Source organism: Mustela lutreola, chromosome 7, assembly GCF_030435805.1.
Source record: "Mustela lutreola isolate mMusLut2 chromosome 7, mMusLut2.pri, whole genome shotgun sequence".
NCBI classification, from domain to species: Eukaryota; Metazoa; Chordata; class Mammalia; order Carnivora; family Mustelidae; genus Mustela; species Mustela lutreola.
The window spans coordinates 121,597,113-121,717,661 of record NC_081296.1 but is presented as its reverse complement, the minus strand read 5'-3'; the positions used below and the strand labels follow the sequence as shown (position 1 = coordinate 121,717,661).

Sequence of the window (120,549 nt, the reverse complement as noted above, 5' to 3'; positions counted from 1 at the left end):
ATCACTCCGGCTTCTCCTCCCCCCACCATAGACAGCCTCCTCACTCCACCTGGGCTCTGACATCCCCCACCTGGCCACCTTCTGCATAAGCATGTCCTCCCACTTAGCTTCTGACTTCCCATTCCATGCCATTCCATCATGGGCCTCTCTCCTTCTCACCATTAAGATGATTTCACATGGTAAACATTTATATGACTGGCTACTCCAATAGTGGTTGTGCTATTTACATCTCATTTTCAGTGTTTATCTTTTTTTTTTTTTTTTTTTTTAAGATTTATTTATTTATTTATTTGTCAGAGAGAGAGAGCGAGCGAGAGTGAGCACAGGCAGATAGAGTGGAAGGCAGAGTCAGAGGGAGAAGCAGGTTCCCCGCGGAGCAAGGAGCCCGATGCGGGACTCAATCCCAGGACGCTGGGATCATGACCTGAGTTGAAGGCAGCTGCTTAACCAACTGAGCCACCCAGGCGTCCCTTCAGTGTTTATCTTAATCCGCAGGACAATTGTAAAGCTTTACAATTATTATTATTTCGAAACAAACTTTTTTTGTTTTTAAGATTTTTATTTAAAAGAGATCACAAGTAGGCAGAGAGAGAGGAAGGGAAGCAGGCTCCCTGCTGAGCAGAGAGCCCGATGCAGGGCTCGATCCCAGTAACCTGGGATCATGACCCAAGCTGAAGGCAAAGACTTTTACCCACTGAGCCACCCAGGTGCCTCTATTTAAAACAGACTCTTAAGAATTTGGGGTATATTCAGCAAAAGAAACAGTCAACAAAATTAAAAGACAACTGACAGAATGGGAGAAGACGTTCGCAAATGACATATCAGATAAAAGGGCTAGTATCCAAAATCTATAAAGAATTTATCAAACTCAACACCCAAAGAACAAATAATCCAATCAAGAAATGGGCAGAGGACATGAACAGACATTTCTGCAAAGAAGACATCCAGATGGCCAACAGACACATGAAAAAGTTCTCCACATCACTCAGCATCAGGGAAATACAAATCTAAAACCACAGTGAGATACCACCTCACACCAGTCAGAAAGGCTAAATTAACAAGTCAGGAAACGACAGGTGTTGGCAAGGATGTGGAGAAAGGGGAACCTTCCTACACTGTTGGTGGGGATGCAAGCTGGTGCAGCCACTCTGGAAAACAGTATGGAGGTTCCTCAAAAGGTTGAAATAGAGCTACGCTATGACCCGGCAATCACACTACTGGGTATTTACCCTAAAGATACAGATCCGAAGGGGCACGTGCACCCGAATGTTTATAGCAGCAATGTCCACAATAGCCAAACTATGGAATAGAACCTAGATGTCCACCAACAGATGAATGGATAAAGAAGATGGGGTATGTATACATAATAGAATACTATGTAGCCATCAAAAGAAATGAAATCTTGCCATTTGCAACATGGATGGAACTAGACGGTATTATAATGAGCAAAATAAGTCAATCAGAGAAAGACAATGATCATATGATCTCCCTGATATGAGGAATTTAAGAGGCAGGGTGGGGTGTTTGGGGGATAGGGAAGGAAAAAAATGAAACAAAATGGGATTGGGAGGGAGACCAACCATAAAAGACTCTTAATCTCACAAAACAAACTGAGGGTTGCTGGGGGGAGGGGGAGAAGGAGAGGGTAGTGGGGTTATGGACATTGGAGGGGGTATGTGATATGGTGAGTGCTGTGAAGTGTGTAAGCCTGATGATTCACAGACCTGTGGGCAAATAATACATTATATGTTAATAAAAATAAAAAGATAATTTTATGCATATATATATGTGTGTGTGTGTGTGTGTGTATAACATGTTGTACTTTAAGTTTATTCTTCAAAAATATTTAAAACAATACTACCAGAAGTCAAGAAAAATTCACGTTACCGTGAAGTCATCCCTGCACCTTCACAGAAGCCTGGGACCCTTTTGCAGTTCAGATACCAGCAGGTCAAAGAATCTCATTCACCTTCCAACACTTGTTGGCTGTCTAATGGGCTGTCTGTAGCCCTGAGAAACATCAGAAGGCCTGATAAAAATGCAAGGATCGCTGTCTTCTTTAACTTCTCTATTAAACTCTTTCAAGAAATGTTTTAAAATTACTGGAGTTGCGGGGCACCTGGCCGACTCAGTCAGTGGAGTATGCAACACTCAACCTCGGGGTTGTGAGTTCGAGCCCCATGGTGGGTATAGAGATTACTTTTAAAAAATTAAGATCTTTAGGGGCACCTGGGTGGCTCAGTCGGTTAAGCCTCTGCCTTCTGCTCAGGTCATGATCCCAGAGTCCTGGGATTGAGTTCCGAATCAGGCTCTCTGCTCAGCAGGGGGCCTGCTTCCTTCTCTCTCTCTCTGTCTGCCTCTCTGCCTACTTGTGATCTCTGTCAAATAAATAAATAAAATCTTTAAAAAAAAATTTTAAGATCTTTTTAAAAATAAATAAATAAAATAAGACAAACCATAAGAGACTTAACTATAGAAAAGAAACAGGGTTGCTGGAGGGAAGGTGGTTGGAGGGATGGGGTAGCTGGGGGATGGGCATTAAGGAGGGCACTTGACCTAATGGGCACTGGGTGTTCTATGCAATGGGTGAATTACTAAACTACCTCTGAAACAAATAATACACTATATGTTAATTAAATTGAATTTAAATTTAAAAATTAATAAAACATAAAACTACCAAAGTTGCAAAATACGTGGGTGATGATCCTAGTGTGGGCAAATCTTGTCCTGCCTCGATCCTTCACCTTCGCCTTTTTTCCCCATTGTTCTGCATTTAATCCACTGCTCCTGCTAGAAATCGAGGGTGAAAAAGAAGGGAGTGCAAGAGCCCTCCTCCTCTCAGTATGGGTTCCATCAGCCTTAAGAAATTATTGTGAAGCTTTTTAAGTTTGGTAATGGTATTGCTATTTTTTTAAGGTATCGTTTAGAGGAGGTACTGAAATGTTTTCAGATAAAATGACATAAAATCTGTGATTTGTTTCAAAATAATCCAGTAGAAGTATGTAGATGTGGGGCGCCTGGGTGGCTCAGTGGGTTAAAGCCTCTGCCTTCGGCTCAGGTCATGATCTCAGGGTCCTGGGATCGAGCCCCCGCATCGGGCTCTCAGCAGGGAGCCTGCTTCCTCCTTTCTTTCTCTGGCTGCCTCTCTGCCTACTTGTGATCTCTGTCTGTCAAATAAATAATGAAAATCTTAAAAAAAAAAAAAAAAAAGAAATCTTTAAATAAATAAATCCATTTTTAAAAAAAGAAGTATGTAGATGCAACAAGATTAGTCATAAACTGATCATTGTTGAATCTGGACGGTGAATATTCATTCCTTTGCTTTTTGACGTGTTTGAACTTTTCCACAATGAAAAGTGAAAAATAAAAACCATTGAGAATGCAGTGACAATCCTGTCTTGACTCCTCTGTGGCGAGCACCTAGCACTCCGCGGCCAGTCTGTCCTGTCCTGAGGCTTTAGAGGAGCACTGGGCCCTCACTCCTCTACCTCCACGCCTCCCCTTCCTGACTCTCCAGCCTTGGACTGGAGGCCGATGGGAGGAAATGGCAGGGAGGGAATGCCCCATTCTCCAAGCAGGACATATTTGGGTCACAAATGAAGCCTTTGCTCTACAATTTGGCCACTCAGGCAGGAGGAGCTCTGGGGGTTGAGCTGGCTGTGCTGCGTCAGGTTGGCAATCTGCCAGCCTGGGAGGGTACGGTGGGCACCCGAAGTTGCATTTCTGACACACGCTAAAGAACTTCCTTCAGGGATATAAACAGAACCAGCACTTACAGACTACATTCTGGGGGAATTTAACTACCTTTGCTTAGCCATCTCCCTTGTCTGCTTCCGACTGGACATGAATGGCCAGTAAAAAAAAGGGGGCATTCCCAGCTCCAACAGCTGTACATCTCCAGTTTTTAAAAAGCTGTCAACTCTGCTCAGCCTCAGCGTGGGTAATTGCATTTGACACGTCATCCCTGTTAGAGAACAGCAAATGTGTTTTCTACATACCCAATTTCGAGCGTCTCGACCCTTTTCCATAATCATCCTCAGTTTGGTTGGGAAGTGAGCCATCCTGCAGGGGACCAAAGGAACTGTGCTAGGAGTCAGAAGGACTCATTAGGCTGACACTTGACAGCTGATTTTTTCATGCTAACTTCAGTGCCTTCCTAATCAAGGACCAACCAGTCCCGCAAGGGGATTGTGAGCATTGCCTATTTGCAAAATTGGGTCTTTCTCTACTGAGTCAATGTGGTTTGAATGTGGGTATTTGTAGCATTTAGATGGTCACAAGGTCAGAGTTCACAAGGCAACAACATGAATGTTCCTCATGTAGGTAGGTTAACTTTTCTGTTCTCTAAGAGCAGGCACTCATCTTGAAAACACATGCTGGCTCAAGACGGAACTCATAAGCCCTCCTTCCTGACCCCATCCAAAACAGCCCTTCTGTCTCGCATAGGGCTGCCAGCCACCCATGGCAGAGGCAGCAATAGAGGGGGTGTGGTTCCATGGGTCAGAGTCCAAACTACCAGAACGGCCAGAACACACTTGAATCTCAAGGTCAAATAAAACCAGAAACATGGACAGTCAGGAATGCCTGCCATTTCGGATCTCTGACCCCCTTTAGAGGTCAGCTCCATTTTCCCAAAGACCAGCTTCTTCCACTTAGAGGGCAACATGGCTGTTCACGGAGTCTCCAAGCTTCTCTTCACATCCATCTTTCTGGTTGAGTTCACGAATCACAAGGAAGTGTTCTGGTTGACCCAGCGTGGGTCACCTGACCGATGGAGAGGTGGGATCGATGTGGTAAGCAGCCTCTGAATGACCCCCAGGGATCCGCACCTCCAGGAAGTCATGCCCTTGTGTGGACCCCTACTCTTCAGTGAGGGCTGCACTTAGAAACAACTCTCTTCTGAGGAACAGAAATCCGCCGCAGCAATGGCACCTCACTTCCAGTGTTCAGTCCGAAAAGGATTGTGACATCCATCTTCATGTTCCCTCACTCTCTCACTCCCTGTGGGCAGCCAGCTTGCCGTGTTGTACAGCCCCATGAGTGGGCTTGGAAGCAGATTGTCCAGCCATGGTTGAGTCTGGAGACAAAGGCAGCCCTGGCCGACTCCCTGACTCCCACCTCACGAGTGTCCTTGAGCCAGAACCATCCAGCTAAGTTGTTTCCAGATCCCCATCCCACAGAACCTCTGAGAAAATAAATGCCAGTTGTTGTCCGTCCCTAAGTGAGGAGGTCTTTGTTACACAGCGATGGATAGCTGAGACAGTCTCTAACAAAACAGAAGCTTCTGGTCCACAGCATGAGGGAAGGCACATGTTCCAGGAAAGGAAGGACAGGCCTGCTGACAAGTGTAGCTACCCCCTTCCCCCGCTACTCTTTCCCAGTCTGTCCTCTATCCCGTCACAGAAGAGAGGTTTTTCTATAATGAAAAATCTGATCATGTCACTTTCCTGCTTAAAATACTTACAGCTCTCTATCACTCTTAAAATCCAAATTTGTAGCTCATACCCCAAGGCCCTCATGATTAGCACCTGCCCACTTGTCAAATTTGGCTCCGACCAGTCGCCCTCCCTCCTGCTCTGGCCATACTTTGTATAGCTCCATGACTATGCCACACCATCTCTTGCATGCCTTTGCACACTCTCTGCCTTTAATGGGCATGTCTGCCTCCTCAAGGCCCACATACTCTAACTTAGGTTAGAGTTAAGGTATCATAGGTTAAGGTACAACTCAGGCATCACCACCTCCAGGAAGCCCTCCGTGATCACCAAATCCTCTACTTATCTAGCTTCTGAGTGCTGGTACCATCCTCCATCATGGCTGTTATCATACTGTGTGAAATTCCCGGTGTGACTTACCCACCTCCTTCAATAATCCCTGCTCTTTGAAGGAGGAATTTAATCTTTCATATTGGAATCTCTAGTACCTTCCAAATAATTTGTTCTTAGTTTATGTCTGTCGACTAACTGGTAAATCATTTAGCTAATCAATTGAGAAATGGCACCAAGGAGCTACTCTCACCTGCGCTTGCCTATCAACACTGGTTCTAGTAAAAAAGAGTGAGGGGCTTGGGGGTCAACTTGTCTTTACTACCTCAGTTCAGGTTCATACTGAATGAAATCGGCATGACCCTGGTCCGTGATACCCTCATGGTGCTTACAGGCCAGACTAGACCCTAGCATGGCTACCATTGTGAAGGAAATCATTAGGGTCTCCCAAGAGAGAATGGTATTTTGAGTTCCTTGAGCTTGGATGGGCAGAGGCCCCTCTAAGGCTTGGCATAAGCTGAGATCCAAAAGATGAAAAAGATCCACACAGAGGCAGGCGGGCACAGGTTGGGGGGGTTGTCAGGTGTCGTAGGCAGAGGATCTGCAGTGCAAAGGCTCCAAGCAGGAAAGAGGTTGGTGCTTTTGCAGAATTCCAAGGAGACTGCCACAGACACTGAGAGGGTGAGGAGCACATGAGGAGAGACAGGTAGGTGGGGGACTGTCACAGATGGAGGGGCACACCTCAGGACCCTAGCCTACCACGCAGGGACTCTGATGGGTCCCTTGATTAGGGCCAAGGGCCTGCCCTGCAAAGCCTTGAACTCCCTGCTCCCTCTGCCTGAACACTCTTCCCCAGAGAATCCTCCCGTTGGCTCCCGTTGCTCGGGTTTTGTGTCAAATGTCAACTCTTGCCCCGTCTGAACTTAGCTCTTGGGGCACCTGGGTGGCTCAGTGGCTTAAGCCTCTGCCTTTGGCTCAGGTCATGATCTCAGGGTCCTGGGATCAAGCCCCGTATCGGGCTCTCTGTTTCACAGGAAGCCTGCTTCTTCCTCTCTGTCTGCCTCTCTGCCTACTTGTGATCTCTGTCTGTCAAATAAATATATAAAATCTTAAAAAAAAAAAAGGAAAAAAGTTAGCTCTTACCTTCCTAGCACACAATCACACTGGCCGTTTATTTTTCTGCATTGCACCTGTTAGTATCTTGGAATGCTCTTGTACATTTTTCGGTTCACTTGTTTTTCTGTCTCTCAAATATATGCTCCATGGGCTGCGGGATCAGACATGTACTGCTTGCTGCTGTATCTGCTGTGCCTAGAACATGGCGCGGTTCGTAACAGTAGACGAATGCTTATTGAATTGGTTCATTCAGTTAGCCAACATGTTTAATGTTTATCATGTGCCAGACCTAATGCCAGGTTCCACCCAGAACCCTGAGTCGGGGCCAGCCTCCCAGGCATGCAACCTATGCACTTAAAAGTTGTACAGGGCCTGGTGCTTCGAGGGACCTCTGCTGCTGTCATCACTTTTGAAATTCTTAAGAACTTGTGAATGAGATGACTCACGTTTTCACTTAACACTGAACTCCACAAATTACGTAGCCAGCCCTACCCCAGTGATAACTCTAGAAAGTTCCCCAGCACACTCAGAGTTGAATACAGTTCAGAGACAAGCCAGTAGCCCTGCACACTATCAAAAAATAGTACCTGGACTGTCTTATATATTTAAAGAGTTACAAAAGGTAAATGATTTATAGGGATCTTTAGTCTGAAAACATAATTCTAAGAGTCAGACATCCTTGGAATCCGGTCCCTGTTATTTCCCGGCTGTGCGACCTTGAACGACTCCGTAGAACATTTCCTGACTTTGGTTTCCTTGTTACAAATGGAGATGGTAATAATGTGCAACCCCCCCCCCCCCACCACCACCACCACCACGCTGGCTTGAGAATTAAACAAAATAAAATTTTAAACCCTTAGGTCCAGTTGTGGGCATCCTGAAAAGCAGGTTCGATTGCTCTCAACCACCTCCTCCCTTCTGTGTGCTCCCTTCCTTTGGCTCCTTCCACTCCCGCGGACACTCCAGGGCTGGAAAGATCTGGCAGCAAATGGCTGCTAAGTGAGAAGAATGTTGAGGAGAAAAACCAAGGAGTTATAGCCTTCAGGGAAGCAATAACATTGTACTTAAAAATTGCTTGAGCAAAGACTTTGTTGATGTTAGCAATTTGTATGCAAATAAACTAAAGACTCCATATTCTGAGCTGAGACCTGGCCCCGGTCCAAAAAGCTTCAGGAAGACCACAGCTTGGTACACAGAGGAGCCTTCGTCCTTTCTCTCTGCTGTCAGGTTAAACTAAAACCTTTGATAATCCCAAAGCTGCAGTTTTCACTGCCTTAGCCTTTGACACGTTCATTAGTATGTAAGGCACTTTTCTCCCCAGGTCTGGGCATCCCCATCTGAATTTGCCACATCCTCTCTGCTGTTTCCCCTTGTCCTCACATGCATTGTTTAATCAGGCACGGATCTCGCATTAACTTGCAAATGCTGGGTCTCCTGTGACTGATGAAAAGGAATTTTCACTGGTCAGACCTCACCCGATTCTTTAAAAACCCCGAATCAACAGCCAGATTAGAAGAGAAAGCTGAGAGCAAACTGCTAAGCATCCCAGTCCTCGTGTTCCAAGACCTGAGCGTCTGGGCCCTCAAGGAGAACAGCAAGTTTTATTAGACTCTTTTATTCACTCAACACACAGTTACAGAGCGGCTGACAGGTGCTCGGCCTGTATCAGGCGCTGTGGACACGTCTTTTTCTTTATGCAGTTTGCAGGCTAGTGGGAGTATAGGAGAACACGAGCCCCTCCAACAAGACCGTGACTCACGGTCAAAGGCAGCAGCGCAGACGCTCAAAGAACCTCTAGGAAGGCCCTTGACCCAGGGGGTAGGGTTGGGGGTGGAGAATCTAAGGGATGGTCTCCGGCATACTTGCCCAAAAAGGACACCTATTTGCCCAGCTATCAGTTTCTCGCCTGCCAGGACTTGTCAGTCTGCAAAGTTAACTAGGCTACGGGTGCCTGGGTGGCTCAGTGGGTTAAGCCTCTGCCTTCGGCTCAGGTCATGATCTTGGGGTCCTGGGATTGAGCCCCACATCAGGGCTCTCTGCTCAGCAGGCAGCCTGCTTCCCTCTCTTTCTCTGCCTGCCTCTCTGCCTACTCGTGTGCTCTCTCTTGGTCAAATAAAATTTTTTTTAAAAGTTAACTAGGCTAATATGGATCTATCTTGAATACATGCTCCCTTTGGAGTCCTGGGGACCCTGGGCAAGGGCTGGGGCTAAGCCTGGAGACAAGGCCTGCCAGGGAGACACATTTGCCTCACACAGAGCTTCATTCATTCATTCATTCGCTACCCCATTCATTCATTCACAAACACTTAATGACCGTATTCTGTGTGTGACGGTCTGGTGGTCCAGCTGTGAAAAGACAACTATCCCGTCAAAGAGGGTGGACACTCCTCTAGCCACCGTGCTCCCCCTTTCTTGCATTACTCCAACCCCTCCACAACTGTCAGCTCATCGAATTTCACAATACCCCTAAGAAGTGGGTGGTCGTCTCCCTTCTCAACCCAGTGAGAGGTCTGAGGTTGAGAAAGGGAAGGTCACTTGCCACGTGTGGCCCAGCTACCAGCAGAAACAGCCAGGCTTCAGCTCTAGGTTTGACTCCATAGCCCGCGCTCTTTCTGTCCTGCTTGTGGGTTGAACGCTGGGCCGGGAAGGGGGCTCCCAACCATGGCGTTCTCCGTGTCATTGACAAGCATCTGTGGGGCCTTCTCTACAGTGTGACTTGGTCATCCTCCCTGAGGCCTTCTGAGAGTCCAGGCCTCATCCTGTGTGTCCTCCACAGACAGAGGCTCTGGGTGAGGACAGTCAGCCCAGTCCCCAGCTCCTCTGCTCCGTGGGACAGGCCCCATGAGATCTTCTCCATGTGGGGTGGAGGATGCGGGTGAGAGAGGGGCAGCTCTGCTCTGAAGACCTCAGAGAGAGCTACTCTTCCTGCCTCAGTCTCCCTTCTGGCTCCCATCCTGTTCTTACCCCACTAGTCTGAAGTCATCTTTCCTAGTTAGCTCCCCACCCCTGCAGGCCCGCATGACTGAGCTCTGATGGCTGGTACATGTCCTCAGAAAATCTGAGGAAATCCACAGCCTGCCCCAGGGTCAGAGAAACGCTCCCTCGTGGCTCCCAGACCGCGGCCCACACTTTCCAGTTTCCAAGGCCTGAGCACCCACATATTCTCATCTCACCTTCCCCCACGTCAGCCCCATTTTTCAGCTGAGGATGCTGTGGTTCAGGAAGTCTGGGTGGCTTGGCGGAGGTCATCCAGCTCATGGATGGCTGGGCCAGAGCTGGAGTGAATGTTCTCCTACTGCAAGGCTGTAACTCTCCCTTTCACCTCTACTGGCACCCAGTCAATCAGCCAAAAGTAACTGGAATGGACACGTTTGCATAGAGTAAATTTAAAATCAGCCCAGCTGCCGGATGAGCACACAGAGACCCAGGCTCCCAGTACAAAGTGTGGGTGAGCCCCTGGGCTTCACGAGGCACCCTCTGCTCCCTGCCATAAAGGGATAGAGCCAAAGTGGCGGACCTGCAGAAGGAGAAGCGACCTGCGCAAGCACAAGGCTAGTGTCCAAGGAGAAAGAATGCGTTTGGAAAACAAGAGCCCCGGCCAGCGCGCAGAGAGAAAGCAGACAGTGCGGCAAAGCAGCCCTGAGCCCGTGGGGCCAGGTTCTGCGGAGGATCTCACCCTCCCTGAGCTCTGGAGAAGGTACCCTGTGGCGGGCAGAGCCAGCAGCCATTGCTTCTGTCACTGTGAAAGGGACGGTTGCGTTCTCCGGTCAATGGCATCTGGTGCTCCTGATTCCCTGCCGGTGACCTGGGGGCTCATGGGCCGCGCAGCCTTTCCTGCACCTGTAGGTGATGAGCCAGCCCCGGCCACACCTGCCCTCCAGCGTCCACGATCAGCTGTGAAAGGCTGTTGGGCGGCGGGACCCACGCCTTGGACTCTGGGCTGAGACCGAGAGTTTTTCAAGGGGCCTCCGTTTCCGCAGTGCAAGGCGGGGGCAGAACAATACACGAGTGTCGGTGCTGGTACGAGGCTGTGAGCTCAGACGTGAAAGGCAGTAAAGCATGGTGCAGGGCAGGGAGCCTGCGGCGGACTTCGTGATCTCAAATCCTGACTCTACCCCTTCCGGCTCGGGTAATCGTGGGCAGGTGTGCTGACCTCTCTGGGCTTCAGTTTCTCAGCTCGTAAATGGAGGAGTAATGAGAATCCTCAGCCAGCAGCACACCAGAGCTGCTGTGAGGAGGAAGTGAACATGTGGGAGGCTCAGCGACTGGTGAGTACGTGAACGTCACCGCTCAGGTGGTCCCTAGAAAGGACTGAGCCACATCACTCACAATAGAACGCCTGCCCATCCTGCAGGCTGGCAGGTGCACCACTACTGAGGCCTTGACTAATGAACCTTCTGGGGTGGGAGAGCTCGTCTACAAACACGTCAGCCGTCTGTGGCTGCTGTTGGGACAGAAACTCATAAATCACACAGAGCTAGGTTGGCATGGGGCTCAGCAGTGAGCCTTGGCCCTTGTCTCTGACCACCCCACCCCTGACCCCAGAGGGATCCATCACAGCCCAGGGTTCTGTGCCAGGTGGTGCCCTATGCCCTCCAGTCAGGGGACCAGGACCCATCCTAGTCACCAAGCCAGTGACTCTTAGACTCCAGTGAACCTCAGAAGCCTCTGGGGGAAGGTTTCTAATTTAGTAGGTCTGAGTGGGGCCCAAGAGTTTGCATGGCTAGTAGGTTCCCGGCTGCTGCTGCTGCTGCTGCTCTGTGGGCCCGCACAACGCTCACTTCTCTGGGACCGAGTTCAAATCTCCGGAGGGGGGAAATGAACAAATATGGAGTGGGGACTTTCTCTATGCATTGTCCTAATTCCTGAATGTAAAAATCCCTTGTCACTAAAACAAAACAGAACAAAACAAAACAAAGACACAACCCAGGGAGAATCTGTGAGTTCATTCATTTGGCAAGCCAGCATTTACTGTGATTCTGAGAGCCAGGCTCGGAGCTGTGGCTGCGGGGAACAGACACGTGTCCTGTTATCCAAGAGCTCCAGCGCGACCGCAAAGAGAGGACAAATAAGGACCCGAGAGGACAAGTCCTCATCACAGCAAATGGAGGACGGTGAGCACTGCGGCTGGACGGAACATCCAAGACACTGAAGAAACACGTTGGAGGGATGCCCTCAGACAAGGGGGAGACCTGGGAATGTTTCCTTGTGGAAGCAGCCATGTGACTGGAAAAACGGGTAGCATCGACCCATGGAGATGACAAGATGGAGAGTGGAAGGAGCAGCAATCACAGGCAAGAGAAGGCAGAAAGCAGTTCCAGAAATGTCACAGGTGAGTGTGGCTGGATCACAGGATGAAGGACACAGGGCGGGAGCTGAGGTGGGCCTGGCTGTCCGGTGTCTAGTAGTGGACAGCATTGACTGTTGGGGGTTTCCAGGACTCTCTGAGCCCATTGTATATCCTCTGGGGTTGGCGCTCAGCACATCATCGTGGGCTCAGTGACGTTCATGGTGAAGATGCCACAGGGGTAAGAGACTGCACGATCCACGAGAGGCATCCCTGAGGACTTCAGACCTCTGCCCAGAGCCTGCTCACCTGCTGGCCATCCCCTGTAACGCAAGAGGCCATCAGTCTCCACCTGATGGCTGCAGGATGTGAGCACGGGGCTAAGGTGGCACTGTATACCCAGGAGAAAGCCCCTTGGGGCCGCCCTGCTGCTTCACCTCCTGCCCCCACCTCTCACTATGACCCGATCTAACCTTACCTTTCCCCGCTCTCCCACTGCCACAGAGAACGAGGCTCTGGGGAGCGGTCATCCCTGGGCGAGGGCCGCCCTTGCCAACGTGGGTGGCGGTGTCTGAGACTGCTGTGGGGCATAAGGAGCACCCACACTTCAGCAAGCTGCCTCTCACTCAGCTGGGGACTTCAGCGGGGGGCTGGTGGGGAGAGGCCCAGTGGAGGCCCAAGCCACCACATCCGGAGACGTTTCCCTCCTGGTCCTGTCCTGGACCCAGAACCCCAGACTCTCCTGCCAGCCCTGGTTTCTTGTTCAGATGAAGTGTCCTAGCTGGGGGCATCCCTCCATTCCTGCTCTCCTCAGGGGCCCGTTCTGGCTCAGATATCCAGCTCCTACAGCCTTCTGCTAGTAAGGAGCATGGCAGTGGCCTTGCTTCCTCTTGGCTTCTCCTGCTCGCAGTGAGGTTGAGTACTGGAGTAGTCAGTCCAGAGCCGGGGCTTATCTTATTTTTTTCAAAGATTATCAGACAGAGATCACAAGTAGGCAGAGAAGCAGGCAAAGAGAGAGGAAGGGAAGCAGACTCCCTGCTGAGCAGAGAGCCCGATGTGGGGCTCAATCCCAGGACCCTGAGATCATGACCTGAGCCAAAGGCAGAGGCTTTAACCCACTGAGCCACCCAGGCGCCCCAGAGCTGGGGCTCATCTTGACTAACCCCTGCGTGGCTCCTCCTCCCTGAGCCTCCAGGTGTCCCTCCTGCTATAGAGGGTAGCAGAGCCCAGGGGCATCTGTATTACTGAGGCTGCAGGGCACACAAGGAAATTCCCAGTCAGCAGGTGGGGAGCGGGGACCCCGGAGACAAACATGCCTACAAGCACCTCCTGTGATTGCCACAGCTTATCTGGGGGTCGAATCTGGTGAGACATTTATTTGAAAGACAAATTGTTGAGAGACGGCTCGATTTTCAGATGGCTTGAGTGCGCCAGAGATAAGCTGAATAAGCTGAACCGAGGAGGAAGGAGAAAACAAGTCTTTCTGGAACACCACCTGGTTATTTGTATTCATTCTCTCCAGGTAAGAACCTCCCAGTTCTCCAGGCCACCTATTTCCCCATCCTTTCCTCTGGCCTCACCAAAGAAGACTAAGCCCTGGAGGAATGGTCATTAGCTCAAGAAGCAAAGGGTTTATCTGTTTGGGTGTAAACGGCTGCCGCAGCTTCCTTCTAGAATCCTTCTGTGACCATAGGCTGGTCTATATACTCACGATGCTGCATGCACCGAGGTGACGAGCCCAGGCAATTCAACAATACCTGCCAAGCCACCAGCCTGGCTAGCATGACTAGCTCCCACCATGCCACACCCAGCCCGCCCTCCACCCAGCCCAAGCAGGCGTTGCCCAGAAGGTCATATGCAGCTGTCCAGGGAGCATCAGGACTCCTGGTCCCCATGCCCCAGCAAGAGGCCTCTCCTTGTTACCCCCATAGTTCCTGCCTTCCCTGTGGCTTTTATCATGTGGTATCCCAGGAGCCTGTTTCTTTGTCCATGTCCCCTGCTAGAATGTTCTTAAGGGCTGAGATAATTTCTGGTTTATGTTTGTGTCATTACCCCTGGTAAAGTACATAGTACGTAGAAGGCACTCCAAAAATGTTTATTAATAGTGGCATGAATCCATGTTTACTAGGCTTTTAGAGAGATGCTTTGCCCTTGTGGAATTAATCATTCCCCACAAAACCCCTCCAGGGCTAGGAGTAACTCCTTCCTCCAGGTGAGGAACCCAAAGCTGAGAGATGACGGGAGGGACTCAAGACCACATGGCCAAGGGCAGAGTGGGGACAGACTGGCTGACAAGGGCCTTGGGGTCCACACTCCGTCTATACACTTCCTCATACTTCATGGGGCCAAGTCCCATGGCAGAGGCTGTCCTCAGATGGCTCTGGAGCCTTCACCGTCCTGGCGGCACACACAGCCCGGCTGTGGGCCCAGAAGAGGGCCCCCACCTGCCTCACCTGAGCTCTTTGCCCAGCAGTGAAGACCTTTTCAGCTGAGAAGCTGCCTGGACCCCTCCCTCCCCCTGGGGGAAACAGACCCAACCAAGGCAGGGACACACCAAGGACCGTGGGAGCACTATCAGGAATGAAGCTGTGGGTGTCACGAACTGTAGCTTCTCCTTTCCAGGTTTCCTCTCCTGTTCTTTTGGTGGGAGAGGACCACACCCCGCTCGGTGATGGAAGATTGTCCACAGGCCTGGGGTGCCGGACCCCTTGGAAGACAGGTGTTGCCCATGTTATCTCTCCCAACTGCAGATGGAAGCCCTCTCCTGAGGGGAGCGGGGTAAGCCTCTGGGAAAAACCGCAGGCAAGTCACAGAGGCCCAAGGACAGAGGCACCCTTCCCTCCTGGATAAAAGGGAGGCTGGCCTCATGCCCGTGTCCCTCCTGCTTTCCCCACCTGTCGGGGTGGAAGAGAAAAATGGGTCTTCAGAGAAGTAGGTTTGGAGGAGGCAAGAGAGCAGGACTCAGGAGAAGCAGCACCAGAGCCCTTGGAGGCTGGGAAGGAAAACAGAAGGAATGTGGGGAGCTGGCCCAGCTTGGCCAGGACAGAGGCCTGAGAAGGTGGGCAAAGGGATGTGTTCCTTGAGAGGATGGTCGGATAGACAGAGACTACAGCCAGAGTCATTAGTGAATTGTTACCTATGCCCAGTCAGTCCAAGCTGGGCTCTGCGGCCACATTGTGTGCTTGGAACGGTCACCAGCCTGGAGCATGGTGGTCAGAAGTTCTGGGAACCCCAAAAGAGCGGCCCTGAGCTGAAGTGGGGGCGGGGGGCAGAAACGGCTGCGCGCAGGGAAGGGCAGGGAGCCTGCCCGCCACAGTGCACATGTGCGCCAAGGCAGCGTTTATTTTGACCTGGGAAGGCTCAGCTTCTGCTCACAGGAGCGCTGGGGGGCTTTCCGCTGGTTTCCATGGAAACATTAGGCAGAGCATCTGCTACCCAATCGACAAGGCTGGGCTGATAGGACTCTTTCTGGAATTATTTTGCTGATTCTACCCAGGAAGATTCCTACCTGCATTTCCCCAGTGCCTTCTGGTGTGGTAGAGGCGGGGGAGGGCAGTTCTGTGAGGTCAGGGCTGTCACCCAGGGAAGGAGAGAGGGTTGGCAAAAAGCAGGCATTCAGGAAAAGCCCTGTGGCTTCCAATTCAAAGCCCCAAGTAGGCTCCTGTGATGAGGCCATGGAGCCGGAACGGGCCTCTGGTCTCAGGCTGCCGCAGCAGCAGGGACACCTGCTGGTCCCCTTCCTGGAGCTGCATCCAGGACACCCTGACGTGCCGAAGAACAGGCTGTCAGGTATGGGAGGGGGTGAGACCTGAGCACCTTCAGTTTCACACCATCAAGGCCCCAACTTGCCCACGAGGCGGGGGAGGGTGGCTTGGAGTAAGAGAGAAAGGCGCTGGTGCACGTGTACGTGTGAGAAGTGGTTTTATTCCAGGTGTGTGTTTTATAAAGATGAGGCCCTCAGGGACAACAAGTGGCACATGCTTTGGTCAAGAAGAGGAAAAGCAAGAACAGAACAGGGCTGAGTCCCATGAAGGATGGCTGACAGGTGCACTCTGACCACCGGGAAGGAGGGGGCTCTCAGGGGCTTCTCCCAGCAGTGGCCCCCTTACATTCAAAGAGGGAAGCTATGCTCCCCTCCGCATCCCCAAGAGTCCATGCTGCCTGTGGGGGGACGCGCACAACAGAGATGGGGGTGGAGGAAACACAGTGACAGAGGACAGGAGATGGTGGCCCCGTACTGGGGCCCAGGAGCATTGCTTGAGGGGGCCTGGTGAGAGCTGGGGGGTGGTGAGAGGAAGCCACTGAGATCCCTCAGGCTGCTGGCCTGAGGGCCATGTTGGGGAGCAGGAACTAGCAGTCTAGGAATGCCAGGGAGGGAGAAGGGCAGCTCAGCTGGGGTGGGTGGGTGGGGGCCGTGGTGTCGCTTCAGTCCAGAGCACAGGCTCAGTCCCTTTGGGGATCACGAACATCGGCAAGTAGCTGGGACGATCCGTGGACCCTCTCCCCAGGAAATGCACATATGCACACACACGCATGATTTGGGGGACAATTTCAGGAGCATCCCAGGCCCTCTGGAATCCATGAACTCCCTAGAAGCCCCAGGCTGATTTGCTTTGGGAGGGGGGATACCCAGGGGTCCGCATACTCTTGATCTTTTGCCGAAGCTCACACTGCCTGAGCCCCAGGGTTGGGGAAGAGGAAATGGGAAATAGCAGGGACGTTTCCAAGACCAGGCCGTGGGCCCAGGGGCGGTGAGAAGGAACTAGGGGCTCTGCACACAGACAGGAGCCACCTGCCCGCCTCCCCCTGCACTGTGGGAACCCACCCTTTCCCAGGCCTCCATCCTGCAGTGGGGAGGGGTATGCATGAGGCTTAGGCTCCACGACTTACTGCCCAAGTCTTGGGGAATGTTTAGCTCCAGAAGGGAGGTCCTGTTCTTACCAGCCCCTTCAACATCCCATCGCTGTATTTACAGAGGTAAAGGCTTTTGAGAAGGCAGGAGTCCAAAGGCCCGAACAAGGTTGGGGCTGTTCCTGTGGTGTGTGGTGGCTGCCGGTCCTCACCAGGTCATCACCATGGGCCCAGGCGGAGGGGACACGGCCCCAGCTGGTCTTAAGGCCCAAGAAAGAGGTCTTGGCCTGACACACGGCCAAACAGAAGTGGGATCTGTTTCATAAACCGGGTCCCAAGGCTGCCCATGAGGGCTCTTGCAGCTTCTGGTAGGAACGTAAGAGACCAGAGCACAGGGAGGGCACAATGCCCAGGGACTGACACAGCCTGGGAGGAACTATAGGTTGTTGGGAAGAAACTAACTCTTCTGGTGCGTTGCTGCTTTTCCATCCATGTCCTTCTGCAAATTATCCATCCTTTGCTCCAGATCCTATCCCTCGCACACTCAACCCAGCACCTGCCTGGGACAGGCCACCGAACTTCTCACCTGCTTCCTGTTCTCCACTTGCCTTCAGGCTGCCCCTTGTCCAGCCCTCAGCCTCCCCATCCATGTTGTCCACAGTCTCCTCTCATGCCGATCCCACAGGTAGGCCCTGTGACCCAGGAGGGGCCCCGTGCGGGCTTCTGTCCTTGCTCTCCCCAGCCAATGGGGTACAGTCCCCCAAACACTGTCCGGGACCCCAGGAGGGTGAAGGGAAGGGGACAAAGGGCCAGGGGGTGAGGGGGGTCTGCCCAGTCTCTGTCCAGCAGCAGTCCAGCATCCTGAGCTTCTCTTCTGGGGCCAGGCCAGGCTGGCAGCCAGCGCATCGGGGCCTGCTTCCCCGCGCCCGCCCCAAACAAGCTTTGGAGAGACGTGTGTCGTGGCAGGGGTGTTTGCTGATGAGTCCGGCAGAAATGTGAGGAGATGGGAACGGCTTTACACTCCCCCACCCTAACCCGCTTCCGGTCCCGAAGTCTCATGCAAAAGGTCCAGGAGGCCCGGGGCTACCGTCATGTGTGCGGCAGCAGCTGCCACTGCTGGGCCGGGGCGTCGGCCTGGCACTTGCTGGTCACCAGCTGGGCGGGCTTGGCCTCCAGGCAGAGGCCGCTGACCGAGTGCTGGATGAAAGAGGCTTTTCTCTTCCATCTCTGGGGGGAAGAACGGGGGAGAAAAACACAAAGATTAAATAATGTCCAGAACTTCGTTTTGCATGGATGTAAGGGGCCTATCCCCAGGACAACGCCCCGCCGTGTCCCTGACACAAGAGCTCCCTGACCCCCCATGCAGCCTTAAACCCCTTCCCTTCTGATGCACGCTTGCTTCCATAGCTCAGCAGAAGTCTACATCAAGGTCTGTGGGCCGAATGAATCTGTATTTCGTTGGGCCTGCCCAGTGTCTATTTGAAATTGGGCTTCATTGTCTCATGAAAATGTGCGTTTCTAGTTTCCTTTTAGACCTGGGCCCAGTTTCTTGTGTGGCCTAGGGCAGCTCCGGGCAGAGCTGCTGCTCCCTCCAAGAGGTGGGGCTCTTGCTCTCCGTTTCCCCAGGCCCTGCCCAGTTCGGCTAGCCTCACCCCTGCAGCACACCCCACTCCTCCCTGTGGGCACGTGAGTCTACATCTTCTTCCCACAAGACTTCCTCTCCCCGCAGTTCAGAGCTTCCGGCCTGGCCTATAACCATGCAGCAGGTGGCCAAGAACTGTAGGGGGCGGCCCCGGCCACCTTATCTGCAGTGATGAGGAGTAGGGTCTGCGGGATGGTGGGAGGCCTGGGGTCCTCGATATGGTATTCTCCTGGGCCTCCCCTTCTCCAGACCTGATGAAGGGGAAAGAGGTGTTCCTGTGGAACATCTGGGGGTGCCTGGGTGGAGGACAGAGTGTCCTTTGGAAGACTCAGGGGAGGAGATGAGAGGCTGGCCCAGGCTTCAAGGCTCAGGGAAATATAAATAGTGAGAGAGATCTGTCTGTCCATCTCTCCTCTCCCTGTATCCTGCCTGTTCCGTATAGGAAGTGAGGAGCCCCCATCCCCCCCACTCCCCACTCCCCCGCTCTGTGGGGGTAGGGCCAGGCCTAGGGCTGCAGGGGTTGGGGTGGGCAGAGAAGCGAACTGACTTGGGAGGGAAGGTTGGGGGTGCAGACTCCCCTTGGGAATGTGGGCCTGTGGGGTGCCCATGCAGCCCTAGGGGAGAGGGGTCCCTGGCCTAAAAGTTGGGCAGTGCATAGGACAGGGCCTTGGTCCCTCTGGAACTCACAGCATCCTATTGCTTTGTGCTCTTCTAGTCCCCAACCTCCCGGGAGGGGCTGGCCATGCTCCTCACTCTCCTGGGCTTCGCTGGACCCTGTCCTCCCTTCTGCTCATGACCAACAGGAGCCGCCCATTCCCAAGCACGGGCAGAGACCCAGCACAGTGTTATTTATAAAGTGGAAATGTGAGGATGAGTGAAGGGATCACCCGATCCCCAGAGGTACTCCCCGAACCACGGGATTCTCACTTTCTACCCGTGCCACTGAGCACTCTCTCGGCCACTCAAGCCTGGGCCTGGTCAGAGAAACCGTGCCCCTCACGGCCCTCTCCCATCTCCTCAGCCTCTGTTCCTGCAGGCACCTTGTGAGGCAGGCAAGGAGGAGACCGAGGCTCAGAGAGGTGGGGGTGCTGGGGCCTGCCGACTCCGTCCTATTAGCTCCCGGACACAGAGCCGCTCAGATCCATGACGCCCAGTGGTCGTGGAAGCTGGAGGTGGACCAAGAAGGGAGGCCTAGCTTTGGAAGGCCCCAGCATGGGAGACCCGCTCATCCTATCCTCTGGGAGGAGAGGGCCCGGGGGGCCCAGATGCAGCAGGGGGCCTGGCAGGCCTTGCAGGAGCAGAGTAGATGGAGCTCCAGAGAATTATGGAAGTGGGGGCCTTCCCAGGAGCTACTTCCTCGCTTGTCCTCGGCAAGGAGGGGTGCAAGAGGGCTGGAAGCCTGAGGGCAGGCAGCCCGAGGGAGCAGGACAGACGTCATCTGCCAGTCAGAAACATGTCAGAAGGGTCCAACAGGCCCAGCCAGTAGATCTTTCTCTCTCTCTCTCTCTCTCTCTCTCTCTCACACACACACACACACACACACACACACTCAGAGGCTGGAGGGAGGGGAATCTGGCTGCTTTTCCAGAACAGCATAGCAAGTTGCCAGTCATCCCTAAAGAAAGAGCTGACCCAGGCAAACAGGAAAAGGGCGAGAGGAAACCCTGCGGCTCTCTTCAGGCACTCTCTTCAGCCCTCCACTGTCCCGCCGGCTGGCCAGGGTCAAGCACGGAGAAGGCTCCCGGGCGGTGTGGGCAGTGGAAGGGCTGGAGCAGACCTGGCCTTTATGTCCCATTCCTTGGGCAGAGGGCTCCCCCCTGCCCTCCAGTCAGGAAGGGGGCTGACTCTGCCACTGGCCGCTGCATATCCTTTCTCGTCAGTTTCTCCCCAGACAGGTGGGCTTGGCCTGTCTCCCAGGATTCGTGGAGACAGGGTGACGGAGGGTTTGACAAATGGAAAAGGCAGTGCTCATGTGAGGTTGCCGTGCCAGCCTGGAAATCGGGGTATCTGGGTCTCACTTTCCTGGCAGCCACAAGAGAAATACTTACTGAGCATCTACTAAGTCCTGGGTTAAGACCGCGGGCTGAGGGGTCACACTGACCTTGAATCTCAGCTCCCTCCCTTCCCAGCTGGGTTTCATCTGACACCTGTTTCTTAAATTCAGCAAGCCTCAGTTGACTCACCAGTAAGACGAGGACAGCACAAGGGCCCAGACCCCCAGGGTGGCACGAGGGTAAGGTGAGGCCATCTGTGTAAAACTCTTATGACCAGCTCTTGGTCAAAGCCAGCTTGAGCTGGGCTGCGGTGGTTGTCAGGGGCTAGGGACCCAAGCCAGACGGCCCCTGCCCTCGTGAAGCTCACAGGCTGACAGGATGGACACTTAACAGTATTTACTCGAAGAAGTGTTTCCTCATGAGTACAACGAACTGGACCTGGCCGCTGACTTGGACTGACCCTCCCTTTGGAAGGGCTTGAGTCCATCTGTTTCAGCCCAGGGCTCCCCTGCCAGGAGCTGCCACCCAACCTGCGCACCCCAGTGGGTGAGGAGACTCACCTGCCTGCCCTCTCTTGGGTTGCACCCCTGCAGCAGGACCAGGGAGCCTGGGGTGACGGAGGTGGAGGCGGCAGTCAGGCACTTCCCCTGCTGCTGGATGAGATGGTCACTGAACAGCCACGCCTAGAAGACAGGGACCGGAAGGGCCAAGTCCAAGGATGCGGTGAGGGAAGGGGAGTGGGTAAACGATAAGACAAATACTCTGTTGGGACAATTTTCTCTAAATAATATGAGTGAGTGTATGGGTATTCACTGTGCTGTTCTTTCAACTTTGCTATATGTTTTAAAGTTTCCATAATAAAAGGATTGGCTGGAGCTGGCGGAGGGCAATCTGGAATGTACCAAGGGCTACTGTGGGGGGTAGGGGGGACAGGGAGAGACAGGACACAGGACCAGGGCAGCTAGGGGATTCCACGACCCTCCTGTGTCACACACACATGTACACACAGGAGTCTTGGATGTCTGGCCATGCTTCATGCTGACCATAGCCACATCCCCGGAGAGAACCCAGGTGCCCTCTGGGTAGCATTTCTCCCTCCAAGGAGAATGTGGGTGGTATCCAGAGGGCAACAGTGCAACAGGTGGGAAAAGGGAAATGTGGCAGAAGCAGACCCAAGGAGCAGTGTGGAGGGCACAGTATGCGTGGTCCCTGGGAATGTGGGCTTGTGGACGGTGTAAGCAGAGATAAAATGAGAATGAGCCAAGGGAAGCCCCCTCCCCGGCCACCCCAACTCTGGGACAATGACCCAGGCTCCCTTTCCCTCTTCTGGTTCTAACCTCAAGGCTCTCAGCAGCTTACCTGGGGTGCTGGGGGGTTCTTGGCAGACCCTCTGCAGATCCCCATTCCAAGTAGGAAGTTTCCAGCCGAGTCCTGGCCCTGGGATTCCAAGCAATTAACTCCTTGTTTAATGATGCCAGGGAGTACTTCCTTCACGGGGACTCTGAGAGAAAAGGGAGCAATCAGGCTTGTCTTCTGCCCTCTCTAGGCTTACTCACCCCTCAGCCAGGGGGTGAGTAAGGGCAATGCTTGGTCAGCTCCCCAGGGAACCATGCTCTTGGTCTCAGACTCTGGGAAGGGGCCCTGGGGAGCAGGCCTAGCCGGCAGAGGCAGGAGGGTAGGGGACCGGAGAAGGAACAGGGATGCCTCTGGGAAGACTGAGCCTTGCCCCACGGGGTCTGAGCTGCTGTGGGAGCCCCAGAGGCAGCCCTGGAGGCCAAGCCTGAGAGAACCCTGGGGAAAGAGCTCCGACCAGAAACCCAGGGCTCCCCAGACCAGAAAGAAGAAAACCTGGGCGAGAGACTGAGGCCTAAAGCCTAAATATGGACTGAATATGACATCTAAAATGACAGGAAAGAGGTCACTTCAGAGAGGCAAACTGAAAACCCACAAATGGGAAAATGCGTTCAATCTCACTAATGATTAAGGAAATACATATTCGAGAGTTCCCATGGTCTGTTTACCATAACTATGTGCATGAAATATAATATATAATAATATGCGTTATTTCTAGATATTTACTTATATAAAATATCTCGTATGTATTCTAGTGTAACAACACAAATCGATGATCTCAGTTCCCAGGGTTGGCGATAGTTGTGGGATCAAACCTTTTCCTTCCCTGCGGGGGAGGGCATAAACTGGCCCAGCAGTTCTGGAGGGCAATGGGGCATTGTGTATCCAAAGCCTCAAAAATGGGCACACATTGATAAAAAGGGTTACATGGGGCCAACCCCCAGTTATAAAATAAGTCACAGAGATGGAAAGTCCAGCCTGGGGATATGGTCAAATTTACCCTAATAACGACCCATGGTGACAGGTGGTGACGAACTACACTTATTGTGGGAGCACAGCGTAATGCAGAGATTGCTGACTCACCACGTTCACACCAGAAACGAATACAACACGGTATGTCAGTCATAGTTCAATAATAAAAAACACACAAAAAATAATGGACATACCTTTGACCTAACAATCCTAATCCTACTTCTGCAACTTTGTTATCCTGAGGCAATAATATTGGGGCTGTTGGCAGGGTGATTGGTTATACTGAAAACATAGATATCCAACAATAGGGGACAGGCTAATTAAATACCGATTCATCTGTAGGATGGAAAGCCCCATAGTCACTGAAAATGACTCCAAATGAATATCTGATATCACAGAAAGATGTTTAGAACATACTGTTAAATAAAACAGGCGTGTTTCAAAATATTTTAAATACTATTTTAAAATGCACAAGAAAATATGCTTAAACACACATCTCTATTTCTCTCTCTCACACATACACACAACACACCTCTACATGACACATTGTCTTAACTCTGTGGTTAATAAACCCAAGGAGCCTGTGGGGCCCAGCTGATGCAGGCTTGTATTCCTGGGTTTAGAAGGTCACACACACTCTTGGGTTATGGCCCCAGCAAGTGATGGGGCTTAGAGTGTGGCCATGCACCTAATCTTAACCCCCTCTTGTTACCTCTATCCAAAGAGAACCTAAGTGGGCTGGGGAGGGGGGCATCATAACACTTTTGGCATTCTTTGATCTCAACCAAACCAGCTCCTCCTTCCTCAGGGCTGGTTGGAACGCCCCAGAAACCCCAAACCACGACCCACCCTCACAGAGCCTCAGGAAGACACCTTCACTTTCTCTCGAAACTTCCTGCCAGGCCCCTCTTGAGAATTTGCATAATTCTAGACCCCAGGTTGAAAACAGTTGGCTCCCAAGCTAAATATGATCCTGAACATACTTTCATGTTTTTTCTCAGTCGTCTTTATTGGTTTATTATTGCCTCACAGAGCATCAGGGTCAATCCCTCCTGGGAATATGGCGTATAAAGAGATAAACACTTACTTTGCTCCCAATTTGTCAGTAGAGGGAAGTTTAATAAAAGTAGTAATATAAAAAAGATAATATAAAAGATAAAAGATATAAAATATAATATATTATAAAATATAAAATATAATATATATCATAAAATATAAAAAAGATAATCCTGAATATGACCCATAATAAAATGCCCCCTATGACCCCCTAATACAAAGGTGCTTGAAGCTTTGAATAAAAGGACCACCCCTGGGGTGCCTGGGTGGCTCAGTAGGTTAATCCTCTGCCTTCCGCTCAGGTCATGATCTCAGGCTCTCTACTCGGCAGGGGGCCTGCTTCCTCCTCTCTGCCTCCTCTCTGCCTGTGTCTCTGCCTACTTGTGATCTCTATCAAATAAATAAATAAATAATCTTAAAAAAAAAAAAAAAAAAAAGGACCACCCCTCCTTTCTGGGAAGGGTCAGAAGTGCCTGGGGATCCTCCAGTGCCCCCCCATCAGTTGCCATCAAGCAGCCTTTATAAATACCCTCCCCATCCTGTCCTGGTCTAGCAATGACCCCAGCCCCTCCAGGGGCAGATGAGATGCAATGTCAGTTGGTTTCACAAGGCCCCTCTCTGTTCCCAAGTCCGCCAAGCTCCTCCCCAGCGAGAAAGGCTCCTATCAGTAGTGTTCTGCCCCCACCCCCCGGGCCCAGCCCCCTCGACTCTCTGCAACTCTTCACTGCCCCCCCTTATCCCTGCCCTCCTCTGGATGCTTTCCCCTCCTGCCAACCATTAACACCGCGTCTTCCACTTCCTCTCCTTCCCCTTCCCTCTTCCACTTCCTTCACCTACGTCCTCTTTCACCTATATCCTCCCTCCTCCTTGTCTATCCTCCTTTCCTTTGAAAAAAAAATATATATATATATTTCTTTTTTAAGTAATCTCTACACCAACAAGGGCTTGAACTCACAACCCCGAGATCAAGAGTCGCATGCTTTACTGACTTGAGCCAGGCGTCTCATCCTCCTTTCCTTTGGATCAGAGTCTGTCTTTCCTACCTTGACCCTGAGCAGAGACTTGGACCCACCCAGAGGCTGGACAGTCCATAGTCAAAACGCCAGATTGCCTCCAGGGACCCAGTCCTTCTCCACCCCTCATCCCGACTCTTGCTTGCAGGTTTTCTAAGGCTTGGCACTGGAAAGGAGAGCTCTGGCATAATCCCCTTGGACTCCGGGCAGATGGGCCTCAGGGCAGCTCTATTCCCAGTAGCCAGCACAGTTAGGGGCTGGGAGCAGAAGAGAAAGACAGGATAAGGGCTAGGAGTCACTGGGTACCCAGACCAGCCTCTGAGTCACTCTCCAACACAGACCCTCCGAGTCCAAATTTCCACACAACCCCAGGCCAGCCGGAGCATGGCCTTCTTCCAGCTCTTTGCCCCCTCCTGTCTCTCGGTCCTGGGATCCGGGTGGGCGCATGCCTGCCAGTATCAAGGGGGAGGCCTCTGATTCAGGGGCTGGGGAGAAGCTCTGGCCTCAAACACATTTTCTCTGTCCTACATAGCGTGGTAGTTGTGGCTTTTAGCTAATTGGCAATATTAAAAATCTGAAGGTTACACAAAGAAATCTGAATCCAGCTTCTCTTGAGAAAAAGGAAGATGAGGCCACACGGAGCCTTGGATTCCCACAAGGCACTAACACAAGGTCGTGCTGCCCCCTGGGGGACGGGCTTTTGCATGCCAGTTGGCCACAACTCCCTTGCCTCTCAGGGCTGCCCACCTGATTGGTTTGCATCACCCAACCGATCATTGTAGGATTTGAATTCGTAACCTCTCCCAAGGATGAGGGTGTTAGGATGCAAAGACTCCCCCCACTCTGCTTCGTCCAGTGCCAACCTGTTCTATTACTCCTCCCTGTGGAGAAGAGATGCCTGCTGAGGCCCCTCGGACCCGCTCAGGAATGCAGCCCAGGCTGTTCCAGATCCTTCTGCGTGCTTCCTCTCCCTGGCCCTGTCCTCAGGGAGATGTGCAGGGTGGTCGGCTTCCAGAGCGGAAGTGGGCACTGTCTACATGTGGCAACAGCCACTGGCAGGAAGGCTTGGCCACTGATACTTGGGCGTTGGGGGGAGGGTACGCGGGGCTTGGGCAACAATCTCCAAACCTGCAGTGGCTCGTGAGGTGTCCCTGTGGTCCCAGCCCTGGAGCTGCTGGCACGGTCGTCTCTCCCACCCTCCCTCAGCTTCCTGGCCGAGCCCAACTACGTCTGCTTCCCTCTTTGTGGGCCTCCTCCCAGCAGGGCAGCCATCAGCCCTTAGAATGCCTTTGTAGAAAGAGCAAAAATGTCCCTTCCTTGAGACTTTTTACTTCCCTCTATTAGAAAATTGGCCCATCTATTAGACTTCCATCTATTAGAAAACTATCATAATCTACTGGTCTTGTTAGAAGACTTTTATTGCCATCTGCCAGGGAGTGTTAGAATAAATGTACGATATCCACGGTGCGCTTAGTGCCCTGGCGCATGTGGTGTGCACAGCTTGCCCTACTGTTCCTGACAGTCCTAACAAAAGGACTACATTGCAGTTGTTGAGGCCAGCAGAACTCCGGTCTGCAGGGGGCAGAGCTGTGCCGGGACTGAGGCAGGCCTAGCAAAACAGGGGCCTCTCCCTTCGCCACCTCATTTCCCCCACTGACCCTCTGCAAGTGGGGCCAACCATTAGGCTCCCCTGTTTGGAGGAAAGCTTGTATCACTTGGCATACAGAAGTCCTTCCTCACCAACGACCTGAGCCGCTGCTGGCCCCTCACCCCGGGCAGAACTTACAGAGTGGACCAGGATGGTAACCTGGACAGGAATGAGGTGTGCGGCTTCTACATTACCGACACAGGATCATCTTATAAAACCTCCCCACACTGACAGAAGAAACAGAAGACTCATACTCCTCACTTCACGTAGCTGGTTTCATCCACTGTCCTGTCTTGTCATGGATCCAGGTTTCTGGTATTTATAATAAAACACTTTTTCCTCTCAGTCCTCAGGGGATAACATGAGACCCTGTCCATGGGGATTGGGTGTGGAGAGGAAAGGCGTGTTCCCGGTCCTCCCCGTGTCTCCCATGGGCCTCCCAGCTGCTGCCCGAGGCCTAGAGCCCGGGGCTCCATCCCAGTGTTGTTTGAACTCTGGCAGGATGTAAAGAAATGATTGTTTTTTTGCCTCAGAAATGACATGTCTGAATGAAACTAACTCCCTTAAAAGTGGCCACTGGAGAAAGTGGTCCATTTATTAGACTTTAATAAAAAGTATAATGTTCTTTCCTTTCACAGCCTTCATCTGGGGGCTGGCTCACCCAGGCCGCCAACTCTTCTCAAAGATGAGGCTCTCGGGCGCCTGGGTGGCTCAGGCATTAAGCGTTTGCATTCGGCTCGGGTTGTGATGCTGGAGTCCCAGGATCCAGTCCCTCATTGGGCTCCCTCTGACCCCACCCCACTTGTGCACACACACACACACACACACACTCTCTCTCTCTCTAACAAATAAAATTTTTAAAAAAATAAATAAAAGATGCTGCTCTTGCTTGAACTGTTTTGAAATCCTTGAAACTCTCTCCCAGTGTCAGTTTTTTCTTGACTTGTTTCAGTCCTTGTCATGCTCTATCAGGGAGCCAGGATCACCTTATGGGGCGGGGGGGGGGGGTTAATCACCTTCTTCACTGGACTTGGCGACAACCTAATGATGGCTCTTTTCCAAAAAACAAAGCTGCCTTTAAAGAACAGGGAGTCGCCTTTTTCGAGGACCTGCAGGCTCTGAGGGGTGGAGTGTTCTGGAAAGCTGCTGTGACTGACATTGATGGAATTACCCATTCCCTAAGGTGACAGCTCTAGAAAGGAGAACACTAACTCCCGAGTTATTACTATTGAGGCTTATTGACTATGCAATTTGTTCGGTTAAAGATACATATTGAGTGCCCGTTTTGAGACAGGAAACAAAGCAGATCACACCCCTACCCGCATAGAGCTTACTGTCACGTGGCGGGGGGGGGGGGGCAAGGAAATGAATTGACCACATAGGCGCTGGTGGGTGGTGAGCATGGACTAAACAGGGATGCTGGGGAAGGGGGTGCTCTGCAAACACAGACTGTTCAGGGAGCCCATCCCGCCCCCGAAGAGGACATTTGAGTTGAGACCCGAAAGAAATGAGGCCATGAGCCAGGTGGTTGAGAAGGCTTTTGAAATGAGAAAAAAGGAAGCCTCAGGGCCATACAGCAGCCTTACACTTCACCCCTAGCTGGGGAGCTTGCACATGCGCTCAGAAGCAGCCGTGGGTCCGGCGCCCCCCATCTGTGTCTACTTCCAATTTGTCAGAGCAAACATTTTCCTGGGGCTCTGCAGTCTCTCTGATCGAGATCTTAATGGACGCCCACTGTTTGCTCGGATCCACGCATTGGGACTCACTAAACCCACCCCTTATCATTAGTTATCTCTAGATTTTTCACAGCAGCCGAGAGGCCTACACTGAATGAGCAGCTCTTGTCAATAGTTTTTTGCTTCGGTTGCTTTACTTCCTGAGGATAAACTCCCAGAAGGGAGAGAACAGAGTCAAAAGGGAGGAGTCTTTATTTCTGCAGCTTTTGCTACGTAATGCAGCTTTGTTTCCCTGTGGGGATAAGGCCCATTTCCGGCTCTGTGACCCAGTCTATTAAAAATTGCTTCCAGGGCACCTGGGTGGCTCAGTGGGTTAAGCCTCTGCCTTCAGCTCGGGTCATGATCTCAGGGTCCTGGGATCGAGCCCTGCATCGGGCTCTCTGCTCAGCAGGGAGCCTGCTTCCCCTCTCTCTCTCTGCCTGCCTCTCTGCCTACTTGTGATCTCTCTCTGTCAAATAAATAAATAAAATCTTTAAAAAAAAATTGCTTCCTGCCATGTCTTACTTGTAACTCTTTTCCCCTCCCCCCCCAGAGCCTTCACATGAAGATGAAACACTGATAGCTGGAAAGAGCTGGACTGCCCAAGGTAGGGTGATCTCAGGGTGGGGTTCCCCCAAACCGCTGGCCCCCCAGCCAGGCCAGATGCGCAAGCTGAGGGCCGCACTCACGTGAGCTCTGGGTAGACATTTTCCAAGTACCAGCGGAACGACTTGCAGTTCATCTTCTTCCTCTGCTCAATCCGTGTGGCTACGCTGAAAGAGAAGGGAAGCCTCAGGCTCTGGCAGGCGGGCGCAGGGAGGAAGCCCCAGGAGGCTGGCCCCCTCCTTCTGCCTATCCCAGGCGGGGCAGGGCCAGGAGCTGTCCCAGGCTGCCTTCCAGCCGTGGCCAATTGCCAAAAATCCTTGTCTGACCTGCAAGGTCCCCCCAGGTCTCCTCGCCATTCCTCATTTCTTTCCCCAAATTCCTGCACATTTTCAAGAATCAGAGAAGCCCCCCAGGGGCTCTGTTTGACTCCGGCTTCTCACACCATGAGACCTCAGCACACCCCTAGCTGGTCCTCAAACAAAGCCTTAAGGAATTCCAAGTTTTCCCTTCCTGTATTCCAATTTCAGCAGAAAGGGTCCAACATGAAAAGCATGCTTTAAAGGTCTTTCAGGAATTTTGGCAAATGAGATCCCTCTGAGGTGCGCCTGGATGCCACAGTTTCCTCTCCCCAGTGTCCTCAGCTACCCTGATGGGAATGGCCACTGACAGATGACCCTAACCGCCTCTCTGAGCCTCAGTTTCTCCACCAGTAAACATGACCACCTGTCCCAGAAGGTTTTCAGAGAATAAAATGAATTAAGATAGGATAAGAGCCTAGCACAGGGTAGATGTTCAGCAAAGGTTAGTTCACCACGGAAAGAAATAGTGATGTAATTTTTTAAAGGGATATAGCTAACAATAAAAGAGTGCAGAAGATTCAGAGACGATCACCAATGTTCTGATCACAACCTTTAGAAATAAACGTATCTCACACTGTGATCGAGTATTCCTATATGTGTATATAGCTACACACACACATATACACACACACACACATCTAACTGAAAGACATTTCACCAAACAATACTTAGCCTTAACTGCAATCAACTGTTCTTTTCTATTCTGCTTTGGTCCAATCTATCATGTTCTCTACGATTTTTTTTTTTAATGTCGGTCACGACCCATGAAATTGATTTCATAACCAATCTACATTTTGAAAATGCTTAACTAGACTGTCGTCATACGAGCCCAGGACAGGAAAACAGGCTAACAAGATCACAGGCATGTTTTGAATGGTGGCCAGACCCCAAGTGTTTTCTGCAGACGGCCCGGCCCTGTCTACTCCCACAGATGTCCTTTCTTCTTCAGGCGGGGTGAACGGGCGCTCTTCTTCCGAAGCGAGCCTCCTCTGGCTGTTGTTTCTCCCCATGCGGCTGCGTGGTCCTCAAGGGCCCGGTCCTGCCCTGCACTGCCTCTCCTACCAGAGCCCCCCACTCCCAAGAGCCCAGCGGGGAGGGGCTCAGTTACCAAGGAGACTGTGAGCGCTTCCCAGGCGTCCACACCATTTTGTGTTTTGTTCTAGTTGTGCTAAGGCGGGTTGGAGGGAGCATAATGGGACTGGTGGAGGGGCCCACCTGCCAAAGGCCTTCCCGATGGCTGAGGGCCGGGCCTCGTAGTAATACTGCTTGTACTCGTCCATCCACACCTCTGCGGTGCGCTTGGTGTTCCTAAAAGGGGAGGAAGGAACAAAACAAAGTCACCAGGGAGGGGACAGAGTGAGGCCTGCGATCCACTCTGTGCCGTGCGGGGTGACGCAAAGGAATAGTGATTGGGGTGGGAGAGAGGAGTCGGGTCTGTGAACCTCCATCAGCGCATGTCCGCATACCCTTCACAGTCCCCTGGAGGGCTCTGTTCTGCCGAAATGCCTGCCTGTGGGCGCAAGGAACGGGTACCAAATACTTATTTGATAAAACATGGGTGACGACCTGAATGTCCATCCATAGGAGAACAACAGTTTTTATATGACGCTGCTACGGGATGGAGGGCACACCCCAGTGAGCAGGTATGGACACAGAAGGACGCCTGTCATTTAGGGTGGAGTGGCAGAAAAGCAGGCCGCTGACAGGACACGCAGCGTGACCCCGTTTATAGAAAAACACAAAGTTATGGTGTGTGTGTGTGCTTCTCTCTACGTGAACTGCATATATGAAAAGGAGTTAAAAGGCCTGAAATGATAGATCAAAAACCTACTCCCAGAAGTTACTTTTGGAGAGACAAGTGGGATAGGAGTCAGATCGGGTAAAAGGAACTTTTGCTTTTTCCTCTCTATATGATAGAAAGAGTAAGAACACATACAGGTACAGATATGTATGCGTTGTATGTTCTGGTACAGACTTGAATTTTGTAATGAACATGGATTACTTTTATAATTATAGAAACAAAAAACGGGGTTGGGGGAAGCAAACCAAAATAATAAAGCATCCGGTTAGCTAAACTGGGGAGCCACTGCGGCAAACAAGGAAGCGCGGGCCTGACAAGCGAAAGAACTGTCCTCCCAGGGGGGGTCCTCGGGACCCTCTTCCCCTTCCATCCCCACCAGGAGCTCGGGGGATGGCTGGACCCTGTGGCTGGGGACGTAGATGCGTAGACGCTGACCAGCTCAGATTCAGGACAGGACACCCATGACCAGAACCTGGGGCCTGGTGAGTGGAGGGCGGCCCCCAGTTAGGGGTTGGGCCAGTTCTCCAAGAAGCTCATGGACAAAGAGGGTCAAGACAAGGGAGGCCTGGTGGCAGCACTCTCAGTTTCATCCTTCCATGCCTCAGGGTACCTGGAATCCCAGAATTGGAAGGAACAAATGGGGAAACTGAGGCCCAGAAAGGGGGAGGGGCAGCTGCCTAAAGCTACAGGAAAGACCAAAAGGGCTCGTGGGGTCTCAGACCGAGGTGGCCTGGCTCCTAGCCTGGCACTCTTTGCACTGTCACCTACCTGATGTAGGTGAGGGCATTGCCCTCAGGGAAGTTGTAGGGGTGTCGTTTCCTGAAGACATGGCCCACCCGGCTGCAGGGCACGATTTCCAAGCTCCCACCGCACATCCACACCCTGAAGGAGAGTTCTGCAGGAGACAGCAGCCGTCAGGAGGGAAGAGCCCTTGGCAAGTCCCCATGGAGCAAAAATGGGAAGGAGCGGGGCGCCTGAGTGGCTCAGTGGGTTAAAGCCTCTGCCTCTGCCTTTGGCTCGGATCCTGATCCCAGAGTCCTAGGATCGAGCCCCGCATTGGGGCTCTCTGCTCAGCAGGGAGCCTGCTTCCTCCTCTCTCTCTCTGCCTGCCTCTGTGCCTACTTGTGATCTCTGCCTGTCAAATAAATAAATAAAATCTTTAAAAAAAGAAAAAAAAGAGTGGGAAGGATCTAGCCTCTCGGGTGTCTGCTTGGAGGCACCGGTGGGGCTCGGGGTTTCTGGGCCCGTCTACATGGGATGTTCCTACCCTTGCACACGTTCCTGACTGCTCACTCCATGCATGTGCACACTCCCGCCCCCCACAACACACATCCCTGTCCACACACCCCAGCCCCATTATCTCATCCCAAACACACCTTCTCCATATACACCACATCCACATTCCCTTCATATACAACCTGCCCCACAGCCCCCTGCACACATACCCGCTCCACACTTCCCACCCCAGACACCACACACACACACACACACATGCACATCCTGCCCCACACACACCACACATAGCCACCCCCCTCTATACACACACCCTCCACTGCCGACCGCTATACACCCTGTCCGCATCTGATCCCTGGAAGAGCAGCGGGGAAAGCCCTGCAGCAGCACCAAGACCGTGAGGAGAAGAAAAACCAAATCAACGGCAGCGTCGTTTCCAGCCTCTGCCTGGAAAGCCCCATCCAGATGTTGCTAAGGAAGAACACATCTGCTCATCAGTCCACTCTGAGCATTCACGAGACTGGAACACCAGCCACCAACCAGGCCAAAGGCCGCTCCGGCTGGTGTCTTCCTGGCTCCAGACCTCCCTCTTGGCCCAGGGGGTCTCCATTTACAGGCACCCACTGGCCGCCTTGAGACACGCTTCCTTGTGATAGTGGTGGGCATGCTGAATGAGCTTGGGCAGGACCGCGAGGGACTGTGGTCCCCCTTAGGGCTGGGAGATGCAAGTGGCCATTCTGCCTCCTAGAGGAGGCTGTCACAAACTGCCCGCCCCGCTGTCACTTCTGGCAAGGACCCCCCCTGGGCAGGGGGCTGCACCTTCCATAATCTCTTCTGATTACCCCTTCATATGAACCCTATAGCTGGACAGACACCTCTGACATTAAAACACTCATTCCTATCTCAGAAAATACACAACCCTTGTTTTGTGTTTGTTTTTTTTTTTTTTTTTATGTTCTTTTTTTTTTTTTTTTTTTTTATTTTTTATAAACATATATTTTTTATATACATATATTTTTATCCCCAGGTCTGTGAATCACCAGGTTTACACACTTCACAGCACTCACCAAATCACATACCCTCCCCAATGTCCATAATCCCACCCCCTTCTCCCCAACCCCCTCCCCCCGGCAACCCTCAGTTTGTTTTGTGAGATTAAGAGTCACTTATGGTTTGTCTCCCTCCCAATCCCATCTTGTTTCATTTATTCTTCTACCCACTTAAGCCTCCATGTTGCATCACCACTTCCTCATATCAGGGAGATCATATGATAGTTGTCTTTCTCTGCTTGACTTATTTCGCTAAGCATGATACGCTCTAGTTCCATCCGTGTTTGTTTGTTTTGTTTTTAATTTAAAAAAAAAAAAAAAAAGAGGGGCGCCTGGGTGGCTCAGTGGGTTAAGCCTCTGCCTTGAGCTCCAGTCATGATCTCGGGGTCCAGGGATTGAGCCCCCCATCAGGCTCTCTGCTCAACGGGGAGCCTGCTTTCCCTTCCTCTCTGCCTGCTGCTCTGCCTACTTGTGATCTCTGTCTGTCAAATAAATAAATAAAATCTTAAAAAAGAAAGAAAGAAAGAAAGACCATTTACTCATGACTTCTAGCCTTGGTCCCTCTTCCCTCTCCCCAGCTGGCAGTACAGACACTCATTGTCCCTGGACAGGCCGGAGGGTTCTCACCTATTGCAACTTGTCAGGGCCCACTGCCTACCCCTCAGCTAACACCTGCCTCTGTCCAGCTTGTGGGCAGCAGAAGCTTCCAGACATGGGCCAGGGGCCAGGGCTGGACATGTGGTATAGCATGGGTGGCCATGTTGATGGGGTTCCCTAGGGCAGCCGGCAGACTGCCAGGCTTGTGTTCCTTCTCCCAGGAAGAGCTCTGCAGCTGGGTCAGCAAGTGAAATTTAGAACTAGGGACGACCTGAAGGACAGAAGAGCTGCATTCTGGTTCCATTCCTACCAGACTAACTTGGTTATGCTAATAAGTCACTTCATCCTGCCAGCCTGCACTTTCCATACTGTTATTGTCACCACCCACAACACATCACCATCACTTACTGAGCCCTTACTATGTGCCATGCTCTAGAACCCAGGTCTAATTCTCACAGCAAGCATGTGAAGCTGGTATTATCACCCTGATGTTTTGTTTGTTTTAATTTTTTAAAAATTTAGGGGCGCCTGGGTGGCTCAGTGGGTTAAGCCGCTGTCTTCGGCTCAGGCCATGATCCCAGGGTCCTGGGATCGAGCCCCGCATCGGGCTCTCTGCTCAGCAGGGAGCCTGCTTCCTCCTCTCTCTCTGCCTGCCTCTCTGCCTGCTTGTCATCTCTCTCTGTCAAATAAATAAATAAAATCTTAAAAAAAAAAAAATTTACTTATTCTTTTTTAAGTAGGCTCTGTGTCTAGCATGGGGCTTGAACTCATGACCCTGAAATTGAGAGTCCCATGCTCTGTGAACTGAGCCAAACAGGTGCTTCTGTCCCCATGTGTTTTAATCAGGACTGGGAAGCTCAAACATGTTAACTTCTCCAAGACACCCAAATACCCTGTTGCAGAATTACAATGTCAGGTTCACATTTTGTCCAGCAAGCTGCACTGTTCGAATCAGATCCCTTAGTTCATTCAGCAAAATTTTACTGGGCACCTGTTAATTATGTGTCATACACTGTTCTAGAATCCTTACACACTCATGGGTAGGCGACAAGAAGTCACTAAAATAAGGGACAAAAATGCAAGTAGACAAGAAAACGAGTGAAATGCGGTCTATCAGATGATACTAAGAGCAATGGAGACTGGATGAAGCAGGAAGAGCTGAAGAGAACCCCCTGGGGCTGGGGTGGGCTACAGTTTTAATCTGATTGGCAAGTTCTCCATCCAAAGGGGACATCTGACCTAAGACCTGAAGGAGGTGGGAAGCAAGTCATGTCGCTTTTATGGGAGAAGGATTTCAGGCAGAAGGACCAGCAAGGGCAAAGCTGTGGAGGCTGGAGTAGGCGGCAAGTTCCAGGGCCGAGAGGGGGCCTAGAGGAGGCAGCTCGGGGAGGAGTGAAGCCAGGTGAGAGCGGCAGGAGTTGTGGGCAGAGCTGGTGGAGTGCTGTGGGGGAAGGGCAGATGGCGTGAAGACTGCGGGCTTTGCTCTCAGCGCTGGCACAGAGTCCCTGCAGGATCTTGAGCTGAGGACCGACATGATCAGACTACCTTTCAAAAGGCCCTCTAATGGGAATCCCAAGGTTTTCACGTTTGCCACCTCCACTTGCCTCTGGGGCTCTCTGAGGGAACACAGGAACGAGTCTCAGTTTGGGCTTCTTCCTTCCTTCAACAAAGGAATGAAATGAAAGGCCCGAACCCACCAGCAGCAGAGCCCTCCTGACTCAAAACTGCTCCCAGCAGCAGAACGTATGAGCACCAAGGCTAGCCTAAAAATTTCTTTGAATTTCTTCTAAGAAACAAAAACCTTCCCAGAACCACTCTGTGGTTCACCTTTCAAGTTTCCCAACCACTGAGCCCTCGCCTCAGGCTGAATCTGAAGTTAGCCATTTGATCATTTACTTGTTCCTCTGTCAATCACCAGCTGTAAAAAAAAAAAAAAAAGAAAGAAAGAGAAAAGACAAAAGAAAAAAGCTCCTGGATGCAGGAGAGACCATTAGTTTCTCAGTCCTCAGTGTCTGTACAAGAAACTCCCTTTGCCAAACCTCCCTTCAGGCTGAGACTGAGGGCACACGGAGGTCACTTGGGCCCAGAACATGCGGAAGGAGGTTAGAAGGAAGGGTCAGTGCACCCGGGTTCCCAGAATTTACTTCTCCAAATGCCTGTATGCAAATGGTTTCCAAGAATAAGTTACAAAGGGGAGAACATTCCATGCCTCTTTCCACTCCAGTTGGTTTTGAGTTAAGATCAGACCTATGATAAACCCCCCTGCTGGGGAGTCTGGGTGGCTCCGCCGGTGAAGGGGTTAAGCATCTGCCTTCGGCTTGGGTCATGATCCCCAGGATCCTGGGATTGAGCTCTGTGTTGGGCTCCCTGCTCAGCGGGGAGCCTGCTTCTCCCTCTGCTCCCCACTTGTGCTCTCTCCCTATCTGTCACTATCCCTGTCTCTCTCAAATAAATAAATAAAATCTTAATTAAAAAACCAAACAACAAAAGCCCCCCTGCTCATCTGTGTCCTGATCAAGGAGAGAGTAGAAGGAGCTGCTTCTCACCTCTCAGAAACACAGAATTTGCTCTGATCACCCCTCACAACACTGAAGTTGGGGGCACTACACACACCCGTCAGATGTGGAGCTTCCTGACTGAAAACTGGAAGGCAGCATACCACTGGCCGTATTTACTTCGCAAGAAACTTGGTGAGGATGAACAAGGAAACAGAGGGCTCTGCAAAGAACAGGAGACCCCCCCGGGTCTCTCCCCATCCTTCACCCCACTCCTTGCCTAGTGGGCTGCATCACCGGCTTCCTTCCTGTGGGCTTGGCAGCGTCAGTCAGAGCAGGGACAGGGGAGAGGGAGGGTGGGGGTTTCTCTCCCCTGACACCCTCTGCCTGGGCTATGGGCTGGCTGCGGGTGCCCCAAGACCACAGCTCCTGTCAGGGGGCGCTCCCCCCTCATCTTCCAGACTGAGGGATGGCCACACCTCACAGCAGTCATCAGCCCAGCCCAGGGTCACACTGTCCCAGAGTTTTCCTATGTCTCGCCCACCCTGTGTGGACAGTCTCTTTATAAACCCCCTTATAGTACCCAAGTTGGCTGATCTGTTTATATCAGGCCTTTATCTAACAGAACCTTGCTGGTGACACTGGGAGCTCTCTGGGCTCTTTCCTTTCCTGCTGGAACTTGAGGGCTCCCCTGGCCCCGGAAGTAATGATGATGGCCGCCAGCAGCGTGCCTCGTGTTTTAACCTATCTTCTAGTTGGCACTCATACCAGCCTCTTGAGGAAACCGAGGCTTCGGGAGGCTTTAACTTGCCCAGGGCCAGAGAGCTTGCAGGTGGGAGGGCCAGGATTTGCACCCAGGCCATCTGGCCCCATCCTTACATCTAACCACCAAACTTGGCTGCACCCCCCCCCCTGGCTTTTCTGGAAGAAAAATCAGCTGGGGGTTTAAGCTGCAGCCCCAGTTACAGTCTGTCTGCTCTTCCACACACATCTGGCTGTGGGACCACAGGCTCCCCCTGACCTTCTCAATATTTACGAGCTGTGTGGCTCTGCACCAATTACTTAACCTCTCTGTGCCTCTGTTTCTTTATCAGTAAAATGGAGATATAACACATACCCCGAGGAGCTGTGAGATTAAACGAATGAATACATGTGTAGAACAGGCCCTTATGCATAGAATGTGTTCGAGCATGGTTATCTATTATTGTTGTCACTGTTAGTGTTACTTTCAACTTACCAAAATTCTCTCCCCCCCAGATATCCATCTGGGCATCATACTTTCCCAAGTGGTTAAACCAGGACTTGTCGATCACAAAGATTCCTCCAGCTATAACAGGAGTCCTGGGAGCAAGGAGAGGAAAGAGGCAACACATGAACTAGAGAGGCTGGAAGCCCTTCTAGATGGCCCCAGAACACCAGGTCATTTGCCCCAAAATCCCCTACTTGCAGAGTCACAGGGGCAGGACATCCAGCAGCTCCCTGGCCTCTGTCCTCTCTGTCCCTGGGCCCAGAACCGAGTTAGCACTTAGACAGTGTGCCCTCAGGAGCACCAGCAACTGAAACGCACCCCCCCCCCCCGCAGATTCCCATGCTCCTGGCCCAGGGAAGGAAGGGGTCTCTGCAGAGCCCACAGCAGCACTGACCTTATGGGCTTGGTGGGGTCAGTCCGGGCAATCTTCTGCTCAAGAGGGATCTGCTCCCACTTGAAATGCAGGCTCCAGTCAAATCCTAATGGACAGAGAGGGGTGAGGACAGAGCTCAGGCAGAGCTGCTGCCCCTTCATTCCACCAGCCCTTGTCTCCCCTGATCAGAACCCAGTTCGCAGAGGACCCTGGGCAATTCATGCAATCATTCCTTCACTCAGAAGGAGACGGGTCCCTGACCTCATTGATTTACTGGGTAGGACAGAGGCTACAAAAAGAAATCAATAAAGGAATAATCTGCCACAGGTGAAAAGTGCTGAAAAGAGAGGTACCTATGCTATTTTAGTAAGGGTAGTCAGGAAACGATCTCTAAAGAGATCACTTTTGACCTGAAAGTCTGATCCATGCAGGTATCTGGGGAAATGGAATTCCAGGCAAGGGGAACAGCAAGTGCAAAGGCCCTGAGGTGATTTCCCAAAGGAGAAACACCTAGCTCACTTCAGAACCCCACTCAACTCTAAGATCTAAGTAACAGCTGTTTCCATTTTTTGGAAGTCTGGGCCCCAAATAGGAAAACCACTCTGCCCACTAGCTCCTAGCAACAGATTGTCTAGTGCAGCCTGTCCAATAGAACTTTCTGCAATGATGGAAATGTTCTATATCTGCACTGACTGTCCAATATGGTAGGCACTACCCACATGGGGTTATTGAGCACTTGAAATGTGGCTAGTGCAACTCAGGAAGTGAATTTGAATTTTATTTAATTGTAATTGATTTAAATTTAAATAGCCAAATATGGCTCTTATAGCAGCACAGCTATAAAGTCTAGACCAGAGCTGTCCGAAAGAATGCAAATGATGCAAGCCAGAAATGCAAACTACATATGTAATTGAAATTTTTTTAGGACACCTGGGTGGCTCAGGTTGCCTTCAGTTCTGGTCATGATCCCAGGGTCTTGGGATTGAGTCCCGCATTGGGCTCCCTGCTCAGTGGGAAGTCTTCTTTTCCCTCCCTCTGCCTGCCACTCCCCCTGCTTGTCTCTCTCTCTCTGTCAAATAAATAAATAAAATCTTAAAAAACTTTTTTCTAGCAGCCATATCAAAAAGAAAGAACGTATTAAATTAATTTGAATAATATATTTTAATGTAATAGTTCCAAAAATGTTATCATTCCAACATGTAATCAATATAAAAAACTACTGATGAGATTTTTTACATTATTTTGTAATAAGACTTTGAAACCTGGTGTGTATTTACACTTACAGCACATCTCAAGGCAGACCAGTCACATTTTAAGAGCTCAATAGCCAAATGTAGCTAATAGCTCTTCTATTCGACGGCCTGGGTCCAGGCCACCTCCAGGTGTATGTATTAGGAATTCAACAAGACACTGTCCTAGCATGTCCTTCTGACAGGACTGTAGGCATGGTCCCTGGGCTGACAGCATTTGGAAAGAATGTGTCAGTGTTTGTTTGGAGGGGAAGACACAAGACTAGCCTGGTTTTGTCGCTTATGGTTCCAGAGGGCTTTGTCCCCAATCCCAGAGCTTTCCACCATCCCTTTCCATTTTCTGGAGGTAAGGGGGTGGTGTGAGATGCTCTGGCACAGCTGGGTAGAAGAGCACCAAACCAAGGCTTTAGATCGCCCCCACCTGCCCCTTTCAAGCCTACAGCCCCTACTCTGGGAGATGGACCCACCTCCACGAAGATCTGCAGATGCAGCAAGGTAGGCAAAGTTATCCAGACTGATGACATCGATGATGGGGCTCACCACACGGGTGTGGTCCTAGGGGAGGAATGAGAGATGGTGTGAGGCCAGCGACTCTGTGAAGAAAGGCCCAGCTGCCTGCTCTGAGAAGTTCTCTCCCACCATGAGGCACTCAGCCCTTCCCGCAGGACTGGGCAGGATCTTGGGAGCTGTCCTGCAGCCCCACAGCCAGGCTCCTGGAAGGACCCACTGAGGTCCCATGGGCTCTCCCAGCCTCTTCCTCTCACATCATGCTGAGCCCTGCTGGGATCTCACCTCCTCAGGGAAGCCCTGCTGGATTGCTGCAGGCTGAGGATTTCTTCCTCTTTTAAGCTGCTCTCACAATTACAGACCAGACAATTCCTGGGGCACTGAATCCTATGCTGCCTGAGGTGACTCTTCTGGTGCTGGTCTGAACTGCTGTTTTATTCATCATTTGTACATGTTTCGGTTGAGTCTTCCCAACTGGACCACCAGCAGCTTGACGGCAGGGACTCTGTGGTCCCTGTGCAACCTGGCTGTCGTTCTCTCAAGCCACATCTGCTTCAAGGTCAGATTCACCACTCCCTTCATCCTCCTAGACACAAATCCACCTCCAAAGCATTGGGGGGTAATGTCAATTTTATTAAAGATTTGGGACGTGCGGTAATGGTGTTGGGGGCTTGTGTGATACACCCCATGCAAAACTATCAGCTACCATCAGCCCTCTCTTCCCTCTCCCTCCACAGAGGGACCCAGCCTAGAGGCCCATCTCTCCCCAGACTGTGCTGACCTTCAAAATCCTCTTGTCTGCAATATGGAGGCCACCCAGCTCTGCCCCTCAGTTCACACACACCCTGTCTCAGGACCACAAAAGGCGGGGAGGAGGCGGAGCAGGGAGACCACCCATGGTTTCCTATAGAGCTCTGTGGGGGCCTTGCCTCTGCCTTTTCATAGAGTTTTTTGTTCCAAGGTGTAATTCACATTTTTATAGCAATTTCACTAGCTGTAATTGACACGTGATGAAATTCACCAATTTAACGTGTGCAAATTCGGTGGCTTACAATACAGTCACAAGATTGTGCACCCATCACACCTAATTCCAGAACATTTTCATCACCCCAACAAGAAACCCTGTACCTGTTAGCGGTCACCTCCCCCATCCTCTCTCTCTCCAGCCCCTGACAACCACTCATCACCTTTCTATTTCTATGGCTTTGTTTCATTCTGGACATCGCACCTCAGTGGAATCATAAAACACATGGCCTTTGGGGACCGTCTTCTTTCACGTAGGGAAGCGTTTTCATCCACATTGTAGCACGCATCACTATTTCATTCCTTTTCCTGAGTAGTAGTCGTGTGGTTATATCCACACACATTTGGGCTGTTTCCACATTTTTGGCTATTCTGAGAGATAGTGCCCTGAACACTCCAGGGTAAGTTATTGCGTGTAGAGGGTATATTTCCATTTCTCTTGGGGGTGTGCCCCGCAGTGGAAGGGGCATCAGGTAATTTGGTGTTTAAACTTTTTTTTTTTTTAAGATTTTATTTATTTGACAGAGATCACACGTGGGCAGAGAGGCAGGCAGAGAGAGGAAGCAGTAGGCTCCCTGCTGAACAGAGAGCCCGATGTGGAGCTTGATCCCAGAACCCTGGGATCATGACCTGAGCCGGAGGCAGAGGCTTTAACCCACTGAGCCACCCAGGCGCCCCTTGGTGTTTAAACTTTTGATGAGAGGAGCCTGGGTGGCTCAGTGAGTTAAGCCTCTGCCTTTGGCTCAGATCATGATCCCAGGGTCCTGAGATCAAGCCCTGCATTGGGCTCTCTGCTCAGCAGGGAGCCTGCTTCCCCCACCTCCTTGTGTGCCTCTCTGCCCACTTGTGATCTCTGTCTGTCAAATAAATAAATTTTAAAAAATCTTTAAACTTTTGATGAACTGCCGGGCTGTAATCTGGCTGCCTCAGATTACGTTCTCACCAGCAATGAGTGAAAGGGCTCCCACTTCTTCACATCCTCGCCAGCCCTCGTTATTGTCCATCCTTTGGTCACGGCCATCCTGTAGGTCTCAAGTGGTATCTGACTGTGGTTTTGACTTGCGTTTCCCTCAAGGCTTAACAATGTTGAGCATCTTTTCCTGTGCTTGTTGGCCATTTGTGTACTTGCCTTGAAGAAATGTCCATTCCAATCCTTTGCCCATTTTTGAGCTTGGTTGTCTTTTTATGGTTGACCCGTGATCACTTCATCCTTCCCTCCACCTGTCTCACCCTCCTCCCCCTTCTAGTGAACTGCTGGCACGTGCTGGGGGCCCCTGTTCTCATCTCTTCTTGGCAACACCAGCCCCCCATTTTCCTCCTTCTCAAACTTTCCAGCCTTGACCCCAAGTTGTTCCCTGCCCCAGCACAGGACCCGTCTCCTCCAGGAGGAAAACCACCCCAACATTCCCAGTTGGAGCTTTACAGCTCACCCAAGTTCATGACCACATGAGTTCTCCCAACAACTCGGTAAGACAAATATTACAATTACCCCCATTTTCGGAGGAGAAAGCTCACTAACATGACATCACTCTGGAGGAAGCAGAACATTTAGGCTTCTACTCTGCCTATCTATCAAGTCAATGACTGTTTACATGCCTTCATGCCAAGAACATGGTGGGCACGTCCCAAGGGGCAGAGCTCCCCGAGGGACAGAGGGACTCACCTCCTTGACCCGCTGCAGCATGGGCTGCAGCCACTCGGTGTTCACTTCGCAGTGGCTGTCCAGAAAGGTGAGCACGGCAGCTGTGGCCACATCTGCCCCACGAACTCGGGACCGGATCAGCCCTGCCATAGGAGTGGACAGGGGTTGGTATGGGGACAGGGCCAATTTGTCTCCCCACCATCCCTGAAAAGGCTCAGGGCTCTGCACCTGTCAGGAGCCAAGGCTTCCTCTGAGTTACTGTGACTGAGCTTTACTTTGTATTTGACTATTTCCTCTGTCCCTCTCTTTTCTTGCATCCACTCATCAACTGTCATTACTCCAGGCTCATTCTCTGAGTGCCCTTCATGTGCCAGACCCTGTTCTGGGCTCTGGGGACACACTGGTAAAAAGTCAGGCATTAGTGAATGGAAAGTGCAACGGAGGGTATTTTGGTACCCAAAGAAAACCAGAAACCAAAACCCTTTCCTCCCTGCCCCGCCCCCCACCGGGGGATCTCCAAGCCATCCCCTTCAGCTGCATCATCATGTGTGACCTGGTGAGAATCTTCTAGACTAAGACAGGCTGGAGTCAGTGTGTCAGCCCCTTCACGTACCTTAAGCATGTTCTTTAACTTCTCTGAGCTTCGGTCTTCTTAGATAAAAGACTCAGAGAAAAAATAACCCCCACCCGCCGGGGAGAGTGCCCCGTGTCTAGGAGGTCTCCACGGGCTAGATTCCGATCTGTTTTGGCCCCTACCCCAAACAATCTTGCTGATGGCTCGCCAACTGTCAAATAATGGCCTCACTTCTGGCAGCTTCCTGGTCAGGGCTGGGGACTCGACTGCCAGGGAGAGAGGAGGCCCAGCTGGTGCTAAGAGAGCAGCTGCTGGTGCCCCATGAGCCGTGGAGATGGGGGGGACTCGCTCTAAGAGCTCAGAATACAGTTGCTTCCTGGAGAGAGTTCCCTGGCCATGCCTCTGCCCTGTACTTGGCCTCCATCCATCTGACTATCCATTCATCTGTGCAAAAATCCATCTGTCCCATCCTTGCACTCCATCAGGCTAGCAAGGCAGCTAGCCTTAAGGTTTGCATTTGTGTTGGGCAAACCCCTGGAAACACTATATTCCTGGGCCTAAAGGTACCTACAATCCAGTGCTTGGGAGAAATTACTCTCTGGCTTCTTCCATGCCACTGAGAAGGTCTCCTTGGTCTGACAGGTCTTTCTCAATTATGCCCCTTGCATCTCTCTCTCATACTCTCTCTCTCTCTCAAACCTGTAGTGGTTCCCTACTACCTGCCTTATCAAGTCTAAATGCCTGTCTCTGGCTTCCATGGTCTTCTGCCATCTACCCTCACCTCACCATTTCCCCTGCTGACCAGACCCAGATTCTCTCAGGGGAGGAGGAAGAGAGAGAGGTTAAGTGTAGCCTCCCGCCTCCGGGTTGGAATTCTGGCTCCTCTACTCATCACCCTGGGCAGATCATCCCGGGCAGAACCTCCTGAGGTCTCACTTCCCATCTGTGCAAAAGGGAACAATGGACTGTTAGGAGGAGGGACTGTGAGGATTTAGGCAGAGTGGATGCCTCCTATGGGCGAGCATTTGGGAGGAGGGCTGTTAGTATTACAGGGACACCTGGGCCTGACCAGCGCTCGTGCCTGCAGAGCCCTCAAGCCTGGACTGCCCTGCCTTGCTCCCTTCACCTGTTCTACCATGCCCTCACCCAGTCGAGGCCCTCTCCCCTATCACACCCCGCTCCTGGGGTCTCTGATCTACTGCACATAATCATGACCAACCTGTCCCTGAGGTGGGTCCTGACTCCTTGGCCTTATGATGTGTTCTCCAAGAGCAGGGGCCATGTTTTGTAGTTCTCTTGTGTCTCCTAGAGTGCCACATACAACACTAGGCCATGTGGCTGATGCCCCAAAACACCTCTAGATGGGAAGTGAGGCTACATATGCTTTATCATGCCCTCTGGGGACACCTGGGGGCCTTAGTGTCTGCCTTCTGCTCAGGTCATGATCCCAGGGTCCTGGGATTGAGCTACACATCGGGCTCCCTGCTCAGCAGGAAATCTGCTTCTCCCTTTCCCCCCACCCCTCCCCCTGCTTGCGCACTCTCTCACTCTCTCTATCAAATAAATAAGATCTTAAAAATTAATAATAATGCCCTTTGGTTTTCTCAAAGCATTTCCATATAGTTTAGCTCATTTAATCCTTACAACAGCCACGCAAGACAGAAAGGGTCTATTATTAACTCCACTTCTCAGAAGAGACAACCCAGGCAGCCAGAAGTACAGCAACTTGCCCACAGTCATGCCATGGTCGGGGCTGACCCGGGCTAGCAGAAGGGTCTTTCCACAGCCCTTGGTCCTGGCCACAAGGAATGCAGAAGGAGCATGCTGGCTTAGTGGGACATGGTGCCAAAAGGGAATGGGGAGGTGCAGAGGTGTAGACCGAGATTGGTCTGCAGAGGCACCCAGGGTCCAAGAACTCACCTTCCCGCCGATCATTGCGCAGGCACTTGACCTTGGGGATCCTGGTCAGGAGCAGACAGTCTTCAGCTGAAGGTGAAGAGAAGGAAGCAAACTCATTCAGATATGGACGTCAGACCACAAGAGGTTTGGTCACCCCTGGAACTGCCCAGAAGGTGTCTCACAGTAGGTCCAGGGAAAGGGCTGAAGATGGGGAGGTACGCAGGGGCATGGTCATCTCTATGGCCAAAGGATTGCCCTGTGCCCCACTCCCAGGCCAGACTGAGGACTCCTTATGGCATTGCCCCCAGGGGGCAGCAGAGAGCACCAGCAGGTCAGCAGGGAGTCCAGCCAACACCCCCACCCCAACCCCGCAGCCACACTGAAGGGACAAGCCTCAGAATAAGGCATTTGTAATAACAAAGGATGCTGCTGATGTTGCTTCTGTCTTTAAAAAGTGTCATTTCACTAGTGGCAAAACAACCCCACTCTTTCCCCTTCCTTGGCACCTGGGAACAGAGTCAGGGAAGGCACCTAGAAAAGACTAAAGATCCCGGGTAGTGGGCAGAGGTCCACCCGTGATATCCAGCCCGGCCCTGAGAGGGGCTCCATACTCTAGGCAAATGAGTGTGGAAGACTGCACATAACAGGAGGTAGAAGCTTACGATCTGAACTGAAGTCATCCACTAAGATGATCTCCTGGATCAGGCTGGCTGGAGTTCGGTTCAGGACGCTGGAGTGATGGGGACAGAGGAGCCTGGATTTAGGGTTCAACTTCCACTTACATCTCCCTGCCCCAGGGCTCCCCCATCACCCAGTTCAGGGACCGGCACACTAGCCAAGAGCCAAACTCCTGGGCCCTGGTGAGAGGCTGAGGAGGAGTGTGCCTCTCGGGCTCTTCCGAGGACCTGCTGACCCTGGGATGGCCAGATGGTTTGTGGAAACGGCCCCAGCTGAGTCACCAGGACAGGACCTGTAGCTGCTTAATAAGCCCCAGCTAGGGCGGGGAGGGGGAGGGATTGGCAGCCCCTAGCTGGGCCTGGGACGGCCGGCCTGCTTTCCTTCCCACCATCCTTCCTCTTCCTCTTCCTCCACTCACTGGGAAAGAAAACCCAAACTTCTTCAATCCCTGGAACAATCCAAATCCTATTCTCATTAAAGAAATGGGGTAAGCAGGAGTTAAACTTGACCACAGGGCCAAGTGAAGGAGGACACAGACCTCCCTCTGAATCCGTTGACCGGCACCTCCCAGGCTGGCATCCATCGTCCTGAGGCCTTCCGCGCCCATCCCTGACTCCCTCGGCTCCTGACCCTTGACTATCTGCCTCTGTCCTGCAGATCTGCCCTTGTCCTTGCGCATTCCTATAATCCCAGCCATATTTCTGGGGTCTCTCTGACCCCGATTCACCAGCTCCAGCTTCTCAGAAGGACAGGATTCCCACACCCTCTGGCCGGGCGCCCTGTCTCCATGTCCCCGTCCCCCCACCCCCCTCCCCGCCGGGGCTTGGCAGAGCTTCCTGAGGCCTCACGAAATGAGGGTCCCCGAGATGGGGCTTACCTCTTCACGGTGCGCAGGAGGGTAGAGCGGGCCTCATTGTGGAATGTGATGATGACGCTGGTGGCCGGCAGGTCCGCAGAGTAGGTTACAGACGGGCAACTGAGAATGGAGCACAGGGGTCAGAGGGCACCATGAGAGCCTCCTCAGGGCAGGCTTGAGGCCTTCTCTCTGTCCAGCCTGCTGCCCCCAGGAATACCTCTGTGGGACAGAGAAGGCAAACCTGAAGCCAGGCTGTGAGGCTGCCCTTCCCTGCCCACATTCCCCCGGCCCATTCAGCCTGGAGTCCTTGGAGGGAAGCCACAGGCCGAGGCAGCTTCCCAGGCCTGGTCATCTTTACCAAAGACCTTGCAGTCCCTGTCAATGAGCTGTTTAGAAGGGCCCTGACCTTCATGACTGTGTGGGCACCACTCCAGGCCTGGGGACGTAGCCCTGGGCCAGCAGCCGGATCTCCCTGCCTGCCAGAGAGAGACAAAATGAGGGAGACGGGGGGGGGGGGGGGCAGCCTCTGCTTTGTGTCTGGCATCCTGTAGCTTCTTTCTCTTCTCCTGGCTCACGACATTTGGAGGATCTGGAGAGGAATCGTCCCTCTCCTATCCTCCTGTGACTCCCTCCCTCTCGCTGCCCAGCAGGGACAGCTGGCTGGTGACCCGGGCCAGGGGCGCAGCCTCACCGCTCCAGGGGCCCGGACTCCTGGAGCACACAGAAGCCTCGAGAAGACCCTGAACAGTGCCTGCCAACCCCCGCGGCTCTGTGCTCCTCTTCTCCGTCTCACACCACATTTTTAGCCATTGGCTTCCCCCTCCTCAGGAAAGGGAATTAAAACAATCCATTCCTGCCAGCCTCCATCCCGGTCGCTTCCGCGGATGCTTTTGTGCGTGTTCCTGGGGCCGGCGGCGGGAAGGCAGCTGGTTTTCATGACAATCTTCTTTATTACAATTGCTCTCCGACTATTCCAGCAGGGACGGTTTTTTCATTCCGGCATTCACGCCCTGACAGCAGCTTACAGCTGAATTCCCAGGCCCATTTCCTGCCCGGCAGAGCAGACGGGGTCAGTAAGGCAGGAGTCCCACCAGCCCGGGACCCCCATGGGAGGAATCCTGTGAGGCTTTGGTGTAGGGAGTAGGGGGGTGGGGTGGAGGGGTAGGGAAATTCACCTCTGCCCCCTGAGAAGCCAGGCTTCCCAAGTGCATCCTCCCAGAGGTGTGTAGACTGGGGTGGGGTGACTGCTGAGATGGGGAGAAGCAGCCACCTCTGGCCTTCCGGGCCCCCCAGCACTGACCTCTAGGGTCAGTGACTATGAACCCCAACCCTCTGGTGCCCAGGAAGGAGAGAATCTGGATAGTGATGCCCATTCTTCACCTGAAAGGGGCCAACCTACCCGTACCCCATCTGGAGAGTTGACTTGACGTCCTCCCGACCGGCCTCCTCTAACTCTCCCCCGCTCTGCATTTCTCTGGGATTTACAACTGTGATGATGGGAATTTATCCTGGTCCCAGGAACCAAGAGCCTCTGAAGAGGTTGGCCCCAGGCCTGTGTTTCAAGTTTGGGGCTGATAGGGCTTTTTCTTTGTGATGCAAGGAGGTCTGTCTTGCCTGGTCTCTCTGTTCCCCTTGAGGGGGGCTCCCTAGACTGAGGGCTGGACTAGGAACTAGCCTGACCATTTAGAGACCAGCAGAAGCTGCAGTCTGGAGGGAGAAGAGCAAGGCTCACCCCAGCACCTGAGAGCCCTTACCTCTGTCCGTTGCTCCTCCTACACACGCATGCGCGGGCACCCGCACCCCCACCCCACCCCATCCACCTCAGGCTTCTGGGAGGGCTGGCAGCCACACGGGAGCAGGAAGGGAGGTTGGCCTCAACACCCCTGCTTTGGATTCGAAGAGTCTCATTTTAAAACGCGTGTCATCCCAAGAGGGATTCCTCCTTTAAGTTTTTCAGTGAACACCTGAGAAGGTATGAGGGGGGCTTCATGGGAGGGAGGGCAGAGGTGATCCAGGCTAACCCTGTATCCGTTCAAAGATTTGGGTCCGTAGAATCTCCAGGCCTTGGGGTCAAGGTTTGCCATGGCCAGGGTTGCCAGGAAAAGTCCTCAAGTAGGGCTGTGTGGACATAGTCTTGTAGGCCCCACAGTGCAGGTGGACTCTGCACCAGGACTGACTGAGAAAGAACTGAGATCTGAGCTGGCCATTGGACCTGGGCGGGGGGTGAGTCTTTCTGAGTGGCAGGATAATTGTCGTACTTGGTAGCATGAGTTTCTGGAGGCTGGCAGTGCTGATGTCAGGACAGTTAGGACAGTCTGGGGCTCCCCCAACTCCATGTCCATCTCACCCTGAAGGCTGCCCAGTCCATTGGATTTCAAGCTCCCTTCCAAGGTGCTAGAAGCATGTCCTCTTCTCTTATCTCTCACACTCCTTTTGTGCTGCGGAGGACCCGCTTCAGAAGGAAAATCAATCTTGACCTGCATCATCCCCACCTACCCTTAGACCAGGACCAGCCTGGTGCTAGGTACACAGCTGAGTCCCACACAGCCCTCGTTGGTCACTCAATACTGCAGGCACGTGGCTGAGTCTGCTTCAACAATCCTGTGTGCACAGAGCACAGAGGAAGCCTCCAAACCAGCCTGGGTTGGCAAGGAACCTTCCCCAGACGAGAGGTCACTGAGAAGAATTATGCAAATGCAAGTGGGGGGGGGGGTTGGGCAGGGGAAACTGTGTGCGTAGATGAGGGGAGGGACAGGAAAGTAGAAGACTGTGGGAGTATCGAGTCCTAGGTGAAAAGGAGCAGTGGCTCAGGGCCAGGAGAGGTGGCTTATGCTTCAGGGTAAGGACTTCAGACTGTTTCCAGAGGTGAGGGTAGGAAGAGGGCACTGGAGATGGTGACTATGATCTAGACAGGACACATCACGGGCCTGAACCAAGGAGGGGGCGTGGATGGCTTGCCCAAAGTTGGTCACTCACACCAAGTGGAGTCAGAGTGGGGATCATTGTGGAAGGTGTCCTTGGTCCTGCTTTGGGGCCTCTCCCACCTACCACACTGGGAGAACCAAGAGCAAGGCTGGGAAGCGTTTCTGGGAATTGCTGAGGAAATGGGGGCCACAGGGCAGGAAGAGGAGAAGGACAGGGATTCTGATGCCCAGAATCCCTTGCACAGTGTGGGCAGGGTCGGTGGCCCCTCTTCACCTCAGGCATCATCGGCAGGCCCACCCACCCGCTCCGACCTCCCTGTGGTCCCGTGGCAGCTCACGCTCCCTGGGACTCCAGACTGAGGTGCTGAGGGGCCTTACCGGCGCCCACCGAGTCTCCTTGGCCATCTCAGGCCCTCTGGAAGTCAGTGAAACAGAGGAGACAAGAGAATAACTGAGAGTGAGGGTTTGAGGGTCTTGACAACCAGACAGAGTCTGAAGAAATCTTTCTCATTTCCTCAGTCCATGTGAGGAACGGAAGTGAGCTCACAGGTGCCGGCCCTTCCCTCCAGGGCACAAGAGAGGCTGTACCTGTAATGGCGGGTGTCCCGGATGGCTCGGTCGGGGCTCAGCTTGTCACTCTCCAGCTGGTTGAAGGCATGTTGCCTGTAAGGGTCCTCTCCGGGCTTCAGCTGCTTGGCTGCCAGGTACGCCTTCTCATCGAAGCCTCTGGAAGGTGTTCCTGTCACCTGAGACAAAGGTCAGCATCAGAGGGGTGAGAGGCAGGAGGATAAAGCAGCCACTGTGTGGGGCCAGCAGCGTTAACCTCATTTGTACCTTATCCCAACTCTGTGAGCAGGAGATGGTTATTTCCCCCCCTTGTACAGATAGGGAAACTGAAGCTCAAGAAGTTAAAAAAAGTACCCCCACGTGTACAGGGAGCATATGGAAATTCTCTGTACTTCATGTTCTGTTTTATGCCCCTAAAGTTCTGGATTCATACCAGTTGTTCCGATCCTTAAGGTCAGTCTCTTGAACAGTGGTCTTTGTTGGATTTGGAGAAGGTGACCCCCAATATGAAGTGTCCTGAGGGGACCACCAGCCAAGCTGTTGGTTGCCAAGCAACATACAGTATCCTAGGGATGAACTTGGGCCTGACACAAGACTGGGCATGCAGTGCGACACCAAGAGTTTAGACGAGCTGCTGTGTTTAGAGTTTAGAGTTTAGAGAGCTACCTGTGAGGACACACAGGCCCCTCGTGGCTCGTGCTAGAGCTGTCAGAACACGAACGCAGTCAGTGATGCCTCTTCTCGGGGATGGTGCTTGCTGCTGACCTCGCCCCATGTCAGAGCGGCTGGCTCACTGCTGCTAAGTGCCAGGGAGTGAGGGATGACATTGGCCATGGCCCAGCCCCTCTTCTCTTAGCCACACCCCACTCTGTGCTCCCAAAGTCCCCCCATGAAAGACCCTGGGGAAGGACACATCTGAGATGAATGGAGAGACAGATGGATCTTGACATCTCATTATTTGAACCAAACTCTGGGCTAGATGTTCCCCCAGAGTGCCTCGAAATAGCATCAACCACTAGTGAGCATATCCACTGCAACCCTTCCACCTGCCCGGCAGCCCAGGCTGGACCTGTGGGCCCCCAGAGATAGCAGGAAGGTAGGTGAGGACTGTTCAGACCCAGAACTCTGCTTGAGGACCCCATCACAGGCCTCGCCCCAGAGTGATGGTCCCTGGAAGGCAGCCAGACCTGGGGAAAGGAGACCGAGGTGCTGGGTGATACTGGGGGACATCCACAGCAGCCCAGGGCCTCCATGAAAGCCTACCCCGGGCCTCACCAGACCAGAAGGCAGAAGGCTCCAGGGGGCTAATAGCTCCTTCAAGGATGCCTGTCTGTTGAGTTCTGGCCTCCAGGGGCATCCTGTGCTAGGAGCCAGCCCCTGAGCTCCTCAGGTCGGAGCTGGTGAGAGGGCTTTCCTTGCGTCCACCAGGCCCAGCCCCATGCTAGACACAAGTGCTCAGGACAGTGATCACCTCTGTGGTGGCCATGCTGTGACTGATACTTGGAGTTGGTGCTACACCAAGGGTTGGACATATGTGGCACAGCCCCCATGGGCTGGAAATCCATGGAAGGAGGGAGGGAGAAGGAGAGGAAGTCTGTTTTGACCGGAGCCTTGGATTGCTAGAAGGACCCAAACTGTCCAACTTTGAGAGTGAGCATGAGAGGTCCTCTGGGTCCTCTGGGTCCTTCCCACCTGGGAGAAGGAGGGACGCTAACTCTGCCCCCACAATTCCTCCCAGCCCAGGTCAGAGAAATGGAAAGCAGCCTCCAGTTGATGTCCTAGGTAAAATAAAAGAAAAACTGCAGAAACTCCCAAACAGAGAATATGCCACTGAATTATCCTGCGAGGCAACTGTGGGAAATAACTGTGCTTGCTTATTTAGGACTTCTGGCCACACTGCGGGCTCAGGAAGCCTCTGGGTCTTCATCCCACACTCACCCATCACCCAAGAAACATGGATTGAGAGCTGTGCATCTACCACTAGGCCTTGGGACACCCCTCAGCAAGTTCCAAGGCCTATCTGATCATTCATTCATTTGTTTAAGAATGCTTGAATTCAGGGCGCCTGGGTGGCTCAGTGGGTTAAGTGTCTGCCTTCGGCTCAGGTCATGATCTCAGGGTCCTGGGATCGAGCCCTGCATCAGGCTCTCTGCTCAGCAGGGAGCCTGCTTCTCCCTCTCTCTCCACCTACCTCTCTGCCTACTTGTGATCTCTGTCTGTCAAATAAATAAATAAAATCTTTAAAAAAAAAAAAAGAATGCTTGAATTCTTTCCCATCCCAGCCTGCTGCCTTCCTGAGCCTCAAGGCCTCAGGTGAAGCTTCCTCAGGGCTGTACAGAATATTGTGGAAGACAGAGGGCTGGGCCAAGGTGCACCAGAGAAGTTCCCTCCAGGGCCTCCAGACTGTGCTAGACATCCTCAAAGATGCTGTTCAGAAGCATCTTCTGCTCCCTTCTGCAGACGCATAGCCTGGGTGATGCTCCAATGGTCCTCCAAGGTCAGACCCTTCACCTATGAGCTGCCTTCTTCATGTGTGAAGAAGGGTGCTGGGGAGACACAGTCCCTTCCCCCTCCCAGAGATCTTAGCCTTGCTTTCACATTGACCTACATCTCTGGGGCCTGCAGCTGAAACCCCAGCCGGCCCCGAGTCAGCCAAGTGGAGGGGACACGGAGGAAGGACTGTAACTTCCTGTCTCCCTGGAGCCTCCCTGGCCTCTCCTTGAAGTGACCCAGAGCTCTTCTACCTGTTCACAAGCCCACACTGCAGCTCATTTTCTCCCAACTCTTGAACGCTCCTTGCCCTTTGGCCCTGTTCTTTGATCTTGAGACTTTCAGGACTTTGACTCTCCCCTGGGTTCTGCAAACTCAACATCTCAAAACAAATTCGGCACTGAAGAACAAAGCTGCTGCTTCTCCTGCATTGCCTGTTGCAGAGGTGGGAAGTCCCAGCCTCCTGGTCCTCCCAGGAACACACGCAAGGGTCACCTGTGATGTCCTCCCTGATGCTCCATAGCCGGACCGAGACCACTGCCTTGTGTATCCACAGCGGTGTCCTATGGGCTCACCACTGGTGCTGAATCAACAAATATTTCCTCCAAGTCTAGTGTGTGCAGACACCGTGCAAGAGGCTGGGAAGATGGAAATAAACAAAAGCACTACAGACCCCAGAAATCTGGGACCCTGGATCACCCCTCACAGCTCCCCCGTCCCATGCTGGACATGGCCACGCAAGATCAGGAAGAAACCCTCACCCTCAACCTCAGATCATGGGTAGCTGCAGAAGTGGCCATGGAAGCCGGTCCCACCCGAACTCTAGCTGGAACAGGAGTCCAGGGATGGGGCACGTGCCACACACTGGGGACCAGGGAATGCTATTCCCCTTCTCCCCAGTTTTCCCACTCATACTGCTTACTAAGCACGCTGGCTAGGGGTCAATGCATCTTTTGGCTCTAGGCTGCGGGACTGTGAGGAGCTATATAGGGATCAACCTGGGAGACCCGAGATCCTGGGCTTGGAGCCAGGTGGAGTCATTCTATGGGACTTGTCCTGCTGCCCTTTCTGGAGGGGATGAGGGTGCTTGGAGCTGCTTGTGGAATTCACAGACATCTGTGCTTTTCTGCTCTTTCTTGTATACTAGATGGTAAAAAAGAGCTCCCAGCGCCCAGCATATAGTAGGTACTGAACGGATGTTTGCAGAATAAAGGAATGAATGAGAGAGAATGAATGAATACCTAAATAATGTCCCTGCTCTTACCTATACTTACCTATAATCAACAATAAACTTACCTATAATCAACAGGGGAGAAAACCACAGTGAACAAAAAGGAATCCTCTGACAGGTCACATGATCTTCAGGGGCTTCCCCTCTCCCTCTCCCTCCGCACAGGCCCCGGCAGAGCTCACAGTGGCCCAGGACACTATGAGCGGGGACCCAGTTCCCTCAGGGGCTCGGGTTCTGGTGTTGTTCCCTCCCTGGCTCTGGTCTGGCCACACCAGCCTCCTTATGCTCCTTGAGCCTGCTGGCTCCCTTCCCCTCAACCCTTCTGTTCTTCTCTTTTCTGGAGGGCTCTTCCAGATGTCTGCACGGCTCCCTCCTTCACCCCACTGCAAGGCTCTGCTCAAACCTCACTTCTCCTGTGAGCCTTCCCTAGCCGCCCCCCTACCTGTAACACTATGACCCGAGCTCCACATTCCCTATCCTACTGCCTTGTTCTCAATTTCCTTCTAGCACTGGCTGTCATCTGATGTTCTAGGTATATTTTGCTTAGTTATTTTGTCTTTCTGACTGCTTCTCCCCACAAGAATATGAGAGTCGCCAGGGCAGGGATCATCTGTTTTATTTAATGCTGGATCCCAAAACCTGGAACAGTGCCTGTTGGTAGGATTCTAAATCAATGGTTAATGAATACGTGAGCAATTAACGGTCATGACCCTACTCGTCCCCTTGTGCACTTGGCTAACACATTCCTTGGAATGGACGTGGACCAAGTTGGTGGCAGGGTAGTTTCTGCTTGCCTTGGGGATCTCCTTCCCACTCATGTCTCCTGGCAGGACTGTTAATCACTGTCCTCCTGTCCTATCTGGACCACCACAACCACGGTGGGCACAAGGCCCAGGCGAGGCTGATCTCTTACAGAGTCTGGTAAAGCAATCGTCATTTGACTCAGCCTGGGCCAATTGGAATCCACGCTGAGACTGAGCTATAAGATGAGCTCATTTTGTCATCACTGCTAAACATGGAAGGCAAGTCCTCTTATCTATTACATAGAGAAATTTTGCCTGGAGAATGAAGCCAAGAAGAAACAATCAGAGCCAAGAGACAGAAAGAAAGAGCTATAGTGATATTACTTAGGATTCCCTGGGGCTGTTATATTGGATCCCAGTTCATCTTGGAGTTTTGTGGGGTTTTTTGTATATGTTTATATCTATCTGCCTATTACCTTCCTACCTACCTACTTGTCTACCTGCTACCTCTCTGTTCCATCTTTTTTTTTTTTTTTTTTTTTTGCTGAAACTAGTTTGAGTTGACTATCTTCTCTAATAACCAAAAATACAGAGATGTCAGTCCTTCAGTCGCTGCAATGAATAGAAAACCATTCTCCAAAAGTATGAAACAAGGGCACCTACGTGGCTCAGTCGATTAAGAATCTGCCTTCCGCTCAGGTCATGATCCCAGGGTCCTGGGGTTGAGCTCTAATTTGGCCTCCCCGCTCAGTGGGGAGTCTGCTTCTCCCTCTCCCTCTCCTGCTCCCCCAGCTTGTGCTCTCAACCAAGCACATACACACTCTATCTCTCAAATAAATAAATAAATAAATATTTTTTTTAAGTAAGAAACAAAATAAAAAACCAGCACCTCTGGGTGGCTCAGTGGGTTAAGCCTCTGCCTTTGGCTCAGGTCATGATCTCAGGGTCCTGGGATCCAGCCCCACATTGGGCTCTCTGCTCAGCAGGGAGCCTGCTTCCCCCTCTCTCTCTGCCTGCCTCTCTGCCTACTTGTGACCTCTCTCTATCAAATAAAAAAAATAGAATAAAATCTTTTTAAAAAAATCAAAAAACAGAACAAAAAAATGAGCCATCGATGGCAATGACAGTTTGGTGGCAGCCATCCATTCCAGGACACCAGGATGATCCTTAGCATCCAGCCCAGCGACTTGAGCCTCCAGTCCGGTGAGGCATTCCCTGCCTTCCCCAGCACGAAGAGCTGTGGTCAGGGTTTCAGATTGGGGGGTTCCAACCGGACCACAATTTAAGGGACTCTTGAGTTGCCCGGGCAAGGAAGGAGGGTAGGGAGATGGTGAGTGACAGCCTGCTGGGCCTCCCACAGCCCTCCAGCCTCCTCCAAGAACTCTCGGCCAAGGCTTCCTCCCCGGTCTGTCCTTTTGGGAAGCACTTCCATATCCAACAAGGTCAATCACATCCGAAATTGTATAAGCTGAAATAATGACTCTGCTCTATAAAATGGGAAGAATTCTGTCTCATCTTGGAGAGTTTTATTTTCAGTCCGTCACTTCCGTTAAACTTTGAATCTTGCCTGACTGGCTTCAGTTTTTTTCCAGCTAGATTTGCTTACTTCTTCTTGACTGCTAATTTAGGAAACAAACAGCAAAGGGGAAGGTTTAAAATAAGAAAGGAAAATATTTTCCACATCGTTTTTTATCAAAAACAGTTCAACCCAAATCCCCAAGCCCTGTAAACTTTCTTTTAAAGCATCCATGCACCTCTAAATTGTAGATTTAAACAACTCACACTCCTTTTAAATAACTGCTGCCTAATTTCCTTTTACTGCCAGTAAAACAGGTACCTGCTGGGCTGGCCTTTCACTCAAGTTCAATGAAACTGCAAATAAAAAGGCCCTGGTCCTATTTTGTGGACGGCTCCTGACTTCTTTCCTGAGTCTGCTCTAAACCCCAAACACCTGGCGAACAAAATGTGATTTCCAGCCACTCCCCTCTCCCCTGGGAACAAAGCCTCATCTGATGCTGCAGTCCCAAGTTGAAAGACTGCCATTCATCAGGAAGGCTGGGAAACCAGTACATGATTCACCAGCTCTGAGGGCAAGGTGTCAGGTTCCACCTCTCCCAAATGAAAAGGCGGGTCCCACCGGGCCTCCCCACAAGCAAGCCGCTGGGTTCCAGGGAGGCAGCCAACTCCCTCTGGCCTGCCTGCCCTTCTATCCAACCAGACAAGATGCTAGGGCTGGCACAGGGCTGGGGATCTCAGCTTGGGTACAGGAAACCTCGCCTGGGTATCAAGGGTCCCTCAGGGGCCTGCCCCAGACATGTCTCCTCTCACATGGTCTCCAAAGCAGTTATGGAAGGGTTACCAGCCAGGCCTTTGAAATCTGACAGCTCTGGGGTAGAAGGCTGGTGTTTACTGCTCTCTGGCCTTGGGAAGACACTTACCCATTCTGAGTGTGCTTCTCCATCTGGAAAAATGGGGATTATTGTGAGGATTAAAGGAGACGATGTAAATAACGTGCTTAGCACACTATCTGGCACATAAATTATAATTATTAATTATGTTTTTGCTCTCCTGCCTTTTTACCAGTTGTTCTCCACCTTGGCTACACGAAGAATCGGAAGATTTTAAAAATCCCAATATCCAGGCCCTACCCAAGACCAATTCAATCAGACTCTCTACAGGTGGGAGACTAGGGTCAGGAGTTCTTAAAGCTCTCCAGGTATTCAGCCTAGCAAGGCTGAGCCGCTGCTTTATAGAGATGCACAATGGTGAGCTGGTGAAATCACAGGACCAAGCACCAGATGGGACCTTGGAGGCCATCTCCCCTGACCCTCTTCCCAAGGAGCCTCACAGCGAGTCTGGGTTTTGGCCTCTGTATTGCTTCTCCATCAGCAAAGCCAACTGGACTCAGCTGGAGCCTTTGTTGTTGCTATAGAAACCACCACCTTGCAACACAGGCCCACATGCCCTGAAGGCTCTAGTTCAATTCCACACCGAGGAGCACAGGGTAAGGGCCTCCTGGGAAGCCCAGCTTGGGCTTCCAGTTAGATCTGCCACCACAGCCCAATTTCTCTGGGCACGCTGATGACCGCCCAGCCTTATGACGCCAGTGGTCTCATCAAGAAAGAGGGAGAGTGCATTCCCCAGATGGTCTCTGTTCAGGAAGATTCCTGGTCTAATCAAGATCCTCAGGTCCCATTCTCCACACTTCGCTTGGCTCAGGGGTCATCCAGGGATGGAGGGATTCTGAAGGCGGACCATGCTAGGGACGTGTGGTGGGATAGCTCAGTTTCCAGCCGCAAATTGGTTTACCCAGCCTGAGTAGTACAGAACCTGCCACCCCTCAACCCCACCCCCCGTCACAGCTGCTGCTGAGCATAAGGAACTAGGAGGGCTCTCCTGCAGTCGTAAGTTGAAGCTGACTGCTCCCTGGGGGCCTACCGTGAGCTGGGTGCTATGCTAGGTGCTTATTTCCAGCTTCAAGTAGTCCTGCCAAATAGGTGCTCTCTTGATCTTGCAGTAACAGTAGTGGAAACTGAGGCCCGGGGAGATAAAAGAGCATGCCAAGGTCACATCGCTGCCGAGTGGCCGGGCTGGGCCTGGAATCAAGCCCGTCTGGCTGCAGGGCCTAAGTACAAAGCTTTCTCTGTCTGTCTTGAGACTACTCCTAGGCACAGATGGGCTCAGCACCCCCTTCCAGTTCTGAGTCCCTCGGCTCCAAAACAAGCTGGCCTCTGGTGCCCAGAACACAACCAGGCCCTGACAAGTGCAGGCTGGAGGCTGCCTCCCCACTGTGCCCAGGGTTCTGAGCATCCGCTCATGGCTCAGAGGCGGACCTGCCCAGTGCAGTCATCTCTTGGCTTGCCATGGGCATGGAAACACTTCTCTGCTTTGGCTAGAAAGGACACGGAAAAAGTGAGAAGTATGAGAGTTTGTATTAGTCAGACCCAAACAGCACATAACCCAATTTCCTTGGGCCAGCTGGGGCCCTCCTTGGTCTTCCCAGCCAGGCACGTCCTCAGGGTCCTGATGACCTTGCAGCTACAGCCGCAGAAAAAGGGGACAAAGCCAAATCCTCTTCCGCTTCTTGTCTGCTTGAAGGTACCAAACCCCCCACCCCCAAAACTGTGCCAGGATCTGCGGCCAAGAGAAAGGAAGTGAGCAGAAGGAACAGCAGAGACAGGGCCACCTCGGGGCTCCCCAGACCCCCTACAACCACCCTTCCAGCGAAAACACGGTGCAGATCACGCAAGTGTCACATGTCCGTGTCTGTAGGTTATCGGTGAATTTCTGTGTTTCGTCTTCAGTCTACTGAACTTGAACCCATTGGATATTAACTGGAAAAATACAAGCAAGCGCAGGCCATGTACTACACAGAACACATTCAGTATGACGATTTCAAGAGCGTCAGCAGCCTCTTGCCTCACCCACTAAGGATCCCAGCTGGGCCAGGATCAAATCCCACCAGTCAGTACTCAGCAGGGGCTGATTGTGGCCTGGTGCCTCAGTTTATATCACTTTTTTTTTTTTTTTAAGTTTATATCATTTTTTAGAACAAAGAGCCAAATTAGTTTAGTGAGCTGGCACTGTACGTTATTGGCATGGTAGGTCAAGTTTAGAAGTACATTACCTGTACTTTGTATATGATTAATATAATTAGTATAATTAAACAATTACGTTGTACCCTCTGAGAGAGAGAGGATTCATTACAAAGACAGACTTTTAAAATCAAATTAAGCAAAAAGCAAAAGGAGGGGAAGGGGAACAGGAAAAAAGAAGCCCGGCTCATGTGACTTTCTTCAAGGGGCAGTGCGGGGGGCGAGTACAACTTGTGTCCCTAGATTGGCACCTCCCCCTACAGCCCAGCATTTTACTTAGGTACAGTATACAAAATGACCATAAAATCTGGAAACAGGGCTAATACTAAGATTTTCTTTTTTAATGAACAGAGTCCTTTTGATGAATTCTTCTAGGATATGCTAAAGATGCGGGGTTAAAAACATTTTTTTTTAAAGATTTTGTTGATTTATTTGTTAGAGAGATAGAGCACAAGCAGGGGGAGCATCAGGCAGAGGGAGAAGCAGAACCGCCATTGAGCAGGGAGCCTGATGCAGGACTCGATCCCAGGAACCTGGGATCATGCATGACCTGAGCCAAAGGCAGATGTTTAACTGACTAAGCCACCCAGGTGTCCCAGGATGCTGTTTTATTCAAGCAGAAATCAGAGGCACAGATCATGGCTGGGATCAATCGAAACAAAGGGTTATGCATCTCATTCTAATAAGCCGTAACACAATGACTATGTCATACATTGCAATGTAACCTAAATGAACCGCTTAATCTATATGTTTGTCCATGTTCTCCTTGATGACCAACCTGTAGTTTAAAAAGAGCCTTAACATGAAATGTAGCTCATTCTTGAAAAAGTCTCAGTGATACAAAGATGTAAATCCTCCCTACTTCATTTACAAACTTCATGAAATCCTGATCAAATAACAACTGTATTGGGGGTGGTGGGGAGAGAGGGGGATTCAGCTGGAAGAATTTGAACAGCAATGTACAATCAGAAAAAATCTGAAAAAAATTGAAGATAGGGGGCGATTGGGTGGCTCAGTGAGTTAAAGCCTCTGCCTTCAGCTCAGGTCATGATCCCAGGGTCCTGGGATCGAGCCCCGCATCGGGCTCTCTGCTCTGCAGGGAGCCTGCTTCCTCCTCTCTCTCTGCCTGCCTCTCCGCCTACTTGTGATCTCTGTCTGTCAAATAAATAAATAAAATCTTAAAAAAAAAAAATTGAAGATAGGGAAATAGACCTACCAGATATTAAGACATATGAAAGATTGCAGACTTTATATAGCAAGATACTACTGGTATAAAGCCAAACAAATCAATAAAAGAAAACAGAGAGGTTAGAAATAGAACCAAGTACATATGGAGGGTTGGCACAAGGTACAGTTGCATTTCGAATAGCAGGGGGAAGAGAGAGACATACTATTCAGTGACTGATGTTAGGAAAAGTGACCAGACAATAGAGAAACAAATAATGCTGAATTTATTTTTTAAGCCAAAATAAATTCTAGGTGGCTCAAAATTTTAAAAAACTAGGGGTGCGTGGCTGGCTCAGTCGGTGGAGCATGTGATTACTGATCTGGAGGTTGTGAGTCTGAGGCCCATGTTGCGGGTAGAGATTACTTAAAAATTAAAAAATCTTTAAAAAAGTAAAGTAAAATAAAAAAGAAACTAAAATGTATGAAGAAAAAAATTACTTTTTGTTTTTGTTTTTTGCAATCTCAGATATAAAATCCAAATGTTACCCAAAAAAATGTACATAAAGATTTAAAAATGTTATAAGGCTAAAAATACGACAAAGTCAAGATACATACATCATGCTGGTATAAAAATATTAACCAAATATAGGCCAAAGAACTAACTCCTTCAATATGCAAAGAGCTTTTATAAATCAATGAAAAAAGAACCAATAATTCAAAAGAAAGGTAGACAAAAAGGATATGAACAAGTAGTTCATAGAAATGTGAAATACAAATGACCAATAAGAAATGAAAGAGGGGTACCTGGGTGTCTCAGTAGGTTGGGCATGGACTCTTGGTTTCAGCTTGGCTCATGATCTCATGGGCTGTGGGATGGAGCCCCTGTGGGGCTCCGGCTTTTTGGGGAGTCTGCTTGAAGGATTTGCTCCCTGTGCCCCTCCCCCACTACAAGCCCATGTGTGTGTTCACGTGCGTGCTCACTCTCTCTCTTTCTCTCAATTTCTGTGAATGAGTCTTTTTAAAAAATATTTTATTTATTTATTTGACAGAGAGAGAGATCACAAGTAGGCAGAGAGGCAGGCAGAGAGAGGGGGAAAGCAGGCTCCCCGCTAAGCAGGGAGCCCCATGCGGGACTGATCCCAGGACCCTAAGACCATGACCAGAGCTGAAGGCAGAGCATTAACCCACTGAGCCACCCCGGTGCCCCTCTGTGAATGAGTCTTTTAAAAAAAGGAGAAATGACAGGGTGCCTGGGTGGCTCAGTGGGTTAAGCACCTGCCTTCGGCTCAGGTCATGATCTCAGGGTCCTGGGATCAGTCCGGCATGGGGCTCCCTGCTTAGCGGGGAGCCTGCTTTCCCCCTCTCTCTGCCTGCCTCTCTGCCTACTTGTGATCTCTCTCTCTCTCTGTCAAATAAATAAAAAAATATTTTTTTAAAAAGGAGAAATGAAAGATATTCAACTTCACTGATTATTAAATGCAAATTAGAATAAGATAATTTCTTACTAATTTGGCATATCCAAGAATAATTATATATAATGCTCAGGATTTTGAAAGTTTGAAGAAATAGAAGTCCTTATATGTTAATAGTTTATAAATTGCTATGACCAAGATCATTTGACAACATCACTTTATTCTTTTTTTTTAAAGATTTTATTTATTTATATGAGAGAGAGCGTGATTTGGGGGGAGGAACAGTAGGGGAGAGAGAAAGAATCTCTCAAGCAGACCCCATGCAGAGCCCTAAGTGGGGGCACGGAACCCAAAATGGGGGCATGGTCAGGCTCCATCTCAAAACCCTGAGATCGTCACCTGAGCCAAAACCAAGAGTCAGATGCTCAACCAACTGAGCCAACCAGACACTCTTGACAACATCATTTTAAATACTACTTTTTGACTCAGTAGAAGTTCCATTTTTAGGTAAACATAAACCTGGTTTTCCTGAGACAGTCCCAGTATACACCTGTGCTCTCAGGAGCCCCTGTGAATTAGAATTTGTCTTAGTTTAGGTAAGAGATTATAAGGTCCTTAAATTGTAGTTTATCCTTTGAGCAGGATTCTAAGTAAATGTTAGAATAAGTTATGGATGTACATTGTGATTCATTTTGAATAAACAGTTCATAAACATATGTGTGTGTCAATGTATAAATGTATCTGGAAAAATACATGGCAAGCTGGTATACAGTGGTCACCTCCAGAAGGCAGCCCAGGAGTGGGCTGGAAGACTGAAGAATTTTATTTACCTCTTCCTTTACACAAGCTTGGTTTTTTATAAGTAAGTATTTTTTCACAATAGAATTCTTTTTTTAAAGATTTTATTTATTTGAGAGACAGGGTACATGCACGAGTGGTGAGGAGGGGCAGAAGGAGAGGGAGAAGCAGATACCTCCTCTCTCTGTGCCCCCTCACACCCTGGGTAGGGAGCCCGACATGGGGCTCCATTCCAGGACTCTGGGATTATGACCTGAGCAAAGGCAGACACTTAACGACTAAACCACCCACACACTCCTACAATAAAATTCCTTACAAAAATCAGATGAACCTTAATTCCTCTCTACCTAAGATAAAAGAATTGAGCTAAATTATTGTCATCATCAATATCATCATCTTCAGAATGAATCTCAGATATAAATAGATGAAAAGTAAGACTTTCCTCACCTGAAATATTTGGGGGCAGAAGTACCAGCCAGGAACAGGTTACTCCTAATGGAGAGGAGGGGAAGGGAAGCTGCAGGGGCAAAGAAAGTAATTTTTCCCTCTACCTTTCTGAGTTCTTAGCTGAGACTCCCTAAATAAAAGACACACAAAGTGTTCTAGGACATAGTTCCAACATGGCAGGGTTTTCTCCACTAACCAGCATTTCTCAGACATGACAGGATATCAACCCAATTCTGACACTGTGTATCAGGAGACAGCCTCAGATCCCACAGGTGGAGGGCTCAGGCCCAAGGACTGTCCAAACTTCACATGCCAGTCACAAGCCCGGGTTGTTACTTGTGCTTCTGACGAACTGACTACAAACCCAGACCCCCTCCTGGGGTTCAGTTACATTGCTAGAGCCTCTCAGAGCTTACTTACTACATCACCGGCTACTGAAGGATACGATCTACAACCAGATGAAGAGATACATTAGGGCAAAATCCAAAACAAAGGAGCTTCTGTTCTGGGGGAGCTTGGGTGGCGTGTGAAAGAGTTCTGGTTCCCCAGCCAGGCAGCTCTCCAGACCTCCTCCTCTTGGCTTATATGGAGGCCTTATATGACATAGGTGCGATTGATTAAATCATGGACCATTGGCAATTGATTCAGCCTTCAGCCTCTTCTCCCCTCCAGAAATCAGGGGGTGGGACTGAAAGGTCCACTCCTCTATTCACAGTTCAAGGAGTTCATTCCCGTAGCAACCAGCCCCCATCCAAGGTCACCTCATTAACATGAGTGAGGACAGGAGACCCGACATTATCATAGAGCATGCTCTCATCGCTCTTATCCCTGGACATTCCAAGGGTTTGGGAGCTGTGAGCCAGGCACCATGGACCAAGACCAAAGATATATTTCTTGTAAATCCCAACAGATTCACAAAAGAAAAAACAAACAGAAGTTCTATTAACATGTATACATGGACGAACCGAGAAAAATGAGTAACTCCCTAAGGCACTCGGAATTCAGGATTACACAACATCTTGAGAGGGAAAGGGGAGGGGGACATAGATCTCTTAGGGGAGAGTAAATGGTTTTTAGGAAGATGAATGAGCTCTTAGAAGACAAGGTGGGAGGTGTGGTGGTTTGTGACAGTTTGCCCACGTGTGGTATTGACTTCTAGTCTTCTCTCCCATGATAAGAGTCAGTCTTCCTTGGCCGCTGAAACTCTTTAGGAAGGGGATTTATGACCAGTGAGTTCCTGTTGGAGGATTTGTGTTTAGGCAGGGGATGAGAGTTCAGAGAAAGCATCTTCCTGCATTTGCTGGTTTTCAAATGCCTACAGCTCAAAATAATCAACGTACCAAAATGGCATCTTTTGAGTGGTGTTTTCTGCTACCCTTCAAAGTGGAGGCAGGAGGGAAGCAGTACACGGTGGTTGAGCCCTCGAGTGTGTGGGTGTGTGTTCTAGCAGATGAATTCAACATCCAGGTAATGCTTGGAGGCCCAGCTTAACGTCTCCTGATTTCTCCTCAAAGCTCAAGCCTAACAACTGAAAATGGGGCTTGGGGGAAGGGCTAAGAAGGCAAGCCCTAGTGCAGGGCTGTAACTTCACCTGTGCTCTAAGCACCGACCACAGAACATTCTGAAGAGGACGGTAGTCAGACATTGCCTTTACCATTTGTCCGTTTTTAGCTTTTTACAAAAACCTCTTGTAAAATTCCTTGTATGGAGTGCTTAGCTTAGTAGCTTGGTTGAAAGGGGTGGGAGGGCCAAGGGGAGCTGAAAAGGGCTGTTAGTCAAGTCCCTCAGGCTAGCCCACAAGCCATTCTGCAGGCCTGAGGTACCCTCTGTGAACAGCATTTCCACAGCTGCAGAAAGGAGGTAATGATGCTTACCACCCAGGGGTTTTGAGCGCATTAAATAAAATCATTGCACCCTGTCCACATCCACGGGAGGCCCTCTCTCAATGACTCATAAATGGAGGGGGTTTGAAACAGATGAGCAAAGGAGGAAAAAAAAAAAAAAGAGAGAGAAAGAGGCAAATCAAGAAACAGATTCTTAACTACAGAGAACAAACCAGTGGTTACCATCAGGGAGGGGCTGGGGGGGTTAAGCAGGGGGTGGGGATTAAGGAGTGCCCTTGTGGCGATGAGCGCCAGGTGTGGAAAAACTGGATCACTAGTCGCACACCTGAAACTAATATAACCCTGTATGTTAACTACCTAGAATTTAAATAAAAACTTAAAAACAAAGATTCAACAATCAAAGAACAAAAGGAGGGCGTTTGAGCAAGATGCTTTCTGAGGTGTCTCCATCTTGAACTTGAAATCATCTGGAACAACATCCACTCACCCCATCATTCTTCAATATGTATTTATTACAGGTCCTGGAACCCCTCTGAAGAGCCAAGAACTGCTTTGTTTAGGACCTGCTGCTGTTCTTGACACACAGTAGGTGCTCAGGGGATGTTTGTCCCATCAAGAAGGCGTGTATACGGTGCCCCTGAGATCCCCGCTCCACGGGAGCCAGGAGAGTGGTCTCCAGCTCTGGTCAGGTGTCACCGAGAGAGAACCTGCTTCTTCCTTGAGCTTCGGGTGGGAGGTGGGAAAACACAGGGTCTCTGGGGTGGGGAAGCTGCAGGAAGTAGGTTCCCCCCGGAGCGCCACCAGTGGTTCCTGACAAGTGCACGGGCTGGGCTGATGGGCATGGAAGTTTTGAGTCCGGGAGGGACAGAAATGTGTGTTTTATTTCAGTTGAAGTGTCCTTTGTGGGGAATGACATTGTTGTGGGTTAATGGTGAGCAGTGCTTTTCTTCCTTGACTAATATCTTAGAATATTACATTAAATTGTTTTTAAGCCACCAGAATGGTTATTAAATTAGTACCCTTTTGGAAAACAGTCTGGCACTACATTTCTAGTGCTATAGCCTTTGGCACACGGCCTTTTCTATTTTATTCTATCCATTATCTTCTCCTAGTCATGGCAGGGTGCCAGTTGGGCCCCAAATCTCCCATATATCCAGAAGATTTAAATTTTAACCTTTGGAAGGAGGGAGTAACTTGAGTAAATGTGCCCTCTCATCTAAGATTCCTGTTTTAATCACTCAATTAGTCATAGACAAATATTAGGCACAAAGATGTTCACGATGGTCTTATTTATAAGAATGAACATTTGAAAACAGTCTAAATATCAACACTGGGGCAAAGAGTAAGTAAATTACGTTCTATCATTTGAAAAGAATATTTAGCAGCCATTTACAATAATTGTTATAGGCTGTGGGGAAACAAGTATGCTCTCATGCTTTATTAGAGGGAATAAAAACTTGTATAAATCTTCTAGAGGTAAACGTATCGGTATGTATCAAGGGTCTGAAAATGATGTATATGTAGGATTCAACTTTAGGAATTCCTCCTCAGGAAATTATTAAAATGGGTTCCATTTATAATAGCAAAAGATTGTGGAGAAAAAAAAAATCCTAGATTTCCTATAATAGGGAATTGGTTCAGTAAGTTATGGTGTGGCCTTCGATAGAATATATTGCCATCATTTAAAAAGATGTAGAAATGTGTTGTTGTTTTTTTTAACATGGGAAGCTGTTCGCCATAGAAAGTGAAGTGAAGAAAAGCGAGCTACAAATTAATATGGGATCTCAACTGCATTTTGTTTATCTGGACGTTCTAATCTGTCTTAATGAATAATTATTACCTGTGAAATCAAGAAAAAATAGTGTTAATAATATTAGCTCTGAAAGCTCTGGAGCGGTCCAGAAAAATGCTGGCTCGGTAACGGGAGGAAGGGGGCAGCGTATAAATCCCAGATGCTGGGCGACTGCAGCTCTCTGAAAATGACGGAGCTTGACCAGAAAGGCGTACTGAAAAATAGAAACTGGTTTGTTAGGAGCAGGAGATTACGGATGGTTTTCTATCCTTTTGGTTATTACTATGTTTATGTAATGTTTATTTTCAAGTGGAAAAAACCTCCTTTGAGACTTTTCCCTCTGTGGCCTCTCCCCTCCTTGGAATGGTTGTCTTTATGGAATGTGAGGCTGCTTACTAAAAATAATGCCTTACCATGGGTCCAGTTCTGTACAGCTTGTTTTCACTTCTCCTGGGTCAAGTCTATCCTGGTGACCCCTTCCCCAGGGGCCGGCACATCTCTATCCTATTTCTTATCATGCCTGACTTCTGACCCCAAGCACCCAGATGCTGTTGGACTAACCAGACCTAGTCTAGCTATCCTGGACCCCAAGGATCAAACTTGCCGGCCTTGAAGCTGACTGTCTCAGGGTCTTGCCAGGGCACAGCACCCACCCACCCAAAACGAATCACGAATAATGGATTGGTATGTATTTAACTCCTCCAGAAACAGACTCTTTCGTTTTTATTTAAAGATTTATTTATTTATTTGACAGATTACAAGTAGGCAGGGAGGCAGGCAGAGAGGGGGGTGGGAAGCAGGCTCCCTGCTGAGCAGAGAGCCCAGGCCCCTGGGATCATGACCTGAGCAGAAGGCAGAGGCTTTAGCCCACTGAGCCACCCAGGCGCCCCAGAAACAGGCTCTTCTAGACACTGCTCTTGAGGGTACCTTTTCCTTGGTGGAAAACAACATGGCAGGGGTACCAAAAAGCTTTAAAGTGTTTACCACCTTTTGGTCTAGCAATTCTGATTCTAGGATGTTATAAGATAAGACGTCTATGAAGATGGGGGTACAGAGATATATCACTCAGTATTTTTTATACCAGTAAAACACTGGAAATAATCTAAATGTCCAACAATAGGAGCTTGGTTAGATAAACTATGGCACATCATAAGGTTGCCTTGTAAAATACAGGATGCCCTGTTAAATGAGAATTTCAGATAAACAATGAATAATTTTTTAGCATAAGTATGTCCCAAATATTGCATGGGATTTGCTTATTCCAAAAAAGAACTCATTGTTTCTCTGAGACTCAAATTGGAACATGGTTATACTAAAAAATTATTTGATGTTTATCTGAAATTCTAATTTACCTAGACGTCTTATATTTTTATTTGCTAAATCTGGCTACACTACACATCTATATGATCGGATACCATGTAGCCATTAAAGCTCATTTTTTAGAAGAATGGCTTTCAAATTGTTTCTTCTCTCCCTGTGTGTTAGCTAGACCTTCACATCTTTTAGTTCATATTTTAGCTTTCTGCATAAGATTTGGCTTGAAAATAAGGGTTCCACTCCTAAGAGACGTTTGAAAAATAACTGTTTTAGAAAACTAACAATAGGTGACAGTGCTCATAAAATAATAAGTAGAAAAAAATCTTGTTAAAAAAATAGTATGATCTGGGGTCATGATCTCAGGGTCCTGGGATCAAGCCCCACATCAGGCTCTCTGCTCAGTAGGGAGCCTGCTTCCCTCTCTCTCTCTGCCTGACTCTCTGCCTACTTGTGATCTCTGTCAGTCAAAGAAATAAATAAAATCTTAAAAAAAACAACAGTATGATTCTAAGTTTGCATATACACACGAACATACATGGAGAGGGAGAGCAAGAGAATCAGATAGACAGCAGACATTCTAGAGGAATCCTAAAAAAAAAAATAAAAAATAAAAAAAAAAAGTGGATGTCGGGATTATAAGTGAATTTTAGAAGATTTCCAGAACAGTTTTTCAGATTTTCTACAATGAATTATGGATATTTACATTTTGAAAAACATTTCTATTAGAAATATCTATCCTCTCAGATGACATTAATACTTTAATGTCGTTGAGCTTCTGTATCTGTGATTCTTAAATTTGGAAGTTATGAACACTTTGGGGATCTAATGAAAGCTCTCTGTTCTATTCTCAGAAGCAATATTCACACAAAATTTTGCATACAGTTCCCCCTCCCTTCCCTTCTTGTCAAGAACTTTCCCTGGGTTTCTAGAATGCCATTCATTTATTCTGCTTGCTTATAAAGTTACTTATCCTGTCCTCATGGCAGGGGTTCTTTTTGGGGAGAAGGGCTGTGGTCACACATCTGTTATGAGACCCCGTTAAAAGCTAAGGACCCTCCTCAGGGGGAAAAAAAAAAAAGCCCACACAGCCCCACATGCTTCTGTGGGCGGCCTGAGACATTCACAAACTCCCAGAGGTCCATTCTTGGACTCTGGATTCGGAACTCCTGGTGCAATCCCAAGCCTTTGGCACTCACTCGAGCCCTGACTTGGCTGATTCCCCTTAGGGCCAAACTGGTTAAATATAGATTTTGAAAAAAAAAAAAAAAAAAGACAAAGCCAGGGATAGAATCTAGCCCAGTACTCCCAGGCCTCTGTCACACAGCAAGTGCTTCCAGAGCAATGGGGCAGGGGGTGCTGGGGTGGACTGGGGCGGGCGAAGCTGCAAGGCAGAAGGAGAATTACTGCTGGAAAATGTTCAAGCTGGCCCCGGTTCCACAGACAGGAAGAAGAACCAGAAGGGAAATGCAAAATTGGTGCCTCGTACTTGTGTGATCTGTGCCTTTGGGGGGGAGGGGTGGATAAAGGAGTATTGTGTCAGCCCCACGGCCACTGGCCACACCTGCTCTTTGCAGTAGCTCTCTCAAGCAGCTGTTCAGTGAACCAACCCGGATTCCACCCCAAGAACTAAGCGGTCACCCTGGACAAGGTGGGGAGAATGCTGGGAGCCTAGGAGGGCCACCCCCCCACCCCAGGGCCAGGCAATCTGGCTGGAGCTATTGAAATGTTAACTCTGCACACCCTCCCATCTAGCAACTCTGCTTCCCAACATCTTTTATAAAAATGCACCAACAGAACTTACCACATACCCAAAAAGACAGGTGCAGGGCATTTTTCCTCAGTTTGTCAAGCAGCACAAAGTTCTCTCCAACCCATGATGGGTTTTCAACCAAAAGATAATCACCAAACCCAATGACCATAACATGAATTTGTGTCTCTCTTCCGAGGGAAAACACAATCCTCTGCAAAGAAGTTCCCAGCTCAGCCTGAAGCTGCCTTTAGGGATCTAAGCGTCACAAGGCCAGCCAAGGCTGGCGACAGCCCTGTCCAGGGGTCCGGTGGCGGGAGCCTGGGCTCCCAAACTCAGGCCAACACCCACGGGATACCTTTCCAGGGGGAACACCCATCATCTTCTCTCTCTTTCCTTTCATCTTGACAAAAAGATTTGAAAGTTCCTTGGGAAGAACAAACATCCAAAAAGAGGTTTGATCGCTCCATCCCACCGCCTCCACCCCAAAAAAGAAAGCCAAAAACAATGGGAGAGATTTGCCTTGCCAGTTATTAAACCTAATCCAAGGCCTCTCTAATCAAAATGGTATGAAGCTGCCTGAGGAAAAGACAAACAGGTCAGTAGAACAGAATATAATCTAGAAATAATATATACAAGAACTCAGTATAGGACAAATTGGCATTCTAATTCGGTGAGGAAAAGAGAGTCTGGCATTAATAGTGTTGACATAACTGGCTATTCATATGGAAGAAAACAGAATTGGGCCCTCACGTCACAACAGATACTGAAATGAATTCCAGATGAATTTAAAATATACATATGATAAGAGACTCTTAAGTAGAGAGAAAAAACTGAGGGCTGATGAAGGGGAGGTGGCCGGGGTGGGGCCAGATGGGCTCAGGTTCAGATCCCAGAGTCCTGGGGCTTCTCCCTCGCCCTCTGCCACTTCCCCTGCTTGTGTTCACAGGTGCACCCTCTCTTTCTGTCTCTCTCAAATAAATAAAATCTTAAAAAAAAAAAAAAAAAAAGGAGGTAAGCTGTTATGAGCACTGGGTGTTGTATGTAAGTGATGACTTACTAAATTCTACTCCTGAAATCAATTTCACCGTATATGTTAACTAACTAGAATTTAAATAAAAACTTGAAGAAAAAGACAATATATATATATATATAACTATGGAGGAATATATATTGTAATAAAATTTAGTAAAATAGCCAAACAGTGAGTAAGATCCTTAAGGAGGGCAGGAAGCCCATAAACAGGTTAAAAAAAAAAAGGTAGCTAGACTGCGTTACACAAAAATCAAGAATTTTCACATGGCAGGAGTACTATTAACAAATTCAAAAGACAAATAATATCCTATTATTTAATAAGTCAATATTTATACACTTGACAGATAAAAGATTAATGCCTGAAATATGTTAAGAGCTCTGCCAAACTGATATGAATAAGACGAACATGGGCGCCTGGCTGGCTCAGTCGGTAGAGCGTGGGACTCTTGTTCTCAGGGTCAAGTCTGAACCCCATGCTGGGCCTAAGAGCTTACTCAGGGGGAAAAAAAAAAAAAAAAGACAAACAACCAAATGATAAATGGGCAAAGGACACAGACAATTCCTCCAGGAAGAAATGCAAACGAACATATGAGACAACTGAGAGGTAGAAAATCAAAGTGAAAGAGGACGCCATCTTCATCTGTCAGACAGGCAGACACGAAAAGGAAGAGAACCGAGCATGGCTGGGGAGGCTGCAGACAGCAGAGCTAGCAGAAGGATTCCTTTCTACCACTCCGGGGAAAATAATTTAGCAAGGTGTGTTTACATTTAAAACCTACAGAGCTTAGGGGCTCCTGGGTGGCTCAGTGGGTTAAGCCACTGCCTTCGGCTCAGGTCATGATCTCAGGATCCTGGGATAGAGCCCCGCATCAGGCTCTCCGCTCAGCGGGAAGCCTGCTTCCTCCCTCTCCCCCCAAGACGCCCCCGCCTTCCACCTGCTTCCCCCCTCCCCCACCTGCCTCTCTGCCTACTTGTGACCTCTCTCTCTATCAAATAAATAAATAAATAAAATCTTTTTTTAAAAAAATAAAATAAAACCTACAGAGCTTAAAAAATTGTCTTAAATTTTAAAAAAAATGATAAAACATAGGATGCCTGGGTGGCTTAGTTGGCTAAGCATCTGCCTTTGGCTCAGGACATGTTCTTGGGGTCCTGGGGTCCAGTCCCGCATCGGACCCCTTGCTCAGCTGGGAGCCTGCTTCTCCCTCTACCTCTGCCCCTGCTTATACCCATGCACCCGTGCGCTCTTTCTCTCTCTCTGGCAAATAAATAAATAAAATAGTTTTTAAAAATAATTTAAAAAATAGAACATATGGAGCTCTGAGTGGTAATCCCACTTTGGGGGCTTTATACAACAGAAAGAAAAGCATGAGTGTGTAAAGCCCCACATATGCATGTTTCTTCTAGCATTGTGTATATTGGCAAGGGCTTGCAACACCCCGAATGTCCATTAGCGGGGACCCATTATACAAACTGTCATAAGGCTGTTCTATAGAATGAGGTAGATCGTAGCACTCTGTCCCGGGAAGATGTCCCCAGTTTTAAGGGGAAAAGCACGTTGGATGGATCTTTTGTAAGGGTAAGATTCCATCTCCTGTGTAAAGAGCGCAGGGTAGAGAGAGCTAGCTATGTCTGTGTGTGTGCATTTCCGTGATGATAGGGAAAAGAAGACCACAGGCAGGCTGTGAATGTTAAGCTCAGGTAGACGGTTTTGGAGTGGGGTGGCCAGCAGAGGCAGGAGGACAGTTAATGTCTCCTTGAGATAGCTATCTCCTTGAGATAGCTCTGTATTATTGCATTTGTTAAGATAGGCATGTGTAGCTTTTGTGGTTTATCTAATTTTTAAAAAGATTTTATTTTATTTATTTATTTATTAGACAGAGAGCGTGCTAAAGAGAATGGGTTGGGGGTTAGGGGCAGACTCCCTGCTGAGCAGGGCAATCAGACTCAGGGCTCGATCCCAGGACTCTGAGATCATGACCTGAGTCAACGGTGGACGGAACCACGAAGTCACCCCACTCTTTTTGATTTTTAAAAATCTAATCATCTTTTTCAAAGAAAGAGCATGGGCTTTTATTCTTGGTTCTGCCACTTATGAGCTGTCTGACCTGATGTCCCTTCTGTAAAATGGCGACCATGCCTGCCGTGTGACTGTTGATCCGCTGGAGGGATCTGCCAAGCTCCAGTCCTTCCTGTGTTGATTGGCTACGCCAAGGTTAGGAGCACAGTGTGCAGCCCTAAAACCGAGCACAGCTACCTGAGAAGGTACTGGCCAACCAATGTCCTTGGCCTTGGCAGGCATTCCTTTTCTTCCCGGTCTGGGCAGGACCCCAGTCCAGGGCCTGCACAGGGGACCAGCTCCCCTCCTCCACCTCCAACTCCCACCCAAAACTAAACTAAAAACCTGGGGGCCCCAAACTGATGCCCAGCACTTCAAAAGTCAGAGACACCCAGGCCATCACACATAAAGCCAGCCTACCCCATTCTCCCTCCAGCCTCGGGGTGCATGCTGTGAAAATGCTGCAGGTGCTTCCTCGGGCATGCCCCCAAGATACACTCAAAGCCTCTCTTGCACCCTTCAAACACCACCTCAGCTCTGAGAAGGCAAGAGCAAGAATGGCTCCCAGAGGGATCAGAGACCGTCCCCAGGGCCCTGGGGAAGAACAGCTCTTGGAGGTGGACCTGGCAGCAACTGCAGCACCAGCAGCAACGGTGAGGACGGCTTCGTCCCAGGCCTGACTCTGGCCAGGGTCTCCAGTTCTGGGTCTGCACGCTTGTATGACATTGAACTTTCTTATCCTCCAATTTCTGAACCGTTCGTGATATATGGCAGTAAGGTGGGAAACGTCCCTCCCTGAAGTCTGCATGCTTTGTGCTGAAAGCAGCCACTAGGGGACTTGGGAAAAGGGGGAGTCTGGCTCTCCGGGAGCGCATCCCTTCATCTTGCCTCTGGGGCTGCTTGAATTCTTTCATCGGCAGAGAAGAGCTCTGTCAGATCCTGAAACACGGCAGCCTCTGTGTGTTAGGAGCAGATCGGGCTAGAATCCGAGGGAGGCCCCTCTAGCAGCACCTTCCACCACCCCTAACCTGAGGGCAAGCCAGCCCAGGGGGGATGTGAGTCATAGCACCTGGAGAAAAGGCAGGAAAGGAAGGTGGTGGGGGGTAGGGGAAGAGGAATCTGCTCACCTGCCCTCATTTCAATCCCCACATCTACTAGCTAAAGGGGTCAAGGGTATGAGGTAATCCATTCAGGGAAGCACAAAGCCATGAGATAATCACTGTGCTTCTTCCTTTTGTTCAAGTATTCGGGAGATGGGACTGTTACTTTTCTATTAACCAAGAAGCAGGTACAAAGTTCTCATGCATTGTTGAAGGAAATAAGAGACTCTCACAGTTTTGTGGGGCCTGAGGCCCTGGCCCAGACCTCGAGAGGGACATGGGTCCTCTCCTCAACACGGTGAAGGGCTCTAGGGACGGGCCTGAGGAGCCCCGTGCGGTGCGTTCTGGGGTGGTGATGGTGAGGGGCATGCAGGGCCTCTGAGGGACCTGGTCCAAGAGTTGACTCCGCATGATCGTTCGAGAACAGTAGGAGGCTGGGGCTCTGGGAGGCAGATGGACTGGGTCTGAGTCCCATCTCCTCACGGTGTGCGGTGGGTGGTGGGCGGGCTGGATAACCTCACCCAGCCTCAACCCTGCCCCTGCAAAACGGAGACAATGACAGAACCCCCTTCACAGAGGCTTTAGGCAAATTCAGTGAGTGAACTCCTGCGAAGCCCAGTGCCCACCGCTCCCCAGATTCCAGTGCTCTGTGCCAAAGCATTTGCTGTCACAGGTCAACTTGTCCCTCTGACCCGGAGTCCCTCGCTGCCTTGCAGGCACTCATCCCAAGGCACTCCCAGAGCCTGTTTCCAGGGAACCTGAGTCTGGGTGAGATCCCTCTGGAAGCAAGTGAAGACTGAACAAGCCAGAGGACCAAACGCTGAGCCGGGGCCCTCCAACGTGTAAGGGTCAGGGAGGAGGAAGCCCTAGCACCCAGAAAGGGTGTTTTTTAATTTTTATTTATTTATTTATTTAAAAGATTTTATTTATTTATTTATTTGACACAGAGAAAGAGATCACAAGTAGGCAGAGAGGCAGGCAGAGAGAGAGGAAGGAAAGCAGGCTCCCCGCTGAGCAGAGAGCCTGATGTGGGGCTCAGTCCCAGGACCCTGAGATCATGACCTGAGCCTAAGGCAGAGGCTTTAACCCACTGAGCCACCCAGGTGCCCCTGAAAGGGTGGTTTGATAAGTGTGGTTTCTCTAAAGCAGAAGAAGAGAGAGGGCCTGACAGTGTCAAAGGCAGCTGATAAAAAAGAAAGTGGAGGACCAAGAACTAGGGAGGGGATCTAGTCACTTGGAGGCCATTGGAGACCTTGACAAGAGCATTTTAGAGGAACGGAGGGGACAAAACTCTGGCTTGAGAGGATCAAAAAGGAACCGAAGGAGAGAAGCCGGGCAGTAAGCACCGACAAGTTTTTGCAAGAGTTTTGCCATTTTCACGGCAGCACACGGCTCACGGCTTCCCCGGGGCCACTGCACCCACGCTAAAATAGGTCTCTAGAGGTGGACATCTGCGCTCGCCACCTCATTCTCAACCTCACACAGAATTTTGAATGCTTTGTCCAGATTTTCCGGCGGTTCCGAGCAGGAGAGCTGCTCTCACACACTGTAGCTGGGAGCAGAAGGCTGAGGCGTCTGTCTGCCTTGGGTGATGACTCCGACTGAGTTTCCGGGTCTCTGAGGACAGAGGACGCAGCAGCAGGCAGGCACCTCCAAGGTCACATCCCGCGCGCAGCCCAGTGCCCCAGAAGACACCCAATAAAGCTTCTAGTAGATGTCCACTGGGCCCCCAAATTTGTGTTATTGTTGTTATTTTTGTTTTTTGGTTTTTTTTTTTTTCCCGAATTTGGTTTATTAAATTGTCTTATGCTACAAGGACCACTTACTCACAACAGCTGTTGCCACGGCAACCAAGCAGCCAACCTGCTGTTCTAGTTAACAGGCAGGAGACTCCCGCTGGCTATTTGGCTTAGCAAACTCAGGGCAAGATACCCCCAAAGTGGCTGAGAGGCTGGAACATGGTGGGAGGATGTGGGAAACGAAAGGAACATGAAGCCCAGAGTTCAGTGCTTTCTGAATTGTTCCATAATTCTGTACCAACAGGTAGGGGCTAGGAGAGCTATGAACTGACTGGTGTGTGGTGGGAAACCTTCTCCAGCAACCCATCCCCCGACCCTCCACTCTCTTTCCAGAAGCTAAAGGAGCAGAGAGGGGCAGAGGCGCCCACACCCCACCTGGCCTGGAAGTCGGGTTCTACTGAGACTTTTCCTGAGGGAGAAGCTGGTTGTTTTGAACCGTGCCTGAACGTCTTTCATTGGAAGTATAGGTTTGTCACCAGCACTTTTCTTAAAAAAATTTTTATTTTTTATAAACATATATTTTTATCCCCAGGGGTACAGGTCTGTGAATCACCAGGTTTACACACTTCACAGCACTCACCATAGCACATACCCTCCCCAATGTCCATAATCCCACCCTCCTCTCCCAACCCCCTCCCCCCAGCAACCCTCAGTTTGTTTTGTGAGATTAAGAGTCACTTATGGTTGTCTCCCTCCCAATCCCATCTTGTTTCATTTATTCTTCTCCTATCCACTTAACCCCACCATGTTGCATCTCCACTTCCTCATATGATAGTTGTCTTTCTCCAATTGACTTATTTCGCTAAGCATGATACCCTCTAATTCCATCCAAGTCGTCGCAAATGGCAAGATTTCATTTCTTTTGATGGCTGCATAGTATTCCATTGTGTGTATATACCACATCTTCTTTATCTATTCATCTGTTGATGGACATCTAGGCTCTTTCCATAGTTTGGCTATTGTAGACAATGCTGCTATAAACATTCCGGTGCACGTGCCCCTTCGGATCACTACCTTTGTATCTTTAGGGTAAATACCCAGTAGTGCAATTGCTGGGTGGTAGGGTAGTTTTATTTTCAACATTTTGAGAAACCTCCATGCTGTTTTCCAGAGTGGTTGCACCAGCTTGCGTTACCCCCAACAGTGTAGGAGGGTTCCCCTTTCTCCACATCCTCACCAGCATCTATCATTTCCTGACTTGTTAATTTTAGCCATTCTGACTGGTAGTCACCAGCACTTTTGAAGTCACACAGATAAGAGTTCAAGATGTGAACTTGTTACCTGATTAACACTGGGAAGCTTAACTCAACCTCTCTGAGCCTGTTTCTGTAGCTGTAAAGTGGGAGGAGCATAGTATCAATGTCATAAAACGTGCAATGGCCAGCATCTGGCACCCGGCCAGATCAGTGTGAGTGGGGAATATTAACATTGGTATTGCTAATGTTGTCCTAATGATGGTGATGAAGTCAATTAGCAGCCTTAGGGGCTGAAGATCTGAGTGACAGACTTAAAGGGACTGAGAATGGCAAAAGCAAACCTCAGCATAATATATACATCAGGTACCATTTTTGTTTAAAAAGATGTTAACCAGGAGCTCCTGGGTGGCTTTAAGTGTCTGCCTTTGGCTCAGGTCATGATTCGGGGGTCCTGAGATGCAGCCCAGCATCAGGCTCCCTGCTCAGCGGGAAGCCTGCTTCTCCCTCTCCCACTCCCCCTGCTTGTATTCCCTCTCTCTGTGTCTCTCTCTCTGTCAGGTAAATAAGTAAAATCTTCAAAAAAAATAAAAAGATGTTAACCAAATGTTAACCAAAGTAAAATAAAATAAAAAGAAATGTTAACCGTGATGGCACTACGTTATTTTTCTTAGTGGCTTTTGTTTTTTCCAAGTTTTCTGAACTGAACAGGTATTACTTCCATAATTAGGAAAAACACATTTTTAAAAGGTTAGAGATGAGCATTAAAAATGGGCTACAGACTAAAAACCATCGAAGGTGTACTTTAAGCAGGTAAATTGCACGGTATGTGAATTACACCGCAACAGAGCTGTTAACAAAAACGTTTTTAAAAAATGACTCAAGGTGTGCAGGTAATAACCCATTCAAAACTTCTGAACATAAAAATGCATGAACTAAAGCGAAATACCAAGTGAAAGAAAGAAAGAGAGTAAAGCAAGAAAGATAATGAGGCAAGAACTGAATTATTATGCAAAAGTTAAAATCAATGACTTGCATATATACTGCTGGGGGGGCGCTGTCAATTGGTACAACTGTCAATGAGGGCAAATCAGTGAAAATCACAAACGCTACGAATCCATATACTCTGACCCAGCAATTCCTTTTTTTTTTTTTTTTTTTAAGATTTTATTTATTTATTTGTCAGAGGGAGAGAGAGCACAAGCAGGCAAAGCAGCAGGCAGAGGCAGAGAGAGAAGCAGGCTCCCCCCGGGAGCAAGGAGACCGATGTGGGACTCGATCCCAGGACCCTTGGATCATGACCTGAGCCAAAGGCAGTGGCTAAACCAACTGAGCCACCCAGGCGCCCCCAGCAATTCCTTTTTAGGAAATTTATTCTACAGATATTCTGGGATAAGTGAGAAATGATGTGTGTCCAGTTTCTGAACAATGGCATTCATTGCCTATAGAAGACTGGAAGCAGCCCCAAGGTCCATCAGCAGGTGAGTGACTGAATAAAGCTCCAGTGCCTCTATACAATGGAATAATACGAAGCCGTAAAAATAAAAATGGAAGAGTAAGGAAATTATCTTCCGATATGAAAAGATTTCTAAACTATATTATTAAGTGAAAAAAATCAAGGCGCAGAACAGTATAATGTTATATGCTACGTTCCGTGTAAAAAGTGGGCAAAAACCGTATATTCCTATTTTCTTCTATATGCATTTTGGAAGAATACATGAAAATAACAGTCGTTGGAAGGCACTGAGTGAAAATAGAGCAGATGGGGCATAGAAGTTTCCACAGTGGAACTTTTCACTGTACGTCTTTTATACTCTTTGATCTTAGAATCTTATGAATATATTATCTATTCAAAAGTAAATGTAAATTCATATGCTTGGAGGAAGAAGTTAAAGAGCGAAAGGATACGATGTCTGGGTGGGGGTCTACGTAAAACCACCCGCGTGGGTGCTGATGCTCCTGCCAAAGGTGGTTGATGGGTCTGCGGGGCTCACGGTATGTTTGAAATTTTTCATAATAAATTAATACAATTTAAAAGGTTTTCATACAAATTAAAAGGTGGAAATATCCTAAATGTCCATCGACTAGCGAATGAGTGAATAAAATGTGATCTATCCATATAATGGAACACTACTCATCAATTAAAAGAAAAAAAACCACTGATACAAACTGCAAGAGAATCACCGGAAGTGAAAGAAACCAGACACGTGACCCTGTACTGAATGATGCCATTTATATGCAATGCCCCAAAAAGCCAAATCCATAGAGACAAAGAGTAGATTAGTGGTTGCCCAGGTCCGTGGGACTGGAAAGTGACTACAAATAGGCAGAAGAGATTTTGCGCGGGGGGCGGGGGGGTCATAGAAAGATTCTAAACTTGATTATGATAATGGCTGCACAACTTTATAAATTTAGTAAAAGTCATCAAAATATACACTTAAAATGAGTGCATTTCATGGTATGTAAGTTATACCTCAGTAAAATGGGTTTTGGGGTTTGTTCTTTTTTTTTTTTTTTAATTTTTAAAATTTTTTTTATTTTTAAGCAATCTCTACACCCACTGTGGGGCTCGAGCCCATAAGCCCAAGATCAAGAGTCTCATGCTTCCCTAACTGAGCCAGCCAAACTTCCCAGTAAAGTGATATTTTTTTAAAGGAAGGGAACTGGGGCCACTAAGAGGTAGGTAGTCGTGGTGAAGAGCATGAGTCCTGGCATTAGACTCATTGCATTTAAATGCCTGCTCTCCCAGTGTAGCTGGGCAAGTTACTTGCCTTCCTCTGACCTTGTCTGTAAAGCGGTCTGCAGTATCTAAGGCTTACCACAATGGCAGGCACTAGTGGTTCCAAGTACTTTACATTGTTGTTGGTGATTTAAGATTTTATTTATGTATTTGTCACATACAGAGAGAAAGAGAGAGAGTGAACAAGCAGCAGGCAGAGGGAGAAGCAGGCTCCACGCTGAGCAAGGAGCCCGATGCAGAACTCGAACCCAGGGCCTGGGATCATGTACGACCGGAGCCAAAGGCAGATGCTTAACCCACTGAGCCACCCAGGTGTCCCAGTATTTTACATGGCTAATCCATTTAAGCCTCCCAACTCTCCTGTGGATGACATTTTACAAATGAGGAAACAGGGCACAGAGAGGTTAAGTGACTTGCCCTTGGTTGCACACATCAGATGATTAGCAAGCAGCAGAGAAGGCAGCCTGATTTTAAGGGCCCAGTGCTTAACCATGTACTGCACTCACAATATCACCACCTAACTCAGACTAGTCTGAGAACAAAATAAAAATAACACAAAATGCTTGATATATGTTAAATACTCAATAAACGCTAGCCAAAGAAGAAACCACTACCTAATTGACTCAAATGGCTTGGGGTTGTCCAGTTGTATTCTGAAATATTTATGGAGTAAACAGCCAAACCTGTTTAAGGAATAGTCTCTCTGGGGGCGTCTGGGTTGCTCCGTCAGTTAAGCGTCTGCCTTAGGCTCAGGTCATGATCCCGGGGTCCTGCTCAGCAGGGAAACTGGTTCTTCCTCTCTCTGCCTCTCTCCCAGCTTGTGCTCTCCCTCTCTTTCCTCTCAAAAAATAAAAACAAATTTTAAAACCACAAAAAACCAAAACACCTTAAAAAAAAAGTCGTCCATCTGAAAGGAAAGTGCTAAACCCTACAGATGAGCCATGAAGAGCTCCTTTCTCTCTCTGGTTTAGAAACCCAGAGGTGGAGACAGGAGCGGGGCATCAGCGCGACCCCTCATATGTGTACTTCAGTGCCTGTGTTCCTTTGCAAGGCGTTGGGACAGTATACGGGTAAGTTTCGAACCAAGACTTTGCGGCAAGACAGAAAGGGGCGGTTTGACCTGTCTCCTCTTCCAATTTGGCCATCCGACCGGTGACAAGATACTTCACTTCAGTTAAGTCTCAGCTTCCTCATCTGTAGAATGGGTCAGAAAAGAAAAGTGCCAGTTCGGGGGTTGTGAGGACTGCGATATGTGTAGTGTGAGCCTCACAGGTGCCCAGCATGTACTTAGGGCTTAACAAATGGAGGTGACGTCTTCTCTCTAAATTTCTGGTCACCTACAGATACACTGCTCATCGCAAATCATTAAGAAAGCTTCCGTCTTCTCTCCCCAGAGGCGCAGGGCCCCAGCACAGGCAACACCCCTGAGAGGCCGATCCACCATTTCTCATCCGGGCCAGCACAGAGGTCATCATGGAAAATGAAGAGGTGATCGGGCAAACAGGCTAAGAGCACTAACTGAAGAAGGGGACAACCTGGTGGGGGAGGTCCCAGCTCTGGCACTAGCTGTGCAGCCTTGGGCAATTTACTTCACATCTCTGTGCCCCAGTCCCTATGCCACAGGGATGCTGGGAAAAGACAATGACATGGTGGGTGTAGAACGCTCCGCACGGTTCCCGGCACCGAGCTGAAGTTCCACAAACAGAAGCTGGTGTTGAGGCTGAGGGTGAGCCATCCACGTGTCCCCTATCCCATCCCAGGTTTCCGTCTGAAAGAGGGACCCAGCAGGATGCCTCCTGGTCTGTGCCTAGGAGGGACACCCCCATCCTTTCCTCCAGAGCCTTGCCTGTGACATCACACCCATTAGGGGACTTGGGGCACCCACTACAGTAAGGATGGTGGGTTCCTTAGGCTTTTAAGACACTTGATAGTTTGTAAAGGAACATCAAGTGCACGATCTCACTTGATAAGCCTCTGTGTGTTACTATGATAGCCACCTTACACATTAGAAAATGGAGAAATTCAAGAGGGGCTCCACAGCCGGTGAAGAGGGCCTGAAAGCCAGCACATCAAGCTCTTGTTCCACGTCATTCTCAGCCCTCCTAGCGGAGGGGGATTTTGACATGTCTACCCTGCCTGAGCTCCTGGGCCCAGTAGTCAGCAAACACAGGCCTGGTGGGCCCCGGCCATGGTCTGGACCTGATGTATGTCTATGGAAGGAGCGGCCCCTCCCATTGCCCTGGCCACAAAGAACAGGACAGGTGGGACAGGCACTAGTCCCACCAGGCTGTCTCTGCCCCAGCCCAGCTGTCTGCACTACCTGGTTTACCCAGACCCCCCAGGGTCGAGATGTGAGAAGGTCAGACGTGAGTCCCCCCAAGAGACTTTGCAGACAAACCTCAAACATCTCTATGTAAAATTTGAAAATATTAAATATAACCCAAAAAAGACCAGTCCTTCCAAAAAGAATTTCTCTTATCCCTTAACTTGAGGTAAAGACCAATGGAGCTAAGATTTTTTTTTAATTATTTTTATTTTTAAAGATTTTATTTGACGGAGATCACAAGTAGGCAGAGAGGCAAGCAAAGAGAGAGAGGGAGAAGCAGGCTCCCCGCTAAGCAGAGAGCCCAATGCGGGGCTGGATCCCAGGACTCCGAGACCATGACCCAAACCAAAGGCTGAGGCTTAACCCACTGAGCCGCCCAGGCACCCCTGGAGCTAAGAATTTAAACACGAAAGGAGAATCGGTGAGCCCCAGTTGGTCTAGAAGACCTCGAATCCTCTCTCCTGCGCTGTGGGCCACCGTCCCCACCTCCTCCAAGAATCACAGGCGTCCAGGGAGCTCCATGCATCCTGAAAGCTCTGGGGAGCCTTCCCAGGTAACATTTGCTTCCTTTGACACCATTTAACTGTCATCGGTAGTGGAACTGGGATGGAGGGTTTGGGCATTTCATTCTTTCCAGAGAGGGCTGAAATCACATTTTCATTCTCCACCCTTATTTTCAAGGGCTGATGATTTTCTGAGACCATTACCTTTTGGGCTGTGATTTTGCTCCCAGCCCAGAGGTGCAGCGTACAGGGAATTTTCCTCGGCAGCTCTGAGCGCCGGAAGGTGCTCTCGGGAGTCACATTCTTAATGCGAATCTTTCAATCACTTTCTACCATAGCATCTGGGGGTCAATGAGAACCTTGTTATGTTTATAACCTTCTTATTTGCTTCCGTCAGTTTAAAATCATCAACAGTGAAACCAAAGGGCAAAGCCCACGCCGATGTTTTTGTCTTAGTGCCTCTGGAGAGGCACCAAAGATAGATGATTGTGGAGACGGCGCCTGGAGAGCTGTTCCCGGCTCAGGCAGCTGGGGGTTCCTTGCTGATGTCCTGGGACAGTTTTCTCTTCCCCCACCTTCCTGTTTGCCTGTAAGGCCATCCAAGATGTCGGCTTCCAGAGGCAATGTGTCCTTCTCCAAAAGGACTGAATGTAGCACAGCTGTGTCCCAAGAACCTTGGGAAGACAGAGTGAGATGGTGTGGGCCAAAGGGCAAACTTGGGAACACCTACAAAGAGGAGTTCTGATGACAGAGACGCACGCACCAGTTCGCAACAGTAATTAGTCCTGTGGCACTGTCTTTTGCTTTTAAGAATCGTACATATTAGGACACCTGGGTGGCTCAGTTGGTTAAGCGTCTGCCTTCAGCCTGGGTCATGATCCCAGGATCCTGGGATCAAGCCCTGCATGGGGCTCCCTGATCAATGGGGGGTCTGCTTCTCCCTCTGCCCCTCTCCCTGCTCATGCTCTCTCTCTCTCTCATATAAATAAACAAAATATTTTTTTAAAAAAAGAAAAAAGAAAAGAAAAAAGAATCATACATATTAGATCATTGGCACTGACCAACAAAGCATATGGTCATATTAAGTTAATGAACAAAAATAGCTCAGAACAATTTCTGCACTGGGCATGGAAGACAGTCTGTTTTGGGAAGCCAGCATCCGTTTCCCCTTTTGAAGAGCACCCTGGTTTCCTTTTTTTTTTTTTTAATTAAATTAAATTTAATTTTTTTAATTTATTCATTTGAAAAAGACAGAGAGAGCTAGCGAGAGCACGAGGTTGGGGGAGGGAGCAGAGGGAGAGGGAGAAGCAGAGTCTCCGCTGAGCAGGGAGCCCGACGTGGGGCTCGGTCCGAGGACCCCAGGGTCATGACCTGAGCCGAAGGTAGATGCTTAACTGACTGAGCCACCCAGGCACCCCTTAAAGAGCACCCTAGTTTCCTTTAAAGGAATTGCCTCCTGTCTCTGAGGCAACCTCACTGGGAGGGTAAATCCAGCGGTCTTCTCCACCCCCTCCAACATGGCCGTGGAAGCCAAAGTGGTCCTTGCGGGCTCCTTTGGCGGCATCCCCCTTCTTCCTGCCAAAGGGTAACCACAGGACAGAAGGTGGGCGGCAGGAGAACTGTAGTCAATCTTCCAGCAAAGTGAGGCCTTCAGGGGTTTGGACCACCAGACGTGGCTGGTTCCCAGCCTTCCAGGTATCCTATACGTGCCTCATGACTCGTTTCATGTTAACTTACCCTCAGAGACTCCAAAATGACACTCCCATCCAAGCGATGATTTACACATAGGCTCAGCCCTTTTCGGCCTTTCTAAGGCCTCTAGGCCCTCAGCATCCCCCAGAGGCCCCAAAGGAAAGCAACGGATGATCTCTGTCCACTGGCCAGGGAAAAAAAGTCCACGTCAACATCAGACTCAAAACGGGAGCCTGGGCCACACACGCACGCTCTCATTCTCCAGGTGCTGACTTCTACAGACCTTGGGTTGAGTTTTTAAGTGACTGATGCCCTAGAGACTATTTTCCAATCCATAGCATTCAGGAAACCTAATGGAGACTTCTGGTCCTCGAGGATGTACCCTGTGAGGGGCCCATGAATCGCATCATGTCTGAAGGAGTCCTATAAGGTCCGGGGCTACAACATGCTGGGCCAGCCTCGGAGCTCCGTCAAGGAAGGGGTAAACGGAAGCAGTGCCACCAGCCCTGTTGGGGCTTTGGGGACACTCCGGTGCTGGGGTTTCTGGCAGGAGTGCTGTGGCCCCGAGGGCCTGAGCTGTCCATGCTGGTCAGGTTTGGCGGTGTCTCTGCTGAATTCATTCACCAGCGATTGCATCAGAGGTTTCTTCACAGCTGGCGGTCAGCCCGTTCCAGCTGCCTTCTGGTTTGCCCCAATGCAGAACAACTGTCCTGCGGCTTTCTAAAGAGGCAGCATGTTGTTGTGGGAAGAGCTGTGGCCGGAGGGGAGGCCGGGAGGCCTGGATCCCAGCCCTCCGCTCTCCATCAGCTGGCCGGAACAAGCCCAGTGACTTTCAGCAAGGGACCCTCTCTCCTCCTGTAAATCAGACCACTAGGTGGCCCTCCAGGTCATTTCCTCCAACCCTCCTGGGCCCTCTTCCCGTTCCCCCTGGAAAGCAGGGCGCCAGGAATTGAGAGAGGTGGCGGCAGATACTTTTGCTGGTTTGCTTTGGACTTGGGAGCTCACTGATGCCAAGGTGGTTTCTTAGCACCACGGTCTTTCGGGACTCAGGAGACCTCAGGGACCATTCAGAGCTCTGGGTACCAGGGAGGGCTCTGTCTGAATCCTCAGAACTCATCACTCACTACCTAGATGAGGATCAAGTGGAGAATTCTCTACTGGATTTGGGCCCCACAGTCAGGACTTTGGTCAGCCCATCTCACTCCAGGCCAGCTGCGTCATGTCCACGCTGTGGCTTTGGCTCAGATCTGAGCACGGGAGGCAGTGTGGTCCGGGAGAAAGGGCTGTGGAGGCGGGAGAACCGGGATCTGGGTTGACTCGGCTGCCCATCAGATTGCTGTTTGCCTTCGGGCAAGTCACTACACCTCTCTGCATCATTTTCCTCACAGCAAAATGGAAGAATTGGCCTTGATTTTATTCATTTATTTATTATGTATTCCCTGTAGCATTAGACATAGGAAAGCAAAAACCCCAGAGTTACTAAAGGGAAGGAGTGGGGAGCCCTCCCACTCCCAGTGAGGGACCCCAGGCCACCAGAGCGGCTGTAATTGCTATATTGAATTTCTACCCACACCAAAAGGGAAGCACCACATGCTGCTTTGTCCTCACTGTTTGCTAAAAGAAAGCTTGCCCATCAGTCAGGAGAGAGATGCTTCTATTCTGCGCTGAATCCTACAATGCACTCGTCCTTGCATGCAGCCAGTAAGCGTTGACCAAGCACCTGGGAGAGGCCCTCCGTGCTGGGCTGCAAAAGCAACCAGACCCGAGGCTCTGAGACAGGGATTTTATCTTGGGGACGCTCACGCTGTGGACATACAATAATGATGTCAATAGCGACGGACACAAGAAACACTCACTATAAAAGTCAGGGTGTGGCACAGAGTTGCTCTTCTACAAAGACCATCCAAAGGTGAGCAACTTCCTGAATGGCCTCCAGGTATGGCCCTCTCCAGTGACCGGCTGGATGTGGGCCTGGTCTGGACAGCCAGGAGCGGGGGGTGCCTTACACATATCCTAGAGCCTCTCAATTATTCATCAACTCCTCTCAGCTTCTGATAGGAGTGAGATACTGGTCAGCCCGTGTTGGGCCTTCAATAGCCAGCCTGGGGCACAGGTGTCCTGGAGAAGGAGCACAGTGTTGGGATGACAGAGCCCGCCCGCTCCCATACTTTTTCTTTTCCTATTAAAACTTTCACATTGTCTCATAAACATTTTTGAATGTTTGAAAATTGTTTGAATGTTTGAAAGTTGAAGGAAGTATAGAGTGAACACCCCTGTACCCGCCACCTGGATTCCACGATTAGCATTTCGCTGTATTTACTTCCTCATAGTTCCATCCTTCTGTCCATCCTGTCCATCTGCACAATCCAGTGTATTCAAAGGAAGCTGTAGACCTCACTGTATTTCACCCTTAAATCCCGCCAGCACGCATGTCATTAGCTAGAGATTAATATCTGTTTAAGGTTGTGTGTGAGTACATGTAAAATGCAAAGATCTTAAGAGTATCTTCAGAGGAATTTTGTTAAATGCACACACCTGTGTGATCCAAATATCCAACAAGAAATCGAACATCGGTATCACTCCAGAGAATTCCCTTTTCTACCCCTTTCCAAAGGCCTCTGCCCTTCTCTCAACCCAGCATCCCCAGACCCCCTGCTGCCCTAGTCTGTGACTCTGAACACTTTAATCCAGCCATTTGCCCAGGTGGGCACCTGACCCAAAGGCATTCCATCTAGGGGTTCACTAGTGACCTTTAATCTCTGTGGTCTGGCTTAGCAGGATGAGCTGGGCCAATGAGTCTCTCTCAGGAAGCCGGAAAGTGAGGCTGCCCTGGCTGGGCCAAAACACTGAGCTGAAGGCAGATATGGGGACAGAGTCGCAGTGGTCCCGAGCCACATGCCGGGACCGAGCAGAAGTACAGAGAAGTCAGAGTTAGTGAGGAATATTGGGTGTGTACCTAGGAGAGACAGCGCCTCTGCGTGAGGGACGACATGGTCCCTATGGGAGGGACAGGAGAGAGAACCTGTTTCCTTCAGGTGTCCAGAGTCTGAGGGAACCTGGATGGGTCTCTCTGTGCAATGACTACAGCACCCCCAGTGACTACAGCACCCCCCTACAGCACAGACAGGTTAAGTAACTTGCCCGCCAAAAGAGAAATACACATGTGGTACCTAGGACAGTTTGTTTTGGAAAAGAGGGATCTTTCTTACATGACAGCCATTCTATTTCTGTGTAGGATGAGCTCTGGGTATGACTTGAATGTCCCCGAAAAATGACAGCCAAAATAAATGACATCAGCCTAATAAAGGGTAATAAAGCCAAGTTCAATACTACACGTTTTAATGCACAATCTCGGCTGATCCTCACAGCAATCTTCTCCAGACAGAGGCACTTTGCTCTCATTGCCCCCGTTTTGCAGGTGAAGAAACAGACACAGAATGGAGGCATAATTGGCCCCAGCTCGCTGTAAGCTGTGGAAGTGAGCTCGCTGCGTCTAGGAATTGCCAGTGCCCACGCTTTGCTGGAAGAGCAGCTCGTGCATATGAGCAGGTGCTCAGTCGAGGCCCCGGAGCTGGGTGCAGGGTGGGGGGCAACTTTTCTGCTCTGGAACATTGTTCCCAAGTGAGCAGGCCACATGGATAGGGCCTCCTGGCTCTGGCTCCTGACTCTCCCCTTTCCTGGAACACACCGAGCAGGGCGACGACCTCAAGTGGTGGCCCAGGGTAGACCCGGGATTGTGCTTCCCTTGTTAATACCCATCTGTTGGCGGCCAACACTGCCACTCCACCCGCATCCCCATCCCCGGGACAGCTCTGTGTATCTCTCCTCCCTGATGATGGCGGCCCAGGGTCCCTTTAGTCTGGATAGTGGCTCGTCAGCTACCACTCCCTGCTCCCTGCGGCTGAAGAGCAGGCAGCCCTTCCTGGAGGAACTGCAGCAGGGGATTGGCTGGAAGATATGAATGAGATGCAGGGTCTCCATGGCCCTATTAAGACAATGCTGGACCCAGGAGAGGGCCAGAGAGATGGTTCATCAGGACAGGTGTGAGCACCTAGAATCTATTTTTGCAAAGCAGGAGGGGCCTGGTTGAGCCGAATCGCTCTTAGTTAGGTATGTCCTCCCCCGGCATCTGTCCATGACCCCATCATCATCTCTTCCCACACCTCCAGGACAGGGGCTGGGACATCTCATTCATCTGTGACCCCCAGCACCCGGCACAGCCCGTGACACATTGTAGGTGCTTAATGACTACAGCTTTAATACTTGAAGACATGACACAGGGAAGCCGAGAAAACAGAGGGGTATCAACAACACAGGTAAGGTGGCGTTACCAAGTGCCAGGTGCCATTCGAAGAGACTACTTAGAGTACGTAATCCAGTCCTCATAACGACCCTGGGATGCAGGTACTCAGGCACAGACAGGTTAAGTAACTTGCCCACCATCACACAGCTAGTCACTCATGGAGCTCGACTTGAACCCTGGCAGAGTCCACGGTCTTAGCTCCCGTGAGCCCCATCACCCTATCTTCCCGACCCTGGAAAAGTTCCTGGCAGATTACACCAAGCTCCTCACGTGCGCGAGCCCAAGAATCGGGACCTGTAAGAGGCCAAGTGTGAACCTGGCGAACAGGCCCACGTCCTGACAACCCAGACCTGGTGATACAGCCTGCGAGGGGCCATGTTGTGAGCAAAGAAACAGCAGCCATGCCCCGAACCATCAGCCTCCCTCCAGTTCTATCCACACGTCTGGCAAGCCCGTTAGGTGCCAGGCACTGCCTGGGGGAACCAGACGTTCGGTCCCCGGCTCACGTGTCTACTGGGGGGCGCAGTCCATGGGGGCGGTAGAGCTCTTTTCATGTAATCCTCGTGACTCCTGTGTACTGTGCAGATGACGCAATAGGTTTGAGAGGTCAGCCACTCGTCCGTGGTTAAGGACACATATTTACAGGTAGCTGCAGGGCAGGCCCTGCTCGGTGCTACAGACGTGCACGCCACACCATCTCCCCTCTCGCGTGCAGCGTGCAGCACATTCCAGGGGAGCTGTGAGATGGAGAGCAGTAAAGGGCCTGCGAGCATGATCAGGGAGTGATAAGTGTGTGGAAGGTAGTAAAACAGGTAAAGGGCTGCAGAGGGCTGGAGAGAGGAGCCAGCCATGGTCAGCGTGGGAGTGGGGGCTAGCCTGGGGTAGGACACCTTGAGTCACCCGTGGAAAGACAGGAGGGCAGTGTGGTTGGGGCACTGTGGACGGAGGGAACGAAAGAGATCAGTAAGGTGGGGGTCTCGAATCAGGCCTGGCTCCCACGCACAATGCTATGTCCAGCCGACTGTGCGGGGATCTACACAGAGTTCATGTCTGGAAGATAAGGGTGGTCTTGGGTTCCAAGCCCCTCTGAAGGATATAAAGCCTCACCGTGCAGCTTAAACCGTCTACATGTAAAGAAGAAAAAATCAGCTAGTGTAGACATAATCTATATCAATTCCAATATCTCTGAGGTCCTCTGGGGCAAACCCCAACACGTAATTTATGCAAAGTAAGAGTATTAGCACTTGGTCCTTGAGGAGTTCTGTGTATGCAAGCTCTCACCAGGAGGAAGTCATTTCAGAATGAATATTGTTTTTCTAATGACGACCATAGTGGCTTGGGGTGTAGACAGGCTCGGCTCCTACTCAGCACCCCTATGCCCGGGCAGAGGGTTGTGTCTGGAGTAAAGGGGGACTATATTGGGGTCCTCAGGCCTGAGAAATATCAGGTCTCAGAAACACCACAAGCCAGTGTCCTGGGAGAAAAGAGAGTGATGTCATCGTTTTTAAGCAAGCACAGATTCCCCGGGGTCACGTGAGCTTATAGAGCCCGGGAGGCTGGAGGGCTGCGCTGGTGTCATGACCACACAGCCAGAGGAAAGAGATTTCCACTGCCAGAGCTCACAGAACACTGAAGAGCCGGGAGGGCAGACAAGCAGGGCGCTGGGGTCCACCGGCTTGGGAACTGCCTTTTCCTCGCGTCCCTTTCCCCACCGCTCCCATGCCAGGGATCCAAGCAGGCGCTTCCTTCCCTTGCAGCAATCCCACCTGCCCAGGTCTAGAGCTGAGACAGGTTCCCTTCTCCTTGGACAAGCATGTGGTGAGGAGCGCAGACGCCTGCTTCTGAGCCCAGCACTGTGACTGATCAGCTGAACACATCAAACAAGTCAGCAAGAACAGCAAGTCACTCCCTCTCCGACCCTCCGATTCTCCATCCGGCTGGTGGAGATGGGGCAGGGTGGAGATGGGGTCCGTCCCTAGCTCGCAGAGTTATATCTGAGAACGTGCGTCAAGGTCTTCTAGGCCTGGAACACCGTAGGCGCCCTGCGGGCTCAACCATCGGCAGACTCCGGGAGTGTTCATCGTGTACCAGGTGCCGCAGAGGTCACATACGACTGCTGATCCTGTCCACCGGTGTGCGAGGGACAGCTGAAGAAAAGCAGTCTACAGCATGGCTGGGCTGACACACAGCAGCAGCAGTCCTGGTGCTCGGGGCATGCTGTGGGCATGTGGCGAATGCGCTCCGTTTTCACTTGCCCTGAGCTGCCCAAGCTGAGGTTTCCTCCTGAACTCTGGTGACCGAAACTGGACCCGTCTGCCCCTTTCTTCTCCTGAAAGTCACGACTGTCACTGGCAACTTTTGCAACTGATGGTTCTGAAGCTTGGGGGCTCCCTAAGGGCTGTGTCTTCAGCTTCTATTCCCAGGGGAGGGAAGGGGGGAGTAGGGAGAATGAGGCTTCTCCAAGAACCAAGGAGAGCCAGGTCTTCTCACACAGCAGGTGCAGCCTGGAGATAGCCTTTGGCCTCTGGGGTTGGCCCCAGGGTTCCAGTGTGTTCTGGCCCCTCTCCCCCACCTCTAGCTATGGGGACTTGGGTGAGTTACTCCATCTCTAGGAGCCTCATCCTGACAACCAGTGTCCACTGCACACTCACAAGGCACTGTGAGTGTGTCAGGCCTGTGCTGGGTGCCTCAGCTGACCGATCTGGCAAAAATAATCAGAATAGAAAAACAGGATGGTAGTTCCCCAAAATATTAAAAATGGAATTATCATATGATCCAGTAATGCCATTTTATGGAATATACCCCCGGGAATTGAAAGCAGGGCCTCAAACAGATATTTACACACACATGTTCCCGACTACATTATTCACAGCAGCCAAAAGGCAGAAACAACCCAAGTATCCATTCATGAATAAATGGAGAAGCTAAATGTGGTATATGTGTATGATGAAATACTATTCAGCCTCCAAAGGGCAGGAAATTCTGACAAGGGCTACAACACAGATGAACCTCAAGGTCATGATGCTCAGTGAAACAAGCCCGTCACAAAAAGACAAGGACCGCATGATTGTACTTACAGGAGGCACCTAAAATTGGCACATTCACAGAGAAGAAGGTAGAATGGTGGGGAAGGAGAGGTCGGGGAGTTCGTGTTTCAAGGGGACAGAGTTTGAGGTGGGGATGATGAAAAAGTTCTGGAGATGGACGGCCGTGATGGATGCACAACCTGTGAGTGTTCATGCTACTCAATGTCACCGTGGACCCTTAAAAATGGTTAATATGTAAAGTTCATGTTATGTATATTATGCCATGATTAAAAATAAGAAAATCAGAAGAAAAAGAAGAAATCAACCTTTGGCATCCATGTCACCATTATCTATGACCCAAGGAAGGAGGCGCCCCTGGGAGGGTGAGCGGACCGCAGGAGCCTGGCCTTCCCATAGTCAGTGTGACTTCGGAACAGACAGATAGGGGGCTCAGGGTAGAACCCCAGTATCCCAGTGTCTCTCCACCGCCACTGAGGCTCATTCTCCACCTGGTTTTCCTCCCGTTGCAGACTACGACCTTACTAACAGAACGACTTGGAACTAGGCTTCCCACGCCGCATGTTGGCTCAGGACGCACCTCCTGCCTCATGTCCCTTTCACTCTGTGGGCAACCAGAATGTGCCCAGATGAAAGACTAAGCCCACATCATCACCCCTCGCTGTACGAGGCAAAGATTTCGCTGTATCTAGCTCCTGTCCCGCAATGGCATCCAGCCCGCTCCCCACCCCTCTGGGCTCCCTTACACTTCTAAGCAGCTTGAGGGCAGGAACCTAATGCACCCTGGCAACCCAACTTCTAGCTTAGCGCTTGTCATATGCTCGACGACACATGTTTTCTGAAAGGAGATAAACATGCTGATTGAACACACCGACACTGTTTTGAGAATTTTACAAGCCTCACTCATGATGACGATGCCACAGGGGAAACACTACTGCCATCCGGGGCCAGAGCAGGGGGAGGCAGCGAGGTACTCACGAGGGGTGTGAAATGTAAGGGGATGCTAAACAAACTCAGGGATCAAGATAGATATATATTTTTTAAAGATTTTATTTATTTATTTGACAGAGAGAGAAATCACAAGTAGGCAGAGAGGTGGGCAGAGAGAGAAGGGGAAGCAGGTTCCCTGCTGAGCAGAGAGCCTGATGTGGGGCTCAATCCCAGGACCCTGGGATCATGACCTGAGCTGGAGGCAGAGGCTTTAACCCACTGAGCCACCCAGGCGCCCCATCATTTCTCCTTTTTTTTTTTAAAGACTCATTCACAGAGGGGCACCAGGTGCCCCCCAAGATAGATATTTTATCTTTTTTTAAAGATTTTATTTTGGGGGACACCTGGGTGGCTCAGTTGGTTAAGCAGCTGCCTTCGGCTCAGGTCATGATCCCAGCGTCCTGGGATCGAGTCCCACATCGGGCTCCTTGCTCCACGGGGAGTCTGCTTCTCCCTCTGACTCTGCCTTCCACTCTGTCTGCCTGTGCTCGCTCTCCCTCTGAAAAATAAATAAATAAAATCTTTAAAAAAAAAAGATTTTATTTTGGGCGGCTCAGTTGGTTAAACACACTACCCTTGATCTCAGGTCCTGATCTCAGGGTTGTGAGTTCAAGTCGCAGATTGGGCTCCATGCTGGGCATGGAGCCTACCAAAAAAAAAAAAAAAAAAAAAAAAAAAAAATTGTATGGATACCAACTGAGCCAGCCAAGTGCCCCAAGATAGATATTTATTCTTTTAAAGATTTTATTTATTTATTTGACAGACAGAGATCACAAGTAGGCAGGGAGGCAGGCAGAGAGAGAGGAGAAAGCAGGCTCCCTGCTGAGCAGAGAGCCTGACTTGGGGCTCGATCCCAGGACCATGGGATCATGACCTGAGCTGAAGGCAGAGGCTTTAACTCACTGAGCCACCCAGGCGCCCCCAAGATAGATATTTTAAAAGAAATTAAAAAAAAAATTATAATTACTGCAAAAGATCCAGAATAAGCAAAACTAACATTTGAGATATGGACAGATCTGGCCCTGACTTAAACCACTCACTCCACTCACCTCTCCCTAATCCCAGTCCTATCCGATCTGTCTTTAGTAGAATGTTTGATATTTTGTTCAACAATTCCATTGCTAGGATTCTATCTCAGGAACTAATTGAGGCTATGCGTAAAGGTGCACCCATAAAGATGTTCATTGCTGTGTTATTCATAAAAATGAAAAACTAGAAAATGTATTTGGTTGAATCATTTGAAACTGCCAATAGTTGGCCATTTTTTACCTAAAATCAACAATTTCATATTATCCAATCTAACCTAATCTCTGGTGTCCATGAATTGTGATTATATAATCTATAAATATTCACCCAATGAAAATCTAGGCAGCCATAAAAAAAAATTCGGAAGAAGACTATGACAGAGAAAGTGTTCATGATACAGTGCTAACTGAAAAAAAACAGTTACAAAACAGCATAAAATATACGATCTCTCTCTTTTTTTTTTTAAAGATTTTATTTATTTATTTGAGAGAGAGAGAGACAGAGAGCATAAGCAGAGGTGGAGAGGGAGAAGCAGGCTCAAGACACGGGCTCGGTCCCAGGACCCCAACACTATTACCTGAGCGGAAGGCAGATGCTTAACTGACTGAGCCACCCAGGTGTCCCATACGATTTCATTTTTAAAAATCCACAAATGGGGCGCCTGGGTGGCTCAGTTGTTAAGTGTCTGCCTTCAGTTCAGGTCATGATCCCAGGGTCCTAGGATCGAGCCCCGCATCAGGAAGCCTGCTTCTCCTTCTCCCACTCCCCCTGCTTGTGTTTCCTCTCTCGCTGTGTCTTTCTCTGTCAAATAAATAAATAAATCATTAAAAAATCCACCAAAAAGGATCTGAATTGATTATTCACCAAAATGTTAGTAATAGTAAGCCCAATCATGGGATTTGGAGTGATTTTCGTCTCCTTCTCGAATTCCTGTCTTTTGTATATTAAACATGTGGTGTCTAAAGAGAGAAAAGAGAATAGATAGAAACCTCATACCTTGATCTGTCTCACAAGACTCTGTCATCCCCTCAACCCAAAAGAAGTGAAAAACCCATTTTTACTATTCATGTCCTTTCACAGATAGAACTCCCAGGCTCTGGCTCTCAGTTTTGCTTGCCTGGGCTCCCCCTCCCTCACCCTTCCTTCCCCCCGGACCCTTGCACCCCCAACTCTTAGGACTTTGTTGGAGGGAATGATCTCTCCAGCACCACTACCTCCAATGCCAGCCCCTCCTCGGCTGATCTTCAGGTGCAGAAGACATGCCTAAGCCCTGAGAACTGAGAATCTAGAATCGTTTTGCAGTTCTCCAGGCAAGTGAAAACTGTGTTGCGTGGGTGACAGGCTTTCTGGGGGGCCAGCGGGCAGGAATCTTGCCTTCAACCCTCCCCTCCACTACCCTCCTTCTCCATCCTCATGCAGCTGAGACCCAGTAACCTTGGGGCATCCACTCTTCCTTTCCCTTCCTTCTAAAATGTTTTTAGACTTCAGGTTTTGGGTTTTGGTTTTTGTTTTTTAATTCTAAACAGTACAAAGACTAGGGATCACCTGCACAGCTACCAGAATTAACAATTTACTAACATTTTTGTCAGATTGGCTTCAAGCCTCTCTTTTCAAAAACAAGTGATATAAAACATTGCGGATAAAATCAAAGTCCCTGTTGGTCCCCTCCTCCGCCTCTCTCCAGTAACACTCTTTGCTCTAAGTGTGCTGCTTCACCTCTTTAGTCCATTGTGACACTTTGAGAGATAGATGCACACACACTCACCTACATCCGGGAACAACAGCACAACTGTATTACTCTAATTTGCATAAAAGGATACAAAGTCATCTGCAATCCCCTCTCTAACATCGTGTGGGGTTTTTTGTTTTGTTTTTAGAGGGAGAGAGAGTGCATGCTCAGGAAGGGAAGGGCAGAGGGAGAGTGGGAGAGAGAATCGTAAGCAGGCTTCATGACCAGTGTGGAGCCCGGCAAGGGGCGATCCCACCACCCCAAGATCATGATCTGAGTCAAAATCAAGAGTTGGACACTTAACAAACTGAGCCACCTAGGCATCCTTAACATCATGGAGGTTTTTTTGTTTGTTTTTTGTTTTGTTTTGTTTTAAGAGATTTTATTTATTTATTTGACAGAGAGATAAAGATTACAAGTAGGCAGAGAGGCAGATGGAGGAAGAGCGGGAGGCAGGCTCCCTGCTGAGCAGAGAGTCCGATGCGGGGCTTGATCCCAGGACCCTGAGACCATGACCTGAGCCGAAGGCAGACGCTTAACCCACTAAGGCACCCAGGCGCCCCTAACATCATGTTTTTAAGCTCATTTGCACAGATATATATTGGTCTAGTTCATTTATTTTACTGCTGCCAGCTGGCAGGTGGGTAGGCCTGATCCCTCTGCGTGGAAATCTCTAGGGCTCACGTAACGCTAAGGCTTCCCTGACCTCAAAAGTTTTGCTAATTTGGAAAGACTAAGCCAAGTATAGGGGTCTCACCCCAGCCCACCCCTTTTGGTCCATACAGTCCTCCAAACCTTGCCCCAGCCCTTTGATCTACACCGCACCCCCCAGCTCTGGCAGGTGCCGAGATCACCAGGGCCCTGTTCCTCCCCTGTCTGGCTTTCTCAGGTTCCTTATCCTGACTTGGAGAAATAGAGGAATTATGATCCTTCACAAAGTGTTTTCCCTTGTAAGTCACAGCATCACGAAGGGGTCATCCTAAGAGGTCTTGTGTCTCCCCAGGCTTTGGTGCCAGACAACCCCGGGTAACTTGGCTCTGTTGGCAGGTAACCTACCCAATCTGAGTCAGGCTCCCTGTCTGTAAAATGGGAATAGTAATACTCAGGCCATAGGCCTGCTATGATGGATAAAGGGGAAAGTATATGAAACCCCGCTGGTAGGCTTCTACCACTTACCAGGCAGTCGGAAAGTGCTTCTGCCCTTGTACTTCCCCTGTCTCTTCTCCAAGCAACAGCCACAGAGGTCTCTCCAAATGTAACTCTGATCACATCACTCCTTTGCTTATGTGACTTCCCAGGTTAGGTCAAGAAGTCTTTGCAATACCCGCCTTGATCTCCTGGATCCTTGCTACAGGAGGAGCCAGCCCCCACACCATGAAAACACTCCAACAGACGTGGAGAGACGCACATGGAGAAGGACGGAGGCCCCCAGCCAACGGCCAGCACCAGCCGGCCAGCCACGTGAGAGAGTCGCTCTCGCTCCTTCGGGTGACTGCAGCCTCAGCTCCTGTCTGGCTACAACCTCACTGAGAAACCCGGAGCCAAGCCACTTCCAGATACCTGACCCCATAAAAGAGAGAGACTAAATGATTTGTGCAGCTTTCCGCCATTCAGTTTTAGGGTGATTTGTTACACAGCTTTAAATAAGTAATACACAAGCTAACAAATGATGATAATTTAGATCATCGTTACTAACTTGTATGCCAATGCTAGTGTAGCACTTATTATACTCCAGGCACGATTCCAAACACCTTATGGGGATTAACTCATTTAATCTTCATGGGAACCATCTGCAATGGGGACTTCTGGTATCTCCACTTTACATATAGGGAAACTGAGGCACGGCATGTTTAAATAAGTTGCAGTAAGTGGCAGAGCTGGAACATGGCTCCAGGGGCTGTGCTCCTGGCCACTCTCATTCTGCATCTCAAACAAAACCATAACCAGAAATGTGGCACCAAGAAGCAGATGTTCTCCAGTTCAGAGCCCACTTTTAAGGGAGGGAAGATACGGAAAAAAGGAAAAAGAACCAAGCCTCTTCTCTTCTCCCAGCCCCTCCAGGTGTCTACCCTTCTCCTTGGGTTTACAGATCTGTCTTTATCCTGCCAGTAGACTGGTCCCAGACAAGAGCCAACACACCTCTTCTGAGTCAGTGAACAAGTGTTTTAAAGCTCTTGTCACATCTCTTTGGTTAGGGTTCTGATCAGCTGAGATGATCCACTTCCCCTCTGCACATCTAACTCAGCGCAAGCCTCATCCCTGCTTCTTCTAAGTGCTTCTTCTTCCTCATCCCTAACTTCTTAAAACACGTCGCAGGTCTTTAAAGTGGAGGAAAATTCTAAGAAGACAACCTCATCAGGCAGAATCAAGATACACAAAGCACGTGTTCTACAGTCCCAGTCCGTGCCGTTTACAGACATGGCTAATCAGCCGCCTCTTTCCCACTCAGTCCCGAGGTAGCCTCAGCTGCCTTCTCCCCCGGCCTTCTCCTCGGGGCTGCAGGCGGCCTCTTCCACAGGCTCTGGGCTGGCCGTGGAGCCGAGACCTATTTATCATTCTGGCTCTAACAGGATAAAGACTGAAACTCCGAAAGCAACAGACTGGAACTAATCCCTCTACTTTCCAAGGGAGTAAAAGGCTCCCTGCTTCCTTGCTCCGACCCCTCCTACCCAAAACCCATTTTCATCACAGTGAGAGCTTAGAAGGGATTTTGAAAAGAGAAGAGGTTGCAGGAAAACACTGGCCTTGGCTTTAATGATGGTATGAGGACGAAGGCCCATGCTGGGAGGTGTCCCGTGCCCATAGATGACGGGGCATGAGGAGCCAGACTCTGCAGCAGCAGGACCAGAAAGAACTTACCCCGAAGTCAAGGTAAATTGGGAATGTAGTTACATTCTTCACTTGACGTAAAACCTTCTGCTGACAACCTCCTAGCACTTTAGAGAGGGCGTGTCAACACGTGTAAGGACCAGCTCAGCCCAAAGAAATAGAATGCTAGCCACGCAGAATTTACATATTTCTAGTAACCACATTAAAAAGGCAAAAAGAAACAGGTAAAAATGATTTTAATAGTGTATCTCATTTAGCCCAATACATCCGAATATTATCATTTCAAAATGTAGTCAATATTTTCAAATCCTTTCCTTGTACTCAGTCTTTTGAAATTCAGTGTATGTCACATTTACAGCACATTTCAACTGAGACACTAAATTTTTGCTGGAAATACTTGCTCCATATTGACAGTTCATAAACTTTACAGTTCAAAATGTAGATTCCACAAACTTCAGTTCTTCCAAACACTCCTAAAAGTTGCCCAATAACTGAAATGAGTGTTTGCTTTTCCACTTTAAATTAATTAAAATTAAATAAAATTAAAGCTCAGTTCCCCCTGTTGTACCAACCACACGTCAAGCGCTCAGTAGCCACATGTGGCTGTGGCCATGTAGTGGTCAGTGCACATCTGGACCACGCAGCGCTCTGGCTACCAGGGACAGGGGCCACCCTCCACCAGATCCCCTGTGACCAGGCTCTACTTGGCACATCCCTTTTGGCTTATGGCTCCCCAAAGTCCTCCATCATCTTCCCTGGTCCCTGCAGTGTGTGTGCTCTCTCCCTGGGTTCCCATTCTCACTCTGGCCTCAGGTCTGGTGAACTATCTGGGGGCTCTGGCTCAATCCTACTACTTGACTCCTTTAAGCCATCAACACCAGCTCAGACATCACTAATGGATCACATCTTCTTTCTCCCTGAGCCTCAGGCAAGTCTCTACCCCAAACCCTTGGATACCGCCCCCAACCTCTCCTACTCCCCTCAGCCTCTTCCCCTTCCAACCCTGCGAGGAGGAACTTCACTTGGAGGGGAAAAGCTCGGTTCTAAGCAAAGAATCTGGTCAGAGACGTGCTAAATGAGGTGCCAAAAGCTACCCTCCACCCCTCAAAACCGACTGAAGACTTGACAACTTGGCAACATGGGTCCCTTCTGGCTGTGGCCTCCCTGGGCCAGACCCCCTTGAGATGAAAGACCTTGGAATGTCAGAAGTACTCCCCAACAGTTGGTTAAAAGAAGCGAAAAGCCAGTGCTGCTGGGAGAAGATAAAGGGATGAAAATGTGAACTCTGAAAAGCAGCCACTGAAAGGGCATGACTGACAGCAGTCTGGAATTGAGGGTGTGTGACCTGAACTACAGAGACAGCGCTGGCGGCTGTCCGGGGACACATGAAGCCTTATCATACCAGCCACCAGGGCACTGGGGAAGCCACCTGGACATCAGTGGACACAGTCTCAGACAGGCCTAGGCAGAGCAGTCTTGCCCCTGAAAGCAGCCCCTTTCTTCCACTGCCTGCCTGATAAAAAGTCATGTGGAGTCCTTGATCCTGCCAGGCCTCGGGGGCCCATGCCATGTCTGAGGGAAGGCCCCAGATGCTTCCGCCTTCGGGGTTCTGCCGGTACAGAAAGGGAACCTGCTTGTACACAAGGACAAGACTTCCAAGTTCCTGCATTGCCAGAAAACATCCTTTCTGGGGTCCCAAATGCACAATGCACCTGAGGAGAATGCAGTGAAGCAGACGAGGAAACAAAGGGGCACTCGACCAGGTACCACCCTATGGAGGAATTCTTCCCACACAGAACTCTCCCTCCCGAGACAGAGCCCTCCCGAGACAGAGCCCTCCCCTCCCCTGCCTCACTCCTATTTCAACAAGGGCCCCATTATCTTTTGTCTTTTAAATCTCTTCAGGCACCAGCACCCTCCATTCCCCCTCACCAGGAGAGAGAGAGAGAGAGAGAGAGAGAGAGAGAGACACAGAGACACAACACACACAAGTACCTCATTGATCTCACTTTATAAGGAAATGAAGTGTTCCAGCCATAGACTGTTTTTCGAAGAACTTAGTTACCTCTTTAAGAATCAACACTTCCCATTATATTTGATCACATTTCTGGAAGATGTTCTGAACGGAATGACAGTCCGCTGACGTACCCAGCCTGTACACTGGGTGTAATTTATCACTTCCTGATGACTCAGGGACATGTTCCTGAGCCTCCTCCCCACAGCCTACGGGCCTAATGACCCAGACTTCCACCTTGGGCCACTTATACCCTTGCTGAGCCTGCCCCAGCCAAGTGCCCCGGGCACACACCCTGCAGAGATGGTGCCCTGGGCCTTGGCCCTCTGGAACATTCTCCCGCTAGATGCCCGTATGGCTCTCTTTCCATTCATGCCACAGCTCAAACACCATCTTATCTGAGAGGCCTCTCCTGACCATCCTTCTCTCGTCTCTCTGTCCCCTTTTGTGGCTTTATTTTATTTTCATGGTATTTATTTCATGGTATTGCCCCCCACTCCACACCTAATGCATTGTATATTTATCTGTTTATGGTCTGTCTCTCCCAGACTAGGATGCGAGCTTGTCAAGACCAGGACCTTTTACCCAGTTTGTTATCTCCAGAGCCTGGAACAGTCCTGACACATAGTAAGTGTTCGACAAATAATTGTCAAGAGAAGGAATAATGATGCCATCAGCACTCTGACCAGTGTGTGTGTGTTCAGGAAGAGGGGGACTGCTCCAAACTCCTATGGCCTTTCCTGGTTGGTTCCTTTGTTGTCAACTGTCGTCCCTTCTCGGTGTAGCCGCAGCTCCTAGCAATTCTCTCATCTCACTTCTTCTAATCTGCTGGATTTGTAACCCCAGAAAAGCGAAAGGCTACCAGGAGATGGCCAACCTCCTGATCTCCTTAAACTGATTTTTATGATGCTCATTTCCAGGTTGGGGCCTAAGGGCAATGACCACTCCTGTCTTCTGAGTCAAGTGCAAGGACGCAGGACTATCCATTCTCTGTTCGGGGGTCTTTGTGCTTTCTTTTTGGTCTCCCCAGATGGCCCAGATGTCTGAAGTCCACCCACAGACACCCCTGCATGAGTGTCTGTGAGCAACCCCAGACACACAAATACCGCAGGCCTCTAGTATAGCAGAGAGGGAGCTGGGCAGCTCCATCAGACAGCGTTCGAAGGGAAGAGAACAGGGGCGGAGTAGGTCCAGCTTATTCCTTATGAAACCTTGAAGGTTTCATGCTCTTCTGCACATGAATGGTCTGGCTCTTTGTACACCTCACCTTATGGCCTTATTCTCTTTCATCTAGGCACTAGCAGACCTTGAGCCCTGGTTTGGGGCCACCTCACTTCTTCAGAAGTAGGTCAACAAAGCTAAAGATGGTTTGAGTTGAAAGGCGCCTCACAGGTCCTATAGTTCAATCCTCATCTGACCGAGGAGGGGACTAAGGCTCAGAGAGGGGAGGTGACGCACCTAAGAAAACGTCACCCCTTGGGGGCAAGACTAACCCTAGAAGTGGGTCACTTGGTTTTCATGCCACATCATCTCTCCATCCCCTCACACTTTCATTCCCCTGTGGCCAACACCTGTTTCCATCTCAGGCCACTCTGTTCTGCCAGGTCCTGACCCTTCAAGGGCCTCTAATGGCAGGTGTCACACTCTGAGCGTGTCAAGAGATGTCACCCACCTCTGAGCCCTGGGACATGCTATTCCTAATGTACATTGAGCCACACCTCACTTCATGGAATGGCAGGAAAGAGACACTGGGGCCCTTAAACCACACCTGAAGCTCTTCCTAATGGGTCCAGAAGAGTTGAAAGGCTCTCCCTGGGACAGACTTGTCTCCATGTCTTCCCAAATGTGGCCTGAGCCTTATCTTGCCTAGGGAGTATAATCGAAAAGCGTTCTCCCATTTGCTCCCTGAGTTCCAAAATACTCCAGGCTGCCACTCCTACCTATTCCAATATGTTCACAAAAATCCTGCGGGTGGTCACACTGTCTCCAGCCAGATACTGTTCTAAGGTATAGCTGAAATTCAGGGTGTCGGGGAGATGGGCAGGCCTGGCTTCAGTCGGGCAGAAAAGCTTTGTGGGCCTCATTCCGAGGAGCACGAAAGACACTAAATACGTTTGCTGTTTCGTGGCTTTGCCTCCAACCAACCTCGCCCTGCAATGCTTGCCTGCTTGGTGGCTCCAAAGGAACAGGGAGGGGACCGCACAATGGCTGACTGTTATGGGCCTTTCAATCATCCTCCTCCCTGGCCTGGCCTCTGTGTTCTCAGCCAGCCCTGCTCCCTACAGCGCCAGGTCCCTTGTGGTGTAAGAACTGAACCCTATTTCAAACCCCATCACAGAGCTGCCTGACGTCTTAGGAGATGGACAGACAGCAAGACTTTTCTCATCCCCCGGCAACTGCTGCGAAGAAACTGCTGCCCCGTTGACAGGGGGTGTGAAGAGAAACCCTGGTCATCCTTTGGACTGTTCCAGAGATGGGTGGTTCAGTGACCGTTGTCCTCTCTCACTGCAACTTCTATCCACTCACCCCAGTTCTATTCCTTCACGCCTTAGGGAATAAGTCACATAAACCTCTTGCCTTTTCCATTGGCTCAATGCTGAGCACTGATGGGGGAGTCAGAAGTGTGAGATGTGGTTAAGAAGTTTACTTCCATCGAGGAGTCGAGAGTGATTTTATTCAACACTGAATACATTTTAAAATAATTATCCCAAAGGGCTTTGTCATTATAATGTTAAAAGATGTTTATTATAAAAAACGTCAAGGTGGGGCCACTGGGTGGCTCAGTGGGTTAAAGCCTCTGCCTTCGGCTCAGGTCATGACCCCAGGGTCCTGGGATCGAGTCCCGCGTCGGGCTCTCTGCTCAGCGGGGAGCCTGCTTCCTCCTCTCTCTCTCTCTGCCTGCCTCTCTGCCTACTTGTGATCTCTGTCTGTCAAATAAATAAATAAAATCTTTAAAAAAAAACCCAAAAAACAAAAAGCGTCAAGGAGCACCTGGGGGGTGCAGTCAGTTAAAGCACCCGACTCTTGGTTTCAGCTCAGGTCTGATCTCGGGGTCGTAGTATCAAGCCCCGCGTCGGGGTCTGCATTCAGCACACAGTCTGCTTGGGCTTCTCCCTTCCTCTTCCTTTGCCCCCTACCACACTCTCTCTTTCCTCTCATTCTCTCTCAAATAAATAAATAAATCTTAAAAAAAAAAAAAATGTTGAGGGGCACCTGGATGGCTCAGTCAGTTAAGCATCTGACTCTTGATCTCAGCTCAGGTCTCGTGGTTGTGAGTTCAAGTCCCACCTTGGGCATGGAGCCTACTTAAAAAAAATGTTGAAAAAGCCAAAAGACGGATGGGGGGATTACCCATAATCCTACTTTTCTACTGCTAACATCTTGTTCTCAATGGTTTTTGCGTTTCTTCCCCCACCAAATGTTTCTGGAGTCAACACAACGCGGATCTAAGTACTCCAGGAAAGAGACGCTGGGGCATCAGCCTTGGTCTTGCCCTAAAGATGCTTCAGGGGAAAGAAGACATAGCTTGGGCCTCACAGGCAGAAACACCTCGTTCTAAAGGCACTTCTTACTTGCCTGATTGTGGATAAGTAAGCCACGGTTTACTCATATGTCAGCTGGACCTGATAATGGCACCTACCTCGTCAGGTTGTTGAGGGGAATCTGAGAGGTTGAAGTTTGTGAGACATCTACCATAGAAGTAGCCAGCGAACATAGCCTCCATAAATATCACACAGAGGTAACGGCCTTGACAGAGGCCAGACAGGTAGGGACCAAAGAGAAGTGTCCATTTAGAGGAGAGACACCAAGGCCCTGCAGGCCATTTCCAGAGCCGTTGCACACCGTCTGCGAGTGCACCCAGGAAATTGTCTGATTGGCCTGCACCCCTCCACATCTCCTGAAATGGCATTTCCAGACCCAATGGCTTCCTCTGCTCCCAGAACTGGTAAACTCGACTACCAGAGAAGAAAGCCAGGCCCAAGGCCTGGAGCAGCCAGTGCGGGAACTACTGCTACTGCACAGAAATTTGGCGCCCATCTGAAGAGTGAGCAGCACCTTAGAATCCTGGGACCTCGGGCCTCAGGCCTCCCAGGGAGGTGACTCTTGGGCTCTCAGGCCCTTACCAGTCTTGGTGCCTCTGTTCTGTCCCCAAGTCCTACAGGAAGGTCTCAGCATGACCCAGGCTGGGACCCAAGTGACAGGAGACCAGGTGCTTCCCAATCTGAGCCCTTTGGCAAGGGGAGGTACAGGTGAACATGCATCTCCCTCCCCATCCTCTGTCTTGTGCGTGGCACCTAGACAAATGAAATATAAAATCATTTTCTGTCTTTTAGGCAAACCTTATTCCACAGTTCCGAAATGCACACATGATAAATAAAATATGAACCCATCAAGATCTTGTTGAAGCCTCCACTCTCAGGGCACAGCACCAGGAAAGCCATCTGTCACCCGTGTCCCCTCCTGCTCGGTGAGCAGGGATCCCTTCGAGGCCTCGGGGGTCACTGCAGGACCTCATCCTGACAGGGACCTGTCCCTCCACAAGCAATAAACCTCACAACGCGCCTCAGGAAAATTCCCTTGAAGCCAATTTATTTGCTTCTAGAAATGAAGCTCTTCATGAGCTTGTCTAAGGATCAACAAACCTTAGAAATCATTTAACCCCCATTTGACATAAAATAACCAAGGTCCAGAGATACAAATATTTTGTCCGTAATCATCAGCAGGATTCGAACTGGAGGATAAGAAAACTTGTGCCTGGGGCGCCTGGGTGGCTCAGCTGACTAAGTGTCTGCCTTCCACTCAGGTCATGATCCCAGGGTCCTGGGATGGAGTCCCACATCGGGTTCCCTGCTTGTCGAGAGAAGTCTGCTTCTCCCTCTCCCTCTGCCTACTGCTCTGCCTACTTGTGCTCTTTATCTCTGTCAAATAAATAAATAAAATCTCAAAAAAAAAAAAAAAAACCCCAAATCAAAAAACAAAACAAAAAAAAAACCTCGTGCCCAAGACTTTCACGGTTCCAAACAGGCAATGTTGCAAATGAGTACCCCTTTCCTGAAAATATTCGTAATGGACAGTCTTTTAAAAATATGCCTGCAAAGTGAAATTCCGTGTAGCACCTTAGCATCCCACCCATGCCTCTTAGAGAACTAGCATATGGAAAACCTGGGTGCCAAACCAATCACAAATGTTCTTCCCGACTGCGAGGTCTGAGGATCGAAGGCCGGCCGTGTCTGCTCAGCCGCCTGTTTTAGCGGCTGTCCAGGGCCAGCATGCATCAATGTAGATTCAAGTGGATTTCCCCAAATCCACTGCCTTGCTCAGAAAAAACGGCATGGAAAAATCACGAGTCCTGCCACATCGTCAGCAGCCACTTAGGGACGGAGTCAGTATCTCCCTGTAGTTTTACACATTCCATAACCAATTTTTCACATCAAAATTTGTGACACATGGGCTGACAGCAGGACAGAATATTAAAAATCAGGACCTCCCTGAGAAATCCGGGCCATACGGTTGCTATGCCGACACCCCGCAATGCCAAACAGCGCCTCCAAGGTCTGGAAGCAACTTGGCCAGCTTCGAATAGCCCAGACATTGTGAAGGCAGAGCTGCCCCCCCTGGCCCAGGCTCTTAGGCAGACCCTCCCTTTCCCAGCTCTGCTCTCCAATTCCCCAGGGGAGTGATGATGACGCTTGTCTGAATTTTCTCAGCCTCTGTCAGCAGCGCTGGCCACATCATTCCCTAAGAATTTGAAAACCCACATGCAGCGTCCTGGCCCAACTAGACAGAGACATGTTTTAGAAGGGCAGGGAGACCAGTGAGAGGTTCACCACAGCGTTCCGGGAGAAAGCAACCCTCAGAGGCACCTGCCTCTTTTAGGCAGGACATAGGGTTCAGCCCCCAGGGAGATGAACATGCATTCCCCTACCTCCTTAGCTATGCTCAGGTTGGAGCCAGGAACAAAAACACTAGGATGGGGGACCTGGGGGGGTGGTGGTGGTGAAGCTTGGCTGCTCCCAGAGACGGGCAGAAATCCTACTTCATTCGCCTAACAAGTACTTATTAAGTCTGGCTGTGTGCATCAATATGGAGATGTAAGAAGCTTCCAGCATAGTCCCTGCGTGACAGCCTATATGACTAATAACCCTCCTGAAGTGAAATACCTTGGAAGATAGGAAGACAATGCAAGGCTGTGTCCAGGGAGGTGTGTGACTGGGGACCAATGTCTACACAGCAGAACAGAGCTAAAACTGAAGAACAGAGAGAGCACTGGCCAGGGCCCGCGGTGGCCGGACAAGAGGCTGTGGCTCACTCCCCCAAACTCCCACTCTCCCTCTCTTCCTGCACCTCCACTCCCTGGATCCCAGGATCTTCTTGATAATCCTTCACACTTTAAACTTAGCTTCCAGTTCACAGCCCTGCTCCAATCTGCAGCAAGTCGAACCCCATGGGAACAAGCAGAGGGCCGGAGGTTGTTCATGGGTGCCCCCTCACGACCTCTAATTTCCTCCCCTCAAAACTCGGTGGGGGCCTCCAGCAGAGCCCGTGCCCCCCCCCCCCTCACCGTTCCAAGGCTCTTGGTCGGAGCGGCCCTCCTGGCAGCTCTCGGAGGGCAAGGAGGAGTGAGGATAGGTCCAAGAGCAAGGTCAGGATTCTGAAGGAGAGACAATTGTGAGGAGACCCATACTCCAGCTCCACTCCCACCGACAGTTTCCCTGGGCTCTCTTCCTTCCCTTCCCCTTCCTCTCTCCCTTCCATTCTCCCCTCCCCCCTCCTGCTCCAGCTCAGACCCTCTTCCCCACACATCACCAGAGCGTCACCAGAGCAAAGGACAGAACATCTGGCCAGCCTGTCTCTCCCCGGCCGATCCAAGCCCCGTACTCTGAGACCCGGGCTGGCCCTCTCAGGGTGTAAGAACAGGGTCTCTCCGATGGGTCCTGCACAAGCTCCCTGCAGGTCTGGGGCCACTACTGGTTTGGCCAGTTCCCACTCCACTCTGTCAGTCTGCCCAGATCCCAATACCCTGGAGTCTTTACACTGGAGGATTTATGCTCATCAGCCTTTCCGTCCAAACATCCTCAAGTGCTCTGGAAACAGTTCCTAGTGACAGGGACCCTGGGCTCAGAAGGGAACACGCCACCTAATCAGGCTCACCCACAGAGTTCAGCTGGACAGGGATCTGGGAGTTGGGGGAGGGGGGCTGGGGAAAACCCATAAACCCCAAGGTCTCCAGAGGCAAAGCTAGGAAATACGGTTCCCCTGCAGGGGTTTTTTTTTTACGTCTTCCAGAGGTGGGGAGCGTCGGGGTGGGGGTTGACAAGACACGGCATCTGGGGCAGGTTGGGAATATGTGAACATTTCCACATTGACACCCGCCTCCACCATATTCCTGGGGCTCAGCTGCCTTTGCAGAAATATCCCAGATTCTACTCCACACAAGCCTTCGACCTCCTGAACCTGCATCTCCCCTCCCAGAGGAGCTTCGCACTCCTCCCTCCCCAGGCCCAGATCTTCTCCATCCGAATGGCCACCCAGCTCTACTCTCCCTCCTTGGCCCCACACTTTGCTCTCCCTCCTCCTGGTCCTCTTCTGGCAGAGCTGCCCCAGCGCAGCAGCTTGTTCCGAGGGTCGCCCGAGGCTCTCGCCCACCACCGGCTCTTGTCGAAAGAACGCAGTCCCCCGACCGCGCCTCTCCGCGGGTCCCAGAGCCTCACGCCTCAACAGGTGCCCCTGCTACACAGGGCTGTCACCCGGGGCCCCGGCGGAGGCGGCGACAGCAACGCCCCCTGCAGGGAGGCGGGGGCTCCGCACGCCCCAGCCCAAGTCCCCGGAGCGCCTAGGGCCCCGGCAACGTCGCGGAGGCCCCCGCCGTGCTCCGCCACCTTTGTTTCCCCACTGGCGCATCGCGGAGTTGAACGCGAGAGAGGGAATCTCCCAGCCCTAGCGCACACACTGCCAGCTCGCCAGTCGTGATGGATCCTCGTGTTGGGGTGAAGGGCGCATACAGGAAGAGAGACCTTTCCCGGACCCAGAGAACGCCGCGGGTGCAGTGGGAACTCGAGTCCTCCGTGCGAGAGAAGCAAGTTCAAGTTGATCCGAGCCGAAAAGGGGGCGCAAAGCCCGGCGCAGCCCCTAGCGACCCTGCCTTACCCTACGCCCCCACCCCACGTCCTTTGCCCCCCGGAGACTAGAGAGGGGCTGCGCACCGCCTCCTACGCGCTCAGCCGCGCGAGGTTCCCACTGCTGGCTCGCTACGCGCAAGGTCCAGCTGCCTTCCTGGGGCGGGCGAGGTGCGTACTGTCCCCGGCCCCCGACCCCCAGCCCCTGGCTCCGCCCGCGCAGTGTTGAGAGAGCCACGTTCCCAGTCGCGCGCGTTCGCCGGGCCCACCAAACTTGCAGCACTTTCTCCCAGCCCCCATCCGCTGTCACCCTCCCTCCATCCGTGCGCCCTGGCCCGGCTGGCCCGACAGAGGTTGCCATAACAACGGACAGGAATGCTCCAACATATACAAAGCCGGCAGGGCGCGGCGGGCACGCAGCCCCCTGCCCCGCGCCCTCTGCAGCCGCGCGGGGCTAAGGACGCGCGCCGCGGCTCCCCGGCCGGCCGCCCGGCGCGCAGGGCGTACTCACAATGAGCGGGATGGTGCGGTCTTCGCGGAGCTGCTCTGGCCTCCCGCCGGCCCTCTGCGCGCCCCGGCCGCCGGAGGATGCTGCGTGGGCTCGGTTGTCCTGCCATAAGTAGTAGAAAGTGCCCAGGATCCAGGCTACGGTCAGGATGGCGATGGCATTGGCGCGGATCTTCCTCATGGTGGGCGGGCGGGCGCCCCGAGTGGGGGCCCGGGCCGGTTGCTCTCGGGGCCGGGGTGGGGGCGCTCGCAGCCCCAGCTGTTTGTTTTCGCTCGCGCCCGGCTGCTCAGTCCTGCAGAGCAGAAAAGGGAGAGAGGTGGGGGGTGGGGGGTGATAGGGAGAGACAGGAGCGCGGAGCGATCCTCACGGTCCTAATGCCCTTCAGCCCCGAGCGCGCGCGTCCCCCGGGCGCCCATTCATTCGCGCGCAGAGCCCGCCCCGCGCTCCAGCCCCCGCCGGTTGCCCCGGCCGCGGCGCACGGGTAGAGGAGCACCGCGGGTGCGAAGCGGCGCTGGAGCAAGGCCCCGCGAGCCAGACGCCCGCGGTGGAATGGCGACGGGCCAGAGCCAGCCTCTGCTCCCACAGCTCAGCGACCGAGCGCCCGGCGCCTGCCCCCGCGCGGCCCTGGTGGGTCCCGCCTACCTCCACGCACCCCCGGCCGGAGCGGCCCTGAGTCACGGCTGGAGATGCGCGACCCCGGCCCGGGCCCGCGCCGCGAAGCTGCAGTTCTGGGCTGCGCTTGGAACTGCGCTCTGGCGCCGGGTTTAAGGTGTGTTCTGCGAGGCCTCGGGAAGGGACGGCTGGGCGGGAGGAGAGTCTGGAGTTTGCCCCGGAATCCTCCGCAGCCTAGGATTCCCAGCCGCCCAAAGGCCCGCCCCGAGGAGGGATTGGAAGCTGGTGCACTTGACATTCGAAGAGAGCGGAGGGTTTGAGACTCGGCTTCGCCGCCGCCACCAGTGGAAGGATGGGGGTACAACTACCCCCATATCTTTCACCGGCCTGGGGCTCCCAGCTTTCAGGAGTCTTCTCTCCAGACCTTTCACTGTCCCCTGAACAACCATGGGTATCATCACAGCTATTTGTCAGGGAGAAAGGAGACCAGAGAGGCTGGAAGATTGGCCCGAGGCCACACGACTAATTAGTGGGCAGAGCCCAGTCTAGAAGACATCTCTCCGTTTGCACTTTCACAGAGTGCAAAACACGGTGGTGAGACACAGACACAGAAATCACAGAGATTTGGCCCCAGCCCCAGAGGCACTGAGAATCCGATGTGAACCGCTTGTGTTCAGAGCAGAAGGCAAGGTGGGCTCCACACAGTGTCCGGCACAGAGCAGACTCCAAGTGGGTAAATGTCCCATAAACTGAGCAGGGATTACAAAGGAAGGAATAATGCATTACAAGGTAGTCTTAGGGGAGGCTTCTCACAGAAGGTGGATAAACCTTTGAATAAATTCTTAAAGATTATTTATTTATTTATTTGACAGACAGAGATCACAGTAGGCAGAGAGGCAGGCGGCGGGGGTGGGGAGCCCGATGCGGGGCTCCATCCCAGGACCCTGGGATCATGACCTGAGCCAAAGGCAGAGGATTTAACCCACTGAGCCACCCAGGCGCCCTGAATAAATTCTTAAGAGGCAGGACAGGGCAAGGTATTGGATGCCGGAGTAGTGAGGTCCAGAGGATGGCAGAGCTTGATGTGTTCCAGAAAAAAGAGCCGCCCGGTATTGCTGGGGCCCAGAATGCTGGAAGGGACTTGGGAGTTCACTTTGGGCAGGCTGGTCCCTGGACGTGGGCAGAGTTAGCACGGAGTTTGCTTCTTGCTGGTGCTACTGGACTCTGGCTCTCACAGAGGGTCCTGGCCCACATTAGGTCCCCAACTCTAAATGAAGCAGCCACAGGACTCAGGCAAAGGTGAGGTCACAGCCCATGTCTTCCCCAACCACCGCCATCAGCAGTACTCATTTCCCCCCCCCCCCGTTTCTCTAGCATGCAGGACTGAACCATGCATGTAAGAGAGGCTCATTCTGTTTCTGTTGGAATGAAGGAAAATGAAGAAAGAAAAGCCTAATGAGTCCTTGCTGCAGAAGGATCATGGTTGCTACCGCAGTACCCTCTTGCTCACTCCGAACAAGACCGTGAGGGGACGTCAACAAGTCCAGAAACAGCCACACCGAGAAGAGGACCCTGGAAAGAGTGTACAAAGAGGGTCTCACAAAGACTAGCAGGGAATCCGAGGCCCGAGGCAGGTGGTGGTCGAGAACAACAGGAGATGCTGTGGAGATGCCACTGGCCCCGGAGCCGTGGGTCAGCCTTGCTCTCCTGGGTGTCTCTTGTCTGGGAAGTTTAATTAGACAGCTAGAGGGGCCAGGATTCATCTCTGTCAAGCCAAGCCATTCCTGGTTTCCCCAGGAATCATGAGGCTGATCCAGGGGTCATGCCCTCTGTGGGAAGCCAGGACAAGCTTGCTGCCTAAGAGTCAAGCCCCACGGGCATTTCCAAACCATAAGAAAATGTAAGGGAACTGCCCTCCTCGTGCCCCCACTTCCACACAGGCTCTCGGGTCAGCAGAGTGGAAAGACTTGGAGGATGGCCCTCCGTTGCCACTGGCCGCTTCCCTCAGCCCAGCCTGGCCTGTGCCTAATTACCTTTAGTCTTGAGAAAACCAGGTGAGAGGGCGTGGGATCCAAAGACATTACATCAGCCCCTAGTGAGAAGCTCCAAACTCACGCCTAGGCATGGGGGATGAAGCTAGAAACTGCAATCAGGCTGATGGGGTTTCTGATGGCTCTAGAAGGAGGGCTGTATGAGGTGAGGGAGGGAAGGAAGAGGTGGAATTCGGCAGGATTTCCACAGGTCTCACCTCTTACTCCCCAGGGTTCCGTGGTGAGGATGCTATACTTCTGTCTCCATTGTCACTCCCTGGTAGCTCTGTCTGGAAGAGAAGGCTCTCTGCCCCCACCCCCACACATCCCCATGTCACCACCACGAGAAAAACCCCACAGGGACATAGCCTCTCTGAATGACGTTAGACTTCACAGCCATCCCTCCCTCAGATGGACACAGTAAACTTCCCATGGCGGGGTAGGGGGTAAGGAGGCAGGTCACTACCATGCTCATTTGGCTGACAGAAATCTGACCTAGGCAGAGGTTAAGCAATGGGCCTGGAGCCACAGGCACATTGGGAAGTTGGGGCTGCCACCTCAGCTACAGCCCAAGGGCTTTGAATCCTAACTAGGTACAGGGCTGAAGCTCAGCCCTCCCCGAGATGGATCTCAGTGATCAGTGACGTCAGGGGGCATTGTTTCCTCTCTGGTCCTAGGAACAGAGTCCCGTGGAACCAGAGAAGCAAAGCGACACCTAAGAGACTTGGTGCTGCCCGGAACTCACTGAACCAGGGTGGTAATAATAGCTGAGGTTCACTAGGTACCCAGCAGGGGCCAGGTGCTGAGTGGGCTCCCCACATCCGCGATCTCTGAAGCCCCACAACCTGCAGACCTGGACTTGGTGGTGGTGGCCGCGGCTGAGAGCCACCCAGCAGGGAGGAGGCGGGGCTGGATTCGAGTCTGTTCCCCCTGCTAGTGTCTGGGCACCAGTACAGGGCTTCCAAGCACACTGGGCAGTCTGCAGGGTGGTCAGAAGTTCTGCACGCAGGGACCTCCCCTCCCCACGGGGGCCTCCATTTTCTCCTCTGGAAAATGAGGGATGCGGGGAGACGACCTCCAAGGTCCCTCCGACTGTGCCTTTTAGGACCGCTGGTTCCTTGGGTATTTTCTTCCAAAATGTGGCACCGCTCCCCGCATGGTTCTTCTCTTTTAAAGCTGTCAAAGCCAGCACTCAGGAGCCTCAACTGGGCAAAGTGAAGTGCTCCCCGTGCTCCCAGAGGCCCCGGGGAGCTCTCTGTCCCCGTGCTTTTGATGTGTGGATAGATCACAGAGGGGAGAAAGGCTGCGGAGTTCAGGCGAGACCCTGGCTCTGGACTTGGACAACCCGCATTCAAATGCTGGTTCTGTCCCTTATTAGGAGAGTGGCTTGGGTGAATTCTTACTCTCAGTTTCTTCACCTATAAGGGGCATTGACAGTCCTTAACTGACAGCACTGCTGTGAAAGGTAGAAAATAAGGCACGGAAACTCCAGTGCTGGTAACCATCCCCATCCCAGACCCCCACCCCACCGCGCACCTCTCACAGGCACTGCTGCTGGCTCCTGGCTATGGGTCTCTAGAAAGGCCTGCCCAGGGCACATGCAGGGGAATGTTCACCAGGGCTGGGAAGGAGAAGACTCTGGACAGGCCCAACAAGGGTAACTATCCTGCCGCATTGGGGCATGGCTGCCTGTGTCTCCACAGTCTGTGTTGAGCAGCCTGGAGGGAGCTGGGGAGAGGCAGCATGTGGGACTGCAGCTACTGCTGGGTGTCCATTCTTGCCAGCATACCCATTACCCTTGCGACTCAGTCAGCTTGGAAGCCTCTTGCCCTGTCTGCAGCTGCAGCAGGGACCTGGACGGTGGGTGAGAGGGACTTGTTAGACCACCGTGTCTGCTCTAAGCAGCAAAGGAGGAAGACATGGTGAACAGAGCGTATGTTACCAGGCAACAGGCACTGTGCCAAAGCAAGATCTCAGAATACTCACAATGACCCTGTGAGGAAGGGGGAACCAGACCCTCTCCCTTGCACAGACAAAGGGGCTGGTGCCTACAGGAGTCCCTCAGCCCCCACTGGGGGATCAGTGGCACAATCCCCATAGCTAGCGGGCTGCACTGAAGGCACCATCTAAGGGAATATTATTTCTAAGCTAAGTTCCTTATAAACCATCAAGGAGAGGACCTGGCTCTTTGAAAGGAATTCCAAGGGGCGCCTGGATGGCTCGGTCGTTGAACATCTGCCTTTGGCTCAGGTCATGTCCCAGGGTCCTGGGATCAAGCCCCCTATCGGGCTCCCTGCTCAATGGAGAGCCTACTTCTCCCTCTCCCTCTGCCTGCCACTCTGCCTGCTTGTGCTCTGTCAAGTATATTAAAAGAAAAAAAAAAAAAGGAACTCCCAAGAGTCTTATCAGTCATCGTTCTCTTATTTGGCTTTTCAGATCAGTTTCTGCCACTGGGGTGTAAGCTCCACGAGGCCAGGAGTACTTGTGTTTGTTCCCCATGGTCTCCCCAGCACTTAGAACAGCTTGGCATATAGCCGCACATAGTACGAGCTCATTAAGTAGTTGTTGCTGGAAGGGAGGGAAGGAAGAGGAGCGGATAGCTGTGTGCAGGAGTAGAGCTGAGAAAGGGAGTGACTCCTCGGGGTCAGTGTGGCCAGTGCGGGGACTCACTCAGGTTCCCCAACAGTGCTTCCTTGGGAGCCCTGCCCCCCTCCCTGCAACCCCAGGACCCGGGGCCAAATGCTGTGGCTGCAGGATGGCAGGGTGGGGCATGGGAAGCAGAAAGGTCAATCAGAATTTGGGAGGAGTGACCCTGGTTCTGGTGGATAACTCCAGGAATATTATTACTAATAACGAAAGGAGGCAGCTGTTGCATTTGGGAATAATAAGATTGCAGAGGCTGAGGGTTAATTAGAAATGTGTCAAATACTTTCTCTTAACAGTAAGGAATTTCTACAAAGGAGAAATGTATAAATAAAGCCAGCTGGTCAGCAGAATTGGTCCTGGAGGCAGAGCCCTTTGCAAGGCCTTCCTAACCTCCCCATTTCTCGGGTGCTCTACTTCATTCCTTCCCCCTCTCCACAGCCTCTAAGGAGATGAGTGGCAAAGGTCCTCAGAGCCAAACAGATGGCCCAAAATGCCAGGGCAGTGTTTGTCACATGCCCGTCTCTCACCTTTGAATGGGAGTTCCTCTGAGCAGGGCCTGGCAGCCTTCTTTTGTCACCAGTTTCTAGCACAGTGTTAGGGCATCATGGCAGCACTAATATTTGTGCGAGTGAATGAGTGAGTAAATACCTGGGGTCCACCCAAGGGCTGCTGCTACTCCCCATTCTGTCCCATGAAAATCCCACAAGCCTGCTCAGATGACAGATCTGGCCTGCTTACATAGGGTGGTATGCCCAGTCCCTTTTTTTTCCTTTCCTTCTTGAGTGCCTACCATGCCAGGCAATTCTGTTCTAGGGATATGAAAATGAACAAAAACTGACCGCAGCTTCTGAGGAGCCCAGTAACTGATCCTGGGGGAAAAACACGTCCATAAGAGGATATAATGGAACTCTCTCGAAGCACAAAGGGGGCTTCTCCAAGTAAGAAGTCATCTGAGAGCTGAATCTTAAAAGGCAGGCTGGTAGGCAAGAGTGAAAGGGTGTTCTGGGAAGAGGAAGAGGCAAACAGAGGACACGAGGATGTGGAAGTGTGTGGGAGCTCAGGAAATGGCGAGGGGTTTGGGGGTAGGGGTAGGGCGTGGTGATGGTAACAAGGGCAGAGGTGTAGGCATTGACCAGTTAACAGATGTCTTCTCTGTCTTTGTAGGACATTTGGACTTACTCTGGTAAGCCATGGAGAACCACCTAAGATTTTAAATCAGGGAGTGACATGATTGGTTACAAATTTTAGTGAGGAGGCTGGAGACAGGTGGTAGCAGGGGGTGACAAGGATACTGTGATGTTCCAAGCAAGCAGTGCCGTGGGCCAGGGTTAGGGCAGGAAGTCTGGAGGAGAGAGAGAGGGCAGACTCAAAGGATTTGGTGATCGGTTGGAAGTGGGGTTAGAGAAAGGGATGAAGAATAGCATGCACATTTCTTATGTAGCAAACAAGTGCTTTGGTGTAAGGTAACCCACTATTAACTGAAACAGGAAATGCAGGTGGAGGAACAGATTTGGGAGGCATGTTCAACTGAACTGGAGCTCTCTGCGGTCTGTCCACAAAAGCAGCTGTAAATCCAGGTCTGGTGATCGGGAAGAGGAGTGGAAGGAGCCAGGTCAGGTAGAGATGAGAAAACCAGAAGCACAACTGGGGCAAATGTGCTGGGTGGCTGCCCATGCGCCCAGCAGCCAGGCATAGGAGAGAACCATGTGCATCAGAGATTAGGATTTCTGGATCCCTCATGAAAATGAAGCCATAGAGAACTGGTGGTTTTTTCCGCCTCCATCGGATGCCATGTCTCAAGGCCCTGGACCCAAGCTCTTGGGAATTCTCATTTCTTTATCAAGGACCTCATCACCTGGTACAGATTAGAACTGACCCCTAGACTTAGGGCTGGAGTGAAATTTGGCTGAGAAAGAGATTATGTGGTAAGACCAGAGAGAATCTGAAATGCAGAGACCCCCGGCCTTGCTCCTGCACCTCCTTTGGTCTAACTGGGCCTGTAGCTGGTACCTCCATCTTCCCTGAGAAACTTGGAGGTGGAAACTAAGGGAATGTTCCTGGGATTGGTACATCTTTTGAAGCTCTCAGCAAGGCTGAAAATATCCATCGATATATTTTGAAGTGTAATTTCCACTCCCTTACCAGCCAAAATAATTGAACAGGAAGAAAAAGCTGTTAATGCAGGAGGCGTGTAACATCAGATCCACATTGCCTGGAAATTTACCATTTCAAAGCAATTGAGGGTTTTTACTGCCAGTGTTTATAGTCATACATGTCCCCTCTCACTGAAGCCATCAAAAGGCCCATCAATCTGGGTTTGGACACTGAAATTGTTCAGAGTCTGGAGCAAATGTCAAAGCAGGCAGAATTTTTAAAAATTATCCTGCTGTTTTGTCAGCATATAAATCATGGGGGTGGGGGAGTTGCCTCCTGGGAGGCGGCGTAAACAGTTGGGGTTGCTGGTGCTCCTGGATCCCGTGGTGGCAGAGCTCCCCGGTGGCATGGCCAGGCACACCCTCCTCGCACCCACAGCATCTCTGATCTGGGCTCCATGCGCTGGTTGTCCTCTTACTTGAGTCTGGGTGGGCATTTCTCCCTCCTGCCCAACAAAAAATGCCTGCCCAATGACCCTCGGTCCAAGGGGGTGCATGTTCCCCAGGAGGGGAGTGATGTCATGCTGCCTCTTACAGCCTCTGCCCAGCTCAGCAGGAGAGACAGTCGACTTTGCCGACTTTCATTTTCTGTCCGCTGCCACTGCCTGTGTGTATGTGCGAGCATCATGTACGCAGGTGTGCTCTTTTTCAATTAGAATGTGACTTCAGGCTTTTCCTGGAAATTACTGATTTCTTTCCCTATGTTTGTATGCAATGGAGGAAATTTCTAAACCCATGCCCAATCATTTGTCTTTCATTTTGGGATCCCTGTTTTTCTAAAGGCCACTCTAAAAGTGCCATTGCCTCACTTGGTGATCCTGGAAAAGTCACTTTCTGGGCTTCTTTCTTGTGTTTGAAATGGAGGCTTTGGTGCAAGGGACTTGGAAGGTCCTTTCTAGTGCTAGCATTTTAAGAGTTTATTTAGTTATTTTAGTATTTTAAACCGTTCCTGCCCCAGAAAGAATTATTGGCAATAAACGGAGACACAGTTTTCTTTATTATCATTTAGTCGCTCCACACACATTACACACATACATATACATCCAAACAATTTAAAATATTCCATTGGGTCAAGAACCTAGAAACTTCTGGATTACAGCAGACCTAAAAAGGAGAAGTAAGAAGAATGTACAAGAAATTGGTACATCCAGGATGCCTGAGGAGGGGAACTTGAGAAGTGGGAGACTTTTCATCATACATTCTTTTGTATCCTTTGATTTCTTTGCCACATGTGTTTATTACCTCTTTAAACATTTTTTAAGCAAGGGAAGAGTTTTCCTTTCTCCTTCTCCAATGACAAGCCTCTCTGCAGCTCACTTGCTGGGGGGCAGAGGGGACCAGGACAGGGCTGGCGTCATGGGCCAGAAGCCATTCCTCAGCCCAGGCCCTGCTCAAGATCAGTCCCATCCCTCCAGCTGTCATGGCCAATAGCCACCCCATGTGCGTGGAGGGGTTCCGTGGGTGGGCACCACTGCCGGCTGCCCTTGCCTTGGGCACTCCGGCTGAGCAGTCAAAATGCTATAATAGGGATTCCATTCGAGGTGCTCCAGGAAGAGGCTAACTCTCCCAGCTCCAGCAGCCTGTGCGCAAAGGGGCCCAAGAGTCCAGCAAACGGGGAAGTGCATGCATCTAGCTTTAAATTCTCCAGATCTTACCATTCCCTTTCAAAGAGAGATTGCTTTTTGTTTGGTTTTCTGTTGCTAATATAACATGAGGGTAGGAGCATGAAAGGAAATAGAAGAAAAGGACCAGAGATGCATGGAGAGAAAGGGTCTTTAAGGCTCCCCTTTCTCCGCCCCCCCCCCCCGCCCCCGCCACTGGCCTCTGCTCGGTGGAGCTGGGCTGCAGCGTCTCCAGCAAGTCCTGCTCGCCTGGTTTTCTCCCCTAGTGTAGCTCCTGCTCAGCTTTTCCTTGTGACATCCAGCTGCCACCCAGCCTTCCACCTCCTTTTCTGATTATCACCTTCGAAGGGTGCTGGCCATCACTTGTGTCCCCTACTTTCTTCCACCCTCCTCTGACTCACCCACTTCCCTGCCACATTGCCCAGCACCACCCAGACTGGTGCTGCCACCTACCCCACAACTGGGATAGGCTCCTCCATTGTCCGTTCGAAGTCCCTGTACCCGACTTCTTTCGGGGGTCAACTTTGTCCCCCAGCAGGCTACGGGAAGGTGCGGGCAAGAAAACAACCTAAGAAGTCATGGCAGAGTCAGACAAGGAGCAGCAGATGGAGACATGCATTTGACAGAGCGGACACAAGAGATGGAAAGATACAGAGTATGAGGAAAATCAGCTTCAGGGAAAGAAAAAGCAGACAGCGAAAACCAATAAAAGCGTAATGAGTACTAAAACCAGAAAGGCCTGAAGAGAAACCATCCAGGGAGCAGCAAGCGGACGGACGCCTGACACCAGAGGCGTCAGGTCAGAGGGAAGGAGCAGGAGGGCTGGCGCGGGCAGCATGGGAGGGGCGGGAGGCAGGAGGCATGGCGCAACAGAACCCTCTCAGGAAGGATCATTCACCTCCCGAGCTGTGGGGCTTACTGGCTGCAGCGAGTAGAATCTATTTAAAACACAGCAAGCATTTTACCTCAGTCTGTTTCCCTGTCTAGAAAAAGCTGGAGCCAAAGGCTTAGGGAACCATTCCAGCATTAGGACCCCGCATGGACGACAGAGCAGAGACCAAGAGATCCTTGCCCCCTCTGGGAATCAGCCTCCAGGCTAAACTCACAGCTATTGATCCAAGTCCCAAGGGCCACTCGTGTTATCCACTTCCACAGGGAAAGCCTCCACGACTTCCTTCATTCTGTCTTCAAGCTTGTCAGAAAGCAGATGCTGTTCAAATGTGACAGCTGCGCTCAAGGATGCTCACAGGGAGCTCCCTGACCAGTGGGAATATTCGCAATGATGACTGGAGAAGCCTTGGGTGATCGGATAACAGCAAGGCAAAGAAGAGAGCACCAGAGAACATCACAGATAAAATGGCCCCAGGGAAACCAGATGGGACTTGAATTGGAAAAACACAAACAGCCTCAGTCCTTTCCCTGGACTGTATATCTTTGGGAAACTCTAATCTGGGGAAGTCCTGACTCTTTACCCGCCTGCCGCAAAGGAGTACAAAATAAGGCTGGGAGCTCAAAGTGGCGTAGAGAGCCATCCATCCATCACGTTTTGGTTTCTGTCTGACTGAGAGGGCTGGGAATAAGAGGTCTTCCTTCCCTGGCTCTGGAGCTTGTAAATTGTGTAAAATACTGTTCCTGGCTGAATATAAGTCCTCAGCTCTGCATGACATTTATATTCTTGAAAAACTTAGTGTATAAATCAAATCAAATTTTGCCTGCCAGAGAAGTTGGCTTTTCAAAGTAAATTTGAGGTCAATCCTATGTGTAAAAAGAAGAATGGCCTGTGAAGCTGAAAAATCATGCCAGTTCATATCTGTAACTTTGGAGTTCTGAATGTCTGATTTGGGTGGCTGTGGGGTGAGGGCATGACTTTCTAGAAATCCGGCTATAGTTCACTTGCAGATTGGGATTCAGCATTACTTTAAAACAAACAAAAAACTTAAATCAGATAGGTATGTTGCAGAAGCCCCACTAAAGAAATAGGAATTTTTAAAAATTGATTAGGGAACACCTCAAATACGTATTTTAGAAGTATTGAGCCTAATAATTAAAAAACCCAACTCCAGGGTGCCTGGGTGGCTCAGTGAGTTAAGCCGCTGCCTTTGGCTCAGGTCATGATCTCAGGGTCCTGGGATCGAGTCCTGCATCGGGCTCTCTGCTCAGTGGGGAGCCTGCTTCCCTCCCTCTCTCTCTGCCTCCCTCTCTGCCTACTTGTGATCTCTGTCAAATGGATAAATAAAATCTTTAAAAAACAAAAAAACAAAAACCCAACTCCAGCTATTAGCAACTCCTGGTCAATCCTGTGAGAAACATAGACTTTTGAGCCAGATGACAGATACAGAGAATGAATTTTATAGGACAGGACAAACATGATTAGTCGTACTGAGGCTGTAGGTCCAAGTTTCTGCATAAGTGCCTTAGACTACAGCCTGGAGTATAAAGAGAAAGGCTGAGAAATATATTCTTGGTGAACAACCAAAGAAAGCTGGGACTTAAAAAACAAAACTCCCCCTCCCCCCAGCCCCAGGCTGAACAACTCCCAAGTAACAATAACAGAGGTTCCCTTCAAGGAGGGAAAGGACGGGGGGGGGGGGGGGGGGGGGGTTGAGGGGGGACAGTCCCTTTTCACATTACACATTAAAAAAGATTGTTTTGTACTATGTGCACACATCACCTATTTTCTTTCTTTCTTTCTTTTTTAAAAGATTTTCTTTATCTTTAAATATAAAATAAAGAGAGAAAGAGTGAGTACAAGCAGGGAGAGGGGCAGGCAGAGGGAGAGGGAGAAGCAGGCTCTGTACCAAG

At 50.5% G+C, this 120,549-nt stretch overlaps 1 protein-coding gene across 2 annotated transcripts; it reads right to left on the bottom strand.

Moving 5' to 3' along the window:
- Positions 1–16,072: 16,072 nt before the first annotated feature.
- Positions 16,073–109,449, bottom strand: GALNT16 (polypeptide N-acetylgalactosaminyltransferase 16). 2 transcript variants are annotated; one of them, XM_059182431.1, is made up of 16 exons: positions 109,327–109,449; positions 108,688–108,976; positions 50,116–50,273; positions 46,625–46,723; positions 45,732–45,799; positions 45,091–45,156; positions 42,618–42,739; positions 39,892–39,979; positions 38,196–38,280; positions 37,790–37,893; positions 31,947–32,073; positions 30,593–30,685; positions 29,102–29,185; positions 22,015–22,156; positions 21,216–21,338; positions 16,073–18,246 (listed from the first exon to the last, which is right to left on the bottom strand). In XM_059182431.1, exons 2-16 carry the CDS (start codon positions 108,862–108,864, stop codon positions 18,109–18,111), a joined length of 1,674 nt encoding a protein of 557 aa, XP_059038414.1. In that variant the 5' UTR covers positions 108,865–108,976; positions 109,327–109,449; the 3' UTR covers positions 16,073–18,108. The 2 variants fall into 2 exon arrangements, with proteins under 2 accessions (XP_059038414.1, XP_059038415.1); XM_059182432.1 differs by having other exon boundaries at positions 108,688–108,966; positions 109,327–109,418.
- Between the last annotated feature and the right edge of the window lie 11,100 nt (positions 109,450–120,549).

Excerpts from the sequence above, each read along its gene's own strand:
- GALNT16 (XM_059182431.1), bottom strand. The coding sequence starts at position 108,864 with ATGAGGAAGATCCGCGCCAATGCCATCGCCATCCTGACCGTAGCCTGG. Across the intron at positions 45,800-46,624 it reads CTCCTGCGCACCGTGAAGAG|CGTCCTGAACCGAACTCCAG; the intron begins GTAAGCCCCATC and ends CCATCACTCCAG. Across the intron at positions 22,157-29,101 it reads AATGTCTACCCAGAGCTCAC|AGTCCCCGTGAAGGAAGTAC; the intron begins GTGAGTGCGGCC and ends CTTTTCTCTCAG.